The sequence below is a fragment of the Colletes gigas genome, unplaced genomic scaffold (genome assembly GCF_013123115.1).
Source record: "Colletes gigas isolate AHSC1104 unplaced genomic scaffold, ASM1312311v1 Colletes_gigas_Sc00008, whole genome shotgun sequence".
In the NCBI taxonomy this organism is placed as follows: domain Eukaryota; kingdom Metazoa; phylum Arthropoda; class Insecta; order Hymenoptera; family Colletidae; genus Colletes; species Colletes gigas.
This window is the reverse complement of record NW_025106637.1, coordinates 8,376,723-8,507,643: the sequence shown is the minus strand read 5'-3', so window position 1 is coordinate 8,507,643 and position 130,921 is coordinate 8,376,723. Positions and strand designations below refer to the sequence as shown.

General features: G+C 37.9%; 6 protein-coding genes across 11 annotated transcripts; 1 reads left to right on the top strand and 5 right to left on the bottom strand.

Moving 5' to 3' along the window:
- Positions 1-90,660: 90,660 nt before the first annotated feature.
- On the bottom strand, positions 90,661-97,452 carry LOC122396769 (transcription factor AP-1). 2 transcript variants are annotated; one of them, XM_043395426.1, is made up of 2 exons: positions 92,738-97,452; positions 90,661-92,555 (listed from the first exon to the last, which is right to left on the bottom strand). In XM_043395426.1, exon 1 carries the CDS (start codon positions 96,770-96,772, stop codon positions 95,960-95,962), a length of 813 nt encoding a protein of 270 aa, XP_043251361.1. In that variant the 5' UTR covers positions 96,773-97,452; the 3' UTR covers positions 90,661-92,555; positions 92,738-95,959. The 2 variants fall into 2 exon arrangements, with proteins under 2 accessions (XP_043251361.1, XP_043251362.1); XM_043395427.1 differs by having other exon boundaries at positions 90,661-93,206; positions 93,587-97,452.
- A 3,259-nt stretch (positions 97,453-100,711) lies between these two features.
- Positions 100,712-104,400, bottom strand: LOC122396763. Its single transcript, XM_043395417.1, has 10 exons — positions 104,204-104,400; positions 103,751-103,872; positions 103,526-103,668; positions 103,302-103,452; positions 102,999-103,234; positions 102,865-102,925; positions 102,579-102,787; positions 101,331-102,505; positions 101,135-101,263; positions 100,712-101,036 (listed from the first exon to the last, which is right to left on the bottom strand). Exons 2-10 carry the CDS (start codon positions 103,851-103,853, stop codon positions 101,015-101,017), a joined length of 2,229 nt encoding a protein of 742 aa, XP_043251352.1. The 5' UTR covers positions 103,854-103,872; positions 104,204-104,400; the 3' UTR covers positions 100,712-101,014.
- Positions 104,401-105,095: 695 nt separating this feature from the next.
- On the top strand, positions 105,096-107,220 carry LOC122396677 (multiple coagulation factor deficiency protein 2 homolog). 2 transcript variants are annotated; one of them, XM_043395269.1, is made up of 6 exons: positions 105,096-105,240; positions 105,377-105,501; positions 105,697-105,744; positions 105,849-106,009; positions 106,086-106,234; positions 106,320-107,220. In XM_043395269.1, the coding sequence occupies exons 2-6, from the start codon at positions 105,394-105,396 to the stop codon at positions 106,502-106,504; spliced, it is 651 nt and encodes a 216-aa protein (XP_043251204.1). In that variant the 5' UTR covers positions 105,096-105,240; positions 105,377-105,393; the 3' UTR covers positions 106,505-107,220. The 2 variants fall into 2 exon arrangements, with proteins under 2 accessions (XP_043251204.1, XP_043251205.1); XM_043395270.1 differs by having other exon boundaries at positions 105,158-105,256.
- Positions 107,221-108,297: 1,077 nt separating this feature from the next.
- LOC122396676 lies at positions 108,298-110,847 on the bottom strand. Of its 3 annotated transcripts, none has more exons than XM_043395266.1 (8): positions 110,505-110,847; positions 110,038-110,213; positions 109,866-109,978; positions 109,306-109,794; positions 109,170-109,233; positions 108,906-109,080; positions 108,666-108,840; positions 108,298-108,581 (listed from the first exon to the last, which is right to left on the bottom strand). In XM_043395266.1, exons 1-8 carry the CDS (start codon positions 110,790-110,792, stop codon positions 108,319-108,321), a joined length of 1,743 nt encoding a protein of 580 aa, XP_043251201.1. In that variant the 5' UTR covers positions 110,793-110,847; the 3' UTR covers positions 108,298-108,318. The 3 variants fall into 3 exon arrangements, with proteins under 3 accessions (XP_043251201.1, XP_043251202.1, XP_043251203.1); XM_043395267.1 differs by having other exon boundaries at positions 108,906-109,023; XM_043395268.1 differs by having other exon boundaries at positions 108,541-108,597.
- A 372-nt stretch (positions 110,848-111,219) lies between these two features.
- LOC122396853 (jerky protein homolog-like) lies at positions 111,220-112,889 on the bottom strand. The gene has a single exon (XM_043395567.1). The coding sequence runs from the start codon at positions 112,853-112,855 to the stop codon at positions 111,374-111,376; it is 1,482 nt and encodes a 493-aa protein (XP_043251502.1). The 5' UTR covers positions 112,856-112,889; the 3' UTR covers positions 111,220-111,373.
- A 5,343-nt stretch (positions 112,890-118,232) lies between these two features.
- On the bottom strand, positions 118,233-130,692 carry LOC122396740. 2 transcript variants are annotated; one of them, XM_043395384.1, is made up of 4 exons: positions 130,573-130,692; positions 119,226-129,645; positions 118,898-119,137; positions 118,233-118,648 (listed from the first exon to the last, which is right to left on the bottom strand). In XM_043395384.1, exons 2-4 carry the CDS (start codon positions 129,558-129,560, stop codon positions 118,595-118,597), a joined length of 10,629 nt encoding a protein of 3,542 aa, XP_043251319.1. In that variant the 5' UTR covers positions 129,561-129,645; positions 130,573-130,692; the 3' UTR covers positions 118,233-118,594. The 2 variants fall into 2 exon arrangements, with proteins under 2 accessions (XP_043251319.1, XP_043251320.1); XM_043395385.1 differs by having other exon boundaries at positions 130,368-130,606.
- Positions 130,693-130,921: the final 229 nt, after the last annotated feature.

The window sequence follows — 130,921 nt, the reverse complement described above, 5'->3', positions numbered from 1 at the left end:
ACTGTCCGCGATCGGGGATAACGGGTATTGATGGGGCTACCCTCCATTAATAAAGATATTCTGTGACCAACGATCGTTGGCCACCGATAAAAATAAAAATAACCTGCCTAACTATAAATCTAAATTAGTTTATTATATCAAAAAACAATTCTAAATTCGCAGCCATTAGCTCGGTGTCGGCCACGAAGAATAACTTTTCTATCGTTGGTGACACCGATTACCAGGTCTCACCACGAGGAGGTTGCTGCAAGTGGAGACCCAAGAAGAGACAGATGGAATCAAAGTTCCATCGATCTCCCTTTTACATTGTTAGAAACTAGATTACTAAACTAGAGAGATAGAAGGAAGCAATGTTTCGTCGATCTTCTAGTTTAGTTGTACCAAGTAATTATTTCGACAGCAATAGAAACTATTTCTTGGCAAACTTGGGCATTTTGCCGTTGAGGCCGAAGATTTTACAAGCTTCTAATACTCATTTACCAAACTAATAATAATTAATATCAACTGCCATGTAGCCATTATTAATAATTATTCACAACTCAAGAAACACATCATAAAATCTTTGAATAAAAATTTGAATATTTTTAGATAGAAAATTCGAGGATACTTTCTAGATATAAACCAAAACCATGTAATAAAATCCGACACAAAACTATCATACTATTTTTAAATATTTATTTATATTTTTGTGTCAGGAAAAGAGGGAAGCCGGAATCACGGGCGCCATTTTTTTTAAAACGTATTAATCAGTTTTGGGTCCCGTATAGTGGAAGGAAAATTCGCAGAGTTTGCCTTTCGAATGCTGAAACTTTTACTTTCCCCGACCCGCGATCGTTTTTCCCTTGGACACGTCGATTGTCGTTTCTCTTTCGGTTGACTCTGAAATCCCGTGTAGTTACCAACGTACGTACGTGCGTGATCTCGCGTTTACAATGGCATTCCTTACAGCCAACAGCTGAAAGGGGGAAACTGGTCTTAAACTGGTCTCGGATTGTCCAGCCTATCGACGTTATCTCAGAAGCAAACGGTGCTCTTTAAAAGGCGATCGAGGAAAAGCTTAAAACGTTCGCGCTCAAACGGAGAACCGATCTTTCGCTTTAATGACTGTTTTCACCGTGTTTGGGCGACTACTGAAAACGAAGCTCGCCTCCAAGCGGCTACAAATCACTAGCTGGTGACCTTTTTCCTTCCATCTTCGTTTCGTTTCGTATACAGGGTGTTCGGACACACACCTGGGAAAAACTTTAACGGGAGATTCTGCAGGCCAAAATAAGACAAAAATCAAGAATACTAATTTATTGATGGAGGCTTCGTTAAAAAGTTATTAACATTTAAAGTACTGCCTGTACTGAATTTTTTTCTAGAAAGTGGGTAGGATTTCGAGGGTATGTCTGTTGACCAAAAATGCTTGTAATTGACCCCCTCAACCAAAAATAATTTTTCCAGAACGATTTGAAATTTTTTTATTTTGTCGAAAAATTTCACACCTTCTCGAATTTTTTTCTCAAAAGTTGGTAGGATTTCGAGGGTATGTTTAATGACCAAAACTGATTATAATTGACCCCCGCAACCGAAAATATTTTTTCCAGAACGATTTGAAATTGTTTAATTATGTTGAAAAATTTCACGCCTTGTCGAATTTTTTCCCCGAAAATGGGTAGGACTTCGAAGATATGTCTAATGACAAAAAATGATTGTAATTGAGCCCCGCAACCGAAAATATTTTTTTTAGAATGATTTGCAATTTTTTAATTTAATTTTTTAATAACTTTTTAATGAAGCCTCAGTCAAGAAATTGATATTTTTTGTTTTCGTCTTATTTTGGCCTCCAGAATTTCTCATTAAAATTTTTCCCAAGGGTGGTCGAACACCCTGTATATGCACAACGCTTCGTCGAACAGTGACGCCCACGTCGCCGAATCTGACACGATATCAATTTTTGTCGGATACTTTTCTGCGCGATCAATATACCGAGTTGGCCAAACAATAATGTTGGAATTTACTATAAATAATCCAAGTAAATATACTTAAGTTAGAGCAAAAGACCCCATCACTGTCATCTGAACGACCAGCTCCAACAATGTTGCATTGTCTTTCTTATTTATTACAGTTCTAATTTAAGAAAACTGAGTATTTCGGGATCTATCACTGCCACTACTAAAATGAAACAATTTATAAAAAATTCATCCGAATTGGTTCCCAACCGAGGATCAGATTGAAATCACAGTTAAATCAGAGTCAAATCTAAGCTGGACCTTAGATTTAATTTAAACTAATTTCTAATTAAATCTTTGGCTAAAATGTATCGATCTCATAGTTTCTATTTTTGGGGGGCGCAGGTAAGGCACGTTTCATTTGAACCACAATTCCAAAGAACCCAACAGTACCAAACAACGTGAAGCAACATTTTATTTTAACTCCACCGATCTTTTTGCTACCAGTGTCTCTGCTTCTTCCCAAACATTTTCTCTCTCTCGTAATTCAGTTTCCGCCCCTCTTCAGCCATTTGTCTTTCTTTCTATCCGGCGGAGGGAGGTTCTGCGACGCGTTCGGTGGGCGGATCGATGACCTTGAATCTCGCTAGTGGAACGATGAGTCACGCTGCGGATCTCGCGTTTCCAGGAAAAATTTCCCTGTAAACGCGACAATCGATGCGGAGAAGCGGAGCAACTTCCTGCCAGGGTACCACTAACTGCTCATAATTTATTTGAGTCGTTCCCGTTGCCGATGGACCTGGTCCTGCTCCGGCAAAGATTGCCAATTATTTCTTGACAAGCAATCTCGTTTCTGTGCATGCGATACCACCGTTCGGTTGACAGCTACGGGTCCTGTCCCTGGTCGCGTTGCTGACAAATTACAGGCTCAACCAGACAGAAGAGATCCGAGAGAAAACATCCTCATTTGTATTAGTACTCCCGGAGTTAAAATTGGGTTGTTCAAGTACCCTTCCTCGGTGATACGCTGAGCATTGAGAGGGTTGATAATTGTGGGTCATTACCCCTAATGTGGAACAGCCAAGGGGTAGACTAATGCTTGTGATACTCGGATCATGGTGGTGTAAGCTGAGCATTGGAATACCAAAGCGTTGAAACGCGAAGTTAACTGCTCACTTGACAGACAGTGAACGATCCAGATCACTGGTTCTTAATCTTCGTTTTTCTATGGACCCTTGATATTCAAACGAAGCTCATGAACCCCTTTTTCAAAGATAAAATTTTAAAATATGTGTCAAATCAGTGGTTTCAAAATCATTGCTCCACTAAAGTTTATATTAGGAACGGATCGAGGTGTTGTATAGTATTTTTAGATGTTTGCAAATTTCGTTTTTTAACGAAATTGACACAGAATTTTGTACCTTTGTATCACTATAAAGCGTAACAGAGACTTCAAAGACATTGATATGTTACAGAAATAAATATTTAACAACGAAGATATTTTAATTGTAATGTCCTGGGTGGTGGTATGTGTTGTATAGTATTTTTAGATGTTTGCAAATTTCGTTTTTTAACGAAATTGACACAGAATTTTGTACCTTTCTATCACTATAAAGCGTAACAGAGACTTCAAAGAAATTGATATGTTTCAGAAATAAATATTTAATAATGAAGATATTTTAATTGTAATGTCCTGGGTGGTGGTATGTGTTGTATAGTATTTTTAGATGTTTGAAAATTTCGTTTTTTAACGAAATTGACACAGAATTTTGTACCTTTGTATCACTATAAAGCGTAACAGAGACTTCAAAGACATTGATATGTTACAGAAATAAATATTTAACAACGAAGATATTTTAATTGTAATGTCCTGGGTGGTGGTATGTGTTGTATAGTATTTTTAGATGTTTGCAAATTTCGTTTTTTAACGAAATTGACACAGAATTTTGTACCTTTGTATCACTATAAAGCGTAACAGAGACTTCAAAGAAATTGATATGTTACAGAAATAAATATTTAACAACGAAGATATTTTAATTGTAATGTCCTGGGTGGTGGTATGTGTTGTATAGTATTTTTAGATGTTTGCAAATTTCGTTTTTTAACGAAATTGACACAGAATTTTGTACCTTTGTATCACTATAAAGCGTAACAGAGACTTCAAAGAAATTGATATGTTTCAGAAATAAATATTTAATAATGAAGATATTTTAATTGTAATGTCCTGGGTGGTGGTATGTGTTGTATAGTATTTTTAGATGTTTGAAAATTTCGTTTTTTAACGAAATTGAGACAGAATTTTGTACCTTTATATCACTATAAAGCGTAACAGAGACTTCAAAGACATTGATATGTTACAGAAATAAATATTTAATAATGAAGATATTTTAATTGTAATGTCCTGGGTGGTGGTATGTGTCGTACGTAGCTTTTTTATAATATAATGGAACTGAACGGATTTTGAAAAAATGAATAACATTCTTTCTGTCGCTGTTGTGACTTAACAACACGCTTGACATTATGGCGATACCTTGCAAAGTTCTTAGCATTAATATCATCACGTTGGGAATGCGAAAAGTCTTCTGGAGGGAACGACAATTGTTAGTGCATGTCTGTCAAGCTCACGGCGCCCCGTATTGATATGGACAACCACGAGCGACGCGTTTGATACGGGTATCAATCTCGCGGACTGTCATTATTTAATGGTGTAATAGTATAGTTATGAGTGACGGGAGTTATTGGTATGGAACGCGTAAGAGAAAGATAAGAACAACATTCCTCTCCTGTAATCGACGCGATTAGTGAATGGCAATGACATTTAACACCTCTGTTACTTAATTAAAAATAGACGTTGCTGTCGCTCGTTCCAATTGGAATTTTGTATTTGTATGAGAAATTCGTTTGCGTCATCGATAATAGAATTTTAACAATAACACAGCATGTACGCCAAATACCCACGTGGCAAATTGTACATCTGCTTAATCATTAATAAAAAACAATTTAGAGGCATCAAGGAAGGAGCTGATACCTTTTTGGTTCCTCCTTTCCTTTTTATTAATATAATTTTCTGTAATTAATTAGGAGAGTTGGGCAGAATGTAATCAGATTACAATTTGTCACGATACGATTACGTGTAATTGCACTGCGAGCAAGAGTTAATTATACGATAATTAGACAGTCATTATACGTTTTAAAGATTTACGATTATGATTAAACAGCAATTATACGGTAATTATTGAGTAATTATAGCATAATTACGTGTAATCAGATTACGTTTCGGTCAATTCCGTTATCTGGTTGGGATGATTTTTTCTTTATATCTCGTCGTGTGCGTTGCTATAATATCCAGACCATTTGTTCGACCGTAGGATCGTTGTAGCGCCTCCCGTTTGCTTTTATTTGCTATCTCGTTGGACAAAGTATGGGCACGGTTCGACTGCAAAATTTCGAAGCAAAATGTATCGATAGGGACGTTTATCTCGGGTCGTTCGACCATCCACGCATTCATCAATTTCTACCGTATTGTTCGACGAGCATATTCTAAAACAACATTGAGTCGAATGTCCCCGGACCGTCGAAAGTTGACAAAGCGAAAGGAAACGGTACCCCAGTCCGGTATTCGTTGAATGAATAGGCCTGAAAAAGAAGCTGATCCTCGTGTTTCCTCAGGTGTAAGAACGCGCGTACGAGTGTGTGAGTGGAATGTGAGTCATCCAGGTAAAGACGCCGGCGAAAGAGGCAGAAGGGGGGCACTAAAGAAGAACGTTCAACATTCCCGGAGCAACCCCATGAGTCACCGGATCCTCATCCCCCGTTGGCTACCTGCCGCCACCTGTTGCACCGACTTTCTAGGTCGTGTTCGGCTCCTCACCCGTCTTACCCTTGCGTTTTCCATTCACCTTGCGCGATTTTACATCTCCACAGCCGGATAAAACCCAAGGGGGAGGCGTACCGTGAGCTGACTCACCGAACGGTAGAACCAGTTCCCTCGGTCACGAGTAGGGGTATGCAGAGTATCAATTGTGCCACTCACATATCAATAATTATAAGCTCAATCCTATCCCTACATTTTTCGTAACGTTAACGCTACATTTACCGGCACTAATTGCACCAATTTTTATTGAAACCAGAGATCCCTACCTCAATATAGACTAACGATTTCATAACATACGATTACTGAAGCCTCTAAAGATGTATAGGATAAAATCAACAATATAATAAGAATCTTTATAAATTGGAACTCTATTTGAGTACGTCGTAGTCTGCACTTTGGTTTCAACAAAAGATTGCACTTGTTGTGGAATAAAAGGAATGTATGCATACATAACGATGAGCTGAAGACTCGTCAGTATAATCTTTAATAACTCCTCTTACTTTTACACAAACAAAATATTATTAAGGTATTTATTTCGATATTATATCGGTATCAGTATAGTTTTGCTGACACTGCTCATATGCGACACTTTTGCTGAAACTTCGCTTTATCGAGATCGAAGTTCAATGATAAGATTACTTCGAGAAGTATAGCTGTCAACTGACCACCAAGATCTTATGACTCGACGTTATTAGATTTTTTTTTTGAGGAGCTACTTTAAAACTCTTTTTTATTCCAACGAACCACAAACTTTCGACGATCTCAAAGCAAACAAGTTATTGCAATCGTTCCACCAAATGCAATCATAATGGTCATTTAAAAGGAAGTGTATTTCATAATGTCATCGAATCTACATAAAAATAAAACAATGTGTACCAGATTATCTTTCATAGTTTTCACTTTATCTCAATTCCCTGGACTTAGATCTATTATCCTTTGGAAAATTTGATACGCTAGATGAGTTGCGTTTATTGACTGAAATTAACGCAGGAGATAACAGGTTGCATCATACAACATGCAACATAACGTCCAAGAAGTATGACTCAAAGATCAGTCCTAGAAAATGGGAAAAAATTGAATAAAATAATATTCCAAACGTATTATCCAAAATATCAAAGACTTTGCTTTTCGAGAATAATTAATTGTTCCATTAAAAAAGAAAGAAGTTTCGTTTGTACCTGTAAGCTTATAATATTAATGTTACTGGAATGCTACGATGTTCGATATTTCTATTTTTTCTCAGTAATATTTAATCAAATACCAAGGGCATCTTCACACACGGAAAACGTGTCAGCCAACGTGTTTAAAGTTCGAACAAGTGTTTCTCAATGGTTTTGCAAATTAACGTCAATGGCTGTCGTTGTGTCATCGAGGATTTTCGTGGAATTTCGTGCGGAATGAAAGAAACGTGCTACGTGTGTACGTATGTATGTCTACGCAACGAGCGTGTTCCGAGAAAATTTCATTCAGGACCGGTGCACGATTTACGGCGAACCTACGCGGCCAGTTCCGGTTTCTCGCGATGATTCACGTATCGAATTCCAGCGGATAGACGCGACTCATTCAAGAAATCGGTCGCTTCCCGGAACTGGCAGTTTCTTGCGACTTTTTTGCCGTTTCATCGATCGTAGCGAGCACGCTCGATGCGTACAGCCAATCGTAGGATCGCGCGAAGAGGTTTACAATGGCCTGTTTCTTATTTGCTTCCGGTTCTCTGAAGGATCGCGTATGAAACAAATTTATAGCTAGATTGTACATTACGTTTCGAATTCGATAGGATAGCTTTTTTGACGGTGAAAGATGTTACCAGTCCGCCATTTTGAATTCCTCGAGTACGACGTAACTTTTAATCTCAAACGATATTTAAATTTTAATGATTTTTTAGAGTTACGTTACAGAAAAGATGTTTAAAAAAATAGATATGTCTCTTCTACACAGTCTTTAGATGATAAAATTTTATTTGTAAATATAAAAATACAGGGTTAACGCCAGGACAGACGCTCCAATTGCTAATACTGTAGTGTGAAAATGAAAAATATTCGACGATATAAAATTTTTATTCGTTATTCCAACTCTGACAGAATATCAGAAGTAAGCTTCGGTATAAAATATTCAACGACAATTTCGAAAGTCCAATAAAGTTGCTTCCACATCCATTGCTCTTTAAAATTCACGGAAATTGTGCATAATACACGCCTCGAGTAATAGATCAGCGAGAGATAAAGAGCAATAAAGTTAGATATTAATTGTACCCTGGCGCAATGATTAACCGTGTACCAGATATAACTTTTGCAAGTAATACTTTCACACGTTTTTCCGTTAAAAGGTTACCGAACATTCTAACGTCGATACCAGACTGCTGGCCACCTTGTTAAGATCACGTAAAGTGATTCGTACCTGCAGGTATGCTCGATTCGAGCTGTTGCACAGGTACGCGCAGGTACATGACTCACGTACACCAATTGGGTAAACAACGTTCCAGGCCAGACTGTATGTTTTTCGAAAATATTTGAACGGTATCTAGTTACCGTCGTCGAATATCAGTCGCGAATAGTACGAGATCGAAACATCGATCGATCTTGTTCCTAACATTGCAGTCGATGCTTGGAATTTTTTTGTTCATTTACGCGTCGCAGAATTGTACGACATTTTATAAGGAAAGGATCAACCAGAGTTGTGCAGTCCTAAGAAACACTAAATAAAAAGTAGACTACAAAAAAAAAAAATAGAACAGACTTTTTAGTGCTATAATACCTGCTTTTAATCTAATTGTTCACTTTCATTACGAACATCGCTCTTACTTGTTTACGGTTTTACTCCGTTGTCCGAAATAACGATTACAACGTTGGCAATAACAGTAAACTTAAAATACATAATTTACTAAAAATACGAAAAAACATAATGCTCAGCAAACTTGAAAATTTAGCTTCCTTAATTATACACGCGGGACAGAAGGAAATAAAAATTTCGAGGCCTGTGAAAAGTAGATTAGATTCGTCGCGAATATGCAAACGATTTCTTGTTTTTTATTTTTATCAATAAAGACATAATATTCGTTTGTCAATATCGAAAAAAGTGATGCAACATTATGAAACGGTTTAAAGCGAAACGAGGTCGTGCAATATCGTCTACGACTATGTACCACGAAATCGGTCGTGTGCTGATAAGAGGGAACGTTACGCTCGCAACAGGGACAGATAACGCAAATTTTTAACGTTAGAGGACATCGCTACATTGCATTCCGTATTCTATTTTTTGTCACGTATTGTTCGGCGAAATCTTATCGCGGCACATAAAATCGAGATAATACGACCCCGATATCTGTCGATCCTCGTATTTTCATACGCGTGTACGTCACGATAATTCAGTATACCGTGTAATATTGTTCCTCGAGATACAACATCGAGTTTCCTTCGCCACCATCGTCCTCGCATAAATTAAACAATTGCACAAAACATTTCTTAAAAATATATTACGAACACTCTTAAGCAAAATAATCTTACTTTAATAAACAAACATCCAGGTACAGCCTGATCTACTAACTTCAGCATGCTAATTTTCCCCTTTAATTATATTGCATATTTGTGTCGTTCAAAGTTTTAATAAACGATTGTTTCGTACACTTTCGCGAGCCACTGTACACGCGCAAAATGTTAAGAAGCGATTGCAACAACGCAGTATACATATGTATTTGTTTTAAATCGATTCAACGATTCATAGAGGAGACAAGAATTCCAATTAAAGCCCTACGTTTTAATGTGCAATTAATGAGATTCCCATTCGACGTTGGTTGAATAAAAAAAAAAGAAAAAACCTGCATTTGTTTCGCCAACGGGGCAATCGCGACCTGGAGATCTATCACGTAACAATTACGACAGTGAAACCAACCGCATGAATCTTTACGTCACGCCGCCACTCGCTATTAACAGAAACATGATTAAGAGAAACGTGCAACACGCTCGATTGTTTTAATCTATTTGTAAAAGACAAATTAACGGTCTGCCATAAGTCTACAGACTCCTGAGTATTCGCGTTATTATTACTCGTCGTATTCCCTGCTATTGCGTAGAACAAACGCTGGATATTAATAACGCGAACACCCTGTACACCGTGCAAGAGTTTAAATGGACTTTGCTGTAACTCGTTGGACACTCGAGTAACTCACGTTCATTAACTGATTAATGGTCCAATTAAGTTCGTGGACTCTTGAAGAGGTTTGCTTCGATCTACCCTCTGGGGCTCTAGAGTCTAATCTTTCGTCTGACCACGCAAAGTCAAAAGTAAGTTGAAAGATTCGTACGATAAAAATGAAAGTATGACTATGTTGTGCGTAATTATTAAGTTGTTAAGTTCTGTGGATCGGTGATCAGTCGCTTCAGGCAATTAAATATTTTATTTTGAGTCGCCAGGTAATAACTTATTTTTTTGTATTTTAACCCAATAGTGTTACTTATGCTGGAAAATAGAAGTTGCTAAGGTTAAATCACCATTGTTTCGCGTTGAGAAAGTTTGTATTCGATGGATTCATCCCCCGTCTCTAATTCATATTTTAGAGGGTCCTCTCAACTCCTAAATATAATAATTCGTAACTTACTTTAAGTATGTCTTATATTTTTGCATATTAAGTGGATTCTGTGGTTTTTGGAGAATGAAAATTTCCCATAAATGCGTAAACAACTGTAGTGGATTAACTACGTTAGAAATAGGCGTAGATTTAAAAGTTGAACCCGGACACACGAGTCTCTGGTAGATACTCTCTAGTCGTAGAAGCGTCAACGAATCCCACGTGGCCATTGCGTAACCAAAGCGTCGCATTCTAGCGAGGTGGATTACTGACCTACGTCACTACGGTAAACAGACAGACGGCTAGCCGCGTCATGCACCCTGCGAGTTTCCCTCCGTTTTGCTCCTTTTCGCCATCGCGAGCCGCTTCCTCTCTCGGTCTTTCTCCACGCGTTACGTGAAACCACGACGACGTATCAACCAGTACGTCATCGTGGTGACTCACGTCGCTGTGCTGAAACGCGCGATCATCATAATGCAACCAGTCCGGTGCACGCACGACACTGTAATTGCAACGAGCATGCAACGCGAACGAGGTCGGGAAACGTTCTTCGCCGATGCACCGATCATTCAGACCGCTAAAGGTGGTCCATTAAGCGTCATCAATCTTTGCAACGAGCAGTTGGAAAAATTCTTGGCGAAAAGGAGAAACAATTAGAGGCTCCCGTCAACCAGGAAAATGGGGAATGTCAGGATTTATTTTGGACACCACTGGCTTCAGAAACTCTACGAAGATTTCATCAATACACGATTGCATTTTCGAGACGAGAAACTGTTATTAATTTTGACGTTATTTGTTTAGAAGATATGTAGCTTTATAGAACTCTTTTCTGTTAATATTCTCCAGATCATTTACGAACAAGATCCTGAGTCACTCGCCATTCCTGGGAACTTTTACGATTCCTAAATAACAGCTGACACCCAATAACTACGGGACTGCAGTTCCCTAGCCATCATTCAACGCCCAAGAACATACATGGCTTCTGTCAAAGATCTATTCAGTCCTTAACCCAACCATAAACCGTCAGAAAGTGAAATAGCGTCGAGCTATTTGCCTTTACAACATCCTTAAAATGCGCCACGAAAATTTTTCTCGGTTATTTACGTGGGCATTATAAATCAAGGTATCAACGATAAGTCGACAGGAAGGAAGAAATCGCAAATATGAATATTATTTTTAGCGTATTGTTATCGAGAAGAAATGATCAAACTTCGAGAATAATTTCATGTCAAGTTGGTAGAAACAGTGTCAAAGAAGTAAGGACACGTTGGGTCGAAAAAGACCCGAAAATTCGAATTCGCGATCCCCCAAGTCGAGATATATAAATTTTCAGGTTCGTTGTAGAATTCGATATGGCGGCAGCGGATTATTATGCCAGTTAAAACTCTAATTTATGCGTCTAATCGGGCGGAACCACAATGGTGAAAGCTCGATTCAATCCCTGACAGGTACGTCGTCATCGTCGTGACGTGGAGCATGTGGACTCGCGAGAGAAAATGTGGGCGTATCATCGCCCACCGCGAAATCGCGACACGCAAGCCTCTAATTACAACGAGCTTCTAAAAACGGAGTAATTGAGATTTTTCTCTCGTTCTCGTATTTCGAATCAACGTCTCTTCAGGGTTCGTGTCATGTATAACAAATTTGAAAATCATTTTTAATGTATGAATCTTACTACTGGTCCCAAAATTATTGAATACTTTTAATTTGACGATATAATTTGAACAAATTAATAGTCAAATTTCTAATAAAAGAAATACAATTAAACCCTCTGTAAATTATGTTTGGAATATAAATTTTAGTAAACATAAATTTTCATCTGTACTCATCTTACTGTGAGATATTGTAAAATAATTGTTTCATATTATTGCTTTAATATTTTTAAAAATGTAGTGTGTATACATATTTTTTATATTGTATATAGGATTATAGGATTATAGGCAAACTATTCAAATGCAAAATGAAAAGTCGTATTTTACATTTCGCGATCGCAAAGTGCACTCGAGAATAAAGATAGTTGCAACGTTCCAACGTCCGGCAATCGATTCCCGGATTTTTTCTCCTCATTATCATCTCGCGACGATAAGGAAGCTGTTATCATTAACGCTATTATATAAAGCATAATATTGTAAGAACGTAAACAGAGAACAGCTTGGCACGAGGCGTATCTGAATCATCCGTAATGAGATAGGTGTACACGTGCACGTGTATCGATGGCGAATGTTACGATCGACGAACGTTCAGATTTCTTTCCACACCTACGCAGCATGACTATGGAATCCTGAATGTTTCCGAAAGCATCGCAATTGTATTTAACAAACTCATTTCTAGATTAGAAATAGTGGTTCGCCCGAGGTAACATTGGTTGTCTCGAGTCCCATTTATCCTCCTCATACAAGCACCTAGACTTATTTTCATAATAAAAATTTCTCGAGCTCTCGAATACAATGTTAATATGACTATTAATTCATTTTTAAGAATTTTAGAAACACGAATTTTCTGAAAATTGAATTTCTATCTTTAAAATCTTTGCATTTCGACATCGAATTGTGTTTCTTCTCGAAACGCTTTACGCTATTGCAGCTCTGCTACGTTTTTTGCAACGAATTATGTTAACAACGTAAAGCTGCGCTAACCGTACGAAGATCGACGCGAATAAAAAAGTAACTACTCGTTGAGCAAGCGTTGTTACAAAAGTGCTATTGCAAAATCGATCGAGCAACGTTCGCGTAATTAATTATCTCGTTTCGGTTCGTACGAAATTCAAGCAACCACAATTTACTGATCGTTAAAATTTTCCCTCCTCCGACGGCCTCGTTCTCTGGCCGCGTTCACGGAAAATAATACTTTCCACTGGAAACGGGATTGCGTTACAAGGTTGTGCCGCGTCGACGGTATAAAATATAAATTTAATGGTCCGATAACGGCCATTTAAGATCTGATGGCGAGGCGAAACACGACCAGGGGGAAGAGAAAGACGACGCGGAGAGATAAAGTAAATTCAACGGTAAAAAATGTGAAATGTAAATTTCATGCTGGTATAGCGAGGAGGACACCGTGCTCAATTTGGTCACCAAAGAGTAGCTGGATCCGTGGGTCCCATGGTACCCGTGGGCGAACTGGTAACCATCGACCAAGTTCACCGGTCCAGGTTCCCCATATCGAACGCGAAATACCTCGGTTTTCCTAGACAATTTCGCGACGAACAGCAGAAAACGCGAATAACTTCGAACGAGCCTTCCAACTAGGATATAACAGGATTGGGAACCATTTTAATCGAACAACAATTGACCAACAAAATCTATAATTCAAATCATTTATATAATACTTGATTGTAACGAATACGATCAAAGAAAAAAATTGTATAGATAAAACATTGTATAGACAAATTGTATTCTTCGATTCTTCTCGATGCCAAGTACGTCCATGTAACCAATAAAAATATTGGCGATGACGTTATGAGGAAAATAACGATGACCTTAAAACGACCTTAAAAAATTTCTATTCGAGTGGAAGGTAGATCCTTCAGAGGGCTCGTCGCGTGTCTCTTTTATTGTACACACTGTGACGACAACAAATGCAGACAAAGTGATTGATTAGACTCTGTCGCAAGACACTGATCGTATAAGAATTCTCATCCCCTGCACGCGTGCAATGATGCACACGAGCGGCGGCCATTTGGCGCGAATTTCTCGATACTTCATTCCGTAAACGTTTTCGCCGCAACACTGTACAAGAGAAACAAACATTGCCCAGAATAAACCAGAACGACCTCGATGACTTCTCGACCCTTCGTCCTACAGTTCGGGAAGACGAAGACCGCCAAGGCTTGGCACATCGTTTATGTAGGCCGGGGATTTAGCGCCAGCGCCTCTGAGAAAACAGCTGGTTCGGCTGCCAAAGGGATCGTATTCTGCGAACGCTATAAATCGATTCATACGGTCCGCGGTTGCACCTATTGCGAACGGACGGACGCGAACGATCTCGTTCTCTTCGACACATTCCACGAACGCTCGTCGACGGTCCTCGACACCTAGACCACCTCCAAATCCGGTGCTCGTCTCATCGCGTTGCTCAACGGACCTTCGAGGAACGATCTCGATCCAACATTGTCGGCTATTTTCTTTCGCGAATATTCATTTATTTCGTTTATAAACAGACCCGGACCCTGTTAGTATAATTAACGGTTACTAACCGAATCTCTCCCCACTTCCGAGCGAACTACTTCACGAGGATATCTCTTACCTCATCTTCTGTTACTTGGTCAACATTCAATACTTTGAAAGTCCTTTTAGAATACTAAAAACGTTATGAATAGATATCCTCATGTAGAATCCATTTCCGAAGTGGGTCCCATATGCTACGGGACACTCTGTATACGCTCGAGCCGCCAAGAAGACTACTTTATTTTAAACTACTCTCAGGCAATCGAAACACTTTTAAAAACTGGTATATGAAATGTCGGTGCATCGTGTGTGTAAATCTATCGAGCCGGATGTCTTACGTAAGCAGGTAAGTTCGAACTCGAGACAAGAAAATGCGAACACAAAGGGGAACCAGGAAGCAATTACAAGGGGCACAAGGACCGGAGCTAGCGTTTATCGTGTTCTATGGGAGAACCACTGACAATTGTTGCTCCGTGTGAAGAATTAACGATTGTCAGTCGACCGATACCAGGTTTCGCCGACGACGAATGTTGCACTTCGCGGAGGAAAACTACGTTCAAAGAATATTGTTTTAGGGGAGCAAAAGAGTAGGGTACATAGTCATTATGCATACATATTTATTTTTCTACGTGATCGTCATTCTATCCATTTTTTTCATTTCCTTTGTAAAGAAATATTCTGGTTTACACTTGATTTAATCACAACGATCTGAACTTTGATATTCCATGGAAAATATTGACTTTTCAATACGTCTTTCAACTTTGGGAAAAACCAGAGTTGTTCGATTGAAATTGTACAGAGAATGCAACTTTCCAACGTTTAAAATTCTATTACTGATCGTTGCTTGGTACGCGACTCGTGTCAAATGTAATTGTTACGCAACGATGCTACACAGGAAACCGAAAGTTTGCACGTTTGGATAAAACACTCGTTATTAAATGCAGATTGAAATTTGTTTATATCTCTATTACTCGTGCAACGATGTTACGGATTTTAGTTATCGACCAACCCTTGTATTTACGTGTTTTAATCGTTTAAGGAATTTAATTTAATTGAACTCGTTTACGTCACAAATATTAAGTAAAAGGAAGTTGTACGTCCATGCAAGATATACGTCTATCAAGCAAAAAGAAGTTGTATGTCTATCAAGTAAAAAGAAGTTGTAAGTCGATACAAGGTGCAAGTGTGCAAAAAGAAAGTTTCAGACAGGAAGGAAGTAACCTTAAGCTACGAGGTTCGCGACGAGGCATCGATATCCTGCGCCTTAGGTGGCCAATGACATACAGGATCCTCCGGAGGCGTTTTTCAGCATAAGCTCTTCCGATTCGAGGCAGACGAAACTCGTCGAGTCGAATAGAGTCGTCGGGTCCGGGGGCACTTAAGCCTCGTAATCTCGTAATGCAATTCTTTCGGGCGACTAATTCGACGAAGTGAGCAAATGGCCCTTTCCGTTCGCTTTTTCCGGGGGCGTGCAGAGGGGGGACGAAAGAAGGAGCAAGACGAAAATCAATACCCGCCGCGAAAACCCCCAGTTCGTGCCTGTTAAACCACGAGACCGGGGGTTTCGTGTCCAGGGTCGTCCTCATCGACCGTCGCCCCCCACATTATACCGAAAACACCTGGACAGAAGAGTTGCGCGCGAAATAAATAATGCATTTAACCTTCCTTTTCGGAGACGCCCTCCATCTAACTCCCAAGTCGTCATTTAGGTGTGCAACAGTGGCGTGGAAATGTTAGATCGGCGCATACGACGTAAACTAATGAATGCTGTAGTCGGAACGGAAGTAATTGTCCGCCCAAGGCCGCTGCAAGGTTAATCCCACCATTTGGCTAATCTCACCAACGGAATTACGGACTGTGAGTTTTTTTTTGCTGTAAAATATGCGTCGGCGTTGGACAGGAAACATAAAAACAATGAAAAAAGTATCAACGCGTGCCCTGTATGGCCTTGTTTCAAAGTTATAGCCATTTTTCTGATCACTTCTTGCCAGAATGCAAGCCTCCAATCCTGGTATCATGGGAGTTTCTTTAATTTTTTATTATTATCTCCTATTTTCGTGTTTGTTCCTCTGATGTTACGACGGCTATATTTTCCTCATTCATCACTGTCACTGATCAATAACATTGTCATCCGCATCATGAAATTCTGCAATATTGTTTTTATTCTTAACAAAGCTACGAATTATTATATTTAGGGGTTCAGACAACCCTCTACAAAACTCCCATTTCATTAATTCTATTAATAAAAATATGAATTTGCATACAAATCCGCAGTCTATTAGACTCTGAAATTCATGAATGTGGTATTTATTATAATAGATAAGTTCTGATTTCTGTCATCATGCTTTTAATATTGACCATCCTAACACAATAATCGTCACGATTCCACGCGTTGCATAAATGCAGCGAACCAAGTATTCGTGCATACATCGAGGTACCACTGCACAGCACGAAAAACTTCAATCTTTGATCTAGTCAACCAACAAGTTTGCAACGCACAGAATTGATCCGACAGCTGCTGGTCGGCCGTGACCTAGACATCTTTGTCGCTCGAACGGCTATCGGTATCGACAAATTCGCCGACAAATCGTGCTCGAACACATTCGAATCGCCGCCGACAACGTACAGACAAGTCCATCGTAAGGTGCAGTCGAAGATTTTATTCCGTCGGCGTGCACGGCTCGGAATAATACGATGCCGCGGCATCGTGCAGCACGCGTGGAATATAAATCGCGCTCTATGAATCGCTAGAACGTGCCTTTGCACGGCCTCTCGCATCCACCGAATCGTTTCCAGACGATCCTCTTCCTTCTGCATCGTCCCCGTCCCTTTTGGGGTTGCTGGCTTTCGTCCCCTCCGCCCACGCGGCGACGAGGGCTACGCTCGAGTTCTCCACGGGGGGCAACGTTTCGTCCATTATCGCATCCTCAGGACCGTGTCGCGAATTTTCAGCCACCCCGAGCAATTATCGTCCCATAAATTCGTCAACTCGTCCCTCTTAAGCTCATTTTTTAATATATAAAACAAAAGTACTTGTTTCCAATTTGTCTGTGCAATGAAATTCGCCATAAGAAATATCAAATTCCATCCGTTTACGTCTCCCCAATATTTTTAATAGTATATATTAATTATTAAGTACGCCATTATTCCTGAACGGTTTCTCAACAATATTCCTTGCATGGCATCGATATCGTAGAACGTTATTCCGCAACGTGCGTTGGTTACGCAAATATTTTCACCGCAAACCGTTCCTCGTTTCCTCGAACCCGTCCCAAAAATCTGCCATTGTATTTGTCATAATTTTTCCGATTAATTGGAAAGGGTCCAATCGAGGCGTTCCAAAATAAATCGCATAAATCGCGTTCCCGTGGATTTCGAGAGGCGATTTATACACGCGTCCGCAAATTTTGACATTACAAGTGCGGCTCAAATGCAAAGGAGACTTTTATTTAGTAACTTTGTCCGCTAAATTTACTAAAAACCAACGTCTCGTTTTTATCTTCCAAGCCTCGTTTCATATCGTGTTTTATCTAATGACACGTATTTATTTATTTCAGACATCTTTGTCTTTTCTGCGCCGTGCTGCCACTCGCGATCTGCGAAAGAACTTGCAACAGGAAAAGCCCGAGGGCGTGACTACGCAAACGTTTCTGCACACGGCGTTCGTTTCGTAATTTTCCCCCGCGCGGGGCCCGAGATAAGCGACGATCAAACAGGAAACCGAGACGAAACGAATCAAACGCCGCCCTTCGACGTAATAAACCAGAAAGGAGTGACTCGATAGAGATTTTTATTTGCACGAGGAAGATCGAACGCGATATTGCTGTTCCTCGACTTGGGGGGAAACTTCTTAGATCCGTCGCGTCGTCTTCGATACGACGAACGTTGGGCTAAAAGCGAGCGATACGTGCTAGCCAAAATTTACTGATAAACGAACAATTATAAAATAAAAAAAGCTACGATACAGCTTGAAAAGAATAAATTGTAAAAGAATAAAAATTAATTTTATAACCACTACTGTTCTATAATTCTCTTTAGAACTTAAGAATGCTAACATCCTCAATGAAGATTTTGACTAAATTTTACAAATAATAATGATCGTGGGCACAGCAATTGGCAAGAAAACATGTGATTACGCTCAACATCACAACGAGTGCTGATTGTACCGCGCCGCAAGGTGTAAGAGTGTCATCATAAATAAGGTAAAAAGAGTTATGTATTCTAGTTAGATTACATCTGGTGTTTGATGGCCGACATACTTTTATTTTTACACGCGACTATAGATCATTTGGTTTTTGGCACGATAATTTAAGTTCCGACTTTTCATCAAATCTCAGAGACATCATTGTAATTTTCAGTAAGAAATTTATAATATTGGATATACGTTATGGATTTGGCTTCTTTCGCTCTTACTCGTTACCAAAATGTCACCAATGGAGCTTTTCCATGTAGTACACAGTCTTTATAATTTGAGTTATTTCATTATAATTCATTTCGGCTGCAACATGTTCTTGTAACCAACAAAATATGTTCGTGGCATGTATAAATTACAGAGAACAAGTTTTTTATAATATCTATAATATAATGTAATGTGAGAAAAACTCCATAAAAGTGGTCTAATTTTCAAACAGCCGTAACTCCTACAATAGTGAATATATTTTTATGAAACTTTTTTCTGAAGTAGAGCTCATGGGTACCTACAAAAAAGTATTAGACAACTTTTCCGTAGGACATCAAACAAAATTACTAAAAATAAAAAACGAATTTTTAAGAAAAATCGATAGGGGGTAGGTGCTTAAATTTTGCGGCGAAAAAAAATTTCAAATCGTTCTAAAAAAATTACTTTAGCTAAAGGGGTCAATTACAATCATTTTTGGTGAATAGATATATCCCCAAAATCCTACGCGTTTTCGAGAAAAAAATTCATTACTGACAATATAATGTGTGGCCAGAAATGTTTCTATAATTTCGTTTTCTGTCTCACTTTCTCCTGTGTTCATTTCTGTAATTTGTTGGTAATGTTGGCGAGGAACACGAAAATAGTAATGGGACTCCAGAGTCCCATAAAAATGGGCCAAAAAAATATATTGAATGTCTATTCGTATACCTCGTCTGTGATTATATTCCTCGTTTTTATCACTTCATACGTGACTGATCGAGTTACGTGGCTCGTCCTGTACAAAGGACCTCGTTACTTTCGAATGTCCTGTGCATTCTACGATCCAAGTTATTAAACGCGACGTCGAACGAGGAAACTGGGACACAATGCAAGGCCCGCATTTTTAATCGAAGGCCTTCAGGCATCGATCAACGAAAATAAGAAAAGACTCGTTTTTAATTCCCGACGTGGTAGAGATTAAGATCGATAATAGACCCGACATCGTGAGGTAGTCACCGAACGTCGGTGAGGACTCGAATTAAAAGACGCAGTTGCCCCATTGAAATTCCGAAGCATGCCTCCACCACGTGGGCGTTTACAGCGGAGCCCGAAATTGATGTATATTAATGACGCCTCTATAGTACGGGAATCCCGTTCCGAGGCCCGAAATCCTTTGTTGGCGGATCTCGCCAGGATGAAGAGAAACGACATGCACCGGGTAACAAATGTCCCATACTATTTTGGTCGCTTTGACTTCTTGTTTCGTGACCACGGATCATTCAAGCGAATGGCGAACGTTGCTTTTTGTACCAATGATTAAGCAGTATTAACCCTGCAACGCTCGCCTGTAGGTTTGGACATTATGGAAATAAATTTAAAAAATGATCATTCGAAATAATATATTACCACGTTTGGGCAAATGTTGTTCGAAACGATCGCGTATTAGTTTACTTGAACGGACAAACTATCTCTTTTTAAAATTATTTTTCAACCCATCGAACGTCTCAAATGTTAAAGAATCAAAGAATCTTCATTCTAATCAGAGATAATAACTATATTCCTATATATTTTCTTGAAAACAAAAAATTCTACGAAAAAAATGTTATTTTATATTTTCGATTTGTTTTTCGATGATAACTCGTCCTATTCTCGGTTGTACTACGTTTAGTGGGACACCGTGTATAATTCGAGTTATAGAAGGATAGGAAATTCTTCTTCGTCTACCGATCACACGGAAATAAATCAATTGCCTGTAAAACGATTGCTTCCTCGATTTTCTTTAACCTTTCGCTTCGATCCTCGGTGTCGTCGAACTCGCAGCTCACCGAAGGATTTAAATTGGACTTGAAAGACACCCTATAGATACGGGAACTCGGGGTCTCGTGTGCACGGCCATGGGGGTCAGCACGCGACCAGCTGTCTCGCCAATGGGGGTTACATGGGGCACGAGGAAAAAAAGGGCCGATCGAAAGGATGGGAATAGTTAACGAAGGGAACCGTCCTGGGCTCTGCGGTGGAGGGTCAATGCACTTTAAAGGTTTCTGTTTCTACGCCACTTGACTCGAAATTTCGCCTTTTGTTTCTCAACTACCAGCAGATTGGACCAATCGCGCTTTTATCGAACTTTAGACGCGAGAATACATCGTAGCGTTGTCTGTCAAAAAACAGACTTATCTACTTGTGAAACACAAATCGAACTAACGAAATAAATGAATAAAATTTTACATACTTATACTTTGGAACTAGCACTATCTTGAAGTTACTAATCACATGTATTAATAAAAATTTTTGGAGTACAAAGATCTAATTGAATACGTCAGACGTATGAAAAACAGTGAAGAAATAATATAATTGACTGAATGAATATATTTAAAAATGCAAGGACTTTCAAATATTGATCCTTTAATTATTTTGATCTTTGATACCTAAAGGAACAATTCACAACTAATGAAATTCACAACAGTATTAGTGAAATGAAAACGTAGAATAACGTATAGAAGATTTCTTTATTCGATAAAAATGAAAAATTACAATCTGAATTGTAAAGTGAAGTTTTATTTCCTGTCGAACGAATACTTATGTTCGTAATGGTTATATCCAATCAATATTGAGATTGAAAGGCAAGGGGAATATCGCGTGAAAAATTTGTAATTCAGTATGCACGTTGTTCCAAGAAGAGATAATTGACAGAGCTTGGTGGCAAGGTTGACCCTAGTCGATCGGCCTTGCGCTTTTATCATCGTTAAACACGAAATCCGGTGGCTGCGTTAATGGCCAAACCTCGGAATAGAAACGCTTCTGGGAATCTATGGAAATTAGAGATCCTCCGATGATCCAACCACACGTTCCAAACAATCCTTCCTTTTCCCCTCTGAAATAAGGATGGACAACCTACCGGATGAAACGAACCAAAATTCCACATTAAAAGAAACTCAATAGTTATAGGGGTTGTGAAAAAAGACGGTCGAAGACTCCCACGCGGTGACCCTTATTTTCCAAGGCTTCAATAATGAACAAAATTTGATTAAAACGATTGATATCAAATGAAAACACTGTACATAAATTTTTGTAGAACATCTTATTTTTCTGGATAACCAAATATGTTTAGATAAAGCTAGTAATGCTTTGTGAAATTTTTTAGAAAAACATGTTAGGTTAATCCTACTCTCTCCTATAAAAGAATGTGTAACGTTTGAGAAAGTTACAATCAACACTGTGTGAGACAAAGGTTCACAAAGGAACGCCTGTTTGCAACGTTCTGGACTAACGGACACCCCTTAATCGGTTTATCGCTTAGGGAGGGACCTCATTAGAGATCTTCGATGTCGCGCAAGATCAGTAGAGTTACATAACGTTGTGTCGTTAGGCTTTCCTCGAAAAGCAAGCCAGTCCATAAATCCATTCTAGCTGTTGACACCGCGTAACCGTGTGGCGAGTCTTATTCACCGGTTTATTTTTAAGCGTACTCCCCTCTGTGTCGGCCCCAATTACGTAAGAAGCGCGTCTGAAGGGTGAAACGCCGCAGTCGGGGTGCCTTTCGCGCATCTCGCGAATCGCGCAGCAGTGGAATCAGGCCAGCTCTTTTCTCGACGACATTAGTACGCTCTGAACACGAGCGTTTTACACCGTGACACACTGGTACCAAATCGTAAACATGCGATTGAAAATCAAAGGAGGGTGTTAAGAAATGCCCATTTTTGGCATCGCCTGGAAATGAAAAATTCATGCAGGATCTTTTAGAGTGTTTCTCAAGGAACAAAAAATGTCTTTATCACTTTCCCGAGAAACGATGGGAAAGTTGTCAAAAATACGTTCAAAGTATGAATGTGATGATAATGGAACTAACGTATATTTTACATTTCGTCGTCTTCTTCTTCGGATATCGAACTGCCCTCGAAATATTTGACGACTTTTTATACGTCCTGCGATTACTTCAACAGTATATTGATATTTTGTAATGAATTTCGATTCATTAACTTGTTCAACTGTTAGTGGTTTCCGAGTTTCCACTACAGAGTATCGAAAGCCACGATCCGCAAGGAAATTATCACCCGGTTCAAAGTATCTTAATCGACAGTATCGAAGCGTCTTAAAAATGATTAATAAGAATCATTAATTGAAACTAATAAATCTTACTGACTATTAAATTAACGGACAAATGAATTAAGGGTAGTAACCAATTAACGCCATTTTACTTAAAACGAAACTGCATTCACGACACTCAAATAGTTTAAAATACTTTGTATATGTACTAATTGATAAAAGTAAAACCGCACTGGAAGCCATACTTGCACATTCATGTGGATGCAAAGTCGGAGCACGCGTTGTTGGGTGCTGTTCCCATGTAGCCATGATTATATGGTACTTTGGATTTGCTCGATTTCATGCTTCTATTCATCTGCCTGCTGAGTTCCTTACTACGTATTTCGAAGACGGTTCGATATCCGAAGAAGAAGACGACGGAATGTAAAATATACGTAAGTTCCGTTATCATAACATTCATACTTTGAACGTATTTTTGTCAACTTTCCCATCGTTTCTCGGGAAAGTGATAAGGACATTTTTTGTTCCTTGGGAGACACTCTAAAAGATCCTGCATGAATTTTTCATTTCCGGGCGATGCCAAAAATGGGCATTTCTTAACACCCTCCTTTTCACCTCGTCGTAGACCCACGAAGTTGTGGCTATTAGATTCTTCCGAGCGTTGATAAAATCTTTCTCAAATGTCTACGAATTGAAGCCAAAAATTTGCTATAATTGAAATTAAAACGATCTTGGAGAATTCTGATGTTCCAAACCTGTATTTTCAACACTGGGAAACATTGACTGTCGAAAGGATGTCGATGGAAAAAGAAGCGTTAGAACCACTGCTCTAGGCATAAGATACATTTCCCCAATGTTTGAACCGTATCTTTCAGTCACACCCTGTACGTATCTGGTTCTTTCCAGTCGCAGGGAACGTCAAACTTTCTCGAATCGTCGTTACATCGATACTTTTACCGTGTTGATCGATACTGTCGTTCGAGGAACCGATATCGGTAAATATCGCGAGATAAGATAACCACAAGGTGAACTTTAAAGGAGGCACGCCGATCCACGAAAATGGTCGAGAACGACCCACGTGGAATCGACCAGCTCCGAAACGGCGTCTCTGAGAGAAAAACAACAGACCGAAGGACAAATACGAAGAGGAAAGGATAGTCACATGGGAACCACCCACACCGATCGTTCTCACTCTTTTTTATCGCTAAATCCGCGCGCCAAGATGGCTGTCTACCGATCCGTAGGTTGCAGGATCTCAAACCTCAACTCACCAACATTTTGCCTATTATTAATAATATTTATACGAAATAGATACAAGCTCCACGAATAGTAAAAAAATAATAAGAAAATTCTTTTTTACTCTGACAGATAATTTTTGAAAATCCTCGACATTTCGACCCATTGCTTTGAAAATATAGCGAGTCATACTTCTTTAAACGAAGAATGCATCGAATCGATGTCTACGAAAAGGGCTTGAGATAGCCTCGTGCCCTTACCGCACCTACGCCCTCAATCACGAGACTTAAAGTTAACAATACCATATGGAACGATCGGGAATGGAAAGGTTAAGGATAAAGTCTCTCTCGGGACGCGTAGTTTTCAGGAAGAAAGGGAGCCGTAGGCTGCAACGCAATAAATATTAATAGTAAGAAAAAGCATCAAAGCGCGACGAAGGGATAAGATCTATTTAAAGTTTTTTTTCCCCCCTCAAAGAGAAACGCAATCGACGTGTGTACGCGGAATTAAAAATGACGAAGAAGCTCGTTGAATCTCCTTCAATCAGCCGTTACGATCATCGTTTGATTCAATGGCGCTTGAGAATTTGCATACAACTGCGCATCTGTTCTCGGTACAGTCGTCGGTTTCGCTTCGCTAGCGAGGAATAAATCGTCGGGATCCACGGGAAATTCTCGATTAATTTTTCCTACGATCGGTTTCCTTGAACAATACTGTTTTTTCAAACGTTTCGTATCGATCGAGCTAAAAATAAATCAAGATCTAGAATCGCGAACCGCCTCGATCGTTAGTTCGCCTTCCGAGCTGAGTCGCGCGAGGATAATTCTTTGGGTGTAAATAAAAATTCTACAAAAATACAAATAATTAAACAGTGCATAAAAATAAAATAAACACAAACACTTATATCGTTAAAATTAATCGCTGCAATTGCGAATAAATGTACGTGATTAAATTTTTCAATGATACAACGCGAGAATATCGACGGAATAATGACGGATGTCATAGGTCAATATCGTTTAGAATTTTTATTTACTTCGTTCGAGACAACTCGTTTCTCAACTTGTGAAATTAAAACTTTTGCAATAGATATCGAAGCTGCCAACAATTTCTTTTATATGGAGCACCGTTTTTGCGCCCCTCTTGGACTATACGACCCTCTAATTTAAAATTTGTATCCGAAAAAGGTGTTTACCCATCTCAGGACACGTTTTCGTGTCTTCTCGGTCGAACAAACTCTCCCACTTTTAATTCCTCGCGTTTATTACTCGATAACCTCGCGTCGTTCCACGGAAAACGCGTTCACCCCGTTCTTTCTCGTTAAGAAGTCACATTGGCCTTCGTATTATGCGTAGCCGCGGCAGGCGGAACGCGCGTTTACACGGGCTTGTAGATTCGAAACGGCGACCCTGGCTCACTGACCCTTTTAAACTGGCGAACCTTCGCCTCGCTTCGCAAACAGTCTGGACTCGATGTTGCAACCGATGCCTCGCGGCGAACGCTGCAGCATCCTTTCGTTTCTCCTTTTCCTTTTCACGTTCGTGTTCTCCAATTTGGACACGAAGATCCGCGATCCTCGGCCACGAGATAACTGAACCCCATTAAGGCCATTTTCCGGATTAAATTAACACTTTGCTGCGTCACATGGACGACAGGATTCTCCACTATGGAACTAGAAATATTCATTCTCAAATCGAGATATTTAAGAAAATAAAGGATAGGATTTGTGAATTTTAGCAAAACTACAAAAATAACTATTGAAACAAATTTTAGATTATGCAGTTTACAATTTGCAGAAAATTGTACTGTAAAAAACTGTATAAGATATGGTAAACATAGTTGTTGAGCTTCATTTTCATATAAATAAATTTTTATTCGATTTTAATTAACCCCTTACGAATTTTTCACTACTAACGATGTCTAGTCCGAGCAAATATCTCGTAAATGGTGGAAGTTACAAAAAAGTCTGCCACGAAGTGAACATAAATTATTTTTTTTATTCGTGACCTTTCCGAGCTACAAAGATCAACTTGGTTTTTTTTAAAACGAATACATAATTTTGTTGTTGATAGAGATCATTTACAATCAACGTAACGTCACGTTAAAAATTGTTATTATGCATCGTTGAGAAGATAAACAGTATTAAAGTAGTAATTTGCATTGTAATTTTGAACTAAGTTTGAAATTTTATGAATCTCAAAAAAATAGATAAACAATGTTCTTAGTATCTGACTGTTAGGTATCATACAGTAATTTACACTCTACAAACTATACTTTATTCATAATACAGACGTGTAGTTCATCAAGTTAAATGTCAATGATCCTATTCGATATTCAGAATTGTGTAGATAAATTTAGTCTTCCAAATGCAATGTTCCCTGTTCGTTGAATTAATAATCATTTTTTTTTAATTTAAAAATCTAGTTTCAAACACGATATATTCTTCTGTGCCTTCTAATTTAAAAATTGTTTAATTACTTAGTGGGGTCTCGTGGCTTCTGCGAATTTCCATCGAGAAAATTTATAGGTTGATAAGGTTGAGGACGCGCAAGAATTGTTACAATTGGCAGAGAAGTACATACAGAAGAACAGTAACGTAATTCACGAATGGGAGACCAAGTTATGGTTGGTTCTCCATTAGCAGCTCCTAAAGCAGTGGTGCGCAATGGCCGCCAATTTCGTTAATTTCATCCAGCTCGCGAAATATAACGAAAGATAAATTTTAAAATCTATACGAAGGGAACGAAAGTAGTTACAGTTGTTAAAACTATAAAATGATTCCCAAAATTTATCCATATATTTAGGATAATGTACTTTTCCGTAACTATATCCGAACGTATTTACATTTTCGAGAAAGATTTCTAAGTGAGAATATCAAGAAAAGAAAAAATAACCTTATTAAAATCAAATTTAATATACATACTTTGATATTACGAACCTTTGAACGTACATATTTGAAATAAATTTAACATTTACTTGACTCGTTGAAAATATTTTATTTGACCCGGTAACAAAAAATATTGAAGACCACTGTGTTATAAAGACTTTTGTGTATATCTCATTCTATATCATAGTGTACTTAATAATCTAGAGTGTCGTCATTGACACGTATGATCATCGCTTTGGGTCTGTTTCTTGTTTATTCGCTCGTTGTGCAAACTGCTGCCATGGAATTGAAACTGGCACTTCGTTGAATTACGAACGTATATCAACGAAAATGATCGAAAAAATTTATTTTCACAGTCTGGGTTTATCGAATACGTATCTAAAAATGCCGCAACGTTCACTTACTCTTTTTCTGTGTTTTATAAATAAAGGAAAACATTTATTATTGCGATAATGCAATTGAAATATTGCTCTTTACGTTTCGATCATCAATGTTGGGTCTAGTTGATAAACGTTCAGTATTTCAACGTTTAAAAATATGATGGATCGACAACGATTATTTAGTATAATATTTAGAATATTTAATACTGAACAAATGAGATACCTTTGTTTTGTTTATACTAGATGACAATTATACAACACCATTGCCATTCTATCGTTTTTGAGGTGTTGTAATTGGATAAGCAGAACGACGAAATTGAATATTTTAAAAGTTTACAGCAACTGTGTAACATTTTTGTAACAAGATATATAAATCCTTCAGATTGAAGAATTGAAAAAAATTATTTTACGTACATATTTGAGACACTTTTGTCCCGAGGAGCTTAAATATGCAGTGGAATCGAGGCACGCGGAGCAGATAAATTATTTCGTATAAAATAACACGATTTTTAAATTAATATCAAAAGAGTTTAACATCCAACGAACTCGCTACATTTTAGCGGAAGAATTAAGGGAAGAATCGGTCGAAAAGACGACGAAAAAAGGTCCTGGAATAACCGAGAGCCACCACCATTCGCCTCATTACCGCATTCTCGATCGTTTGCTATGAAAAATTCTCCCTCTTACCGCGGACGCGGTCCATAAATTATCGTCCCATGGCCGCGATTCGGGCCGACATTGTGAAAAAAAATTCACGAAGCTGCCTCGTTGAGAAGGGGACAAGAAGAAACGAAGTAGAAGAAGAAAAAGAAGTAGAAGCGAGGAAGCGCAAGGCGAACGGACGGAAACCCTTCAGCAGGGCTTAGGAAATTCGGCACCGTGCCAATTTTCCAAATCCGGAACGATGACTAACAGCTCGGGAACCGAGGACGGCCAATCGCGTGTTCGCTCAATTTTAGCACCGCCAATCGGCCGCCACCTGGTTCGAGAATCGCCACCCCGAGTGTCAACACAACAACCGTAAGCTCGTCCGTGGCTCTGGCTCTCTTCTTCCCCTCTTCCACCACCTTTCCTGCTGGCCTTCTTCCCTTTTCTTCCTTTCTGATCATCTGCCAGGCCCGTTGTTGCAATCAGCGCGCAACTGGCTCGCTCGCGATCGACGACCATCGATTACGGCGATTCGCGATCTATCGCGGATCATGGAGCGACCAATTGCATAATCACGAGGTTTCTGGCTGACCTTTAACACCTTTAACAACGACTACCACCGGACTGCTCGTTCACGACGTCGAAATTTTTGTTTGCACAGCCGCGCGAATGACGACGATCATTGGCAAATTCTGTAACGTTGACACCGAACGGAAAATGCAGTATCGCGAAGAACACACTCGGGCAAATTTCATTTGGAGAAAGTAAGGATTTTCTATAGTCACTTCCTAAAATATTCACCACCAAGTACACGTATATAATTTCGAATTAACCGGCCACTCGTTTATCTGACTGGACCCACAGAAGTCAGTTAACCGGGACTCCACTATATTCGAAGTAAAGTTACTTTTTTTTATAACGAATGGTTATTCCAAAGTAGAAAAATCATCTTCGTCGGAAGGATAATCGTTTTTACATAGGTTGTTTGTAGGAGTCCATCGAGTCGTTGAACAGCGTCGCGTGTTTTTGTTCTTTTCGCGTTCTTATTTTTCACCGGGCGCTATTCCCGGACGCGGAGGATAACGAATCTTCTGTAAAAATTCCCTCCGGGGCCAAGATAAATGGATTCTGCTTTCGAAATTACAATATGAATCGCGCCCACTTTTTCGAGGAAGGACTCGAGGAGCGAGGCCAACGGCGGCGCGGCCAGAAGACGCTAAAACGATTTGTTTCTGGTTTCTTAAGCGCACCGGGACCCTTTACCTATTCATAGCTCGTACGGAGCCGTTCGTTAGGTGAATGAATAAATTTTGGAGCCCGCTATTTGGGTGGGAAACGACCGGGAACCACGCTCGAAGGAACAGCGACGAACTTTAGGGAAAACTGTGCGGTCTCGATCGAGCGAATCGTCGAGGACATGAGTCTTCTCCTGTAAATTCAGAGAGGAAAATAGTACGAGTAATAAACGACACTAATTACGATAAAAGTCAATGTACAGGATTTTCTGATGAGAGCAAAAAATTATTAAAATTTATGGTCAACGGAATCAATCGAGAGAACTCGTAATTTGTTAGAGAAAAATTCAAAGTTGGCGATGGACAATTTACATACAACTTTCTACAAGATGATTAACCATGATAGTTTGATATCTTTTACTCGAGCCTGAATTAATCTCCGAATTATTGTGCTTTCGATTCAGCAATAATTAGAAATTATCTCTGGAATTTTAATTTTGTAATCGGAATATTAAGTAAGACGAATTTCTCTCGCATCGTGAACATCATTGGGGAGCATTCTTTATAGCTCGTTGCAGTATAATAACAGATACCACCATGGCGCCACGCGATTGCTCTAGAGTAGTCTAGAGCAGTGTTTCTCAAACAGTATCTTCCCCACGAAACTGTTCGACGAGAGATTCGAAGGGAAAATTCGTATTATTCGTGGGATGACCCGGTAAAAGGGGTTCGAACAATCCGCGAAAATACACGTATCCCACTACTCCACTTTCCATTCGTGCATAATCGGGATAGAAATTCTAGAAATAGACGGCCGGCCAACAGATGTTCGGATCTCGTCGTCCGCTTTCGGCGAATCCGTCGTCGAAATCGGTTTATTTGCCGAGGGAATCGTGGAAATAAAACACTCGCTACCGGCCCGAACAGCCTAAATATTTACGCAACGTGGCTCTCTCTCTCAACGAAAAGACACTCGCTACGATGGGGGAACGTTTAAGGGCCGTGTGTGTCGTAATCGCCTCGAAGACGCTTTAACGTCGTACAGAAAGTCTTCCCCGAGACTGTTGACCCTTTGTCGCGAAGCAGTTTTCGTTCCGTTGCCCGTGAGACCCAACGAATTAATTTTTTTTGACACTCTCGACAATTACGATTCAGAATAAACTCAGAGCGCAGTCCAGCGTTCCCCAACGATGGTACCGCCCTCGCTTTAGGGGTGAAAAGGGTGCAGAACTCTTTCAGGGAGGCGTTAGAGCGACAACTGTCCTGAAAAATAGATTAAATAATTTTAATATAGCAAAATTGATATTTTTCGAAGTCATGTTTGTTACTTAGACAAATGTAATTATCATTAACACTAGATCTATTGAAGTGGTCAAAATGATTCGTAATTTCTAATAAAAATTGTAAAAAATGTACTCGTACGGATTTTTGCAAAATTGCAATTTTCTATAGTGTCCATCGTTTTAAAAAATAAGAAACCACCAATTGTAACAACTTACTCCGCTCACTCCTATCACGACACAACGAAATTCTCTTTTTTAATTTGCTTAAGCGGCCTTTCTACCTTGTGGGATTAAAAAAATCGATATTTTTTTTTGCATTTTCCTTTAGTATGTTGTCTCGAAAATATATCTACCAAATATTAAATTGAAATTTGAAAAACTAACGAAGTTATAACCTGCTGAAATGTACCGCGCGCAGGTATAACAACTGGACGTGAAACTTTAAAGCTGTTTTTCTCGAAACTACATTTTTCGGCACTGCGTGCGTGATAACTAAAAAACTATTCAAGATATCAACATCAAATTTATACAGTATCTTCAGAACTGGTCTCCCTATAGCATGAACTAGGATAATTGCGATATATGCATTACTTTTTCTTTTATTAACAAAAAAGCAACCAAATATATGAAAATATTCAGTATTTTTTCGTAAAATAGCTGCCATTTTGCCATTTTTTGTTTTTTTGAAAAGATCCTAGTTCATGCTATAACCACACTCATCTATATTAAGAATATCGTTGGTTTTAGGATTTCGAATAACTTGTTCGCAAGATATCACGTACGCAGTCGGGTGCCGTTCGTAAAAACTGTTGTTTGATGATCAACAAAAACAGCGTAATCAATAGATATTATGAGTTGCAAAAATTCGTAAATATAGCTAAATATATAATAAATGTATCTACAAAATCCGGAATTAATCGCTCTTTAATAACCCGCAAAAAAAATCACAAAGAAACACGTATTTTTCATGCCTACAAGGTAGAATGGCCCCTTTAGCGTCATCAATGTATTGGTCCCTATATCTCATTTTGAATAGCTGATTTTAAATACAACGCGCAACCGAGGTCAGCCGTTTCGTTCCATGTGTTTCCGGTCGCGGAAGAACAATTTTTCTACAAATCAACCACCGAGGAACAGAGGGTAATCGTCGGTCTTATCGCTACGTTTTATCCTTGCCGCCAGCAGCTGATCGAACTGTCTCTATTAATCTCGAACACCTGGACTTAAAGTGGGTGCGAGCCATGACCCAGCTCGCCCCCTTCTTCGCGGCGATAATTTTCATACCTCTTGCGATCGTGCGATTGCAATGATCGCTTGGTAAGTCGAACGTGCCCGGAATTCCCCGCGAATCCTGTCACGCGGGGTCAAAATTCTGTCATCCGCGACGAATTGCTGAGGTTGTCGTCAACCATTTTGCTCGCTCAAGAAATTTTCTCAAGCATACGCAAGTATATAACATTAGAAGATTCAGTGAACTTCAGTAACACGAACGTTTACTACGCTTTTTGTAAACAATCCCTGAAGTTCTCAGTGTAGCAAAGTCAACAATAATGAAATAATAAACTACAGAAATGGGGCGACGAGAAGTTAAAAGCAGTGGTTATAAGACCTACTCGTTGGGTTCGTATAAATGGAGTACCACTGTTTATTAAAATACACGTATCTATAGATTTAAGAACTGTACTCGAAGAATTTTGATAAATGAATGATAACAAATCATTTAAAGACATAATAAAAAATCAAAAGTTATGCGATAGAATACGACGAATACGATGACATTTTCGCGACCAGAGAAGCGTTTTAAAATGTGTAGCTTGTCGAGTCGAACGAGATTTCGATTTTCAGGCGACGTGTTACGCGGCACGTACGTTTTTATCTGTGCCGGGCACGTGTTTCCCGCGCACTTTGATCCGTTTTTAAGTGCACGGCGTTACACGAGATGTCGATGCGAACGGAAAAAAAAGCGGAAGTGACTAAGCTCAGTCGCGTTAGCGAGCTGAAATATGCGCTCGAAGAGATTCGAGCGAAATCGTTGGTGTCACGGTCACGGGAGGAAATTAACTCGGGCGTGCACGTGTTCGTGACTTCGTTTCGTTTCCTTTCGAACGTACATACGAGCTCTCACGTGCACGGCAGCAACTTTTTCGTAAACTGCTACGCGAACTCGTTTAGTGCCAGGTGGTCAAGGGGAACGGGGCAATTTCACGAGAGACAGAAACCATTTACTTCGTACATATTGCTCGTTCTAAATGTTCCCGTTGTAAAGTACACTCTTTGTCTTGATTTCGGATGTCCTCCGTTGCCATTTATTACTCTTCGATCTAATTATGAATTATTGAGGAATGCGTCGATCAAACTGGATTGCAGTACCTCGATCATTGGAACTGAGAGGGAGGCAGTGATTCACACTGAAAATTGCCTAGCACCTTTCTGTTTTTAATTTAGTATTCCATTTTTTCTGCATAGTAAATGTTCCTATGATTGGAGTGACGCACAGTAATAGAAGTCAATAGAGTAATAGGTACCAGTTTTTCTATATTTTTAGATGTTTTATTTTCTTGTAATAGAAAGCTGAAACTGTCTAGGAATATGTACATCGAATAATGAAAGGGACAGTTCCAAGTAAAATTGAATATTGATCGAGTAGTATCGAACCTTTCACGAGTACTTCACCGGAAACTGACGCGTAGATATATCATCCATTGTAATGATAAACAGATGGCATTTGTGTAGCTATAGTCTTCTATCATTTCTCTTATTGTAGGGTTACAATGAAGGCGTACTGTATTTCGAAATATCAAGATTTGGTTACTATACACGATACTTGCAAAAAGTTCAGTTCTTAAAGAGATACTCTAATGAAAAAAAATCCATCTATCTTCTCGATTTTTATTCAACTAGTAGATAAAAAAGTATCTTATTCGTGAAACTTTGGTATTGTAATTGACTTATAACCGAACTAATAAACGAAGCACGTCGAATATAATTTTGTCCAGCTCTTCGAAAGAATGTGTAAAGGATTCTGCATCGACGAAACGAAGCTTGAAAGTTCATGGGCTGGCTTACCGATAGAACACGTAGGACCTTCAACGACACGGCGAGGAAAAATTCAACGAACCAGCACGCTCGCCGCAGTGTTATTAACATTTTAAATGAAGCTTGAACACGTGGCTTAGCTGCGAAAATCGACTCGCGTTACGCAAACTGCACGCAATAATCGGCATTGCGCAACGCGACGAGAAAAGAAAGAGAAACACCGCGAGCAACGACAACACCATCAATTATCCCTAGCGAAGCAACAACGCAGCGTCGAGCGCGACAACGATCGGATAGATCGTTCACGGTTTAATCGGTATTATTTCACGTCTATTTTCATGATCCTAGGCGAGGTCTGCTGACATCATTGCAACCGATCGCTACGACAAGCTTTCTTCCAACGAATCCTGAATAACTGTGCACTCCTGTATCGAGAGTGAACATGTTTTCATTACCTATCCCCGGATGATCAATGGCTAAATGGTCCAACAAATATATTCGTGAAAGATTCTCTTAACCCCCAGTCATCCCACACATATCTTCTATTTTTATGGACGATTAAGAGGCTATTCTAAAACGCGTATTTTTGGACCCTTTTTGATCATTTTTTAGCAAGGAAACGTACAACTTTTTTTATCGAAACATCTCACACATATTCATCGACAGTTCTGAGAAACTTATACAAATTTTTTCAAAGTAAAATATTAAATAGAACCGTAGTTAAATGAAAAGGAGTCGTTTTATGGTCTTCGTGGTAAAATCTTGTCGATGATTATTTTTTCAAATTTATTTTTCCCATTAATACCAATCCAACGTTTCTATAATATTATCCGCGAATCCTTCTTCGATTATAAACGCATTTATCTCCAAAATCTGCTTCTTCGTACAATTTTGATTATTCCATATTTGAATTTCGTACCAGCAATTTAAAATGACTAAATGCAAGAGAACGAGATTATAAAGTAATTTGCATTTTCTAAGATAGACGGTAGTGTATATATTATAGAAGAATAAATACTCGAGATCGATGACGATCGCGTCCTAATTATTCGCCAATCTTTCTACCGCTAAAAACCACGTGGCGCACCTCGTGGAGTCCCTTGCGCATTAATCTCGATGAAAAATCACAGAGCCGCTCGGTCTCGATCGATCTCAGGTGCTCGTCATCGCGATTCCGCGATCTGGGCGGTTCTGTATATGCAAATTGAACGGTAGGCTCGGCAAGAACCGCGGTTTGCGCGTTCCTGGGCGTTTCGACCGATTGAGTCATCCGGCGATTATTTTACGAACACGATAAGCATCAACACCGACGGAATCAAGATCGAGGAGGTGACTAATGGCGCGTGCGGAGTAATTGACGATTGGGACCGTCAAACGCGAATTGCACAACGCAACGTTGTGCGAGACTCAATGTCTCTTCGTTCGATGAGCGGATTCAGTCTCTTCAGCCAGGCTTGAACACTGTTATGATATAGATTTAGATTCTTAAAACAGTTACGAGGAGATTTTATTCCGAGTAACTGTTGGGAAACTGAAGACCGTGTTGCAGTAAAAAATGGAGTAAACAACAGCAAGCAAAAAGATCGTCTCGCGAGAGATACATAAATAGGAAGACGTAAATTAAATGGCAGAAAAAGGAATTTGCATTTGCCGTACGTGTGCGTATCAGGTGTTGACGGAACGGTATTCATCGCGAATGGATTAATAATCGTTACAAGTATCCGCGGTACAAATTCACGATTAGAAATCTCGTCAGTTTCAATTTCTGAGCGGTGCCAGCACGCACCTCATGCAAATTAGCCGACACGATTGTGCACGCTGGTCTTGCTCATTGCGTTCTCTCAGCGAATTGTTCATTCGCGTACATTCCTCGTCACTGAATCACCAATATTTTTCTTTTCGAAAGGGACATTACGATCGATTCCAAAGATAGACGAGAACATACGAGAAAATCGACTGGACGAAACTTAACGTCGTAAATGTAGCAAACGACTCGAATGCTCTCCTTGAAGATACATAAGAAGATCGTTGGTGATCGTATGATAAAATTACGTAAGCGGAAAATTTAAAAAAGGGAAAATTTCCTGGAAATTTTTCGTTCGCATAAAGAACAAATAAACAAATGAAAAACGGGTCTAAATATACTCTTTTTAAATTGAGTCTACTAGTTTAGACGAAAAAGCACAAATTATTATTGTGTTGTATCATATTGGAAAAATGTAATATGTAAAAGTTTGATTTTGGGATTGTGAGAGGAATATCGATATAAAAGCACGTTCGAGCTGTTGGTAGATGATTAGAGGAACAAAGGATCAAAAAAGAAAGAAAGAAACACCTATTCGATCTGGTAACTTTTCCACGATTGGCCACGGTATATAACAGACGCAATAGTTTTGTGGCGGCCAAGGCACCACATACGCCTTAGCCGTTCGAAGCCGCTACAATGTATGGTTGCACACGAGACGATGGTTGCACACGAGACGATGGTTGCACACGAGACGACCAGAGCCGCGTGAGCCGAAAAGCCGTTGTCGTCGTCTCTGACCGTCTTTTGTTTTTGAAGGCCTCTTGGTACGGTGGCGATGATCGTACCAGAGAGTCGAGCGTAACCCGCACCACGAGTCACGTCGTTGTACGACAGCAACAATAAAATTGTGCGGAACGGAACAGAGCGGAGTCATTATCTTCCCGATCCCACATTGGTGACCCCGACGTGATCTCGCCGCGCAAGTAAAGTTTTTTTTAAGAAAATTTGGACATTTTTTGTATACGGACAATATTAGTTAGTGTAGAGAAATAAGTGTATAGTGTTAAGGACATAAGAAAAGGACACGGTCTGACAAATAGTAAGCGCGGTGTGTGTGTGCGGTGAAACTATTTTTTTTTGTGACTAAGACTGGTAAAATGACTGACCCTAACGTTAACGCAGGGACATCCGCGGGTGTGCCGTTGGCAGTTGATCGCGTCGCTGTACGGATACCCGAGTTTTGTCCGGGAGACCCGGAGATGTGGTTTTCAATGGTAGAGAGAAGTTTTGAGGTATCCAATGTAACGTCGGAGACCACGAAATTCGGGTACATTCTCGGCGCGTTAAGTGCGCGACACGCCGCGGAAGTAAGAGACATTATCATGAATCCCCCGGCCGCGGATCCGTACACGACGCTAAAAAATGAGTTCATTCGCCGGCTTAGTGCGTCGCAGGAACAGAAAACGCGGCGGTTATTGGAACACGAGGAAATCGGGGACAGAAAACCGTCCCAATTTCTTCGTCACCTGCGCGGATTGGCCGGTACGGCTTTTTCGGACGGTGTATTGCGGACGCTTTGGATGGGCCGACTACCTGCTAATATGCAGGTGATTTTAGCCACGCAGCGGGACACCCCGCTGGATAAGGTGGCAGAGTTGGCAGACGCTGTTGCGGATACGATGACACCGCGGGTACACGTCACGGAGGCCGCGATTACGGGCGTATCTACATCCTGCCAAATACCCCCGCCGGGCCCGAGCATCGAGGCCATGTTAAACATTAAGATGTCACAATTGGCTCTTTCCTTGAGGCAGGAAATTTCTGCCATCCGTGAATCCTTGGTGGACCAGGGGCAATCTTCCCGTCGCAGGTGGACCCACCGAAATCATCCAAACTCGCGCTACCGCAGACGATCTCTATCGCGATCGCGAGAGCGGCCCGCGGGAGGACAAATGGACCATCAAGGGAAATGCTGGTACCATTGGCGGTTCGGTCCGGCCGCGCAGAGGTGCGTTGCACCGTGCAATTGGAACGCCACGGATCAGGGAAACGACCTGGGGAGTCGTTGATGGCGGCCAGCGACACAAATCCAGCATCACGCCGCCTCTTCATCTTAGACAACAGCTCGAAGACGGAATTTTTAGTGGATACCGGGGCCGATTTGTGCGTTTTTCCGCGCCGCCTGCTAGGCGGATTGCGAGAAAGATCGGAGTACCAGCTGGCGGCGGCGAATGGGAGTGTAATTAACACCTACGGGACAGTGTCGTTAAACCTGCACCTCGGCCTACGACGGGATTTCGTGTGGCGATTCGTGGTTGCGGATGTTACAAAACCCATAATCGGGGTAGACTTTCTCGATCACTTCGATCTTATGGTGGACATCCGCAATCGTCGCCTCGTCGATCGGACCACGTCGTTAACGGTCCGCGGAACACGAGCCGAGGATGAGACGCCGTCGGTGAAGACAGTAGCAGGGACTACCGTTTACCACCAGCTCCTGATGCAGATGCCGGAACTTACACGGCCTAGCGGCACCCCGATGAGGACTACGCACCAAACGGTGCATTACATCGAGACAACCCCTGGACCACCCGTTTCCAGCAAGCCGCGGCGGCTTGCACCGGACCGGCTCAGGGCTGCCCAGAAGGAGTTCGACGCGATGGTGAAGATGGGCATCGCTTGTCCTTCGAAGAGCGCGTGGTCAGCACCCCTTCATATGGTTCCGAAGAAGGGCGAAGAAGCTTGGAGGCCTTGCGGTGACTATAGAGCGTTAAACGCACGGACAATTCCCGACCGATACCCCGTGCGTCACATTGAGGATTTTGCGCAACAACTGAGTGGCAAAAAGGTATTTTCCACAATAGATCTCGTCCGAGCTTATAATCAGATTCCGGTGGCATCGGAAGACGTCGGAAAAACGGCCATTACAACGCCGTTCGGGCTTTTTGAATTCCCGTACATGTCGTTCGGGTTACGAAATGCCGCGCAAACATTTCAGCGCTTTATCGACGAAATTTTACGCGGTTTCGATTTTTGTTACGCGTATATAGACGACATTTTGGTCGCCTCAGAATCCCAAGCCGATCACCTGCGCCATTTAGAATTATTATTTAAACGATTAAAAGATTATGGCATTGTTGTTAATCCGAATAAATGCACGTTCGGACAGGAAGAAGTTAAATTTCTAGGCTATCGGGTAAATGAAAGCGGCACTCAACCTTTGCCCGGCAAGGTACAAGCCATAAAGTCATTTCCCCTTCCGAAAAACGCGAAGGATTTGAGGCAGTACTTGGGAATGCTTAATTTTTACCGCCGTTTTATCCCAGATGCCGCTCGCTTTCAAGCACCCTTGAACGACCTTCTAGCCGGCAATTTAAAGGGCAAGACCCCGATAGCCTGGACTTCGGAAGCGCGTCAGGCTTTCGAAAATACCAAAAATAGTTTAGCAAACGCAACCCTGCTTTCTCATCCTGCGGTCAACGCTCCATTGTCGGTTACCTGCGATGCTTCTGATTACACCGTAGGAGCTGTTTTACATCAGTGCGTCGGCAACGAACGACAACCATTAGCATTCTTTTCTAAGAAATTAGGATCTGCCGAAAAGAAGTATTCAGCTTACGACCGGGAACTACTTTCTATCTATTTAGCAATAAAACATTTCAAACATATGCTCGAAGGCAGACATTTCACGATTTTTACAGACCATAAACCCATAACTTTCGCTTTCAAACAGAAATTAGATAAATGCTCTCCTCGACAATTCCGATACCTAGATTACATTGCGCAATTCTCTACAGATATTCAACATATTTCCGGTAAAGACAACGTCGTTGCCGATGCACTGTCCAGAGTGGAAACGGTTAACCACTCGATTAATTTCGAAGAATTGGCAAAATCGCAAGCCCAGGATGAGGAGTTGCAGCGGTTGTTGAATAGCGAATCTAGCCTGCAATTACGCAAAGTCTCGTTGCCTGGCACGTCTTCCGAAATTTTTTGCGATATTTCGACTAAGAATGTAAGACCTTATGTCACCCCTCCTTTCCGACGTGCAGTTTTTAATATGTTACATGTATTATCACATCCAGGTATTAACGCGACGATCAAGCTCATAACGCAACGTTATGTTTGGCCGTCGATTAAAAGAGATGTTCGCACGTGGACACGTTGCTGTATACCGTGCCAAAGATCAAAAATTTCCCGTCATGTGACTGCACCATTGGCTACATTTGTTAAACCTTCTGCGCGATTCGAACACATTCATTTAGACATAGTAATTTTACCGGTGTCCGAAGGTTTCAGGTATTGTCTGACCTGTGTAGACAGATATACGCGGTGGCCGGAAGCCTTCCCCATGGTCGATCAGGAGGCCCAAACCGTAGCTCGAACCTTTTATGACGGTTGGGTAGCGCGGTTTGGTGCTCCCGTACGGATTACCACCGATCAGGGTAGGCAGTTCGAATCCAAATTATTTTTTGCGCTGAACAATTTAATTGGATCCACACGCCTTCGCACAACGGCGTATCACCCAGCGGCCAATGGGATGGTAGAGCGTTTTCACCGACAGCTCAAGTCGGCTATAAGGTGCCACGGATCCGACAAGTGGACAGAAATACTTCCGACGGTTCTACTCGGTATTCGTTCCGCCTGGAAAGAAGACCTCGGCGCTACCTCAGCGGAATTAGTTTATGGCGAGCCATTAAGATTACCGGGAGAGTTCTTGTCTTCGCATTCAGCGGAAGGCACAGAAAATGCTTCCGATTTTACTAATAGACTACGCAACCATTTTTCTAAATTGAGTCCCTCTAATGCATCACGCCATTCCGTTAATCGTACATTCGTTTTCAAAGATCTTAGCAGTTCAACACATGTTTTCATCCGAACAGATTCAGCCAAAACTATTTTACAACCCGCTTATGAAGGTCCATACGCCGTAGTGCGCCGAGGCGAAAAAACATTTACAATAAACATTAGAGGTAAGGAAATAAATATATCAATTGAAAGGCTAAAGCCTGCTTATATGCTAGCAGAAAACAGACCGGATCCCGTGAGCATAGAAAATCAGCCGGTCACACAAACAAACGTACCTGACAATGCGCCGGTTATACAGCAACGTGTTACGCGTTCAGGTAGACGCGTACGTTTTCCCGAGCGATTTCAAATTACGCGGTAGTACTTAAGGCTTGCGCATTATTATAATAAGTATCATATACCATTTATTTTTTTCCATCACTTTTATGTACTTTCATGTATTTTTAGGTATTACGTATTATATATTAAACTCCATGTAAATTCCTTTTTTTTTCAACTCTGTTCAAATACTGTAATGTAAATCTTAGTTAGGATAACGTATTTTATATAATAGAGTAAATGGTAGTGGTAATGTAGTCGGTCAATTTTTCGTAATTGTGCCAATTACTGGCAGGGGGGTAGTGTGGCGGCCAAGGCACCACATACGCCTTAGCCGTTCGAAGCCGCTACAATGTATGGTTGCACACGAGACGATGGTTGCACACGAGACGATGGTTGCACACGAGACGACCAGAGCCGCGTGAGCCGAAAAGCCGTTGTCGTCGTCTCTGACCGTCTTTTGTTTTTGAAGGCCTCTTGGTACGGTGGCGATGATCGTACCAGAGAGTCGAGCGTAACCCGCACCACGAGTCACGTCGTTGTACGACAGCAACAATAAAATTGTGCGGAACGGAACAGAGCGGAGTCATTATCTTCCCGATCCCACAGTTTCATTACTTGGAAGGAATTCAAAGTACAAAACATAAAGTGCCTTCATGATTCCAGCAAACGCATAGAAGAACTTAACGAGGACATAAACCTGTCATGTGACATCGTTATAGAGCTTCTTCTTCGTATAGTAGCTACTTTTTCGTCGTAGACCAAGAATTTTAACCGTGATACGTGAAATACAAAAAAAATCCACGAATTAGTACGTCTAAATTATGTTCGATAAAAATCGTTTTGCTGAAATGTACCAAAGAATATTGAAAAATGAAAATTTCCATGGTCAGGCATTAAGGAAGAACTCTTTGGAGAAAAGCAAAAGGAGTGAACTAGAATTAGAAAACTTACATCCGATTGTAAAGCATGGACGAAGGCTCTGTGATGGTTTAGGATTGCATAGATTTTAAAAAATTTGAATAATAATAATATTCCACACCGACTAATCCCAAAATTGCCAAACTCGAGGATTCGATGATTATTGACGCTTTCCTGACCCCGAGACGTGTTCATTAATTAGCTATAAAAAGAGAGAAAAAAATGGAGGACAACCTTCTTTCGCGAGTAAACAACGTCCTGAGATCAAAACAAGCTGCAACGATGCCGAGATTGTGCAACTGAATGCATAATGCGTTAGGACGAGCAAAGGCCGTGAAAACGAATCACCGATAAGTCGACCAGCTACGTGTACCAGCTGTATGAATTATGACAGCCGGTCGGAAGACGAGGTGCAACGACGATGAAAGGCGTCATAGTCGATTCTCCTCCGTTCGTCTGACGCCTTAAGCCGAGAACGCAATGTAAATTAATAAACGAGCGATCCCGGAGAACCGTCGCTTGATCGTCGTTGTCCTTGGCACAATTCTTTTAAGGACCAGCCGGTTAAAGTTGCCTCGTTGAAAAGTACCGTTCTTCCACGAACCACGATCGTTTAGCACGCGCTCTTTAATTGCGATGCGAACGAATGGTTTCTACTTCGCTGGAATCTGTTCAAAGAAATCTCATTTCGTTGGAAATAATCGTTTGTTACTCTTTAAGAAACAGTGTTTGACATTCGAAATTCTATCGTATCAGTTTGTTCGAGACCAATAAAAATTAAACCGAGAAGAAACTAATAAACTTTTATATTTTCAAATAATTATATTATTCGCGGTACTACGGATTATTAGTACACATTTGCTGCTTCTCTTCTACAAAAATATGGAATAGAATTTACCAGTGTTCTTTTGTAATTTTAATCTGTATTCAAGGCTACAGGAAAAAGTGGAACGTTCACTTTCGAGACAGGTATTTTAATTAGCTTTTTATAACATTGTCGCCAAAAATAATTGCTCAGGATGTCGCCAATTTTCGATCGTTATCTATAGCAAGTACGGTTACTCTCAGCTTGAATAAAACTCGCGGATGGTTGAGAGCCACTGCCCGTCCGGCAGGATGTGGGAGGCGAATGTCAAGGCTAAACACTCGTAACCCGTGCCCCTCGATCCCCTCGGCGGTCTTTCGTCTGATTTTGTTTGTACTCCGATTTTCGCCTTCTTTTTAACAACTCCCCCTCCACTGTTCCGCGTCGCGCAGAACGCTTCAAACCCGGCGTTCGAACCGCAGAAAATAATTTACGAGTGACCCGAGCCCCGTAGTTACGCTCCTGCCCGCCCCCCCTTTCGCGGAAGAATTCGTAAGATACGCGCTTGCTAGCGTTCGAGCACGAAATTTTGCTTCGTGCGTTTGCCCCCCCTTTTTCCACCCTATCAAGGTCACGCTTCGATGATCGCGTTTAATTGAACTCTTATATGAGGTCCCCAGGTGGACAGTTTTATTCATTACCTGGCTTTTTATTAGTTCATTTTACCACGGATAGTAAAACACGTTTAATCTTTATCTTAATAGCGAAAGTACTCATATTGAGTATTTTTTATAGCAAATACGCTCAAGTAGATTCCATAAGCTAATGTAACTAATTCTAGGTTCGTTTTCTCAGCAATTGCACTATGTCTGTATTTAATATTTAATTTTGTTAAGTGTTTCGTTACATTTTGGAGGTACCCTCGATTGATATTAAGAAACTGTTTGCAGCAGAATTTGTTTGTAACAGCCCCGAACCGAAATGGGGGATTGGATGGACCAAGTTGTCGATACAGGGAGCCATCAAAACGAGAGGCAATAATTATTATGGCTATAACGAGCAAACGTGGCAATTATGGGGTTCTGGATAATAGGTCGTCATGGAAACCCTCTGAATAACGCACAACTTTCTCGCTGCCCTTTGCGACTCTCCCGTATCGTCGCCGATGAACCGTCTTCGGTGTTGGAAATTGCTCTAATAAACTAAGCCGCGTTTACACGATCGTAACCGTACTCGGAGAACGAGAGGCCTGGAAAGACGAACGCAGAGGGAGAAAAAGGAGAGATTTATCGGCGTACATTGCGTGATATGTAGTCCTCCATTTCTTTCGATCAGCCGACCCCGATGGCTTTCCTTAATTCCCTGCACATATCCTTATTTTACTCGAACTGACGTTTATTTGGTGATCTAAGAAAAAGGTTTCCTTCTACAAAACTATGGTAAATTTTCAGAAATTCGGTCGAGCTAATTTTGTACACTTTTTACTAGAAATTACGAATGGGTCATTTTGGCCATCTCGATTGTTCTCTCATCCACCAAAGTACTGAAATTTCCTTTCCAACCTGACAAAAAATTAATGAATAAGATCCAGAGGTCTCCTGTGGAGGAACCCAAAGTTGAAACCTCGTTAGTTTCACGATCCCATCGGATGATTTAACCATATCGCGGCATATAGGATTAATGGCGCTGGGTAAAATCACGGTACGAACGGCGTAAAAGCTGATTGACGTTACGCAACGGTCCGCGACGCTAAGTTCTTCCTGCCCCCGAAGAAAGTGAAACGGATGCCGCCCACGATGGCGCGTAAAGCACGAACCGCCGCCGTTGCGCCGTAGAGTTTAATAGGATACCGTCCTGCGCCGCCGTAAATTCCACGAGGGATTCGCGCTCTGGGCTCGGCCAGATATTAAATTACGTTTAATAACATTCAGAAGTTGTAAGACCGCCGCGCGAATGGGGCGAAAGCGATTATCCTTTGTCAGGGGAGCCTGCCCCCGCAGTATGTTAATTGCGCCCGCCATACACGCTCGAGACCGTTGTTATCGAGCTTGTTCGACGCTCGTGTGTGTACACGCGCGCACATATGACGCCGCGCGCCACTTTACGCGATCTTTTCATTAATTAAGAGCACCACCGAGTGGCACTACGTTGACGCCGAGAACTCGAGCGAGGCGTTCGAGCGCTTTCAGGATGTACAAAGTTACGCGAAACGTTGGCTTAGCGTGACGCGTTTAATGGGCCCACCCCAGTTTAACGACAAAAAACATTCAACTTTTTCCCCCTGTTACTTTTTCCGGAGGCTTCAAATCTTAGGTAAAGATTAGGCGTCATCGTGGTTCATTTGTTTCGGAATCTTGAAAGTAGAATTTTAATTCTCAAAAACTCCAGAATGCACTTAATATGCAAAAATATAAGATAGGAATTATCATATTTGGGGGTTGAAACGACCCTCTACAAAGATCCCATTTCATTAATTCTATTAATAGAGGTATGAATTTGAAGTTGAAACGTGAGCATCGTGCATGTTTTCAAACCCAATAATTTATGCTTGGAGAAACATGAATAAATATGTCTACAAATTTTGGAACTGATAACTTCTAAAAAATCTAAAATATCATATGACTTTTAGCACGTGAAACTAGGCACGTCCAATATATTCGAATCGAGGATTGTGCGAATTTGAACACAACCGCCATATTTTTAACTGTTTATTGGCTGCGCGTCTTGGAGCACAGCTTGCACCTGCAATCGACTACTTTCGGCTTGACGTGTTACATGGCAAAAACTTCCAAACCACTGAATTATTAAAGCGAACGCCAAACATTTTGGCCGATGAGTATTAAATTTCATTATACGTGCCGTCTATCTCAGTGGTTTTCAAACCATTTGAAAGACGTCCTAAAAAAAGCAGCTTTTTTAAAAATTGGGATTATTTCTGTCTCATAACTGAGACAATTTTTTGAAAAAGAGAAGTATGACTTACCAATATGATTCTCAACCCGTCGAATACGTCTAAAATTTTCAATTAATTATTTTTTCAATTTCACGTGCGTTCGACCGTAAAGTCACATTCGTTTGCTTTGTGTTTTACAATCATGAAAGTTCGTTTGCTCGAAAGATAACGAAAAACGATAGGAAGGCAACCGAACCCGGCTAATCGGTGGTAAACGGTTCCCTGAAAGGATCCATTACGAGGTATCCTCAATGGTCGATTGCGTTTGTGGTAATGCGCGTACGCTTTCTCGCGTCAGCCGGATTAAGGTTGCATCTGCGTAACTTTCAACCAGGTGACCAACGCTGACGAGGGTTAAGTACCCTTCAGGAGGGTCCATTAAGTCAGGTTTTTAGTTTACACGGTAACGACGTTGTTTCCACGCAGATACGAGCAAAAATACCGATTTAATGAAAGATTAAAAAAAAGTCCACTATTAATATTTCAATTTTTATAAAGCTTGGTAAATAAATCCTTCGTTTGACTAAACAGTGAAAATAACTAATAGATACATTACTCTATACTATGTAAATTATAAAGAGAATTAATTTCATTTTAAGACTTTGAAAATATTAAATCCTCAAAATCTTTCAAACGTTGTAAATTAATTTTATTTGCATACGGTTGGTGCTTTCAACCGTTTAATAATTGTATTTGAAGAACGGAGTATCGATGACAATTTTGTTCCAATGGTAATCTGGTAATATTCAGTTTCTGACGTCTAACGAGCTCGTAAGTGCGGGTCAGAAATGACCCGGAATCATCGTTCGACTGTTAACTAAATACACCGGGTCGACTGTTTAACGGTGGAAGGAAAGTTTCGCCACTGAAATGGTAAGAGCTTTAAGAACGAGTAGATTAAAGTGTTAATGCCGTATGATTGCCGTCGAGGCTCCGGGCCGACGGGGAATAAGTAGCTTTCCTGCGTTAAACCGGCCGCGTGATATACCGGGTGTTGCACAAAGAAAAAGCCACGATAACCGCTCTTTTAGCGGCAGCATTAATGCTAGTTATTTAAAAGTTCAAGAAAAGAGGAACGTCAAAATCAAGGTGCATAAAGTAAAAAAATTATTATTCTACAAACTAATATTGTTAGTAATAATTCACACAAATTTATTCTTCGTCGATGGAAAAAGAACGATTACCATATCGTACGTTAAATCGTCCTCATATTAAACATTGTACGTAGTAATGTATTGCATTTCTTTAAAGAAAAAAATAATGTAGTTCATAAAAATCGAAATTGCAGTTTATGTGGCATGCTTCCAAGGAAATACCCTGTAAATAATATTTAGCACTGTGATGTCAGCCCATCTTTAAGACGAACTAATGAGGTATGCAAGGCAATAGTTAGAATTGAGAAACATTTCGAACAGTTTTACGTTCCCCCATTATACTCTGGACACTGCCAAATGATATGGTTTAAATCTTCAGATTATACCCCACAGTAATAACCACCGTTCGAGATGAATATAACTGTAGCTAGAGTGGCATTTATGTAAATTGTAATGATTCCATCGGCCCCTATTAACAAATGTTGCAAACTGGCCATCTCTATGTAATTTATGCTTCGAAAACCAGGGTGTGTTCACGTTTTTATAATAATAGCAAAAGTCAATTATATCTGTAATCGAACCCTGTTGTTTGACTATTGTACTAGTTGACATTTTGGCATTATTACTTATAAACTTGATAAATGTTAAACAGTTGTCCTTTTCGCTCTTTTAATAGCAATAACATAATTCTTGCAATACTAATGGTAATATACTGCAACGAATGCAATTTGTATACAAAAAATTGAGTTTTAAAAACAGAGACACAAAAAATGAAACATTTAATAAAATACTAAATATGCAATGGTCATGCTCGAATACGTTTGTACGCGGAACGATCAGAAGAATAATAAAAAAACGATTTCATCGTATTCCTGAACTTTAATAATAAAAATAGAAAGAACTAGGGCTTCGGTCCGGTTCTTAAAATCACCCTGCATAACAGACAAAAACCAGCGATCGAACCTAAGGGGAGTATCGATCAACGAGAACTCTTAACCAATTATCAAGTTACAAACGTTACGTCCACGGGACCCTGAAATATTTATGTGGGAGTGTGCGCATACGAGTACTTTGTGATCTCGTGTTAAATTGAAGAACGTAATTCCCGCGAATACGCGAGGCGCGCGCCCGAAGGTCCTGGACTTTCCAACCGTGTTCCACCGACAAACGAGAGGACGACGTCCATCCTGACATAAAGCAACGGCAACGATAGCAAATCGTAATTTAATCTTTCGAATGTCCTTCGAACATACCGTATACGTCAAGACGCGTACCCTTGCGCATCGCGATCCAAAGATGCTTCCAGCTAAGCGATAAATAGATACACTGATTCGTACTTCTGTTCCTCGTTAAGGTTTTATTCCTTCAGCGCACGAGAACAGTTTATTTCCTAGTTTCTGCCATAGTTCTTCGCTTGTTCGCTTGGTCACTTTCAGAATCTTTTGCAAAGAAAATATAACGCCTCCTGCAGTTCACAAGGTTTGTTTACACGTGTTTGAATAAAATGTTGAATTGGTGGCAAAAAGGTTTTAAAATGGGTCGTTTCACGGTGTCATATGTAAGATTTTTAATTAATATGAGATATTTTCTGCGGGTTTATCACTCTTATTGGAAAGCTCGTTGCGATAGTCGCGTAGGAGTGTTGTATGCATCTTAAAAGGATTAAATTTTGATGAGCTTTTTCGGGAAACGTAATGAAACGAAACGAGAAATCGAAGTCTGGATAGATCGAGCTCCCGACGGAGGCAATTGGAGAAACAGAGTTTACCATACTCGGTCGCCTCCGGTTTCACGGTCAACGTGCGTGCGGCCCCTGCCAGTCTGGGCGTCGGGACGCCCGGCGCCACGTCTGTACGCCCCTGCACCCTCACCGCCCGCGGTGCCTCGTAAATTCAGGAGCGGAGCGCGACGCTCGCTCTCCCGTTTCGTTCACCTTATCGGCGTCCAGGGATCGTGAGCGATATAATTTCCCAGTTTTTTCGTTGCTGGAACTTCGATCGCGTCTGTTTTGCGCTCTGGCGCCGTCGCTGGAAATTCTGCACGCTCGCGGGAACGTAATTCCACCTATTTGCGGTCGGTAAACAGTTCACCGCAACGTAATTGCATCTCCTTTGCCCCACGAAAACACCAAAAGTTCATGATTTATACACTACCACTCGATCGTTGCCTCTTCTTCGTACATAAATTTCCGTAATTCATTTTTGAAAATTCAAAAATTACGTAATTAAAATTTGTACCCTATTCAACTTCATTCCCCTTAACGTTTCAACTTGAGATTTACTTGATCAGAGAACTACAAATTAATTCTGTTTTTCGTACTGAAATTTGAGAAAATGTCGAGGACATTTCTTGACACAGAAAACAGGCGTGGCATTCAACGGGTTAAAAAAATATTTTATGTTGTACCCTGGTCCACATAAATGAACACACGCTAAGAAACCAGTCGAGGATAATTTACAATCATCGACTAAAGAAATAAATATTTATGAGTCTGCGGTCAAAATAAACTTCGGATTTAGAAATTATGAAAATTTTCCATTTCCAGAATGTGTTGTCAAATATAAAACAGGTTCAGCGACAAACTGATCAACAATTTGCGTTTCTTAAAAACTTACTGTAAACAATGCAGTGATTTATCTCGATGTTTACAGCAATCTATTTCATTCAAAATTCACTGTATCGAATTTGAGGCTGAAATCTCCCCCGCCAAAATTTTACCAAAAATTTAATAGTATCAATATGTATCTCAAAATATCAAGAAATACAAAACACCAGGGGCGTGATGAAATTTTTATCTGGAAAATTTAATACTTTGGTTCCAATATTATTCTGGTTCGACTTTGTTCTACGTGCAGTAGTGTCCGCTTAAATGACCAGGAATCTGTCCGCTTAAATGTCCACGAGTTATCCCCTACCATTTGTTAGAGTTCCTTGCTCGAACGAGTTATGTTCGCGAAGAGATTTCTGAATCCGGTCAGTTTCCGCAAGAATTCTAGCCCAACGCCCAAACATTCGTTCCGAAACAAAGAAACGAAGTTCCATGGCGAGTGGGGGAGGGCACGTGCGACAGAGGGGTCGCTCGATTTCCGTTCGTGTCCTCCCCCCAGGACACAGGGAGCTAGAAAGATCGATAAAGTTCGAAGGGTTCCGCGCGTTTCCCTTTGCCACGAGGCCGAGCCCCGCGTATGGAATTAGGAATTCTTACATAGAAGGGTCCCGTGTACGCGATGTTTATTCCGTGGTTCGGGGGTGGTGGCCTCCCTTTTCATTCACCCTCGTAGACGAGCAATATCCGCGGGGGGTCACTGAATCGCCCTGGCAACACAATACCCTGTGGTAGAACTTGCACACACACACACGCACCATGTCGGTGATGTAGACCGATCAAAATTTCAACCCTCCTTTTACACTCGCCGATATCACTTTTATGCCAAGTGTCGGCGATGAATAGTCGGTCATCCCTGCGACTCCGTAGATCTACTTCGGCGATAAACTCCTGTTTGGAAACAGACCATCGATAATATCAATTTTTAGTAGCCTGGCGTAGAGATGAACAAAATTCTTATCTAGACAAAAATTTTGGGATCCCAAAGTCAAAAACTTCATTGTAACTTTGAACTTTTGCTTTCGTCTAACACTCAACACAGAAATCGTAAGAATCGAAAATATTCTTTTTCTCTAATTGTATTTCTTTTGAATTCAAGATTTCCACGTACCATAAAACGTACACCTTCTTCCCTTAAATATAAAGAATACAGAAATATACCTTATATTTTTGTCCACCGCTGTTAAAACTAAAATTATCCGCCCAATGACCATCGAACCTAATTTTAGGGAGACGCGGCAATGTCGTGTTTATTTCCTCGGCGGGAAACAATACTTTCCGTTTCTGTCTGCACGAGGTGACAGGCGTCGCGGGACGGAGAAACCTAAAAGGGATAAAAAAGGAGACTCGTGTACGGTGGATTAGCGGGAAGATGGTCGTCAGACTGAAAATGGAGGGAGGCCAGTCCTCCAGGCGCCGTCTGGACTTTCGCCCCCTCCCCCCGAAACTCGAGAACATAAAACTGTGGTGGAGTGTGAAGCGACCGATGCTCAAATCGTAAGCCCGATTTAAGTTTGGCTAGATTCGTAACAGGAAGAGGACGCGTATACTACGCGATGGCACCCCCCGTTCAATTCTCCCTTCGCAATTGGAAATAAAAATTTCACATCCCGCAGTAACGTCGCCAATGGTTTGGGGAAATAAATTTGCGAAAATGGAGCTATGAATTCGACGTCAATTCAATTCGAACGACACGGTAGAACTTCCATCGACCAGTATATACGGTTCTCAACCTCTTTACTTCGATTGCCCCCTTTTCCTCGATCTTTTTTCTCCATACCCTTCCTCTCTAACCCAACTAAACAAAGAATACACGTATTTAATTTATTTTATTTTTGAAATTAACTTCAGCTGGTATGGTATTAACTATAAGGAACTTTAGGAAAAGCAAATAGAAAATAGGATATATCATGTCTCTTAATTAATTGAAATAAAAATTGATAACACTACATATTCAAAATAATTTTGTTGATTTTCGATCTGCTCTAGAGCAAACTCACGACGTGTAGGATGATCAGCAGGCTTGATTCTCGAGTTAATTGGATCTTGCAAGAACGAAGACCTATGTCTTTACGCAGAATTCGCCACACAGAAGTCTGAGGAATGCCTAATTCTCGAGAAAGTCGTGGAATCGATAAATTTGAATTCCCAGCTACACATTCCCTTACAATAGCAACATTCTCTTGGCTTCCTACACTACGTTGACGCATTGGAATGCGTTGATCAACAACAGAACCAGTAGCTTCGTATTTTTCCACTAAACGATCGTGAATTCTGTTGCGCGCGAAATGTTTATCGAATCGAACAGAAATATTGATAATACATCTGTTAATAATTTCAACGCGTTGGACAACCCATCCATGTCTTCTGAATCGAACGTTACGCGACTCGAACAGGTGAATAACGAATATAGCGGCCATGACGATCGAAAGTTCTATGGGTCTGACTGAAAAACCACATATGAAGCGGATTCTCGCAGTCTCGAGAGGGCGAATCCCGGTGGAAGGAGATCAATAAACGAGCGAACATAGTTTTCTTTTGCTTCCGCGGCGGGTACGAGACAAAGTTTCAAGCAGAGAAACAGCAAGGTATATTAATAGCCCTTGTTCGAATAAAAAGGAGTACAGGCGGCGTGGATGGGTGTGAGAACGCGTGGGCGTTCGAAGGTCCTGGACGTCGTTAAAAAAGCATCTCAACGTCCACGGAAAGATAAAGCGTGCGATCCACGTCGCGAGCCTGCTCCAGAGGGTCTGGAAGCGTTATTGCTATTACGCGCTCATGGTCGCCTCGCCTTCTTCGGATCTCTGTCACTTGCGCAACCGCGGCGAATCCTTGAGGGATCCTCCGGATGATTAATGATTACCACGGACCTCGTGGTGTTTTGGCACGGTTCTCTCGATCCCGCCTTCCACCCCCTTCTTCCAACGATTTGAATTTTCTGATCGAAAATGTTTGCTTTACGTAACAATCGAGCGACGCCAACGCGTGCTCGCCGATGAAGAAACGATATTACCAATTCAACGAATTACAATTTTCGTCGATCGACTCCGAGCAAAAGTCACTCGATAATGTCTGCGTTCTGGGATTTGAGAAATGGGTCGTCAAGCTGTTTTCGACGATCAGGATGTAAATGTTTATCGGTCGATCGCCAGTAAAAACAGCACCGCGCGGTGGCAAGCTTTCAGCAACTTCCTGCCGGCCACCGTCTGAGTCGAACGTCGAAAAACAGGCTTGGTTGTAACGTCGCTGAGAATTAGAGATCTATCCCGCTGCCGGAATGGGAACCGACAAATCTATTTCTTGGTCCATGCACCGTTCGACTCGTACTCGCGTCTCTCTCAACGATGCTCGACCACGAAACGATGATGTGATTTATTCGATGTTGTAGACATAATTTTATTTTTAATTCTACGGTTGCAATAATAATTATTCTACTAATTTAGGCAGTCTCTTAGGCTGCCCCTTTGACGGCGCGTTCTGTTTCCGCGCAAGAAACCTCTTAGCTCGTGTAGCGTAATCTTCACTGAACCCATTTCTTTCTGTACATGTCCTTTTTCCTAGTCTTCACTTGGGGACTGACATAACTGACTCTTCTCAATGATAGCTTAGAAGAAACTGAAACTACTGTCGAGGAAACCCACCTTCTATAGGAGTCATTTGCGTTTCCTTAATTTCGTTTCGTCGTGTTAATTGAAGCTTATCTTATCTGTTCGATTTTACGTTTTTAATTCCAATTTATCTGTGATTGTTTGTGTTGGCGTCCACGTGTTTGCGATAAGATAGTAATTTGTTTATATTACGAGACGGGTGACTATTTCTGCCCTCTATTCCGGTTTGACGCGAATCCATTTGTTTTTTTCTGATACGAAAAAAGACGAATTTTTTACCTTTCCTTGTAAAACACTGCTTATAATTTCTTGGCGTAATTTCCTTTTATGTTTTACGTGAGATCAAACACGTTGTCACGTTTATTTATCTATTTAACGGAACGAACGCCTCGATATAACGAAATATAATAAACATTGGACGACATGCATTAATACAACAATGAAATATACATCGTTAACCTAAATATAGGGTATGAATAAGAGTGCAGCCGGGAAAAGAGTATCAGACACGTATGGCTGATAACACGGAACAATCAAACGCTGACACAAAACCGTAGGAAGAATGAAAGCTGTGACAATAAAACCAAGAGTTTCAATTCGGTTCTCCTTATCTGAGTTTATATTCAATCTCGTCACAGCCATCCAAAACCTTTTAACATTTATACTCATTTATTTTGTTATTATCATGCAAAGCTTTGTTTCGTACGTAGAGACAGAGCCCCTAGTTGTAATACCGACACCGACAACCTATCATCGTGAATAAAAATGCGATCGAAACGCTCCATAAATCAAACAACCCCAAAAGACACGATCATCGGAGTAAAAATCGAACCCGCCATCTTTTCGATGTCGAAGCTCCACGGAGCACACTAGCTGCGAGATTTATTTCGCGATGGGTGATTCACTTGGAGGCGCCAAACGAGCCGTCCTATCTCTTTTTCGTCACTTCCCTCTTTTTCGCGTCCTTTTTCCTCCGTTTCGCTCGAACTCTATCTGAACCTGGCGAATCGCTATCGCGCCGCGCGACTTTCGTCCGGACAAAGAGGCTGATAACTAGCCGCAAAAACGAGAAACGTTAAAAAAATCGGCTCCTTATCGCCGCTAGTTATCCTCGTTTCAGAGAATCGCAACGAAAAGCCACGATAAGAATTTCTGACGAAGATGAGCGTCTCGAAGGACGCAACCTAAACGTATTAGATTGACCAGTAATGCTAAATTTCTCAAACAGACTTTTTTTTGCTGTAAAAAGCACCGTTCCTAGCTTACAAAATAGATATAATTGGTATTTTCTCATCTAAGGAATCTCTGAATAATTTTTCTACTGCTTTAAAGCGTCAGCAATGGTTTTGTTATCGCGAATATTTGTGCAATTGTACAATTCAAGCTTTTATTATTTTTATCTAATTTTATTCGCGACACTAAATAATTGTGGTAAAAATGGAGATAAAAATCAATGAGGGCGCAGGTTTGGAGAGAGTAGGTTACCTTTACAACGATTCAATGCAATCGGCCAAAGCTGCCAATAATAAATCGAATGAATAACGCACGAAATTCGATGCGGCAAAGGGATACCGGGTCTGGTTCCTTTCCCTGACAAGCCCATTGCCTGTCACTTAATTGACAGCTCTCGTACATTGAAACTTTTCGAAGCAGCGGCCCGTTATTTTTGGCGCATCTCACCAGTTAGCCTATTGGTACATTGGCAGCTGTCCAAATGGGATAAGCCCTGACGTATCCTCGTGAAAGCAATTTCGTCTGTGTACATTTCGCAGCGCCGGTTATATGAGCGTATTACACCGTGTAAATTATGCGGGTATAATTCGAATTGTTCGCCGGATCCGCCTATTTGTGTTGCCCGCGCGTAGACCGATCCTCCCACGCGCGATGCTAATCGAATCGACGTCGCTTGGATCCCGATATAAAGAATACATTAATAACAAACAGTAAGATATTTTAGACGGTCTTCAGACGCTTTCTAAAATCGATCCTGCCAGGAAAATAACAATCTCGCGTGCACCCAAAGAGCAAAATTTGCACACCCGATAGACTCGATACGTTTGTGAGGGTGTAACACATCACAAGCTAGCAAAATATTATTTATTTGTAAGGTGTGAAAATATTCGAAATTTACGAGAAAAAAATTCAAATAGGTGCTAAAATTTTTTGGTGAAAAAAATATTTTCGGTTCCAGGGGTGAATTAGAATCATTTTTAGTGAACAGACATACCCTCGAAATCCTGACCATTTTCGAGAAAAAATTCATTACCGAAAATATAATCTGTGGCCAGAAATATTTCTGCAATTTCCTGTTCTGTCTCACTTCCTCTTATGTTAATTTCTGTAACCTGTTGGTAATGTTGCGAGTGACACGAAAATGGATAATCAGAATTTTACTGTTATTATGTAAGAAATTATAGATGCAGAGATATCACAATGAACATACAATATAAGATCTGAACAAACGTAATAGGTTGACATTAAAATCGACGCTATTTGCAATCTTATTGAACGATAAATTAAAGAATGATCCGCGTTGACTACAACGATGAACGTTGATATGAAAATGTTCTTCGATCTGGCAGACCGGCGTGAAATTTTGGCAAGCACCGCAGGTATTTGCGTACAACATGAAACAAAGATCATCTCGTCATGTACGTAATCTACACGCGCGTGCACACGTAATTTTGTGGAATCGCGGTATGACCTACTGGCAAGAAGGATATAAATATGTACAGACTGGGTCCAAACGGTCTCGAACGTGCACGCGTAAACAGATGCAACGAGACTTTCGATCAAGCAACGAAATGGTTCAAGATCGCGAAAGATTTAACCTTCGGATGAATCATCTTCCCACTGCCAAATCCTCTTCTACAAACTGATCCATTTTTCTTTTCGTTCCACTTTCGTATTTCGAAACGGAATAGACATGTCTCTTACCCCCATCCTAATATCGCTAGTCGACGCTTACTGTTAGTAATTCAGCCCAAGTATGACGTCTGTAAGCATATCATTTCCCAACAGACGTCAGCCAGACAAGATAACGTTTCGGAGAATAGAGAAACGCCTCTCAAACATAGATGTGAAATTGAGGAAAAAAAAGAACACGTAATCCTAACGTACGATCTTGGGATTGGTGGCCAAACGACACATCGTACTGTTACTATTCGGGTGTTAAAGATTTTTGAAATCACAAACATATTGGTAAAGGACCCACTAACGAAAAATAAAAAATAAAAATTTTTCACATTGCGTTATTATTATTTGATTAACCGTGCTCTTGTAACTGCAAGATTTCGGTCCCGCGTTTCTTGCAGTTATCCAAGAGTCACGGGTGCAATGGAGACCGTAGCTGCACTTATCGTCGTCTAAGATTGTAGAAATCGAGCTTACGCGAGTCCAATTCAATCCGACGGACCTGTGTGTGCAATATGCGTTGCACATGCGCCTGACCACGTGCATCGCGCGGCTGACCACCTGCGGCAGAAAGATCTTTGTCGCGAGGCGCGAACGTGAAACGCGTAAATACGTCCACCGTCGTTGCATCTCCACTACGGATGCATCGGTGCAACGCATACGTACCCGTGTACACACTGGTTCGACTGTTTTCAGCGATGTTGCACACCGATGCACCGCGAATCGTATCTCTGGTTCCAAAGAAAACAGACCGCGGTCCGTGCCAACCGGAGATGCTACGTCGCACCACGAATAGAGGCCTCACTCCCGTTGGATTTTCGAATGATCCATCGTTGTTCGTGAATTTATAGTCGACGCGGTAGAATCAATGTACAGAGTGAACCACCTAACTCAATTGTTTTTCTAACGAAGGAATCGAAATTTATTTTCACCGTTGACGATACGATTTCGAAGGACCTTCAAATGGTCACCTATCATGCATGATAATAAAATTACAGATTTTGATCTTTCGAGTAAGTATGACAAATCGATGGTTCTTCTAGCCTCGAACGATGGGGGTAAAAAACTAAATTATATGATTTGTTAGTGTCCCAACATATGGTATACCTATCACTGTTTCTCGAATTTAAATTTTCAAACTTTGTATTCTACAAGGACAAGTTTCGACGATATCGTAATAGCATTCGACCGAAAGAGATTCGTGTAATCGTCCTATGTTCTCTCGAGGCATCTTTTTCCTTCCCTTCCCGGAATTAATAATTCATCCGATTCTCGATACCCATTTGCACACCGATCAAAAGTCGAAAATGTCAACACGATCGAAGACGTGCCACAAGCCTAGAGGCATTCGAGGAAGACACGAGACACACGCCGAACTTTCGTGATTAGTCATGCGTTTGGCAGAGCGCTATCGCGGACGAGAAAAGGCGGTCAACGATTTCGCGGAGGGCTACTTGGCACCGACCAACAGAAACTTGGACGAAGAAGAGGAAGTGACCGTTACGGCTGGGGGCTCGAACAGAGCTGAGAGGAGATGAGGGGAACGGTAGCTGACGTACCAGGGATTTCCTCTCCTCTCCGACGTCACGTCGTTAATCTGTAACCCACGTATAAACAAATCACGCCAAAGTTCCAGCACAGCGTTTCTCAAACCGAAATCTACGGTCCTCTAGCGATCCTCGAACGTACAATCGCCAAAGACGATATTGAAAGTCGTCAATATTACCCCTTAGCCGAGAACAGAAATTAATCAAACAACGAAATTCACTCCATTTTTATGAACACCTTCTGCAAACGCGAATGTAAACAAAACTAATTTATTCCCATCATTTTCGTTGTGATATATTAGTGCCCTCCATTCTTAAATTAAATGGTTGACAGCACTTTGTAAAATCTTAAAATGAAAATGATTATTAACAAAACATACCTACATTTTATATCTGCTAATCGATATTTTAAATATTACATTTTTTTCCTATCTCAAACGGTCTCGGTAATTCGGCTCGATGTAATTTTTCGGGACACCGTGTACAAAGCAAACTGCTTCCAAGAACTACGCTTTCAAGTTCCGAGATGCTTCGTCCAACATTATTATGCCCTACTACATGTCACATGGCAAATTTGCGACACGTATATATTTAAGAAATCGTGGCAGAATTTCGGGAGAAGAGAATTATTTTATTTTCAACAAAGTATCGATACTCCAGTTTACGTAATATTATTATACGATTCGTAGATATTTCTGAAAAATTAAAGTATAAATTGAGAACTATGGAACAACAACGCGCTTTCTAGTTACGTAAGATATTTTTTTTAACAGCAAATGGGTGTTGAAAATTACTTTACTTAGCCGTTTATTGTTACTTAACACTCGGTGAACTCGCGAACGACAAAAAATCTCGGAAACGAAAAAGAAACATTTCAAGTGAGCGAACAGATTCCCGATTGCGTAACACGTAGACGCTATCTGCAGCTTTTATGCGCGAAAATTTATTCGCGCCGACGTGCAATTAAACTTAATGACCGAAATTCCTGTTTTGAACGAAACGTACGTTTCCTATCCATTGTGATCTCGAAACCATCGATAAACTATACCAAACGTGACCAGCAGCGTGGTATTTTTCAACAAACAGAATACGTAAACTTCCAGTTTTTAAAATTTATCGCTCACCTTACGCGCGAAATGATTATTTATACCAGCATCGATAAACCGTAGCACGTTGAATATTAATCAAACACCGGTAAACACGTCTGTTAGAAATAAATTTCCTAACCACCGTCGAAACAACTTTGTTCAAAATTTCTGACACGGTTCCAACTAATGAAAAAAGCAGCATCTAAATGCTTTACTATGTAAAAAAGCCATCGAACTGTCCTAAGATTATATACGCAATTATAGTTTTAATAACCAATATCTGGGAATATTACAGACGAGGCGAGTCAAGTATTTCTAACTATATTATTTATTGTCATTTAAATATATTTTAGTAGCAGCAGGAAACTACCGATACTAAACGAGTTTCCATCGAATCGAATCGTGCAGACATAAATTAGAGGATCGCGGAAACAAATTTTTCGACATTTCCAACGTTGAAAACTATCTAAAACGCAAGTCATAGTGAAGATTGGAAACATCGACTATTAAAAGAAAAAGATTTCCTGTTACGCAACCGCATCTGTTCAAACGATAATCTTCCTCCATGGAAATATGCTCGCCCATAGTAGCGTACAATTATACTTAATAACCGAGTTTCTCGGGCACGCGATGCAAATGTTTTCATACCTGTGAAATGCAACAAGAGTTTGAGTATCCAGTTTAATTAAGATACTTCCATTTCAACTGTTTTCTCCGCTGGACAGAGTAATTGAAGAAACAATATCGAGATCACGACGTCTTTATGAATTTACCGAATATGCCTTCCTTACCCTGTTGAATGTTTTGAATGCTAGCTAGGAATGTCAAGTGGATCAGAGGTGATTAACTTCCCGTCGAGAGTCACGAGAGTCCCCACTACCAGCCAAACGATATTCCCACGTTCAGTTTCGACACTAAATAGGTGCTCAGCGAGCCTTAGTCCCGAGTCCCAATTCTGCATAACAGACATAGAGGGGGAAGTTCTTCTGCGCTTGAGCGGAACAGGAAGGTAAAGGAAAGAATTACAAATGGCTGACGAGCTGTCATTTTGCCACCCTTGAATTAAAATTGTACAAATCTAAAGATCGCCCTGGGTACCACAAACTCTAACTGCACCACTGCACGAGCAACGTGTTTACGTATAATGGTTATGTTTTCCGTTCTAGCCTGCAGTGAACATAAACGCAGAAATTCGAGTGCTCGAGCTAATAGCAGTTAATGTGTAAAAGCTATTACAGCCTAACGTTAATAGCCAATATAACTTGTCACTTTAAACGTCAAATTTGTAAAAATAAAAGCCGAGTCTAATCACGGACCTTAAATAATTGTTAAGTCCATAAGTATAACGTGGTTAATTATCCAACATTCGCCTTTCTTAATAGATGAATGGCAGAATCAGGTCACTTTTGATCTACACTTTCAAGCTTGCTGGGACGTCAGAGTATGACCTTTACCAGATTTCTATCTTTATATTAAAATGTATATAATTATAAATTTACGATTTCTCCAGAAAACTATTTTTGGCTCGAGTTCATTTGGACTATACGTGAACTCCATAAAAGATAAACATCTTTTTAGAACGAACGTTAAAGTTTAAACTATAACGGTTTGTAATTCTTTATCTGAAAAGATCATCGAATTCTGGCTGAAATCATAATTGAATAACCAAGAGGAGACACGATGTGTACAGTTTGTCGCATAAAACTGAAATACGCGCGTTGATTAATACGAGGGCTAGAAGAGAAACTAGCTGGGAGGATGATTAAAGGAAAGCACCGCTTAAACAACGAGTGGTAACGATCGGGGGAGGGGAAAAAACGGTCATGATTGAAGTTTCTTGCGTTGGACGGTGCCACCGAGTCAGAATTTTCACGCGATGAATCCGTGGGCCTCGCGAAACTTGGAAACGGGCCAAGCACCACCGGCTTCTCTCTGCGTCCGCTGGACCAGTTTCTTTATTCGGCCGCCGGGTACACTGCGAGCAGATTTCGAAACGACCGGTTCTCCTTCCACGAAACGACGGTGGCTTTCGGGACGACGAAAATAAAGCGGCACCGAAACACCCGCGATATCCTTGCAGAGTTTACGATCCTGGAGGTAGAAACGGCAGCCTCGTTTCCTCGGCCATTTTCGACCATCGTCGAATCCTCCTCGCCATCGGCGGATAACGTAACGGTACGACCTAATGGAATCAGAGATGCCCAGTATTTTATCCAAATAATAGATAACAAATACACCCAACGAGTAACGGTTTATTCGCGATGTTCGTCGAATTTTAAATTTCTACTTCATCGATGTGAAATTCTCAAGTACTCCATTTTATAGGATTTTCCATGGTCGTCGTATTGGTATTCGCTTGCTTGTCACGTGACATTTGTATTCAGTAATGCTTTAGAAATTATTAAAATTTATTATCAAAATTCTTGCTTAATTCAAACTACACACGTATCGTGTACTTTGTTTTATGATGAACACCAGGGTTGAGTAAATCAGTATGCAAAATAAACACGTACTTGGAGCAAGAGTTTTTCTAATTAGAATCCACTTTTAGTCTACTAGGTTGAAAAGAATTTTTATGTCGAATTCAGCACTTATTAAGTACAAATGTCTTGTCAGTAAAGCAATCAAAGGACTATGATTAAAAAAATTTGTACATTTTGGATTGTAAGTTTGAAAAATATCTGAGTATTAAAGGATTAAATGGCATTGTATTTCACGTATGTCTTATTGGAAAATCCTATATATGAAATTGTGAAGTTGAAAGTTGAGGGATGCCAGGAAGGGTTAAATGAATTTTGGCCAGTGTATCCCTGTTGGAGCATAGTGTGCTACTTTGGAACCTATCTTTGGATGTCTTCCGAGGCTACTACCGTTTTCGGAGGAGAAAGGTTTCGGTCTGATTAGCGACACACCCACCCGTTAGACGCGTGTATTGGAGCCGGCGCGTAAAACGATGTCAGAGTTGGAGGTGTCGAGGAGGAGGCTGCCGATTTCAGCGTGTTCGAAGAGCTAACCATTTGACCCCGAGAGGTTAGGCCGTTACGTATATGTATAACGTCCATACAGATCCACGCGTTTACAACCGGCTGATTCTGGATCCTTCCGCGAGGTTAAGTATGCGTGCAAGAAAGACAGACGCACCCTGTGTGTACGAAAGAATGCCAACGACTTTCCAGTTCAGCCTCCACAGACCTGTTACGTGTTCCTCCGAACACTGATCAACGCACCTCGAAAACTCTATCTTGCGAACGCCCGACAACGAAATCGCTAAGATCGTTGAACATTTTAATGGCCGCAAGTTTCACGCGAGGACCGTTGGGACTGCTCGTCGCTGGTAATTTTCGCGACAGTTTCAATTCGGTGAAACTACCTTAACTGAGTTTAGATCCGATATTTTTAAACTGAACATTTTATAAATATTCAAGGATTAGCTCTACGTAACTTCGTCGTTGAGCAAACATACAATTTATCTTAGTTATTATGCTATATACTATTATAATTTTGCGTTTATAAGAAACACACACACACAAAAAATAACAAATTTGAAACAAATAAGTACTGCCTACCTAGAACTATTTACCTATCGTGGAACTACGTCGCCTAATTGGTCGGATTGCTTCTTCAAATAGTGACTCATCATTTTGAACGGGTAACGCGATTCTTAATCTTTATTGCCTTGTTTTTCCTTGTATGTCAACCGGTTTGGAGGATCGAGAAAAGGGGAAAATAAAAGAAACATCTGGCGATTAGTATCAGCTATCGAAGAGTAAAAGGAACATACCAAGGAAATATTATTCTGTTTTGGAATATGATTTAACGCTTACAAAAAGATTTTCAAATTATTAATAGTTCGAAGTCGAAGGCATTTTTCTATAAGCTATTCGTACTTTAAGAAATATAAATAATTCTTTAATTTTTAAAATCCGATGTTTCTCATTATTTTTAACCCCTTCAGAAACGATCAAGGTTACGCTCTGGCAACCAGAAACGCGTTAAATCTCCGCGTGTGTTGCGTCAAAGCAATAGTCGGCTCTTCGACGTTGATCACGCCGACATCACACACCATTAGAAGTCGGAACATAATAACCTTGGTCGTTTCAGAACCCAGACCATCGGGAGCCAACGAGTAACCTCGACAATCTAGCCGCGCGTTGTCTATCGCGTCTCTGTTCCGGGATAAAATTCGTGCTTAATTCCGGGACAAAGTCGCGTTTTCTTCGACCTTGAACATCAGACGCCCATTAGACCACGAGAAACCAAGAGTCAGCGAGACCAAACAGAGAAGAAAAAGAGAACCATGTGCACCCAGGTCACGTTCGACGTTCGTGTCGCTAGCAGACAGGTTTCCACGTACCGTTTTGTACGACGTCCGTAGCCGTCAAATAAAAAATACCTCGTAGCTTTCGACACTGGTTCCTTCGACCAATGGAAGGGGAACTAATCCAAAGCGAAATTGCATCGAGGTTATCGAATTGCGCGCCAGGAATGAGCGAAAGTGCAAAGAAAGACGAAAACACGACGAAATTAACTTGAAAGGAATGCGCGCGATCGATGCTGAACGCTATTTCCCCTTGGGACTTTCCAGCCTGTTATATTTGTTATTTATTTATTCTCTTTATTACGTACAACGATAAACTGTTTTTCTAAGCGGAGATATACAAAACTCGTACAGGAAAAAGTTGATTTTCCTGTACTGGACTATTTTTTAGTGTGATGCAATATGTAATCGTAAACTATGTAAGACTATGTAGTAATTAATGAATACTTTTCGAGAACAAATTTCTGTAGTAGATATCAATTTGTCTACCTATCAATTTCGATAATCGTTCTACCGTATAAGACGCACAGTTCCTTTTGTTCAGACTAAACCTACTGTCATTTATCTTTGCAATTTTTAATTCTACTTAAAACTATTTCTTTTCTTGGAACGTTCAATGTAAACAAATATAAGCAAAGATGAATTCCTATCGAATAACCGAAATTGAAGGGCTCGAGGCTTGATATCGCCACCGTTCGATGAAAGCCCGTGTTTTTTGTATAGTTAATCAAAATTTATGAGAAGCTCGCTAGCGTGACTTATCACGGCTCGAAAGGTGTTCGCGGCGTGCGATTCGCGCGCGATTTAACGGGTACCGTTGGCAGTTTCTCAGCAATAAATACGCACGTAACATTCTGCGCAGCAGCTTCTCGGGGTGCTTAACCCAGAATCGCGATTATATGCGCAGCAAGTATTACGGGGCAAGTTCGTTGTCCTCTCTTTCGTGTTGGTGCCCCCTCGTTCGTTATATTAGCGTTATCCCACGGCGCTTTGTTTTGAGTTTATCTTGGGGATGCGCTGGAATCGTAGCGATGGGACCGACTTCGATGCTTTGCCACGGAGTTCTCGGTTTATCGCGTCAAGTTCTGTACCCGACTATCCTGCTCCAATTCTTTACGAGGTTTTTATCTCCGACGAGTGGATCATTGAAATTTAAAAGGTGCATTCAAACCGAGGAGTTTCAAACCCGAGTTTACGATACGGTCGCCCGCTACGCTCTAGGGTTAAAAGACTCCTACGAGCTATCCATCAATTTAATTGGATACGGTAGCGAAGGACTGAGACCCTGGAAATTACCCATTGTCAGTAACTTCCCTCTTTTCAGCGCCTTGCTAGCGTCAAACTACCCCTCAAGCGCTACAAGCGTGAAAGTTCTACAACAACGTTGCTAGATTCTTTCATTTTATTTAAACATAACCAATATTAGGTTCACTGGTCCAGCGGACTCTAAGACATCTACTCGAGAATTAACATTTTGTAGCTTCTGAGTAGACCTAATGACTCGCTCGTTTCGACCATTATTTGGACAATAAAAAATACAAATTGAAAACGGTGGAGAAGCAGTTTGAGCCAGAATTGCGAACTGCAAGAGCTTCCACGCCATCGCTAGTCGGTTGTAAGCACACAACCACCTTGTGTCACTCGTCCATCTTCTCTTTCTGCCTCGTTTTGGCATCGTTCCTCTTCTTGTTCCTGTTGCCCTTGCCTCCCTCTCAAGCCCCTCCTTTTCCGCGGCCTGTTTGTTTCCCTTTCCTTCGCTCTTCTCGCCCGCTGCGGGAGCCGTGCTTAATTCGAACCACTCCCGCTGTTTATTTGCACGTTTTAACTGGAAAGTCCTCCACTGCGCACAATACTGCGAACGACCCTCGAAGGGTATTCCGGTACCCGTGGCGAATACCAGGGTGCACTCACGCCTCTTATCGGCATGATCGTGCTTTCTCTAGGATTTTCGATCGATAATTTTACAGAAATAGAAAAAAGTATACTTAATAACGTTGCATTATGATTTTTAAAATACTTTTACTGCAACAGTACTATAAAAGTATCAGGATCGTTAAATGTGAAGGACAAGCGACGATGTAAATCTCTGTCTTCCAAAGTAGAGGTGTGATTTTAGGGGTAAAGAAAACTTGTAACGTCGAAAGACGAGGATAACAAATTTTTCTATCTAATAATGGAATCATCATCAAAATTTTTCGTATCATTTCGATTATCATATTTGTAGTTATTCGCTTAACAAAAATCTAAACCGGAGAATCGAAACGAGAAGAAGTAGAAAATACTAGAGAAAGAATGTGTAGAGCTTATCGCGAAACCCAAAGCGATAAATAACTGTATCGATAACGCTGCGTGCCGTTGTGCATTAACACGAAAGCGTGTGCGTTCTTAGGCTTCAAACGATAACGGAAGTTTACAAAAATTTTGTCCCGATAAATGGAGTTTTATTGTATATTGTAACAGTTATCGGGACTCGAACGGCAAGGTAAATGGGTACCCGGATACCCGGTTGCCCACACGAGAGTTAAGGGGAATAAGACTTACATATTATAACTCCGGGCACGGCGACGCCGCGTCTTGTAAATCGTCGCTGAGAAACAGCATGGCGTTCGGGAGAGCACGTGTGCACACACGCGGTGTGGCGCGGCTGTCAGTTCGGAATTACCCAATGTATTTTCCACGCTGGGTCGCTGTCGCCTCGGTTTCGGGCATTGTGCGCGTTTGACCTAGCCATCGCCACGTGCTCCTTCCCCCCTACTCGCCCCCACCCCCGCTCCGTACCACCCCCGGCCGTCCTTCGCCCTCCGCCATGCTTCACGATTCTCTTATCTTTACCCGAGATTAGCCCGCTGCGCAGTTTGCACGCCGTTGCACGTACGCGAATGGACGACATGTGTGCGTATGCTCGCGCGACGCATCAGCAGGAACAAAGGACGCCTCCATCGCGACCGAGAAAATGTTGCACGGTGCAACAGATTTCCCGAAACATGGCGAACGATCAAACGCTATTCGACCCCTTCGTTGTCACGTGAAATAAAAATAAGTAAAAATTCTTGTGCACGGAAATTAACGATACACCAATTGTTTTATTTCAGATTGCGAGTATGTATATATTAGCTTCAAATAATTTAGAAAGGTTGTGTCTTTATACAGGGTGTTCGAGTAGGTGCAGTTTTACGGCGAAAAAAAATTTTTCAAATCAGTCTAAAAAAATTATTTTCAGTTGCAGGGATCAATTGCAATCATTTTTGGTGAATAGACATACCCCCGAAATCCTACTCACTTTCCAGAAAAAAATTCGAGAAGGTATGAAATTCGATAAAATTAAAAAATTTCAAATCGTTCTAAAAAAATTATTTTCAGTTGCGCGGGCCAATTGCAATCATTTTTGGTGAGTAGACATACCTTCGAAATCCTACGCATTTTCGAGAAAAAAATTCAGGAAGGTGGACTTTGTCGACAAAATTAAAAAATTTCAAATCGTTTTGGAAAAATTATTTTTGGTTACGAGGGTCAATTACAATCATTTTTGGTCAATAGAGATACCCCTGAAATCCTACTCAGTTTCAAGAAAAAAATTCATTACTGAAAACATGTCTGACAAGTGACCAGGAACATTCCACTAAAGAAAAAAATTTTCAAATCGTTCTAAAAAAATATTTTCTGCTGTGGGTGTCAATTGCAATCATTTTTGGTCAATAGACATACCACCGAAATCCTACGTACTTTCGAGAAAAATAATTCTTTACCGAAAATATACTGTGTGGCCGGAAATGTTTCTATAACTTTTTAACGAAGCCTCAATCAACAAATCAGTATCATTGATTTTCGTCTTATTTTGGTCTCTAGAATCTCCCTAATAAATCAAAACGATACGATCGAATGATGTATCTAATTTTATACTCAAAGTAAAATTATTCGCTGTTAATTAATAAATATATTGGTCGTACCGAGCAGCAGAAAGCGTTGACACTGTTTAGCTCTACAGTGCTAACAGCTATGCACAACGGTTCGAATACAAAGGAGCCTCTCTTTCTTTCTTTCTTTATTTATGAAAATGTAAACAATGTATCGTAAAACCAAGAGATTGCTTCCGCTTCGTTAATATTTAAAAGCTGTTGTAAAGCAATATCTTCTAACTGAGGAAGCATTGAGTTCGAGGCTAAATTTCGGGGCAAAAATTTTTATTCGTTGTTTGTGAATAAAAGTCCAACTCTGTCGAACATCAACATGCTATCGTCTTTTCTCATGGAACTCTGACGTTCGAACCTTAATCCGTACTTGATCGACGGTATAAAATCAAGGAAATCCAATCTCAATCTACCTTCGGATAACGCAATAAAATACTAGCGGTAACGAAGTACGGAAGAGGCTTATGAATCAGAAATTCCACCGCGACCGAGCAATTATTATTCCAACATATGTGCCCGGTACGAGACCAACGACGAACTAATAATTAAATAGATGTTCAACGGACGCTGAAAAATCCCCTGAATGGCCGTTCCTGGAATATATTTGGCTGCGGGGCAGGGAGAAGGCGAAATAGAAAACACGAGACTGGTAAATTGCGTTTCCTTTCGTTCCACGGAGAACCCTGACGTTTCTGATCGCCGCAGGCTACTCACACAAAGAAGAAACAAAGAATCTAAAGTGTTTCCATCGGCCGTCGCTTGAAACTCTAGAACGAGGAAGTGGTTCACGGAGGATATTCGGTGGTTTTAGTTTTTATCTTGCATTCCCAGCGAGCCCGAAAACCTCGAGTTCGGAAGGGTCTGCGTGACCTTGCTCGGTTCCGTGAATAAAGCCTCGTGGCAATCGTTTCGAGAATCCTCCTGGACCCATTAAACCTACCGAACGATAATACATTTTGTAAAATAAATTGCTATTTATTTAGGCGGCTCCAGAGTCTCGTGCAACGGCCAAATAACCCTTCTGATGCTAATTGTAAGATTTGGACGCCCTGGTACGTTCATCTCACAGATACACAGCTTGTTAAACTTTTTAACCTAATTCAAAAATATATTCTTAACATTTGAACCGATTGATAAACGTTCAAGAAAAGTTGTATTAATATAATTTTTTTTTTAATTTTCTTATTGTCGGAATATTATGTTATGTTAAGAAATATGTATACACATGCGTATGCATACGTTTCATTTTGTTCGAACGATCGAGAATGAATGAAACTGAAAGGAATGGATAATGACACTTGATTATTATTGAAGTAGTTTATGATCGTCGTCTCTGGACTCTAGATCAACAAAAGAATCTGTGCTGTAATCCTTTGTTAGTTTTCTTTTGTTTTTTTCGTAAAGTTTTCAAAGTACATAATTCGTTCCGCCCGATACCGTAGTGCATGGCTGGCAAGATTAAAGAGGAAAACGTGCGTTTCGTTCGTTTCTCCGAGTCTCTTTGTTCTGTAAATAGTCGGTGTGTCTTACCGCGGCCTTCGAACTATTCCCTTATCGCGAGTGCGCTGCTAGCTTCGCATAATCTGGATCTTTGTCAGCGATTCCAAACAAAGCGTTGGAAATCTCTGTTTGGTCGACAGGCATGCAACTCCTTATCTAACGTAAACTTTAGTTTTCTTTGTGGACAGGCTGTGGGAGAGCAAAGGGGCGACATATTTTTTTCCTCTGTACTCAGCAAGCAGAGAATTCCCCTTTCAGTACCACAGGACAGAAAAATCGATAGAACGTGTTGCAGACGTGGACTTGCGTTCCTCCCGTTTACGAATTTCTTCGAATTTTGCTTCACTTGGAACCCGTTTCAAACATAACTTATATAATAAATTCTATGGCAGTAAAGACCGAAAAACACAATTCGTAATTTTAATAAACTGCATAAATATTGGGAGGTTTAATTACGATGTGTATTAATTTTAATCCAATTATTCGAACCCAACGTGGTAAAGCAAGGGCGAAAGGGAGAAGATACATGCGCCTCGAGGCTTCATATTAAGGGCGAAGGCAGACGCCCTTAGAATTAAAGAAAAATAAATTAAAAATTGATCCACGTAATTAAATATGTAAGAAAATCAGTATATTCGTATAAAAATTATTGTAATTGTTTTTTTTAAATAAAATTGTAAAAGACTCTTACCCGTGTCCACATAGTAAACTTCAGTGATGTTTTAAATATTGAAGACGATTCAAAAATTAGATAAGGTCGATGGTAATTAAAAATGTAATAATTAAAGTAGCACGTGGAATGTTGAAGTTAGAAGACGTTGCCCAAAGAAATTCGTATAGTAAAATATGATACTGAATAAATAATATTATTTGAGTTAATATTAATTTAAGATTGATATGGATTTAATATTAATCATGACTGAAGGGTATCAATCAAGATATCTGTACGCCAAAGAAAGTTTTAGAAAATGTTTTAAATAGTAATAAAAGTGTTATATTGGTTAAAAGAATAGCAACAGTTCAAAACGGAATATAATTTTCTTGTACAAATATCATTAGCATCCCCAATTATCCACACCTTTGATTTAAATGAGCCCCGAAACGCGACCGAGGGATTGCTGTTTAAAATTTGTCGACGACCGCTATTCGTCCGGATTAAATACGTCAGTGACGTTCTACGAAATCTATTGGCTCGTTAGACCGTCACGTGATAAATTGGTACACTGCCAATCGGTGTGTTAGCCCGGGTCTGGCAAAATTCCATTTGTTTACCGGAACGTTTGAACGACTTATTGGTCTCTGATTTTAAGCCGCTTATCGCTCATGCGATTGGCCCCTTTCCTTTGGCAATTCTATCTTTTAATCGACTTACCCCGAGCGATCAGCTTCTCCGAAACCTGTCCCGTCGCCGCGACTCCGCGTCAAGCTTTCATTTCCGACGGAGCAGGCTGTGTACATACGTACGTACATTACCTAGAAACGTTAGTGAATTTCAATCGTTAACTCGAATCAACACAGATAGCGCGAACGCTCGCGATGATAGTAATTATAAAGAATGTCACGATGAATATACAGGCCACGAGACCATAATTATCGACACAATTAATTCGCTGCCCCGACAATTTTATCCGTACTTCTTACTGTTCGATAAAAGATGTTTTTTTTTAAATTATAACGAATTGAAATTTTCGATTTACTTGTTTAATGTTAACTCGTTGATTTTACTGTATGAAAGCAGCATAGCAGACTAATTTTGGCATAAATGATGACAACAACTCGTGAAAGTGTATTGCTCCGCCGTTTAAAAACATTAGGAAAAGTTCAGTTGTGACAAAAATTATATAGACGAAGCCAATAGTATAAAAATAGTATTAGTAAGGATAATAAAGGATTTATTTTTCGTTCCTTTGGTCACGACGTTCGTGCGGTTGGTAAACTTTTGAAACAATTGGCACGTCGAGGCGCATGGCGATTTCGTATCGGTCTATCGTCGGTGAAAACGTGAAAAACGGAATTCGAATATTGCTATTCAAGTCGAAAGGCACTTGCACACGCACACTGTGACCGGAGTATTTTGCAACTCCGGAATCCGTGACTCGGTTTTAAAAGGAACACGATCCTCCTCGTTGCAAATGCACGAACGTGAAACGAATTAAGCGCATCTCGGCCCGTACGACGACGCCGTTCAGAAAGGAATTCCTTTGAATGGAGGCCGTCCGTATTAGCATAAGAAAATTGGAAGCCCACTTTCGTATTGTGTATATTTCGGACACCAGCGATCAACGGATCAGCATACAACGGGCACGCAATTATGCACTTACGGGTCGCATTTGCATTCGAATGATTCTTTCAAAACGCATCCACGTGTCCGGATGTCGCGTTTTCGTCAATAAGGGACCTCGTTTTATAGTCACGCACGAGAGGTGCAATTAAAAATACAATTCGAACAACGCGCTGTTCTCCCGATCCATTGTATGCGAACGGCTGTAACAATTCCGCTCGTTGTTCGCCGGCAACTTGCTACGTGAATTTTCCAGTTTATTGTTTTTCGACTAACAAAGGACCGAGAGATTCAAAGAAATTTTTTTTTTTAGTGAAATAATTTTGAGGATGAAAACATTTCCTTAAAGAAATTATGGGATTAAAAATCGATTCCTGGATTGAACTTTTTACAAGGATTAAACATCTCTGACCTATAATAATAATTTTTTCGTTGGTTAGAAATAAAAAACACTTTTTCCCTCTCTGTTTCAGATCATGAAAGACAGTGGAGCTTCAGAGGAACTATTAAGCAAGAAATTATAACTTCCATAATCTGTAATATTCCTGGATGAAAAAAATACTGTGCAAACTAATAAGCTAAGTAAACATATCTGTAAAATGTTAATGTAAAGCAATTTGCCTACCATTAAAGAAAAATTACAAAAAAGTCCGCTGAATATTAATTTATCCAGTTTCTAAATTGTCTGATTATCGATGTAGGAAAAATGTAGAGATTTTAATAAACGTGCTATAAGATTTTTAAGACCGATAGAACAGTTTTCTTGGAACCGATTGAAGTAATAGAACGAGATTCGGGCTGGCGTTAAACAATGCACCGAACGATTCGAAACACTCGCATTAGCATTCCTATGGAAAAACAACAATGAGAAGGAGCTATTTAAAAATTAGATTCCTCGGTTCTCGGAACCCAACGGCTGTAAACAATATTTCGCAACACACACGAGCCTTTGGACGACATAAAAGAACAAGACGCGAGAGAATGGTAATGGCGAATGCTGCGAGAAGATACAAAGCAATATAATCCTATCGTTAATAACGCGCATAAAGTAATGCAGCTGCGCTATCAAAAATGTCGTTTTGCTCGCCGCTATTATAGCACTAGGTCAGTGGTGTATATTCCATTATCCCCGTCAGGAATTATGGTATTATTATCGCGACTTACACATGTATATCGTCTGTTTAACGACTAATCTGCGGCCTTTAAGCCCGCTTTCCACCAACACGAACGAACGACACGCGGTCTCGGACCCCGGCATTGCAATTCAATGTAGATTTCCATTGTCCTCGCCGTATTACGGGTACAAGCACTTTCAGGGGAACGATCGTACGGAAGATAACATGTTTTTTAGAGTATGAGTTCGCCTCGCGTTGCAACGTTACAAGATGTTGCTGTTCAAAAAATAAATCTTTCGTGGCCGTACCGGCGTTCGGACCGCGGAATTATTTTCTTTTATTAACGGCACGTAAATATTGTTTTCCTTGGCGTCTGGCAATATTTCCATTTCAAACAACTTAAAAAAGATTGTAAAATAAAATTTATTACGAATCGAATATAGTAACCGAGCAAACATATCGTTTACATTGACACTGATATTTCATGTTGCAGTATTTCCTAAATAATATTATTTTATCATATGTTAAAAGTGTAAAAAACTTTTCTTTTTATTAATACATCAATCGTATTTTTCTTTCATAAAGTATATTTAATTTTAATTATTTTATAATATTGGAAAAGACTAATTTCAATGTTTATCGTGATTATATTTTTAACAATGTGAGATTTAGACTGGAATTTATTTTGTCCTTAGGGGGTTCTGAAAAATGTATTCTTTACTTTGCATACTGAATATAGTTTGCATATTTCAGTTACATTGCATATGCAGAAATACAGTACACACTTCATACAGATATAGCACATTTATCGCGAATAAAATTCAGAAATTACGAGTAATTTAAACAATGAAAGTGCAGAAGGACGGAAAAGTATATCAACACGTTATTTATTACATCCGGTGTTGCAGGATGTATTCAACGTACGAATTAATATTAATAGAAAAACGTTAACAATCGAATCGTTTAAATTTTGAAAAATTACTCATTCTCATAATAAATTTTGTTGAACATCCTCTTGGTACTATATTTGTTTCGTTAAGTTTTGTTAATTAAAATTGTAAGTTTGTTATATCGCTAAATTATAGTAATTCGAATAAAATATTTCTATAACGATAATAATATTGTTTTTATTATGCAATATGTATAAGGAGAGATGCATAATTCAAAGGATGACATGTATAAATGCGTAAAAGGCGAGGCGCAGCCAAAGCGCTGTTATTAAACCTATCCTCAAATTAATATTCAAAGTAGGCTGTACTCGATGTACAGAGTGGTTCAATAGAAACGGACCACCTAAATAAATCTTCTATCGAGAATCGATAGCACGAAGAAGAATGTATTGGCAAAACAATCGCATGGTTTCAAGGCGAATAATTAATCAAACTTGTGACGTAAGTTTATATTGCATTATCCGATTAATTAAAGTAAAAATCTTTGTACGAGCGTTCCAGTCGATCGTATGACAATAACATACAGAAATGTTATGTATTAACGGATTTGCGTATAAAGATATCTAATATGTCGCTAATATTTCAATTTTAAAGTTCGTAAAAGTGCATGCACTTACGACGACCTTGGTTTGCAACATTCCATCTGCGAACACTGACAACAGATTGTTTTCAAATTACACTCCACGAATGTACCACTTATCCATTATCAATAATTACTAAGGCCAATCTTATCGTTTCGAAAGCAAACAAACTTATCATAGTACAATTTATGACAGCACATTAATATCCCCCCAATACAATATTGAAATTATTAAAATTGTGAACATGTTTTTTATGTAATGAAAACTTTCAAAAACAAAAGACGTGTTATCATATCGATCTATAATTAGCATCAGTATCAAAACATAAAATAACAAAAAATCTTTCATACTAATTTTATGTACTAAAATATACGATATGTAGTTATTGTCATTATAAAATACATGGTTCGTAACTGGATTGTTCGTATTGGAGTTCCGAGTTACGATTTAACGAACAATCTAACCAGGTCAAGAGCACTTCTGAATGGAAAAAGTCCACTTGATAAGCTAATTAGCCTAATTAAACTAGTTGGCCCTACACAACTCTGTTTGTACACTATTATGTGAAAACGCATGATGGTGGAATAATTATAGAGTCAAAGAGTACAGTATTATTAGGGTCAAAGTAACTTCATCTACACATTTCACTGCTTAGACGCATTGAAGTCAATACACGAGTCATTAAAACTCAGACTTATCATAAAAGTGCTAGTAATCGTGAATAGATAGTTATTAAAGAATGTTGTGTGCACTGTTTTGTAATACCTATGTTGCATTCTATATCGGCTGCTCTGTGCCTTTTTCTCAATTTACTATTTATTCATTTTTTTCTATATTGCATACATTTTAATTATGTGGTAAATAATGCCTCAAGGTTGGGAGCTCGCTCCAGTGGAAAAATAGCAGAACCCGGATTGCGACGTGGTAGACTTACGCAAAAGAAACATTGCATTAGTAATTACAGTCTCTTGGGAAGATCGCAGAACGTTGCGAGCAATTTCTTAAAAAGGGGAATTGAAACTTACGAACGTAAGCAGCTCGTAGTTATTTGAAAACTTTGCAAACGAATTCAGTAATTTAACACGTACTCTACCCCGTAGATTATTTAATTTTATTAAAATTACGAAAGGAATGTTAAAATATTTAAGGAAACATTTGAAATAGCTGAAAATCTAAAGTCTCTAAAATATATGATTTTACTTCACGTTGGGCTCTTCACGAATATAATTATTTTAACTAACGATTAACAATATTACTGTACATTATTAGTGTCACGTTAAATTGTGACAATCAGAATTAGTATTAACTGTTATGAAAGAACATTTCAATAGGAGAAGGGATTCTCCAAAAGGAAAAGTAGAACAATGGAGCGTTGGCAGAGATTTCGAGTAATGCAAATTCAAATAAACAACGTCTTATTGCAAAGTCAAAATATTCAGAGAATGTTAACAAAAGTAATAACGAATCCAAGTATTATTACGTTGAATATTTAATACGTAAGAATCTTAATAGTCTCTCATTATTCTCTACTACTCTTTATATAATTGTTTGAATCTTAATAGTATTTAACTTCCAAGCCTAATTATAGACGTCAGCAATAAATGTAAAACGTATCACTACGATGAATATGAATACCATTATGTTTACGATCGCGTGCATTAAATACAATCTTCAATTATCATCGCAGATCATTTTTTTGCTGATAGATACGCCAAGACTAATCAACTGCTACGTTAATTAAAACACGATACACGCATCTATTGTCGGGAAGGAAAAAACAATTGTACCAATTAATGAAATAGATATCTCTATGTTTCGCGATTAAAACACGACTGATATCTTTTATATAATTTGCCTTAGGTGCGTTCCATGAAAATATGATTGTGTTTTTCAATGGTATCTTCGAGGTGATTTTCAATTATATTTGCAAATAGGCAAACACTTTTAACAGTTGTAAACTTGAATCCAAGAAACAAATAATACTGTTCTAACGATAGATTAATTTATTTTTATTAAATTAGTTTCTCTTGTAATTTTTGTTTGTTTTTTTGTAAATTAGTCTGTTTTATTACTTTTGAAAGTGGCATAATTTATCCATGATTTTAAAAAATAAAGACATTCTACAGCCGTTGTTTGAAGACCCTGTACATTAATAAACAAAAAACGAAAGATTGCTCGAGCAATCTTGCTCTAGAAAAATAACAATAAAAACTGTTTCAGAAGCTTGGCTGCGCAGATATCTCGAAAGCTGCCCCTTTAATTCCACGAGATTCAATTTACCACGACGATTGTTCCGATAGCGCGGAGGCGGTCTCGTTCCGCAAAGCGGCTCGTAAAAGCATTGCACAATCCTGCGGAGTGCATCGCTGACTTCTAACCCCTTTCCAGCGCGTTCCGGCCATTTATCTGCGATCCACGACGAGGGAAAAAATTGATCCAAAGGACTCAATTCGCGATACGCCCGCCGTGAAATCGCCTGTACACGCGCGTGCTCTTTGTTTACCCGCGCATTCCATCGTTTCTCGCGCGCACGCGTACAACACACCGCCAAGTCGCGTGCATGCGTACGTGCGTGAGTGCATTTGCATTAGCCGCGAGTTATCTACATCACAAAGCGTTGCCGCCACGGTTGGCCTACTTATCCCGCGTCCCGACCCTCGAGCAGCCACTTTGATCGTTTTCAAATCAAAACAGCCATCACCTTTTTCCCAAATTCCATTAACCCCATGACACAACGTTCCCCAATCTTTTTTAGATCACGTCTCGATGCAACATTCTGAAAAAGTATAATATCCATTTTTAATTGATACCCCTGTGGAACCTATCTCTCTACGTCTGGACCGTATGTAAATTTTTTTGTGCTCTTTAAAATTAAAAAAAAAAAATACAAAAATATGACACTTGTATTTAGAATACAGTTTTCTGAAAACCAAAGATTAATAAGGATAACGTGATATAAAAAGACTGGATGTGTAGTCACAGGCACCCTCAATAAGGAAATTCTGAACCCTGAACTCTGATATTGATATACGTATGGTAAAATTAATTTGAAATTTGTTTTCGATCTATTTACTTCTTCATAGGAAACAATTATACGGAATCCTACGTTTTCTGGAGCGTAAACTCAGTGAAATTCCGATGCGAGAAAAGATCAGAGAAGGAGACAATAACTGCAACGAGTGCATAACGTGGAACATTGATCTGACCCGTTAGCAATTTTACACTGTCGGCCTCTGCGAAAGAGATTCGTTAACCTTTTACGCTCCGCGACTTTTCTTACGTTTCGTTCCAGCAGCTCCGAAGAATATTGAGAGAATTTCACAGAAAGTTCTCGAATGCTTGAAACAACGATTCTAGTCTATAACTTGCTGTAATAATATAGACTCAACCCAGAAAGAAAGAACCCACGTGAAAAAGTCTTTGCTTGTAATAGTATATAAGTACTTGGAGTCGAGAAGGTGTTATTTAATCCTCTGAGGGACATCGTAAATCTAGCAAACAATTGGAATGTACCCTCTAAGAGGACACGAAGAGATTACTGGTGATTATACAAAAAGAACAAATAATGAAATGGAAAATGTGCCGAGATATACATAAGAGAATATCAGCTGGCGATACCGTAAGTCTTCGCAGTGTTATCAGCGCTTCTTTGTAATAAAAGATAACGATAAAGAGCGATTCTATACGAAGGGCAGTACTCTTTCGAAATTGGGCGTACGGTTTGTATCGTGTGATGTAACGCGATACTTGTGTGTTCAAATAAAAAAAATTACAGATAAAAAAATCTGTCCGCGACAGATAAAATTCCAGTAAAAATTCGTACAACACAGTTTCTTTTTTTTAAATGAAAATATAACACCGGGGACTTCTTTTTATTGTTGTGTAAGAATTAACGTTTACAATTCCGTTATGCGATCTCTTCTGCAAATTATTCTACAACGTTAACGACGTCGAGTGCTATTGTAGAAAACACGTCTGAGTAATTAAGTAGTATTAAACGAACTATAATAAGTAGGATGAAAAATTTCAAGTTGCCACACTTCGCCGGCGATCTTTATCATTTTATCAAGAAATCAATATTTGTATTTTTTGTTTTTTTTATTCTGTTGTCTATAAAACGATAAGTTGATAAGAACGTAATCTTTATTGACCTTTAGAGCAACGATACAAAATTATGTGCTTGCTTATAGCCGTTTTACAATTAAACAAACCAAAAACAATATTGTAAATTATATTTTAAACGTATCTCGTAAACTTGAAAAAATAATTAAAGAACAATTCGATGATGCAGTTTTTCTATATGCACGACAAATTAGTGTGTCCAAAAATGCTGGTTACAAGAATTATCTATTCCTTCGATATAAAAAAAATACCATGGGTGACAGTGAAAGATTCGACCATCTCATAGATCGATCATTTATCATTCTACGGTTGCCTTGACCTATCTCGGATCTGTCCTACATTCCAGAGACGAGTCGCCTAGAAGTCCAACCAGACTCGACACAGACTCAACAAATACGTAATTTACATTCGATCTACCAGACCAGCCTTAAGAACAACGAGGAACTCGACGCACAGAATTTTATTCCGCATTTTCGATTCATCTCCGAGCGCAGAAACGTCTGATCTTCGATTCCACGAGCACTCTGCGAAACACCCGGTACATTCATTGATACAAAAAGTATCCCGATAAATAACATCAATTGTTACGTTGCTGATACGCTGCGGAAGATTAGATAGGCGTATCCATAATACAATATAAGCATCGATACGTTACATGCGAGAGGTTGCCACGATCTGCCAACTCATTGAGCAACGTTTTTATTAATATAAACTTAACGCGTGCACGATTCTAAAGTAAACATTCCCTTGTTTGTTCCCTCTTAATCGCGATTTATTCGACCGATGCTAATTTTGGAAATATTTAAGTTATGCAAAAATATGCGCGCGTTTCGAGGTTGCAACGAGCCGTTATTGCAAACGAACTTTGCATTCATTTTTCTCAGCACGTCAAGTGGAGCGCGGTTTCACTGTTTTACGAGATGAAAGTGGAGTAGCCTAATCCGCAGTTCCTTCCTGATTAAAGCAGATCTGGAGCTCCGGAGCGCGGCTGAAAGCTTACACTACTTTTTTCCAACGAAATCATCGACAGAGCTCAACGAAGATATTCTATTTTTTCCGCTTTGCACGTTAAACGTCTCTGACGAGACGCAAAATCTCCGATAATGATTTTATATTAAATGATTTATCGACGAGCTTACGTAGAAAGATAATGTAAAGTCATTATTCCGACAAAATGGTTAGATTGGTCTGAAGCTCTAATTAATTTATTCCTTTTACGTGTCTACTAATTAGATATAAGATAAATATAGCCTTAGTTATAATAAGAACCTTCCTAATATTTAAGTAGTATGCAATTCAACAAAATCAAGTATTAATATTTTTTGTTAAATTCGTATACGAATATATAGAAATAAATAATTGAAATTTGAAATTTATGTGTTCAATAATTTCCTCCAAATAAAAATCTCGAATATTGCCCAATCTTTCAAGCTGTAGACGGAACCAATAAAAAAGTAATACTGACAGCCATCAGTATGTATAAAATTTTCTTTGTTTTAATTTCGGTGCAAGTTGGGTACGGCATTTTATCAAATCATTGTCACCTTTTATCTTGCGATATCACGAGTAGATGTACATATGCATCTACAGTGAAACGCACAGTTCTATCATCGAAAGTGTATGAAACAGATAAAGATATATCTCTGCGATATTAAGAATAATCATCGCAAGATTATGCATCTTGCTATCGCGTGGGAAAGACTATCCCGCAAATTCAATTGCGAACCAGTGAAGCATGCAAGCACTTACACCTAAACAAGAAGCAAAACCAGCAATAAAACACGCGGGATTGTTCAAACGAGACGCAAATTCCTCGTAACTCGTTGCGACCACACGCGCTCGAAACGCATAATCACGTTCGATGAGCAAAAATATTGGGACAGTCAAAACCAACGTAAATAATTTTTCTTTGCAAGACTGTTAAAACTATATTTTAAATTTTGTTCATCAATTTCTCTGGTTATCCACTTTCGTTTACAAAGAACATAACAATTTTTTGTTGGACCGCAAACATAGTAAAATTGTTCCAAAGTAATATTTTTATTTATGCATTTCGTAAGAGCTGCTGAATTTTTTTCTCACGACGTTTTAAATTAAAAATAAATTGTTTAAGTTGTTGCGGATATAATTTGCTAAATAGTGAAACGATTAAAGGTGGAATGGAAAATTTCGATCACGATAGAAATATAGCGTGGCTTCGAGTACGCGTACAGCACAAATACTAAAATGGAGAAAAATTTAATAGACAGCAAAATTCCAGAATAATTTTCTGCCGATAGAATGCCAACTTATTTCCAACAATTTACTCGCGGCGATAAAAATAGAAAACACCGAGGCCTTATCACGAGATATCCTACGACACAGTCCCGCAACGTTTCGTTTTCATTTATTCTTTTTTTTCTTTATTAACCGTTCGCGGTCGTTTTTCACTAGAACCAGAGGCTGGTTCACGCAACTGTGCATCGGGAAATTAAATATTCCCGAGACAGCACGTTACGGAGGGCTAATAATTTCAACGGAAACAAATAAAACAGCGAGTGGTCTCAAGGATACCAAGCACACGACGTTGAATAACGAGATACGGTGGACGGAATTCGCGATAATAACGCTGGTTCCCGGTTAAGTTGCATACACGCGCGCGCGGCTATGTACGGGTATCTGCGATCGTCCTCGCATTTTTCTCCATCTTTGTAAAGTGTGTTGCATCAGTTAAGGAGATCTAGGCGTTCAACCTTCTCGGACGGCGTGTGACCTTCGTATCGAATTATCCATTCGGAGCGGCGTGAGCCATTTGACGCGTAATCGAACTCGATGTAGATTAATTGGAACTCCGAGGAACGCTCGATGGAACTCGAATTGGTGTCGATCAGACATCATCCCGGACGATCTTCGACCCTATCTACGATAGAGCCTCTACCAAACTGGATATCCCGCTAAAAATACTCGAGAAATTACTTCTCACTTTTACCTGTACAGAAGAGAGCGAGACAAAACGGGAAGTTGCGTTTTATTTCGCTAACAAGCTGTAGTCGTAGCCTTTGCCCACGTTTAACACGTTCACTGCCAGACCAAACATCTAAAATTGTCCACGAAAACGAAACTTTGTTTTCAGACAATTGGGAAACTAGAATACCCGCAACTTAATTTTACAGTCAGATTTATTTTCTTATTCATTTCGCTATATAATTTCTTATTTTATTCATTGAAATTCAATTTTTTCTTCAGCGTCTAAACTTGAGAATTAATTTTTTTCCTCGCACGTTAAAAATTTTAAACGACCGCCAGTGATTGATTCGAAAATTACACGAGGGAACGAATAATCGATTACGACGGTCGACTCGAGCCACGAAGGAAATTTAGAGGCCAGTTATTGTTTTTCTGCGCCGGGCACCGTTCTCCAATATGGCTATTTCTGCCTCCTCGTATTTCAACTCGAAACCGGACTCGCGGCATTAATGAATCGCGGTTCTGTTGGTATTGCATAAGGCAATCTTTTCCTTGCCTTTCGATACACCATCGATATAGAACGTGTACTCGCACACGCATCCCCGGCGATTTGTATTCATCGCACGCAGCGAACGCTTTCATAAGAGATTTTGATCCACGCTCGATATCTATGCCGAAGCTCAACGTGCATTAATCTCTCGATCGTCCGTAGTTGTTACACGGCCAGTCCGGTTTAAACGCGTGTATGCTCGATTAATTTTTAGCTTTTCTCCGTTACGATAAAACCTCGACGATTAAAAAGATAAATCTTGCCCGGGATCGAGATTCACTTTATCAACCAGGTAACCAACCCGGAAAGAAGGAACTTATGAAACGCATCGGTGGTTTTCAAGATGAAAGTTGTAATATGAAATGCTTTCGTTGAAATTTATCTCGTTATTGGCGTAAGATGTAAGTGAATGAAAAAATACGTGCCCAAAATATTCGTTATACGAAACTTGCATCTTACAAGGAACCATCGCGAACGGTCCGGCTTCGATTTTGATGAAACTTTGTACACTTATAAAGCAGCCAAAAATAATCGACCCGTATTTTTTTTTAGCTGCGGTAACTCGAGTTTAAGGGGTAAAACCACCCCTTGAAGTTTTGGCTCGAAACGGCTATCTCGAAAACGGAAAGACATACAAAAAAATTGTTAATGGGCGAGGTTGATGGTTTCTTATGTACAATAACATGGTGTTAAAAAATTTAAAAAAATACAATTTGTTTATAACAAAAAAAAATTTATTAACTTAATTTTTCATTTTATTGAAATTTTCATAATGACAAAAAATGACGAGCATTGTATTCCAAATCCATTGGTATGCGATTTTTTAAAATTGCCTCCTACAGTTTTGCAGATTTTGATGATTTACATCTTGCGCACACATCCATTATGGTAGTAGCCGTTCTAACTTTGATTTTAATGAAGCACTGTAGGCTTGCACTACTTCTAGAGGGCAAAATCGGGAAAAATACAAGAATACCAATTTGTTGATTGAGCCTTCGTTAAAAAGTTATTAAAAAATTAAATTAAAAAATTTGAAATCCTCCAGGAAAAAATTATTTTCGGTTGCGGGGGCCAATTACAATCATTTTTGGTCAATACATGTACCCACGAAATCCTACGCACTTTCGAGAAAAAAATTCCTAATCAAAAATGTAATTTATGGCCAGAAATGTTGTCCGAAAATTTCATGCGGATCTTTAAAATGTCATAACTTTTGAACGGATTGAAGGATTTTAATTTTCAAACATGCAAACGACGCGTATTTTAATCAAGAATACGTAGAAATCGCAATAATATGCAAAAAGTTGATCTTTGACCCCGCAAAATGAGAAAAACCCCATAAAAATGGTCCAATCTTCAAACAGCCATAATTCCTACAATAATGAATATATTTCAATGAAACTTTTTTCTGAAGTAGAGCTCATAGGTACCTACAAAAAAGTATTGGCCAACTTTTTTGTAGGGCGTCAAACAAAATTATTAAAAATGAAAAACGAATTTTTAAGAAAAATCGACAGGGCCTAATTTTTCAGCGAAAAAAAAAAATTCCAAATCGTTCTAAAAAAATTATTTTCAGTTGCGGGAGTCAATTTCAATCATTTTTGGTCAATATATATACCCCCGAAATCCTACGCACTTTTGAGAACAAAATTCGAGAATGTGTGAAATTTTTCAACCAAATTAAAAAATTTCAAACCATTCTGAAAAAATTATTTTCGGTTGCACGGGTCGATTACAATCATTTTTGGTCATTACACATTCCCCCGAAATCTTGGGCATTTCGGAGAAAAAAATTCAGTACGGGCGGAACTTTAAACGTTAATAATTTCTTAACGAAGCCTCCATCAACAAATTGGTATTCTTGTATTTTTCCCGATTTTGTCCTCTAGAAGTAGTGCAAGCCTACAGTGCTTCATTAAAATCAAAGTTAGAACGGCTACTACCATAATGGATGTGCGCGCAAGATGTAAATCATCAAAATCTGCAAAACTGTAGGAGGCAATTTTAAAAAATCGCATCGCCATGTTTTGTCATTATGAAAATTTCAATAAAATGAAAAATTAAGTTAATAAATTTTTTTTTGTTATAAACAAATTGTATTTTTTTAAATTTTTTAACACCATGTTATTGTACATAAGAAACCATCAATCTCGCCTATTAACAATTTTTTTGTATGTCTTTCCGTTTTCGAGATAGCCGTTTCGAGCCAAAACTTCAAGGGGTGGTTTCACCCCTTAAACTCGAGTTACCGCAGCTAAAAAAAAATACGTGTCGATTATTTTTGGCTGCTTTATAAGTGTACAAAGTTTCATCAAAATCGAAGCCGGACCGTTCGCGATGGTTCCTTGTTAGTATTGTGCCTGCATATGCTGATCGTTAACTTACATTCAGAGGCGACTGTATACGTATCTATACGCATGCATAAACGACGGACGCCTTGCGCTGCTCGTCCTGCAAAGGACAAAACGAAGGAATGTCGCAATTACGCGTGGAAAATCTATAAATATACGGTGCGCGCACCCGTTGCAAAATTATTTCCATTTGTGTGCGTTGATGAGCTTTAACGTTCGCATAAACGCGTAAATTTCGATCCGCGAGCGTAATGAATGCAGCCCGGCGTCGCGACGAAAATACGCGACGCGTTTTACGATTCGTCGTTGACGATAACGAACCCCTACTGTAAATACCGTGAACGCTGTCGTAACCCTGACGTCGATCCAAGTACACTTAAAAATTTTCCAATAGGAGCGGCAGAACTTTGAATTTAAATAGAATCAAAGTTATGAAACGTAATCCGATGGTCATTGTTTTCATTTGATGCACATTCAATACGCAATGAACTTTAGTTGATTTATTCTTATCACCGATATAAATATGGCAAAAATTACAACTAGGCTCGATTAAAGTGCGCTCTGACAATTTAATTAACCTATTATTAATCGTGAGTTGTTAAATGCCAATCGAGGATTTCAAGCTTCGATCGGACACAGTTTCCGGCGAAACCTCCGCGGCGTAATCGAGCGTTAATCTATCGTAATTCGCCGTTACATTGTACACAGGCTAGTCGTTTCCAATACAAACCGCAGATTATACGCCGTGTAATCACGCGACGCTTCTTCCTCCTCTCACGGAACAGCTCTTTCGCGCACCTGTGACGCGGATCGTAGCCACTGCGGATACGTATGTACGTACACGATATATCCATTAAAAAAAAAAAAAAGAAACCACTCGCGGCTGTTGTCCACGAGCACTTATCTTTTGCATTCCAACGAAGCCAAGGTAAGCGGGGGAGAAGCAAAGAGGAAGGAAACGAAGAAGAAAGAGTACATATGTACGTCGTCTATCTTTCGCGCTCACCGACTACGTTTACATCACAAGGCCCTTATGGTCCCCCTCTAATCCTACACTCCCCTGTACTCACCTCGACCGGAGATCAGGATAATAGTCGCGATACAACGCGCGATCGCGGCAAGAGTTAATTAAAGATCGATCAATTAGAGAACGGGGTCGACCGAGTGGAGTTCGTGGAAATTATGTGATGACCGCTGGCAACCGCTCCGGTCGCGGTTACTTCACGATTTTGCTTCACGCGCCTGGTTGCTAGTTAAATAAAAATGCAAGGTCGCCCTCCTCCAGCCCGATTGGCTGGATCGTGGTCAATAATTACACCAAACGTGTCAGAAAAATCGTCGAGATGCCTCTGGACGCGATCGAACCCGTCTCGATTATTGTCACAGCGAATGAATTTAAAATATTTTGGCCGTAGAACAAACGATTTGTAATTTTAACAAAAGTCCAATGTTTCGACCTTGGTGTTAAAGTTTATAGGATAATTATTTCCTAAAATTAACTGTTGCTGGTTGCTCCAAGGCCAAGAAATTCTACATCCATTCACACACATTGGATAAATTGAGCAAAAAGAAGAGGCTATTTGATTCGTTGTAGCACGCTGAAATACCCAAGCTTCGAGCCTACAACGAGTCTATAAAAATGGTAAAAAGTACTTTTCAGTGACGAAAAGAGAATTTTAAAAAACAATGTAATGGATGGTTTCGAGCAGTTGAGAAGTCTTGTTCTTATACAGTGTGGTATCTTTTTGCCGCGGAGTGTACAAGAGGTATACGTAAGAAATGTTTAGCGTATGTTCAACGTGCTTTCTTGAAAACGACTAGTAATACTGCCTCTTGCATCATCTGCGTTAGGGATACTTACTGCGAAATCACCCCCACCATTGTTTGTGTTTCCTCAGTCTGAGTAGGCGACAGCTGTGTATGCAATTAAAAACCCATTTGAACGGCTCGTTTGTGTCCGACTAGTTCCGAGAACAAAGTCTCACACAACCTCTCTGCGTGAAATCTGGTTGTTTCGATTTGATTGCAGAAAGAGAGCCAATGCTGTGGTCCCTGAAACTGTGGTACATATGTATATGAAAATCACACGGAGAATGTACAGAAAATTGTTTCGTTCGATCCATAATCAAACGATGATTTAACGAAGAAATTTATTCAGTTTTAAGAGCGACAAACTCGATGAAACGTGCCTTTTTTGGGCATTGTTTATGCAAGAAAAATTTTTATCAACGACCAAACTTGTCGAGCGAATGTTTAGGACGGTGCGATCGAGTATGTTTGCATTTGGATATCGGTTGCGAGAGAAGAGTGAATGAGTTCTTAGAATTTACACAAAGATTTAGGCGCTTGGCGAAACATAACATGATTGTGTGGTGTGTTTGCCAGGGCATAGTACAGAGTGATTGAGAATCAGGGATCTGATACTTACAAATTTTCTTTGAAAAGACTATTGTTAATTTTAATTGACCTTTTGTAGGGGTTGTGTGTTTCAGACTCGATGATAGAACCGAGATAGGGGTGATTCTACGTGGTTCAGTTTAGAGAAAATGTATTGTATGAATTGTAACGATGAACTATATTAATCAAAGCATCGGTTTTTAATTAATACCTTCTGTATTGGTTCTTCGTAAACTATTTGGAAAGCCAGAAAGACGTGTGGACGTTGAACCATGTGGGATTGGAGAATGTACAGTAACGATCAAAAGTTTTGATGCATCTACGTCTAGAGAATTAAAACTACAACACATAATATTTCTACAGACTTTGCAAGTTGGCAAACAAACGTTGGTTTTAGAATTCATGATTTCGATCTGTGAACGACCAACCAGGTTAAAGTTTTTAATTAAATCATAGACTTCAACGATATCGATAAAATCATGTTGCTCGTTTTATCGTAACCCTTCACGATTGATAAATTACTTCAGGTTAATCGTATCTGCGGATTAGGAGAAAGGAATTTTCATTTATTAGCATCGCAACATGAAAGGATCAACTGTTTATCTTTCCTCGAGTGATAAGTTACGCCCGACAGAGGCAGAGCGATAACGTTCTGAGAATATCGACGATAGCTCGCTGATAACCGTTTCAATAATGCAATATAACTCGAAAATTTTGATCGTCGCTGAATCGACCGAAAAATTCAAACTCGATGCAAACGTTTTCTGCGAACGTTTAAGGATAAATTAGTGCTTGTCGTACAAAAACTTCTTTTCCTTTGAAAGTCAATATGCATCGAACCAATCGTGGCATTTCATGAAACTCTAACTTTTTAAGAATTAACCACGAATTTGAGTTCAATCAAGGTGACTCACGAGGGAATCATGAATAATTCATAAGCGTCGAACGGTTACATGATCATTTTTCATGTTCCAAGTATTTACTAACGCGCAACATACATATTTTGTGATGTACGAAGATGAATAGCTCGTCCAGAGTCTAAACCAGCTGACAAAAGGACACGCATTTACGTTTCTATCTTTTTCCCCTCTCGTTTTCTTGTTTAAGACTAATTGAAACACTTCAAGGCTTTAAATTCAACTTGAGACTTTAAATAATTCGTACTTTATGATTTAATTTTCATTTAACCAAATGAAGCAAAATGCTACTGATTTACGCCATCAATAACACGTTGACTGCCATGGTGGTCACTGGTGACCATGAGTTTATCTATTTTTCACACTACAGCTTAAACAAATGTCGAGGACGTCTCTAAACTTGGAAAACTAGCGTAGCAGCCAACGGGTGCTAATGAACGCAATTCTCACGCAAAGGTGAAGTTCGAAAATACGAACATAAAGTATAAAACATCTCATAAAGAACATATTACGTTTGCAAGGGTCATGCCTGGATACTTTTGTGTACAAACCGACAAGAAGATTCGACTAACGTAAACAAAAATATGTGCACGGTTCCATTTAAAAAACAGGTTCGTAGATCGCAAAAACCAAGAAGTTGCGTACCACGATTGTTTGGTTTTTTTTTAATGGAATAATACACCTTTTAGATTTTTAACGAAATCTTTTCTCGCGGCAAACGCTCAGGGTCGCGAACACTCTTCCTACATTCTCTCTCGCGCTCCTCTTTCGCGAAACCTTGCGATATCCAGATTCGAACGGCTTTGTTTCGCGCGCTCATCGTCCTCGACGCGTAAAAATAACTCGATAGTTTAATGTAAACGTTTGCGATACAGCTTGCACGGGAATCCGCAGCTCCCGCATCGGCGAACAATCCTGCTGTTGTAGAATAATAATTGGGAACGCCGTAAGTTCGACTTTCGAGCGGTTCTGAAATTATTGCGTAACCGTGTTGTTCGCTCGATCGAGAAAGAACGCGGCATTCTCGATCGAAGAGAAAGAGAAACAAAGGACGTAGCTCTGCGAACGTAAAACTAAATGCAAAATCAAAATTACGATATAAAAAGGTTTCCTATTTTTGCCACTGGACGATTCATAGATTATTTATATTATCGAAGTCCAAGAAACACCTTTCAAAAACCGTTTACAGTGTTACACAGGGTGTTCAGCCACCCCTGGGAAAAATTTTAATGGGAGATTCTAGAGCCCCAAATAAGACGAAAATCAAGAATACTAATTTGTTGATTGAGGCTTCGTTAAAAAGTTATTAACGTTTAGAGTTCCGCCTGTAGAACGGCAACCTGCGAATATTTTTCTCGAAAATACGTAGGAATTCGGGGGTATGTGTATTCACCAAAAATGATTGTAACTGACCCCCACAACCAAAAATAATTTTTCCAGAACGATTTGAAATTTTTTAATTTTGTCGACTTTGTCCATCTACTCGAATTTGTTTCTCGAAAGTGCGTAGGATTTCGGGGGTATGTCTATTGACCAAAAATGCTTGTAATTAACCCCCTCAACCACAAATAATTTTTCCAGAACGATTTGAAATTTTTTAATTTTATCGACTTTGTCCATCTACTCGAATTTTTTTCTCGAAAGTGCGTAGGATTTCGGGGGTATGTCTATTGACCAAAAATGCTTGTAATTAACCCCCTCAACCACAAATAATTTTTCTAGAACGATTTGAAATTTATTAATTTTATCGACTTTGTCCATCTACTCGAATTTGTTTCTCGAAAGTGCGTAGGATTTCGGGGGTATGTGTATTCACCAAAAATGATTGTAACTAACCCCCGCAAGCAAAAATAATTTTTCCGGAATGATTTGAAATTTTTGAATTTTGTCGACTTTGTCCATCTACTCGAATTTGTTTCTCGAAAGTGCGTAGGATTTCGGGGGTATGTCTATTGACCAAAAATGCTTGTAATTAACCCCCTCAACCACAAATAATTTTTCCAGAACGATTTGAAATTTTTTAATTTTATCGACTTTGTCCATCTACTCGAATTTTTTTCTCGAAAGTGCGTAGGATTTCGGGGGTATGTGTATTCACCAAAAATGATTGTAACTAACCCCCGCAAGCAAAAATAATTTTTCCGGAATGATTTGAAATTTTTGAATTTTGTCGACTTTGTCCATCTACTCGAATTTTTTTCTCGAAAGTGCGTAGGATTTCGGGGGTATGTCTGTTGAACAAAAATAATTGTAATTGACCCCTGCAACCAAAAATAATTTTCTAGAACGATTTGAAATCTTTTAATTTTGTCGTCTTTGTCCACCTACTCGAAGATTAAAATTACTTTATTATGAGGATAAATATTTTAAATACTTATTTTTCTGTTTACTTACATTACGCAAATATGCGACGGTATCGTCTAATATGAAAGCATATATGTACATAGAAATGATAAGACAGAAATAAACCTAACCCAATTGCAAACATCATTTATTGTATATCATAACATCCCGTTTACGACTGCCAATAAAATAGCTAATGATCGTATTTCTGCGATTTCAACAGAACGAGTTAAAACACAGGTCAGAATGTTAAGATATAGTTGTCCATTATACTTTCGGGACGCTCGTTATGCGAAAATATTATCTTTGAGCGAATCTCTCCGGGTAATAAGCGAGTTAAAGATATACGGGTTGCCCCGAGTCAAGTTCCGGTTGACATAACGCTTAAACTACTGACTTCACAAAATGACAGTACTCGAGGGAAGAATTTTTTAATGATTTTAACAAGCGATATCTTTACCTTCCATTTTTCAAACTTAATTCAAGGTTTGCTTGAATTAACGGTTTTGTTAAACTGTATGCTATATTCTTCTATTAATAATCTGTTAGGCTAAAAAGAGAGAAATTCAAAATAGATTCTAGAAATAGCACCTACTACATAGATAAAGTGTATACTTTTAAAAATAAACGCTCTAAGGAGAGAGACGTTTCTACAATTAACACGTTGATAACGAGTTGTCCTCGACATCCGTTCAAATTATAATGTGAAACATGGAAATATTAATTTACAGCAGTCCTAATTAAAGTAGTATTATTTACAATTTTAGAAGCGTGTATTAGGAAAAATTACGAGATTACTTCCATGGACCATACCATTTCTGAAGAAGAAAAACAATTTTTCTTTTAAGCTTCTAAATAATTAAATTAAAAAATGACGAGTAAGATGTTGAGGAAGTTTCATTACTTTCATAGTTACATTTTGAACACCACATACGTATACACTGGCGTTGACAGTGCCCGTTAATAACGATGCCCCTAAATGAGTCACTTTAGATACTATCTCACGAACGGCCAAACCAATTTCGCAAATGTCTTGGAAAGCGAACTAGGAAACTAGGAAGTATCAAGTTCGATAACGATCTTCGCTATTTACTAAGATTTACAGACGATCTGGTGTGTTTCCGATCCCGAGAAATAGACGATCCGAAACGAACCGTCGAATCGACTATTAAACGACTTATAAAAATTTACGATCGCCGTTGCGTCGATCTTAATTCGTACCAAGAACTTTCCCAATTGAGCCAATTAGCCAATTGCTATAATTAACGCGGCGCACGATGAGATGCGAGTTGAAGCTGGAATTCCGGTTTCTCCCCTCGGTTGTACGGAGTGTGTTTCGACGCTTTATGGGGTAGATTTTCAATCCAAACACGTTTAAAATCGTATTTTCGAAATAAATAGAAGAAATCCGAATTAATCTTTTTGGACGATTCCGTAAAGAAAAAAATGAATAATCAAATTTTAGGACCGAAAAAGGTACTAAGAGACTTTACTGTACTGCAAACTAAAAATTCCTGGAGGTGTATACAATTATCTAAAATTTGATAAAACATGCACGGAGAGAACGAGATGTCAATGGACCCTGAATGCCTCGATCTTTTTAATATTACCATGCAATTGACTAAATCATAAACAACAGTAAACTAAACAAAGTACACGAGTACTCTTTTGTAACACGAGAAACTATATAAAGCGAATTACTGCGTACTTCTTTGCGTCTTGGCAACAAGTTTGTCCTCTTCAAAGAAAAATTCACCATTACAGAGAACCACTACGTTTCTAAATTAAATATTCTACGCATAGAAATTTTATGGGTTTAAAATAGCTAGCACGCATAAGTACACATACAGTAACACAAACTACGCACAAAGTAATAAATAATAAACTACTTGAAACGTGGATAAATAAATATGTATAGTTTCTTCTATTACTAAATAATAATCACATTCCTTGCCAAGAATTAATACCAATAATATTAAACCTTCATCGATAAATAACCTTTCAACGTCAAATACTTCCCGATAAACAATTTAAAAGGCAGTGAAGGAGTAATTGCAATTTCTAAGTTAGGTTAGAGGCTACCAGAAACAGTAATAATTGAAAATTGTAAAAACGATGAGCAAAAAATTGAGTCGTTTCAGGAATATGATTAAAAATCGAATTAATAAAATTGTTGATCACTATATACGGAAAGGGGTTGAAGGGGAGGAATGGTTCGAAAAGAACACCCGTTGCTGTACGTTCAATATAATGAAATTTTATTTTTCATCGTATTTCATTCAAAAATAAAATTATTCGTAAAAAAAGATTCTTCCGCTCTCGTCGGTAGACAATACATACATATGTATATATATATACACATATGTATATACTCGTATATATACATATATATATAATATTACATTATAATAGCAATATTTACTCTCATGTATAGTGTTATATATAACTCTATATATGCTGCGCTTATCGTCGTTTCGTTATCACTGTGCCAACTATATAGAGTACATATATACGTGTGTGTATATATATATATATATATATACTCTAATGGGGATTTCACTTACAGACTAAATCACATGTGGTTTTCTTTACTTTCATACGTTTTTTGTGCCGCCGCTTTTCTCGCTCGTTTCCAAACCGGCATTTATACTTTTTCTATTCGTTTGATCGCAACCAACGAAAGCTCGATCACTTTTCGTTCGCCGTCGTCTCAGCCGCTAAAAAGAGTCCGAGTTTTAAAGTACGTTCGGCGTTCTTTCGAGGCCCCCCGTGCACAATTTGTTCGTTTCAAAAGGAAACAGAGTCAGGGAAAGGGAGAATGAACCGTGACAACGAGAAGTCCTCGTAATCGCCTACTTGGCGGTGTTTCTATTACTTCGTTAAAAAGGCACGCAATACGTGATGGCCGATTTCGCGAACGAACGTCCCTCGGGACTCTTGAATTTTCTTTTTTCCGCTACGTCGAGGAGTCTCCGTCGCAAAACACATCGTGTGGCACGAGGCGGCGAAAAGGAGACCGCCGGGCTAACAACAACGTGCAAACATCCGAAAAATCCCCGCTGGCTCCTTTCCGCCTGACCGAGAGCCGACGCCAAACGCTATAATTCCTAGGGCGGCTCGTCGTGGGAACGCTGTACTCGCCAGCGACGGTGATCGTTACAAATAAATTTGAAAACAAAAGAAAGGAAAAAATATAAAAGAACGACGCAAGAGAAAACAGCGCACGCTTAACTTAATACGAGAAATAAATTACAGGTTAAAATTGTCAAGTTGTGTGTGCCGAAAGTCGCGCATGAAAGCAGACACGGGCAAAATTCACGACACCGTACAAGTGATATATTCGAATAACGTTTTGATATCCGTTGTTTGTTCAATAAAAATTACGAGCTTGTACAGTGAATAAAAATTCTGCCCGTTTCTGTTGTGAAAGTCACGAAGGCGCAGGGGAACAGAGGTTGGAAATTTCATTGCTGGCGTTTGGGAGTTTCTCTTCGACCCGGATGAAAAACAAAAAAAAAAAAGAGAACGACTGAAATCTTTCGCGGCTAAAACTTGTTTCGTTCGCGCGCTAGAGATAGAAACAAGAGAACTGTTCCAACGACCCCGTGATATAATACGTGTATCGTAAAAATATAAATGAATTTCTTTTCCTTTTTCGAATTGCAGTCTCCCGATGGGCGAGTCTCTCGAATTCGCCTATTGTACGCCGCTTACGATTAAAATCTATACCTCGTGCTGAACGGGTTCGTGACCAACGGAACGCCGGAGCATCGCAACGATTCGTGGAATATCTGCTTTTCGTAGTTATTCGTTCCGGGGGACGAGCAATCGTCCGGGGTACCTTTCTTCTACGACGAAAACGAGCCGCGAAACGCAAAGGAAAACCGGACTCCGACGACTATTCGCGACACGTTATCGGTCGCACGCACCGTGAATTCAGAGTCTTCGAACCTGAGTGTTTACGTAACAAGCTACGTAACGAAAAATCGAGGCGATTCGACGGGATTGCAATAGTCACGAGATTCCGCAAACCGTCACTTTCGTCGTGCACACAACGAAGATACCACGATTGCTCGGCTGTTGTTAGAGATGTTCGATTCTCGATCGATCGTGCAATCGACTGAATAAAAGCGACCAAAACCAATTTGGAGTCCTTTTACTAGCAACATGATTTGAAATTTTTTTGCTAGAACTGCAAGTTTATACCTGTGGCATTACAAAGGAAAACATTAACAAAAAATTGCCTGATTTTTAAAATATACACTCGAGACCGACTTGCTACAATTAATATTGTATTGTCTGGTAACGATACTTGTAATTTGATATACATGTTCTAAATTGATTAGGTATGATTTGAAATTTTTTTGGCTAGAACTGCATGTTTATACCTGTGGCATTACAAAGGAAAACATTAACAAAAAATTGCCTGATTTTTAAAATATACACTCGAGACCGACTTGCTACAATTAATATTGTATTGTCTGGTAACGATACTTGTAATTTGATATACATGCTCTAAATTGATTAGATATGATTTGAAATTTTTTTGGCTAGAACTGTATGTTTATACCTGTGGCATTACATAGGAAAACATTAACAAAAAATTGCCTGATTTTTAAAATATACACTCGAGACCGACTTGCTACAATTAATATTGTATTGTCTGGTAACGACACTTGCAATTTTATATGCATGCTCTAAATTGATTAGATATGATTTGAAATTTTTTTGGCTAGAACTGTATGTTTATACCTGTGGCATTACATAGGAAAACATTAACAAAAAATTGCCTGATTTTAAAAATAAACGCTCGAGACCGACTTGCTACAATTAATATTGTATTGTCTGGTAACGACACTTGCAATTTTATATGCATGCTCTAAATTGATTAGATATGATTTGAAATTTTTTTGGCTAGAACTGTATGTTTATACCTGTGGCATTACATAGGAAAACATTAACAAAAAATTGCCTGATTTTAAAAATAAACGCTCGAGACCGACTTGCTACAATTAATATTGTATTGTCTGGTAACGATACCTGTAATTTTATGTGCATATTCTAAATTGATTAGATATGATTTGAAATTTTTTTGCTAGAACTGCATGTTTATACTTGTGGCATTACAAAGAAAAACATTAACAAAAAATTGCCTGATTTTAAAAATAAACGCTCGAGACCGACTTGCTACAATTAATATTGTATTGTCTGGCAACGACACTTATAATTTTCTATACATGTTCTAACATCGAATAAGAGAAATGTAGAAACTGCAGGTAAAATATTAGTTTCTATCGCAAAGAGAATTAAAAAGTCACTGTTACAAAGAACAGTGTCGATACGAACATCGTCAGGTTCGATTTTTCTAGTAAATCGATTCAGAATCGAACATTTCTATCCCCGAGTCGCTTGAGAACGTTATTGTTCATCGAATCGCCGCAAACTAGTTATCTTTGCCATCGAACGGGCATGAAGTGTTGCGACACTCCGAGGGAAAACCTCCTTTTTTTCCATCGGGGATTCCTTACGTAATGGCACAACGGTAACGCTGCGCGATTCTGTTACCACGTGGCTCTCGACGGATCAAAGAAAACTCAACCAAGCTAGAACTTCACGACGTTCTTTCCTCTCCATTCCCGCGAATGATCGACGTTCGCGACGTATCCTTTTTCAAATTGCAGAGCGTCGTCGCCGCGCGTGATAACACAATCGAAGCATGTGCACTTGTGTGTATATTTTACGCAGATCCGCGCGTGAGCACGCGTCGCGCATAATTTACGAGGGCATACTGGACAAGACTAGATGCACATATGACGAAACAAAAGAGGCCCCAAGACACACGGAGATGTCGAGGAACCGACTCGAACGCAACTCGTTACACACCAGTCTCCGGCTTAAAAGCTAAAACGAAAAGATTGTCGGGGCTTTCTCGCGAAAAGCTGCGGTTCGAATGCAACGTACTGTGTAAAGAAAATGTAACCCTTCAGATTTATCAATACGAACGTTCCGTAAACGCGTCCACAACATCCAAAGGTTTAAACTATCTTTGTTAAAAATATTTTACGACCACGAGTCGATAATGGATCGGTACGTCGCATTCAAACGCGATAAGAAGATGATCTATGACGGTGATTTCAACGCCGGCAACTGCTCCCGTCACCTATTCTATTTGTACAGCCTTAAAACAATGGTAGTACTCTGAAAAAATTGGGGTTACGAGGTCGAGAAATCGTCGGTCGAAAGTATCGAAGAATCCCGTAAGCTCGCGTTGTTCTATTAAAACGAAAACGAAAATGGATCGCAAACGTTACATTTAACGCGTCTATTTCGAGTAAATTTTTTACAGCACCGTGTTTACCTAACGATTAGCATTCGTGTCACGATTCGCGCTTACGCACCAAAGATTCCGATCGTAGAAAGCAATATAAAATTTTCCTTTTTCGTTATTCATTTCGCCTCTTCGCGTTACGTTCGACACATTCGTCCCTCCCAAAACGAACCTTACAGGCTATTAATTGTTACTCTGCGCGTGAATACGTATATTAGCGTTATGTACATCCTACGTATCATCGAAAGAAGCTTGCTTCGTTTGAATAAAATCAATCGTTATTCAAAGTGAAGGAAAAACAGCGGTCGCGATCGCTCCTAAAGTTCGCGTCGCGAGAGTATAAAAAAGTTTGCCAAAAAGACGTATGTATTTCCGATCGCGAATTGCCACGAAATCCCGGACCAAGCGAGGATCGTTTCCCGATCGCATCGAGAATCGAAACTCCTAACAAGAGAAACGAAAAGCGATTCGGAAGATTGCGCGGTAACGACGATAATTGGATTTTACATGCTAGTGGATCGCTCTCGTTACAGAAAATTACGCGAAACCGATCACAAATCTCCGTGGATCGAATACAAACAATGCAAAGAGATATTTATTCCCCGGCGAAGGAAAGATTCGCGTAGTAGAACAAAGTGTTATGAAAGAACGAAAACAAGGCTGGCCTTGATAGACCGTCGACGTTAATTTGAGTTTCCCTCGGCGAACAGAGTTAAAATGGAACATTTCTTGGCGCAAGGGAGATTCGAATCTCCCGCCAGTACTCGCGGTTCTCCAAAATGGCCGCGCACCGTGAGGTCCCTCTCTTTCTTCTCCGTCAAGTCCCACCCACTCTCCTTTTTTCTCTCCATCGCCGCCGCGACTCCATCGCTCCTTTTCGTGGCGCACTGTATCAAACCAAGCACGCTCTCCCCCTTCACCGCGCCCCCGTACGTGGAGCTGCGAGCGTTCGTGCAGCGCGTTTCACGTGCGTACAGCCACCACCAAGCCACACGCAGAGATGCAGATGATATTAATCTCATCGTCGTACCGTGTCCCTTCGGAAAGCACGTATGTCCCCCGCGCGGCACACCAAGGCACTCCCTTCCTATCACCGCCGTAACACTTCCACCGTCCCCTTGCTCCATAGAAACAACAAAGAAAACGGTCGACGGCGACGTTCCGTCGGTGGTTCATCCGTGGAAGCTTCTCCCGGCCGAGAGAACGTCACCACATTCACGGAAGCCGCACGGCCAGTCACCAGACGAAACACACATCAAAGAGTCTCGTCCGGTCCGTCGGCTCAGAATTGACCGGACACGGCCATGATCTGGCAACCCGAATGCACGTGGTCCATCACCTGCTCCTTCAATCGGCACACGTGCTCCTTTAGCCTGTGCACCATGGCGCTGAGCTCGGTGTTCTCGCCCTTGAGCAGCTTAACCTTGTCCTCGAGCCTGGAGATTCGCTCGAGCTTGCGCTTGCGGCATTTGGACGCCGCCACGCGGTTCCTCTGACGTTTCCTCTCCAGCTTGATCCTTTCCTGATTCTCCATGTCGATCGGGGACATTGGCGGGGAACTCGACACGCTGGGCACCGTTTGCGGCTCGTCTTTGATCTGTATCAGACCCTGGCTCACCGAGGATTCCGTGCTCTGTACGCTGCTCGGTGGTTCCAAAGTTGTATACGTCGCTCCGTGGATGCTACCCGGCTCTTGAGAGCTATCCGAATGGTGGAGCTCGTTCAGAGCGTCCACGAAACCGCGAGCGTACAGTTCTTGGGCTTCGGTGACCGCCTTCGGGAACAGAATCTGCGTAGGCGTTGGTAAATTCGTCACGAGGGTCTCTTGTTGAGAGATTATGAACTTCTCCAGCTCGGGGGATCCCAGCTTCAGCATGTTCAAATCCGGCGAGCTCAAAATAGGTGACATGTTGTTCAGCGCCGGTGGCAGGGGCCCCAGTCGCGGCCTCTTCGCTTGCGGGCCTTGTCTCTGACATCCATTCAGGTCTAGCGTGAGATTACGCTTCAGCTGGCCCACGTTGTTCTCGCGATTCACGGCGACGTAGACGCTCGTGTCCTCGTAGAACGTCGGCTCCATCGTCGAACTCCGCACCATCGATGCCGCAGAACTGATTGCGTGCCAATCGAAAGTTTTGATACTTGTCTAGCGTGCGAAAGTATAGTCGCGCTACTGGAGCAGTTCACTGCTGACTCCGCCGTCGCTCGTCGCACGTAGTCGTAGAACGCGATGATCGGTTGCGTTCGATGATCGATCGCACAAGTTTCGTCCGCGAACGTCCGTTTTTTCCACCGAACACACTCGTTTTACTTTTTCACCGTCATTACATAACCGTGCAGTTCGACTTGGAAACTCACTGACGGTTCTTTTTAGTCACGGTCTCCCTGGGATCGTCAGTTTCCCGTCACCAGATGCGATCTTCTCGATCTACACTCGAGACAACGATCACGTATCACCACGTCCGTCCGTTTGCGACACCACTCACGGCGTATGTTATCGCGCCTCACGATATCGGCCCGAAAGTTAAGACGCAAAAGGTGTGTTTCGTCCACCTACTACGCGACTCCGATACGCGCCGCGAGAAATGCGAGAGTCGTCCGTCTGCTTCTGTTTCAGCGGCCGATGGTGACACGAGGACCGACCTGGTTCAACTGTCAACACAACAATGACTCACAGCACGCAATCCGACAAACGTGATGTTCTGCGCGTGTGCACCTCTAGAACAGTCTGCAACCGTAACGTTGAACACGGATATCGTTCAGCCGTACGGCACGATGTCTCGACAACTTGTGAACACCCAACTAAATGTACTGCCTTATATCCCGTGACTCACGTCCACTAAAAATAGCTTCGTCGCCACCGACGCGACGTTCGATTGGCTGACAGTGTCGTCACTGGCCGACTCCCATTGGCCGGACAATCGGCACTACTAGGAAATGGCTAACGCATGCGCATTGACGCAACGTTGTTCCCATAGAGGGAGAGTTTGAACGCCGGTGCGCGCGTTAAAGAGGCGACAACTTTTACTTGTTGAAATTCGCTTGTTATTTTCGAGCCCTGATAATAACGGCACTCTATGATGGGCATAAATAATATCACCGCTATTAAGCACTGAATTTTTTAAAATATCACTGTCGTGCACACTGTTTGAGATTTAATATGTTGTTCTGAATTGCAGCACGTTAATGCGCAGTTGTTCTTTTTTTTTTTTTAAATTCACCGTTCTACTCCCACGTCCATTGGTGTTTTTACATTTTCATAGCGCGTGCTGTGAAACCACCTCGTTTCGCGTTACATGTTTCAAAACATCGTAGTTTATATACCGATTCGATATTCCCTTCTCGTTTAACAATTGTTTATTTTTACGTTTCTATAAGGGGAAATTATAATTTATTAATAAAAAAATTAATAAATCCGCCAGTCTGTTTTAATATCCAAACTGAAAATATACTTGCGCATGCAAACATGCTAATGCCAACATCCATTACATAAATCCGTATCAACGAGCTATAAAGTCAATACACAAATCATGATTGTTTCGCGCTATCTCGCATTCACTGCATGATGCTTGTAATTGACTGCTTGCATCTTGGGTAAAGTGTTCCACGATCTTAATTGATGATGGTTCGTTGGAATTTTACAATACGATATCAATAATCTTTAATTGAAATCTTGTAGAAAATTCGACGCTTGTTTAAATATTGAAAATCAATAAAATGAGTGCTACTTACGAAAGGAGATAATTTTGTTGTTTGTCTCAGCTACGTATTCGTCCGGTTGACTCAGGTAAAATGTTTGCTTCCGCGTGCATCGTCCCTCATTAATCTTCAGGTAATGTGTTTACCAATTATACGTGGAATCAGCTATAACCCAAAAACATCTTTTGTAAATGCTAATGAATTATGACTTTGTTTACTATGTCCAATACTCGTATTTGTCCTTTAATATTTCATAGCTTGGACAAAAGGGCAAGTGAACTTTCTGAATTGTAATAAATCAACAGAGAAAAGTAAGATGTTACATCGTAATGCAATATTGTTATTTTGTTTGTATATATTATTACACGATTTGACCTACTATACTATATTACTAAAATATTTTTTAATACTTTTTTATAATCATTTCTTGAATAGAAATAAAACAAAAAACAGGAAAATACCAATGCGAAAACAGTCTCGTAACGTATATCTGTTACGCAAATTAGTCGCTGACCTCAAGTTTAAACATTTAGCAACAGAAACTTTTGCGTGTATACACCCACACATTGCGATTGCCACCAGGTAGCGGTTCAATTAATTTACAGTAGCAAATTAGCTCGCTAATTGACAAACCATATCGCACTCGTTTATTCATTTATTTTTAAACAAAATTTGTTTACTTTTACTTTAAGTTAATCGCTTTGCACAAAATTGCATAATTTGAAGGAAAAGCCGCAAGCTTGTACGCGATAAAAATGATAAGACAATCCTGTTTTAAGTTTTAAAAAAACATCATACATTTCAGAAAGCTTGTTTCCCCCAAATTGTCAACGTTAATTATTTCTTTTAAAAATTTAAAATATTTAAATAACAGCTAAAGAATGGATAAATAAATTTTCCTTCCGAAGTACTGTTTGTTAAGATCACAATTTTATCTGAAATTAAAATTACAAGAATGTTAATCAATGTCATGGAACAAGAAAAAAAGAACAGAAATAAAATTTCATATTAAAAAATTATAAACAATTGCTATTCGTTACTTTTCAAAAATTGCTAACGATTGTTAGCAATTTGTTTATTAATGATTGAACGTTCATAAATTGTTTCAACGAATCTACGTATCATAAATTTAAGAAATAATTACATGATTGAGGTGAGGTTGGAATACATTGTTGTTCGAATAATGACGAGCATTGCTACTTGATATTTCGTCGCCAATCGTTTTAAAAAAAAACGCACGGAGTAGATAAACCAAATGAACGAAATCACGCGTTAGGTGTTTTTCTGTGTGGGCGAGGCAATGCCAGCTGCTTCTACCATCATGAAATTAAACAAACATAATTAATTTCCGTCTCTACATCGGTTATTCTATAGACATACTAGCTGATACTAGGTTTCAGCCTGGGAATAGGGAAGGTTAAATCCATTATACATACATAACACTTCTTGCTCGAGACCTAACTTTTTTATTTACGCTTTACAGCGACCTCTCTGAACACGGCCAGTAACACTGATCGATTTTCAAATCGTTTCATCGATCGTTGAACGTTTCAAGAATGACAACTCTTTACTGACATCATTCGGGTTTATGAAATATTCGACTGACTAGAATTTCAAGCCAAGAAAATTCAGTTTACCAAGTCGAGTCCAATACTCCATTCACTTCACTAATAATCCGAATAATTAAAATGTTAACATTTATTCGAATTACTTGAAACTTTTGAGGTATTCAAAGTTACATACAGTATCAGTACTTTAACACTTCAAATTACTCGGTTGATTTTATCTAATAACATTAAAAATTGTTAATACATTATCCTATCCTTACCTTTATGCAGAAAATTGCAGAATCATTGAAACATAAACATCTTTTTTTTCAATTCTCCCGTGTTCACATTTCAACCTCCACCCAGCACATTTAACGAATAACGGTTTAGTTCGACTGAATTATCGAAATCGATGAAAGTTGCCTACTTCATAGTATCGATTATCGATAAACACCACAATCGAAAAAATGATACCAATTTGAACGGTTTGATAAAGAAATTACGAAACATGAATCAGTAAATATAAAAGAGAAATAAACATTTAATAAATGTTTGCCAAATTTGTTATTTAAATATATATAACATAATTCATGTACTATATCCTAAAAACGACGCAAACTATACTGCTGATGGAGTAGTTCTTATATTATTAATTTTATTGTATTTAGTGAACTAATATGGTAAAAGAGTAAAACATCCTTAAATATTTGATGACACTTAAATATTTATTTCTTGCAATATGAGATAATGGTACAAAAAGTAGAACATACGAATACTACGAGGAAGCCGAATTAACAAAGGTATGACTATGTCAAGGAATACCGATTTTCTGTAAATAATTAACAGTAATTGATTTAACAAAGATGTGCGCAGCGATGGAAGCAAAGAGATTCAAAGTGAAAAAGAAAATTATTTTAATATCTATTCTTTTCAAAACTATTCAACGAATTTATTGTATTCCTCAGTAATTATGTACATTATTCTAATAAGAAACAATCTGTTGCTACTCGATAAACGAATAACAAAACATTGTATACAAAGTAATGTATTCTGTCATTCGTATTTCAAATATGGACGAATACTTTATATTCGTATTAAAATTTTCTCCGCAATTTACTGAAATAAACATCAATTATGGTTAAAAAATTACATATTAAATTATACAATTATAAAATAATAAATCTTAAAAAGAATCTTTAAAAAAAAATATTTACTTTCTCAAACTGGGTTCCTGCAAATTTGTCGGAGCTCTTCTCCGTCTAGGACGATTCAAACTGCTGCTCACACTTGTGCTGCTGCTGTCGGAATCGCTAACAAGGTCCATACGCGAAAAAACTGGACTCCTACGAATAAATGTACAAATTATAATCGTGTATACTTCATACGTTAATATCGATTTATTGTACGTACGTAGATAGATTAGAATTATGAATTGTTTCTTCGGGTGAGGGCGTCCTCGACTTTACATCAGATTCATTCAATTTCTGCAATACTACTTTAACAGAGCTCGGATCTTTATTTAGAGGCTTCTTCTTTCTTGAATTACTCCTCTTATTTAATGGTGATGTAGTGTCAATCAACTCGGTAGTAGAGTTATTCATAATTATCTTTCCTGTTTTCTTCTGCGACAAGAATTGCGAGCTATCATTAAATTGTGTTTGGTCTTTATTGTCATAATCGTTATTTATGAGTAGTGGCAGTTTTACTGTGGATTGATTTATGATAGATTCATCTAGTCTATTATTTGAAATAGACGGAATTGTACAAATGTGAGATATCTTTCGAAGAGTAGTTGTTACTTCCGGTTCCAGTTCGCCTGGAACTACTGATTTTAACTCAGACTCTTCTAAATTGGGCAACTTCAAATCGTCTATGTCAAAAACCATGTTATGCGGTTGCCGTACAAACATTAAAGTGTAATCGTCATCATCGTCATCGTTTTCAAAGTAACCTCGTCTTTGCGTAACAAAATTTGATAAACTCACTGTGGATTCACCCTCATTTTTATGCCCATTCTCAACTGCATCTGTTGTAGCAGCTGGCATAGACGTATCACACAAATTCTCGTTGTTTGCAATCTGTCGATAAACTGTGCTATCATTTTTATTATATAATTGTTTATCTCTTTTATCATTGTTCACTTGACCTCTACGTTTGTTTAATATTGGCAGTGGGGAAATTAATTCCGAACATTCTTCATTATCCGACTCATCATTCGTATCAGTCGCTTTTAACATTAAATACGTGTTACCATTGGTAGAAACATTTACATCATCAGTCTTCTCTTTATCCATAATACAAGGCACAGTTTGAAGATCGTTAAACAACCAACTTGGTCCTTCAAGAGGATCCTCCCAATTTGATGTAACATTTTGTACTTCGTTAACATTTTCTACCGTTTGATCGTTCATACTGTCAGATTCATGATCGATCTTATTCTTATTTTCAATATTCTTATCACTTTCATCTTGTGTAGAATCAGAGGGTGATGTTTCTGATAATATAACATTTATCTGAGAATTTTTGTTTATATTATCAGTACTCTCTGAACTGACAGATCCTTGATCATTTCGAGTTTCTGCTAACTATAGAGAAATGAACTTTACTAAATTACCAATAATTTTATACAAAGACAAAAGACTGATTGAAAACACAAACCATTCGAATGTTAATGCTTTGAGAATTTTGCAAGAATTTTGATACATCGTTGAGTTTCACTGTAGGACTTCCTATGCGTCCTAAATTATCGGTACTAGATCGAGTGCTATTTCTTCCAGAGAGTCTACCCGATTTAGGTCTTGAACGCCTTCCTGATATTCGTCCAGAATGTCTACTACTTCTCTTACTTAACCTTCGTTCATTTTCTTCTACAAATGAATGATAAACCATATAACTAACTTATATGAAATATATTAATATTCGGTGTTATACTAATATAACATACCGCTATTCCTTGTTGGACTAATAGTTAGTCTCTCAGGCATTCTGCATGTATGGCTACTCTCCTGCAACATTCAACATAAGTTTGTTCTTCAAATGTAATAATTTAAACTTGGGATCTTCAAAAGAGATACATACATATCTGTGTTGTGCTGCTGGAACAGCAATGGGAGACATTAAATTGCTTAATTCTTGATTTCTGATGGGTGAGGGTATCTCTTCTATTATGCTTAAGTTGGGAGGATTATTAATATGCCGCATATTAATTCTACTTAAACTAATGGTGGGTTTTGTTATGGTGTGCCCGCTCACCATAGGCTTCACAACTCCTTTGGTTGGAGATTTTGTAGACAGCCTCCTATATGATTCTCTTCCTAAAATAACATTCTATACTATTAAAATATAAATGTAACGATAACGGAAATACGTCAGAAATCTTACTTCCAGCGGAACTGCAAGACATCCTTAAATTTATAGTAGAAGATGCTGCAAATTCTTGACACGATGAAATTGTATTTGTCAAGTAACCAGTGACTGTTACCAGCATTTTAAGCATTTCTTTAGCATTCTTCAAAATATTTACTATTGCATTCTAAAATATATATTCATACATTTATATGATGCCGCTACATATTATTAGTTTTACTTATAAAAATTATACTTACATCACGCTTATGACATTCTAATCCTAAATCTTGAACCTCTGCTCTCAAAGCAACATTTTGTGAAAATAAAAACTGACTCTCTTGTTTCTCTTTAGATAATGCTTTTGCCAATGAATTATTATTATTTCTTAACTTCTGACATACTATAAAACATTAAATTTCACTTTACTAGCTTCAAAACTATATACCAAATGTATCAAAAATTACATCATTGTAAAAACTCACATGGTTTATAAGACTTATTTGTAGGGAAGTTTCTTAAACATTGTGATCTTTTAATGACCACCCTAGCCCTTTTAGGTTTCCGATGTTTCTGTATTTGAGGCATTGTCCATTGATTATCTTGTCTAAAAAACAAAGGGTTAAGAAAAGTACAAAGTAACAAAGTAATACAAGGTAAAACAAATATTGGACAAAAATACTGTAAAGTTATATTACAGATGCTTTGCAATCAGATGTGATTTTCAACAAATATTAATTGAATAAAGAAGGAAGTATGGAAACATAAATACTCTGGCTACCAGAAGTGTTTACAAGATTAAATAATGGAATATAAAACTCACTGGAGTATAAAAATAACACTACGAAATGAATTAAAGATACAGAGAAAGAATCTACATTGTTTGGAGCTTATACAAGGCGTAAAAATGAACCAAAATGTACAACACTAATACGTACCTATCAACACGAACAGGTTTCCTTAGGTCTTCGAATCTGCAAATATTTTGATAAAATTCTACCTTTCTCGTTTAATGCAACAATAAGTTCTTTGTGGTTCTTTAAACTTGTGCAATCGTATCACTTATTTCGTATAATTCTATACCGAGCGAAGCAGTATACTTCCGCCATTGTAAAAGCATGAACTCCATAACGGCGTGGCGGGTACATTGATTAGAATCACATTTAGATATGTTAAATATCAAAAATGTATTAAATATACAATTACAGAGTATACGAATGCATCAATTTTACGAATCTTTTTAAATCTTACGCAACCAGACAATAAAAATGAATATTTACTAAAATTTAACTAAATAGGCAATTGAAAGGAATTCAGATATTTTGGTCTAACAATTTAAAAGCTTTGTTTAAAAACTAAAATTATCTTTAGTACCCGTTACAAATTAATAGAATTTCATAATACATAATATAAGCATAAACGCATTCTGGATCAAAGATGCGTCAGCTTTGATCGCGAGACGATTGGTCAATATGGCTACCGTACATTTAAAAGCGATATATTGGAAATTGGTTTTAAATTATTTTAAAGTAAAGCTTGGAAAGTAATAATTTTTAAATTATTAGCATCCAAAAATGTATAAACATTCTGTAATAATTTTTCTTGCCGAATCAATTTCATCTAGGGTTTCTCGAATTTTTACATACAAGACTCATCGAATATGTTTGGAATATTCGTAGATATATTTTAACAAAAAGAATTAAAGCTACGCTCAATATTTTCTAGGAGAAGTTATTTATTTTAAAATGGTAGAATTTATAATGAAAACATAGTAACATATTGTTTCATTCATATCTTCTCTTGCATCGCCGACTTTCTGGTACGAAACACCATTGTAATACCTAAAGTATCTGTCCACCGTCAATCTATATGGCTTTTGTAACATAACCTTCTGCGATCCGGCATTCAGTCTTGCCAATGAACGAGACATTTACTTACGTGTCAATTTTTGCGTATATCCCTAAACGTAAACAAGGTATTTAAAAAAATTTGTACGTGTTTCATTACTTTCACAACTTAGCACTGAATGCAATATCAACCGCATAGTAAGACACGTATTGTCTCTCCACTACTTTTTGCACATGTAATTGCGCGTGTGTTTTCATTTGTAGAACAATAATAATACAAAATGAATTGGACTTTGTGGTTGTTTATAATCGGATCTTTTTGCTGTAAATATATACATGCTCAAATGCAAAGAGTTCCACCAGGTGTATCACCACAACACTATCAACAAGTAAGTTTGATCTTTAAAATTCTTAAACATATGGTTACTAGTATCACTAAAATTTTTTCAATTCTTTATGGAAAATGTTAAATAATATTTAAGTAGAATATTAGGAAGTATTTAAATGATACTTCAAATGGCATAAAATTCATGTTTTTAATGGTTGTTTAATTCATAGTTCAGTATATATTAAATTTGTTTTAGCCTGTTCAACAAGTACATCATGCATCACAACAAATTCCACAACAACAGGTAGATTCATGTAGTAATACAAGAGATTGATTACTTTTTAATTATTACCATTAATTATAATTTATAATATAATATATTACATTATGTGGCATTGCACATAATAGTTCCAGCAAGTACCAGGGCAGGTACCAATGCATCACGTTCCAGTTCAACAAGTACCTGTGCAACAACATATGCCAACACATCAAGTACCAGTTCAACAAGGATATGGTCATGAACATCCACAACAAATACTTGACCACAACAAAATAGTTAATGAGAAAGCGTAAGTTATGGTAACTTATATTATAATGTTGAAAATTTAAAAGTTCAATTATTTCAAAATTCTTCTTCTTAAATAGACATATTGCAGAGCATATGGAAGTACCAATAGATATTAGTAAAATGACAGAGCAGGAATTGCAATTTCATTATTTCAAAATGCATGATGCAGACAACAATAACAAGTTAGATGGTTGTGAATTAATAAAGTCATTGATGCATTGGCATGGTATGTATTTATCAATTAGTTATTAATTGAAACATTGTTGCTAATACTGTGACAAGCTTATGCATAAATACTTTCTTAAATTCAGAACAAGGTAACAAAGAAGCAGGTGAAGGCAACACTAGGAAAAACTTATTCAAGGATGAGGAATTGGTTATTTTAATAGATCCAATACTTTCTGTAGATGACACTAATAATGATGGGTATATTAATTATCCTGAATTTATAAAAGCACAGCAAAATGCAGGAGTAGGCACCGGCGGCCGTCAGTAGTTGCATGTAGCAGTACAATGTTACATGTAATTAAACAATAATTTAATTCCGTTTCGAACAAAACATACAGTTCCATTTATAAACATTTCACCATCTTCACTTGTTAGAGTATGAGTATTGATAGTGATACAATAATGCCTTGGAAATTGGCCGGTTGCTATCCCCGCCAGTTCTTAGAACTGGCTACCTGCTTGTTCCCAGTAGTCAAGTTTGGTTATGTTTTTTAAATCTACTTAGAGATATCGATGTGCCGTCTCTATCTCACTTACACTTGCAGAAAGAAACACACTCGGTCCGAACGTCTGCCAATATCCAAGGCATCGCTATACCACTATTTTACATACATTAACATCGTACTTACTTTGTCTATCCCTTTTAAATAAAAATTGAATTAAATAATTATGTATATAATAAACACCATTCGTTTCATAAAATAAAAATAAATTTATTTTTTGTATTTCCAACTACAATTTTTTCTGACATATGTATATTATTTGTGCTTGAAAAAATTGCACTGTAATACACACATAGAAAAAATAATTGGAATAATGATTAAATAAAGCAATTATTAACATTTTGCAATTAATATATCGTGTGTTAAAGGTATCCTGGAAAATACCTGTCATTCCATTTATTAGAATTGTTTTTATATTCGTTCGTTGTACATTAAAGATAACCGATCTTTAAACAATGCGAGACTGGGAATTCAATAACAAGTAACTATTTTTTAAGATAAAAACTTGTAATAATTAATAAAATAACTGATTAATTATCAATGAGATATGTCGATTTTAAAATATCATTCCTTTAATATAGATACAAAACATTTTGAAAGTTCCAGATAAATTATTATCTCGTACTTTTAAGGATAATTAAATATTTTTTTATGTTTAATAATAATAATAAAATAGAGCTTTATAATTTGTACACTCCCATTTTTTTTATCCACATTTTACAAGAAGCATTGGGCAAGACAGAATTTGACTGGCAAAGTAAAATACTGTGTCCTTTAAAAGTAAAACAATACCAAGTATTTAAAAAACTTATACACATAATACAGTTTCCATTACATAAGAATTTTATGTTTGTACTTTATCTAATAGTATAAGTACAAATCAACTAACTAGAAACTTACAATAGCGTAAAATATATGTTATTTGTTATATAATCATACCACCACAAACTAAGGTATAATAGAAAGTGCTTGGTATAATGATTGAATTAATGATTCCGTTATTAAGAATCACGAAGACTTAAATGTATTATATGATTATAAAAATTATATATAAATATAATTTTGTTATAAACTTCCTAGTACTTCTTTTTAAGCAAGGCCATGTGAATTATACATGTGTTTGTGTTTTCTTATAAGATGACAACAATTTTATTGCACCAAACCTGCTTAAATTATAATGTAGAATTTTTATATCGAACATTATATTAAAAGTTACGCTATTAAAAAATGTTTTAATTTGTATTGTCAACATTTATTCAAACTCGATTCTAATATTTGAATCAAAATATCAATTTGAGAAATGTAAATTATTCGAATAAGAATTAATTTTATGAAATATTTTAATATTTTTTATGAATATATAAATTTTATAGTACATTCACAAATTCACTATAATTATGCTTACATAAAATGTATTGTACACAGAACAACACTTTCCTCAAATATCAAATATCGATTTATTTCTTCCAAATTATATTAAAATCAAATTACTACAATTAAAGCATTTTGTATTACGTTATTGTTTAAAGTAGTATGAAAATATTATTAGATTCCGTTGACTAAACAAATTCGTACTTACTTAAAGGTACATTCCATTAACTAAATAATCTGGATCATGAGCGTATGGTCCATGTCGTCTTCCACGTCTTCGAACTACTTGCAAACGGCAAGCTATTAATGTGGCTGTAATAGCTGTTATTGTAAGTCCTAACGCCAACGATATAACCGCTCCTCTAGGTCTTAAAACTTCATTTTCATTTACTTGTTTCAAATGCTCTGCCATTAAAGTATTCCTACCATGCTCTCTGTTATGATCTTTAATAACTATCAAACTTTTATGTTCTGTATAAACGAAATTCTTAAATAAAATATTTATAAATAAAGTATGAGTATCCTTTTTAATAGAAAGTAATATTAGCAACATACCTTTTGATTCTTTTACTTGAATCTGATTCAAGTTTACAGCTTCATTTTTTAGTGTACTTTGTTTAATATTATTTTGATTAACTTCTTTTTCATGAACCACATGTTCCTCTCCTTGCCGATTAACTTCTTCAATTTCTTGACTTTTTATTGGCGCATCTGTTTGTTCGTGCGACACCTAAACTTATACTGTATCAGTAGGACAATAAAATTGGGAAAGTTATAAAACAGAAATGAACTTACATCGCATGGAGGTGTAGTTGTACTAACGACGTTTTTGTCGGCTTCGTTAATCTGTTTCTGTTGTACATTTGGTATTGGAGACGGAGATGGAAAAACTTGAGTATTTTGCCATGGAGCTCTATTTGGTGATACAAAGTGTGATGCATATGGATACCTTAAATCTAAGTATGTACCACTAACAGAAAATGTTTAATAATTTTAATTATTTTAAGAGTTTTAATACTTTTTTTTACTATTAAATTACATTGTATTGAAATATCTTACGTGTCTGCTTCTTTTTCTCCAATTACACTAGATCCCTTGTGATTGAAAATATGCGACTGGTCCTCTTAAAACACAAAACGTAATGTAAGTACATAATAAATATACTTATCTGTGATCATAGTTATGAACTACTTACGTTCATAAGGATTTAAATTGCTCTGTTCGTGAAAAGAGTTAACAGGATTGTAAATGTCTTTGTTTTGCTCGTACATAGGTTGATGATCCCATTGATATCTAGGAACTCCAAAACTTTTATATAATTGAGGTATTTCCATTTGCTGTGCTGGATATAAAAGAGGTTGTTGTTGTGGTATCATTTGATGACCTAAATTCGGTAATTCCCACGGCTTAGGATTAACTTCTGGAACACGAGCGTACAACGGAGCAAGGGATTTATGTTGATCAATCATTTGTTGATATTTTTTAATATCAACAGGTAGTAGTGGTTGAGGTGGTTGAGGTCCTTGTATCACAGAAGGAGAAATTGTTGGTTTCTCTGTAGGACATACAAGGTCTGTTGCTGCTTCATCAGATCCATCTGCACATTGTGGGATACCATCACAGACATTATACACTGCTATGCAATCTCCGGATGAACGACATTCGTACTGATTGCGACTACATGCTAGTGTGTAAAATAATATGTTAGTACTTTTTTACACTATATTATTATACGATTATTCAATCAGTAAATACCTTGCTTAACAAGCGGTGGTGTAGTTGGTAATAATTTTGGAGTTAAAGTTGCACTTAATTTTAGAGGTGATTCTGTGAAAGAATATTCTGCTTGTGCTGGGTCTGCCAATTTCCTATGCATAAGTTTTACCATTTTATTAAAATCAAAAACATTAATACAACAATTACATACCTAAGAGATTTTAATTCATGTTCTTGTTGAGAAATTCGGATTTCTTCCTCCTGTTGTGTATTGCTTTGTGTATTATAATTGGTACGCACTGCACTACTGTAATTAGCATGACTGGTAAATTTACATTTAAAATTATGCAACGGTCCACATTGAAAAAGATAACAATTTCCAGGTTTCTGTATAACATACAATAAATTTATTATTAGTAAAATATAAATAATACAAAAATTAATATAAGATACAATGGTTTTTATTAAACATTTATTTATTTTGCAGTTAAACAAAAATTATAGTACATGATAAGAAATGTATTACAGAAGTGTAATTGTATTTTATTAATTAAATATTTAAAAATACTGTAGTACATTGTATAAGATTTTTCTTAAATACCATTTTTGAATGTGTTTCTAGCAAAATAAATTATTGTTTTAAAATATTAAAATATACATATATATATATATATATACCTTTTCCTCGAAAATAAACACGTCGCAACCCTCCGTACTACAACAAAATTTTTGACATTCATCCTCAGAATCAACGTCGTTTTCGTTTAAATACTTAGCACCCATATCACGAGACTCGTATGTTCGAATAATTTTATCCCTGTGAATGACGAAGCTGTCGAGGCACATCTGATAATTGTTTCTAACGCCGACACGTTTTTCATTTTTCTTCGTTAACGTTTCACCGGTTACACAGTAAAAGATTGTAAAAAAATGGAAAAAGATTTGCAAGGCTCTGTAAAACATCATGCTCTACGATTTACAAGTAAGAAAGTCGCGCATGCTTTCCGGAGTTCCAAGTTTAATCAATAACTACACGCATTATCTTATTAAAGCGGTAAATCGCCCAAGACAATCTGAAAATGCATTTATTAACAAACACTATTTGTATTTACAGTAAGAATAACTAATAATAAAGACATTTGAAACGAGATCAAGATTATTGCAAATAATATATCAATTTTTTAAAATATATTCAAAACTTTCAAAACGATAACAGGTTTTACTATTTAATTAAATATATATTCTACGTCAAACACCGAAAAATCAATAAATTCAAATCTGAAGAAATCTATCAGATGTCGATCTATTAAATGTAGAGATCGTTTATTTTTTACGGTTCTTCGATTTTGTGGTTTTCGATGAAAAATGTTTATATGTTGCTCGGTGACCTTGAACAACCAAAATCTTTTATTCTAGCTTCGTATATACAGCAATGCTTCGAAAGATGTTTCTTCTCGACCATGAAGTTTGTTACGTTGCTATTTCCATTACTTCCGAGAACTACTCGATGCGAGTAACCCTTCGTATTGGAATTAAATTTCCTTTATTTATAAACATTGCTTTTGTTCATAATAGCCTTTCAGATACTGTACATGTAATCTAATAAAATCTGGTTCTTGTTCGGACCATTTTGTCAAATTTTTAAAAGCCTTTTTCATATCTTCTTCGTTAGGCAGAGTATCCGATCTCGGCAATGACGACTCATCTTCGGCCATATTGTTTTCCGCTTCCGTGCATTTTGATAAAAATTCATTTACGCTTTGTTCGCACGCTTGTTCTCCAGTGATTACGCCAATGATTTCCTGCAGATTGGGTTCCAACGGATCCCCTGGCTCTTCTTTTATCGTACTTTCTTCGGGGATTCGTTTAATGATATTTTTCCATGCGTTTCGGATACTCGTGGCACTTGTTTCTGTCCACGCATCATACAACAAATCAATGCAATCCTTAAGGTCGTAATCTAAATAAAATTCCCGTGCCCCACCAGGAAAACTTAATACACGATGCAACATTTTATGACGGAAAGACTTTTTAACGTTTTCAATTATCCCCTGGTTCATGGGTTGAAGAAAAGGGGTTGTATTGTGGGGTAAAAGCATGATGTGAAACTGATCATCCTGCTGGAATTTTTCAGCTAATTGCAGTTTATGCCGACAATTATTTAAAAGGAGGATAACTTTTCCGCTAGTGCCGGTCTCCGTTTGATGCGTCTTTACAGCCGGTATAAAATGATTTTGATACCAGTCGGAAAAAATTTCTTGGTCTATCCAAGCTTGTGATTGTGCTTTATAAATTACGGGTAGACTATCTTTGCAGTGTTTTAATTCTTTTGGATTTTTTATTTTATGAATAAATAAAAGTGGAAGCTTGTGACTTCCTGTAGCGTTAACGCATAAACCCACAGTTGCCCGATCCTCTTCACACGTTGTTCCTTCCATGTTTCTCTCTCCGTTATTTGTTGAAATCTTCGTAGGAAGAGCCTTCCACAAGAGAGCAGTCACGTCCATGTTGTAAATGTTCCTGTATTCAATTTCCTCTTGCTCGATTCGTCGCGCGAAATCATTTACAAATTGTTCCGCGGTTGTTGTATCCTTCTTTTTGTTGGGGTCGTTTATTAAACGGATTCCGTGACGGTTCTTGAACTTCCATAGCCAGCCTTTGCTCGCTTTGAAGATAGGTTTCGATGGTCCTCCACATTCTTTATTGAATTCTATTGCTTTTTCCAGCAATAATAAATTCGTAATCGGTTTGCCAATCGCCTTTCGTTCCAAGTACCACATGTACATCCGGTTATCCAATTCTTCGTTCGCCGGCTTCCGTGTATTTTTCCGCGTTCTCATTGCGACCCCTTCCTTTGCAAACTGGTACACAGCCGCTGCATTTTGCCGAATGCGTCGAATAGTAGTAGGATGAACATCATATTTAGCAGCTAATCGTCTGGCTGACGCGCCATTTTTTAATTGTTGCACAATTTCGTATCTCTGTTGTATCGAGAACACAGACTTATTATTTCTTTTACCAGTTGCCATCTTTGTAATAAATTCTTGGCGCACACCGAACGAATAACAGCTGATATCCAAAACTCGTTGGAGAGCGTTCGGTTTCCTTTCATGCAAGTCTTCTATACAGTAGTGCCCCGAAAGATGTCGCTTGGGAGACTCCCAACTTGCTCGTCTCTATCCCCACCAATCCTAATAGCTGCTTGGAACAAGGCGACCCTTTGGTTTACGCTCTCTTTTAGAGAAAAGCGCATGAGCGAATGTAACTGTCTCTTTCTCGCACATTGTTTTGTATGGTCACTTGCTTGCACATTCCCTGAGGGAAGGGAAAGCGCTTCTCCCACACTGCGTGCGAGGACCCGATCACCGCACGCTCCCCTCGACGAGTTTACCCTGGTCATTTAAAGATAACAGATTCTTACAGCCTCACACAGGCAAACATACACAGTTACACTATTTTACCATAAGCTACCTGGCACGGCGGGGAGTATATGAGCCGAGACAACAAACGGAATAAAGCACGAGAAAAAAATAATTATACTCACTTACGCGGTTCCGTTTGACAGAGACATAAAGATAACACAGATTCATATGGCCTCGCACAGATAGATATCTACACACTGTTACACAGTCATACGGTAAATGTACCTATTACTGTGGAATTTTTTTCTATTAAGATTAAAATGCGCACAATAAATTGTCTGCCTTTAACAAACTTATACGATTCACTGGAATGTCTTATAGCTGAAAAAACAAAAATATTGTTCTATCATTCTCATATTTTTCATATATTAATATTTAAAACAAACACCCTTCATGAAAGATGTAAAATAAATTATTTCTGTCCTCTTCTGACTACCAAAGGACTGTTCTTTAAATAACTGTACATTTGTCACGCTGTTTGAAACCGAGTAGGAAAAAGCGTTTTTTACTATTTAAATAATAGCAGTCCGTGCCCTGTTTTCCCTTCGATTCCTACAATAAGTTATTAAATGATTTATTTAATAATACATCAAAAATATAGTCAAATAAAGTACAAGTTCTGTCTAAAATAGGTCTAAGGCACGCACTTGCCAAATGAGTCATCCATTAATGAAAAATGAACTTTGTGTAATGTTTTATTTTTACCTTTATATATCCATGACCTGCACGCAATAATATAAATTCGTATTGTTGGCGCGTTATATCTGCGAGTCCATTTCAACTCTTTGTTTCTCTTTATTGGGACTATCGTTTCTATTGTCATTTAGAATTAGCCAGTAGGGACTCGTTAATTACACGTTGCTTAGGCCTGGTGACATACTAACACTGATACCCAAAACCGCAACGAGTTCGTCTTCCAGGAATTGCCCAATGTGGCCGCTGGCCAACACAAATCGTCGCTCCGTTGTATGAAATATGAAATTTTGTATAATTCTTATTTTATATTAATGAGGGAAGTTTCAATAAATTAGCGAGATCTTCCTGAATATATACATATATTTGTAAATGCGAGGATCGGTCACAGCTCAAGATAAACTAGATGCGTCCGTTCTTTTCGGTGGACTTCTTCTCAGCAAAGCATAGTACTTCTGATCTACAACTAATAATTTTTTAGATATTCAATTAGTGAAAAAAACAGTCCTGGAACAAGGGAAATGTAATAGGTACTACGAGTAAACAAAATGTGAACAGCGTCGAGTAATTTTACCTTACAAACGTTGATGATTATAACATTTAATCCAATACCACTCGCGCAGAAGGTCTCTTTACTCTATAAAATATTAGAATGTTAATCTTTTCATTGCACTACTACGTATTTATCTCCTTGTCTAGAATGAAAACAGCAGATAGCTTTAACAGTGTTTTAGAAACTATGAACTAGTGATACATTTTGTAATAATTTAATAGGAGTATTGATTAAAGAAATAATTATAACTTAGGATGTATAAATACATTAAAAGATACACGATAATTTTCAATATTTATTATTTCTTTAATATATTAACTAGATTTTTGTATACACTTTTGTAGCCTAAGCACAATAACAGATAATATTCTATTGATTCATACAATTCTTATTTCTACCAATAAAATTTCTTATTCTTATTTATGGAATGGTTCTGTGTTTAGATACGTAACATTTACATAACGTTTTTAGAAATATATATAAATTTGCTGTTTGCAATTAAAATTTAAATTGTCATAGAATTCTTACAAAAATTTTCACCACAAATTTAAATAGCCGTTAAATTTGGTTGCCAATACATATCATGATTAATTATATCATAATCACGAACTGTTTGAAATTTACTGTAACTGCCACTTAAAATTAAATTAATTCATTAGAGATATTAAAATTGAAAGGATGTTACAGATCTAAAACACTTGCAGCTTAGTGTTGTATATGCCATACGTTTATTATATATTAATCCACACGCAGTGTATAAAACTAACAGAACTATATAAACCAGTGTTTTTTTAAGTTTATTCAGAAGGCACCACCCTAAGAAGAAAGAGGATTTCTGCACCCGGAGTAAGTGATATATTTAAAATGATATATGAAAAATATACTCCTGCAATCATTAACTTAAATGATCGATGCATTATCGAAAAAAGATGTCTAAATTTTCCACGTTTTTTTTACATTAAAAATTTTCTATCTTGCCGTTTACTTTGAAAAATACTGGTATAAATTCTCCCCTTGATTCCAAATTGCATAGTTAAAATTATTTAAAAAATTAATATTTTTCATGAAATGATCAATTGTAAACATTGTAAAAATATACAATTGCTCTTATTTTACTATACAGGTTTGCCCCATTCAAATGGTGCTGCATTTGACTCGTATCTGACATGTAATATGAACTCGAAATTTTTGAAAGTATAAAAAAACTACAAATTAAAGTTCGATATTTAGATCATTTTAAAGATATTACATTACTTTTTACAGTCAGATGGGTGCATCAAAATTAGTTTGTTATTTAATGCATGGAATGTTATTTAACTTGAAATTCTGTTAAAAATAATTTGAAAATTCTTAATAAATTCTACTGAAAAAATAGCAGAATACGTAATTTCTAAATTATACACCTCTATATATCAGTAGTATTATAAATTGATTCTTAACTTGTACAGAAAATTTGATCTTCGAATTCAATAGCAATATAACTATATCAAAGAATAAAATAATTATTCATATTCTTAAATATAAATTTTTTTATTGAAAATATCTGAATCAGTGCAATCTTACATTAATTTATATTAATGGAAGTCAATAATTAAATGTACTAAAAATCCATTGCTTATCCAAATAAAGTATGTGTTGAATATAATTTGATTTTTCAAGAATATGTTGGTTTTTTAAATTTACATAATGAACTAATTATATTAAAATGAAAAAAAAACTGAAATACTCAAATTTGGTCGATTATTATAACGTTGGATAAAAAATGCCATATTTGTAATTCTGTTGCATTTATTTTACATGGATATTATATATCCATAACTAAGATATTTAAAAATTTTTAGGTTTATTTTAAAGCATAGCACACATGCTACCAAACAGATACAATTCTTCACCACATAATTATCAGTATTTATAAAAATCTTTCATATTTTTTTCTCTACAAAATATACATGTGATGCATTATTATATTATGTTAAATGTGCATAAGTAGTATTATGCATGTTTGAACTTTAATGTATATAAATTCTTTAAAATTTAGGCACATAGAACACACGCTGATATAAAATATGTGCATAACAAAGCATAATTATGAGAGCACTTATCCCACTGTATATAATTAATCAATTACTTTATACATATATCGATTTTTAAAGTACACATCTATGAAAGTGACCTTTATATTAAAATTGCATTAAAAGATATATAAATAACATAAATTTGATTCATAAATTTACAAAAAGATAGCTTATATATTTTAAACAACTGTACATTTTTTATTATATGTTCCCATAATTGTAACATACGTTATGCACATTTCATACAAGAACATTAGAAATACGCATAAAATATATAGTTTCATTTAATCTTATATACAACACGATACGACAAATACTGTTAGGTGTATCTTAAGGCACTCGTGCGAATAAAATATGAAATTGTTGAAATAAACTTATGAAACGAAACATTAAGTGGAATAACAAGTAATAAACTTATGTGTGTATATGTATATATACAAAAAATATATATATATATATTACTACATATATATATATATATTTTTTTTTCTATTTGGTTAAATTTAACGATTGAACTAGATCTTTCGTATCGTTAAAGTGATTTTCATTATATTTTTTATTGTTTATAATATAAACCAGGAAAAAGAAAACTATAAAGCGATTGTCAATATAGTCTAAAACCCTGTACTAATACCTGTTTAGCCTCTTAACAGGAAATATATCTATTCCTTTTCTTTCTATTTCAGGAACTTATTCTTTAAGGATTTTTCATACTCCCAGTACATGTGTATTAATATAATAAAAAGAAAAACATTAATAACATTTAAAATAATTAAAAATTTCATTACTTTATGAACAGTAACTTATTAGGCACATTTAAATAGTTTGAATCAAACATAAACATGTGACAGGGGGAGTGAACAGGTATCACTGTATTATGTGTAAATATTTCCATGAACTATGAGATGTTACTGTTGAATTAATATTATTTTTACAAAATACGCGAATTACTTATATTTAATAAGAGAATTAAAAAAACAAATATTTATATTTTTTATATTAAAAAGAAATAAATTAGTTTGAAGATTCAACATTCTTTAAATATACAAATAGAAATATATTAATATACAGGGTGTTCGGCCACCCCTGGGAAAAATTTTGTCTTATTTTGTCCTCTAGAATCTTCCATTAAAATTTTGTCCAAGGGTGGCAGAACACCCTGTATAATATAAGTGATATTATTAAATACAAATTCGATGTGGAATAATAATAACTGAGATAATTTTTTCTATAAATTTTGTGTACTCTGAAATTTATAACAGTAACTGAATGTTTTACTAGCCATATATACCCATTACATTAATTTAAAAAACTTTAACATTTCATAGTTCATTAATTTTATCTTATAACATACAATATAGATATCTTTTACATTGACTACCCCTGTTTAAAATATTTGATTTTATACAAATATAACTGTATATATTTTTAGGTCTGTTTAACGTTGTAAGAGTAAATATCTTTCTTAAAACAATAATAATAAATATACATATATATTTAAATTTATATACGTGTATGTGTGTGTGTATATATATATATGTATATTTATACATCATATGTATAAGTCTTTTCATAATATAAATAAAAATTTATAACGAGCACATTCACTTATTATATTACTCATAAAACTTCATTTGTACAAATAAAAGACTGTGCAGTCTTCGAAAACTATAAATAATCTAACATGTACTTTGTAGCTAAAATCTTTGGCTAAATATCTAACTACTCAAAATAATTTTTTTTCAAGTAACTTTTAACAATTAACATCGATCAACAACGCATTTTTGCACAGTTCATAGATGTTAATTTCTTTTTGTAATTGTACAATAGTAATATTATTACTACTAGAAGTAATTATATAATGAACATGTACAATTCAATTGAGATTGAAAGTGTCACAGACTTTTTCACTTACTGTTCTTTACAGTACTTTATTTTTAGAGGTACTCACACTATTTTTTCCACTATAGGCAATCACAGGGAATGTATGTACGCAGCCAAAATAATTTGCAGTGATTGGTGCTATCACTCTTTTGTTTTAAAATCCTGTTGTGTATGTTCTACATATTTTGCAATATCCTGAAACAAATAATTAATAATATCACACATTGTTGACTTATATCGACGAGTAATTCACTTTTCTTTAAGTATGTAAAACATATAATTTCTGTGATTAAAAAATTAATTAACACAAGACTAAACAAAATTAGGAACCGAATATCACAGATTTAGAAAAAGTAAAATCGTAAAAACCATTTTTAGAGCTCGCGCCTTATTCTACATGGCCGTAGAGTATTAATAAAATAAAAACGAATTATATAATTATACCTGAACAGCGATTTGTAAAGGCGTTAATTCTCCTATGGAACAATCTTTGCGAAAAATGTTTGCTGGCAAGAGTCTTGGACAGGGCTTGCCAGTGAACAGAATGAAAAGAGCATGGATACTTTTACGTTGTGCCAATTCCATGTAACGATGTTGATATCCAGCTAAATGTCGTCGATGTCGTGAAGTTGTAGGAAACCATCTTTCACATAAATTGCAGTATCTTCTATGTTTGATTGTTGCCTGCAACATAATATTAAAATTGTTAGGTTCGTTGAAAACATTGAATGTCTAATATTTTTAATTATAAAAAGTATAAAATTTTATCTACTTTTTCATGGTAAGCCAATTGCGTAATAATATCAGCGATAGTCATTTCACAGTCTTTGTAGGAATGTTTCTCGTTCTCTTCTACTTTCTCAATTGGAGTTATTACTTTACTCTTCATATCTTCTGCATCTTCTGTCCCATTTTCCGCTTCTTCTTGGTTCGTTATAACAGGTGGAGATCTGGAACTATCTCTATCTGAACTGGAATCAAAATTTAAAGCAGACTCTGGCACTAATAATGGCATATTGTCTTCGTTTGTTTTTGTTTCATTTCTACTGTTATTATCTTTCTGATTTTTAGTACTACTAGTCGTTTTCTCTTCGGATATTTCGCCTTGTAACATTTCTGTATCATGTATGTTACTTTCCTTATTCGTCAGATGAAAACTGTCTGCTGTTATATTTGAGGATTCTTCATCTGTTGTAATTCGACCGAATTTCTTAGTAGCTTTTAAAGAAATGGTAGTTGACTCGGATACACCAATATATCCGCAGGTTGAAGCTGTAGGGCTTTCTGTAGAGTAAGGTATTTCATCTTGTAACTCATTTAATTTTGATTTTAAGTTTTTCCCTGCAGAGGGTAATTTATCTTCTACTTCCCCAATGTTTAATTTAAGAATAGATTTATGGTCATTCTTTTCTGGACTTCCAGATTTTTTATGTATCTTCACATTTTCATTATCATTGTTACAGTGTACATCTTCAGACTTACTATAGGACTTTTCAAGGTTCTTAAAATTGAAACTTAAACCTTGCTTCTTTTCTGCTACTGTTTTATGTCTCGATATTTTCTTCTCTGTATTTTCGTCTATAGATCGCGTTAGACATTTCTTTAGTGTTTCCTTAGCAGCTAATACTTCTTTAACTAACAAGTCATTACAATAAAAATAGTTATTTGAATTTCTTTCTGGACTTTGTGCCTTGTGTTGGTCGAAGGTATTTCGTGAAGAACATTGAAGATTACTGAAATATGCTTTCGCCAATTCTTTGTTAGTGTATTTTCTGAACTGTGATGGATGATCGCATTTTTCGATGTTCATGAAGTTTAGTTCATTAATTTTCGGCTCAAGTATATCTGAACGTTGTATATTACTATTATCAATAAGTTCTAATTCCAACTCCAATTGAGTTGGTACTGCATCTTTTATATGTAGTCTATTTGTACTTTCAAATTTACAGTTTTTTGATTCATCTTCACTGCTGTCGGGAGACGCTGGTAGAAGTTCTATAGTGGTTTGACTTTCATCTGAAGAGTCAACTTTAATTATGGAATTGTCAGTATCATCAAAATTACGCGAACGTATAATACCAGATCTTACAAGTTTATCTTCTATGCAAGACGTATTTTCCTTGGTCCCAAAAGATGAATATTCCTTTTTCTCAACCACTAGATCATTGTTATCATTCATTAAAAGATTTTCAAAGGAGCTCTCTGTAATATTCTTAGATTTAATTGATTCTTTCATCTCATTTTCACTTTCATCATTTTGACTATAATTCACCTTACTATGTTGAGAAAGTAGTCTTTTCTTACTGTTCCTTTTCAAATTTTTGTTCTCAGTGTCAACTGCTTTGAGATTAGATATTTCATTAATATTCAGTGATTTATGTTTATTGTCTCTGGGGCTAGTACTAATGAAATCAACTGACTTTGCATTTACTTTCGTGTAATCAGGGTCAGATAATCTTCTCTGTTTACACTTAACAGGAGACAAGTTTGATGTTGAACTAGATCTACATAGTTTTACTTTACTATTGTGATTTAAATCTTTATTACTAATATCATCTTCAGTATGTACAGACATATTGGTCATTGTCTTTATAAAAGATTTGTCTTTCAATATGACTTTTGATTGATTTAAATCCATGACCATATGATCCAAAACTTCGAGTCTTTGTAGTTTAACTTTTGGTTGCCACTTTGATGTTTCAATTTCTAAAGTCTTCTTACATTTACTAATTTCGCATTTGAATTCTGTACCAATTTGTGTTCTCTTTATTATAACTTTGGGAATTTTTTCAGTAATGTACTGTGAATATTTTCCTTTTATCTCATCATCATTAATTTTAGTTTTATCGTATTTTATAGAATGCCTTGTATCTTCTTCTCTTGTTCTCCTAGTTTTTTTGAAAGGCATTTTCGAAATACTCATATCTTTCTCTTTGGTTCTATCTGGCGATGAAGACTTGCCTTCTTCTTGCATTCTTAACTTCAATTTTGGTACTTTCTCAGCATCATTGGTTAATGACTCCCGTACAGTTCTCTCATCGTTATCAGTATCAGTCGTTTCTATTTCTGAACTATCTTCCGTTTCAAATTTCGTTGTTGAAGTCTTATTCTCCTGTGTTTTAATTTTTTTAATCTTTACCTTTGAAACGCTCTGTTTAATAGCTTTTCTTTTCAAATATAACTTTAAGTCCTTAGAAGATATATCCTCTAATTTTATTTTTACTTTTGGTACTTTGCTTGCATAATTATTATATTTTAATGTGTACAGTTCAGAATCACTATTATCCACATCTATGCAGGTATCACTGTATTCTGAAGAAGGTGTCTGTTGTATTCTTTCAGATTTAGGTCTGTCCAAAATTTCAACAGTAGGGGTTACCGAGCGAGACCTGTTTTTCGTAATTATCATTTTTGGTATTTTTTGGCGTACATCAGTTAAGAGTTTTGTATCATATTTATGAGCAAGATTCTCAAATTCTGCATAATCTAATGAACATTCTGATTTTGAACTTAATGACTCAGTTTTCTTTATGACAAGCTTGGGTATTGCTTTCATGTCTGCATTGTTTTCTGACGAATGGCCTGGACTTTTATAAGAATTAAAAGACGACGACTGACACTCTTTTCCTTCCTGTTCATTTTTTCTACTATCAGTATCCTCAGTTGAAAAATCTTTGGTGGCACAGTATACACTCAAAACTGGCATCTCATTTTCTATCGAAGAATCTTGATTAAGATTAATTTTTTGTTCATCTTTAAGTTCATTAAGGCAATTTATATTTGAATGCGTTTTTAAATTATCAAATAATACCATTGAATGATCTGTTGGAGTATCCTTTATATTTGGTAAAAGAATTTCCACATTGTTTTCAATGATATTCTCATTCTCAATATAAACTGTGTTCTTGGAAAGATCTGCAAAAATCGACTCTTCAAATTTTTCAACTGTTGCAGCATTTGCTTGTTCACAATTCATATTTACATTTCTATCATTCTTAACTGTTTCAACAAAAATATGTTCTGGATCTTGTTGATCAGTTGTATCTACCTTCATTATTTGAGATTCAAACTCCTCTTGGTTCATGTAGGTATCAGTATTTATTTCTGAGCTGTCTTTCGGCAAATCACTGTTTTCGTAGTCCAAAGATTCAATATTCTCTTCTATGTCTTTATTTGTACTCTCTTCGTGCTTTTGTTCTTCATTTAAAGTTTGTACTTTCTCAATAATATTACTCTCTTGTTCACAGACCAAATTACTTTCCCCAAATTTTATAAGCTTTTCGTCGTTTACTTCGCCCATATCCTTTATAAATGATGTATCTATTATTTCGGTAGATGCGTTTGCGGATTCTTCTGGCTTTAAAAAATCTTCTGACTTCTGTTCAATCGTGTTACTAGTCTGATTAATTTTTAAGACTTTACAAGTTTCAGTATGGTTCATATTTTCAGAATTATCTTCAGTTCCCAAAGGGGAAGCTTGGATATCCAATATCTCTAGATTATTTTCTTCTGTTTGTTCCTTATTATGTACAGGATCTTCTAAAACCTGCATTTCATCATTTTTGTCCTCTTTATCAGAATATGAACTAAGAATCTGATCATTCTTATTCAATAAAGCTACTTCTTCCAGAAACTTTGAATTCGACAATTTATCTATAATACTTATCGTTTCTTTAACATTGCTAGAAGTATTTGTATCTACAGTTACAATAGGATTTGGACTAAGATATTTATCATTTGAATCATTATCTTTGCTTAACTGAAGGTTTTCTGAAGTAAAATCCTGGGATATAGTTGATGTTGAGAATTCATTTACATCTGATTTAATATTTTCATCTGCGTTCCCGTAGTTCGAATGTAATACGATTGAAGTATGTGCATCTGAAGTAAGAATATTGCTCAAATTATTATCAGCAGTCTGACAATTTTTGTCGTTATTATTTTTATTGCAAGTATGTGACTGAACCAAATGTGTCTCTTCCAAATAAATGACTTCCTCTTTGCTTGAGTGCGCATCAGATGTAGTACTTTCTTTATTTTTATTTTGTAGGTCTAAGTCATCTGTAACCAATTCGTTCTTATGCAATTTAGAAGTAATTGTAGTAACTTTATTCTCGATAGTGTGACTCTTCTTCTGATTGCTTGCTTCAACAATACGATACTTATTGCGGTCTACAATTTCCTCATCAGAATCACTACTGCTGTATATTTTACATACAACTGCATTGTTACTTTTAATGCCATGCATGTAGTCCTTATACTTAACATGATTTCTCTCACAAAAGTCGTCCAAATTGTTTCTTTTACGTTCATATAGGCACTTCATGTCTTTAAACTCATGTTTTTTCCTGTCACTGAAACTATGGTGTCGTTTTTTCTTGTATAACTTGCGAAACTTTGAACTGTAATAGCTATTCCAAGTATCAGTGTAGTGAGACTTTCGTGTAGAACATCCCTCTCGTTTGCGAGTTTCCATCATCAATTCATGATGTGCGAATCTTCGATTAGGACTGTAAGATATCTTTCCATCTTTGGTAGTGTACACAGGAACTGTATGCATATTCTCCTCCAGTTTATCTATGCTTGAAAAAATAGGATTTATGTACCCACTGGTACTTTGGAATATTTCACAGTCTTCAAAAATGTGATCTATCTTTGGCTTCTTCCACTTTCCCATGTAATTGTCGTCCATCTCACCGACTTCATCCACGTACGGACGAACGTGATCGAAACTTACACCTGAGCACTCCTTGTAGTCCAACTTATCAAAATTGAAGTTTAGAGTGCTCAAGGAATTTAGCGATTTCGTGCTCAACTCTACCAGATTCAGCTCTGGTAGTTTTTTCACAGTCTTTGACATATGAGGCACACTAATCGCTTCTTTCTCGTCGTTCTTTTTTAATGTTTCTATCGCTGCTTGTGAAGAAGTCTCTAGTACATTAGAACTTTGTTTTTTTATTCTATTTATACTATCATCTTTTGTGTTCATAGAACTATCCTCTTCCTCAAAATTAGTCTTTGCCTTAATTAACATATTATTTGCATCAACTATGGCAGTATTAGATATTGCACATTTTGACTTAATTGTATCAACATCATGAGAATAATTGGTACCCTCAATTACCTCTGATTTTGATGTATCTTTACACGATACATTATTGTGTAATAATTTATTAAAACACTGACTTTCTGAAGTTAAATTACGCATTGCTTTGGAAGTAACAGATATTAAAGCATCTTCATTTGCTTTTAATAAATTTCTTCCATTCTTTTTGAGAGTGGTACATACATTTGTGTCTGTAGCTGGTGTTGCTGCATTGCTTTCAGTTTTATTTGCTTCACCAGAAGCAACGTCTACTATTGTAGAAGATTTTTCAATTACTTTATGAACTTTATCAAAAGTTTTCGAATTGTCCATTGTTTCTTGTTCTTTACAATGCAGCCGACGCTGACAGTCTAGTGTATTACTAGAATAGGTGGGAATGGAATAAGGAAGCGAACTATCAATTTCATACACGTTCCGATCATCTAGTGCTTTGAAATTCTCATATAATAACTGTTTATTCTGCTCCTGTCCTTTCGAATTTCGCTCTGTACGCGAAAAATTTATCTCGATCTTTATCCCGTCCAGAGAATCTTTGATGTGCTCCTGACAGTTATCTCTTAAGATCAATTCTTTTCCAAGTTCGCTGTCCTTAATTTTTAAGTTCACGTTCGCAACTTGAATTCCAAAGTCAGAGTTAACATTTTTAACAAAACTCTTTGAATACCCATGTCTGTTTACTTCCTCTGGCGTTTCTATATTCTCAGAATTTACATTAACCAGAGATGAAACATTCTGTTCCAGGTTTTCTTTGTGTACTGCTAATAATTCATTGTTTTGTTTAAGTTGCGAGCATTCCATTTTATTGTTTTTATGATAAACCGTATTATCATTTACCGTTTGTAATTTTTCTTCTGTATTTTTATCTTGCTGCAATCTATCTTTCTTTCTTCTATACTCATTCAACAGACGTATTTCGTCTGTAGTAACTCTAAGATCTCCATCTACAGTTTCCAAATCTTTGTGCAGTAATTCGGACCTCTTAGAATGTTGAGAATGAACATTTTCATGCAATGTTGAAATAAGTTTGTTAGAAACATGTTTCTTAAGTTTTACCTCTTCAGAAAGCTCTTTGGTATTGTTTGTTCTTAACTGAAATTCAGGTGACTTTTCACAGCAGACATTTACAATTTTCTCTGTGGTACTGTGTGATTTCTGATTACTTAAAATAGTGTTATCTTTTATCACAGCAACGGAATAATTCTTGTATTGAGAAGTCATATGGCACACAGAATGTTCATCATCTTTAGACGAGTTTGAATCATCATCAACGAATCTTTTCATGTCAGAATGTTTTGATTGTGTTAAATGTTCCGCATTTCTTTTCTGGACTTTCAATAATTTATCTACATTTCCATCTGCGCATTTATCTTCCCAAACCACAGATTCCTTTATCCTTTTCCTTGTGTTTAAATCAGCTTCTGACAGAGTTGGGTTAATAGTATTAATAGATACATTCAAATGTTGTATTTTCTGGCTCTTGGATAACTCTCTTTCTTGTTTGGATGCTTCAGTTTCGTCGTCGGACTCCATAGGACTCGTCAAATTTACATTAGAATCAGTTAAAATCACGGCATGTACGATATTATTTACATCTGTTATAGAGTCACTATTTTGAATTACAGATTTCATTGAATCTGTTGATTTTCTCAAACCTTTATGTTTTCCGTCATGCACAGAGTTAGGAGATCCACATTCCGAATTCTTTTCACTTTCTACTGCCTCCTGTTGAACCTCTAGTTCATACGCGATGGATGTTAAAGCAGCACATGTGTCTGAAACTCTTGCATCGTTTTCTTTACTATTTATTAAGAAAACTTTCCTTTTTATCATATTAGTTCTAAGACTCTTGACTTGCTTATCTCTAACAATCTCAGCAGATTTTGTTTTAGAACTACCTGCAGAGAAGTCGAAATTACTAAGATTTACTTCTTGCTCATGAGTACTAGTAGCGTCGTTGTCTTTGTAACTATTTTCTTTTTGAAATTCCAATTCTAATGTACCAAGAGATCTATTTTTAAGTCTATCCCCGCTGCTCAATTGCCCATATGGTTCCATTTTTACTGGAGACTGTGTGAAACTAATTACCGGACTGTTTTGCATTACTTCTATCGGATTCGTAGATATAGATAGATCTTCGATATTTTGCGAAGATTCCTCGCTATCAGAATGAATAGGTGTGTTCAAAGTTGTGGAGATCGGTGTACACTCAGATGTCGGTAGATCTGGTAAGCTTATGTCATCAGGATTATGGGATTCTTCACTGGCGAAACTGCTTTGCTTCTTCAGATCTAGATTGTCAGTAATGTCCAAATTACTTTTTGCTGATGCTGATAATACTCTCAGTTCTTGATTATTTATCGATGCGGCGGCCGTTTGAATTGTTTCTGAAATCCTAGAATCCTGAATGTTTGTATTCTTATTCACGTTACTAAGAGACGTATTGTAATTAGTAGACAATACACAAGTTTCATTTTTGTTATGCTGTTCGACACTTTTAAGAGCGACCGCTTTTGTTTCATTATTAGCTTCTCTAAAAAACGATATTGTCTTTTGCTTTTCTAAAGTCTCTATAACCTGATCTTCGGACGCTCCTAAAATGTTGCTTATTTCTAAATTATCTACTATATGTATCATGGGTATCTCATCAGGACCATTGCTTATACAATGTAAGATACTCCCAGGTTTTACCACACCTTCTTCTATAGTCCGTTTAGTGGTTTTGGCAATTTCAGTGCTTTTTGACGCCGAATACGATATCGTCAAACAATCTTGCGTTGTTACCATGTTTACTTCGGCCTCTTTCTCGTTGTTCAACGTCGTTTCGTTCGAATCGAAGCTGTCCCTTCTGGACACCTCTATATTTGGTGGTGTTTTCGCTGAAAGATCTACGTTCTCATAGCTCACGACTACGACTGGAGTGGTATCACTTAAAACAGTATCTGGCAAATTCGATGTCGGTCCCTCTTCGTCGTCAGTTTCGTCCCAATTGGCCAAAAATTGTCGAACATCAAGGTCTGGTTTATTGGCAAATTGTTTAGAAGCTTTCTGTTGCATCATTGTTTTGTTGCTAGTATCCGTATTCAGGGCATCAAACCTACGACTCTCGCTCGTTTGTACTTTTAATTGGTTTTGATTAAAGTCTTTGTGTATTGAAAACTGTTTTTGAAAGTTCTGCGCGCACGAGGAAGAAGTATGTTCACTTTGCGAGGGAACCATTAATTGTCCTGACTGTTGTGTTTCTTGACACTTTTCATTGGCTATAGCAATAGCTTGGTCCTTCTGTTGTTTCTCCATACTTTTCGACTGTTGTTCTGCAGTCGGTGTATGCTGCAATTTAGGAAAACCTTCCGCCACGAAATTTGAGTTTATTAACATACCATTCTGATCAAATTGTAAATTAATCGGTGGTACTACAGCGTTAACCGGCGTTGCAACACGCGATGTTTGTTGAATGGGATTTTGATAACCCGTTGATTGCTGTAATTTCAATATTTCTCTGTACCTCAGAATACATTCTTTGTATTTTGGATGTGATTGGTACCCGGGTATTCTACTCAATTCCCGAAGATGGTTTTCCATTGAAAACTTTTGCATTGCAATTTTATGTTGATAAACTTGTTGTTGAGCAGGAGAATTGTGCATATAAGTACCTGGCATTCTATTTATTACTGCAACATTATCAGTAGTTTCTTGACATTCACGAGATATTTCCGTTGGAATGGTCCTTGCATATTGTGAACTAAAATAAGGATTCTGGGAGGTTGATGCAATGTTTCCGGTAACATTTAAAGTAGGCACGCCTTCAGGTAACATATTTTCATTTTGATAATGAAATGGTTTATTATTAAATTTTTGTTGAGCAATAAAATTTTGTTCTTGATGCTTAAGCATTCCTGAATTTGACATATTCATATTATTCCTCTTTGGATGTCCTTTAACAGGATAAGGGTACTTTTGATGTTCGGGTGAATAATTGTAATTCTGTATAGAATAGTTATGAAACACGCCTGAAGATGCTGAATAGTTTCTATGTGCTAAATGATCTTTATGGTATTTGTAATCGGTGAAGTTTCTTCTATGATCTACAGCAGATACATTCGGCATTACAGATCCCATTGCTTCTTTACTTTTTAAATTGTCCTTTCTAAAATTACAATTATTCCCGAAGTGCCTGTTTTCTATTTGGTAGCTTGATGGGTGTACATTGTCCGTGTACGATGTATTATTTTGATAAGATCCAAATTTTTCCCATTGTTGATAATTAATGTTAGGATCTGTATTACAGCACAGCCCCTTACAAGGCACAAATGAGGAAGGTCCAGGTTTTCCATGGGGTACTGAACCAATATTAGTATTCCTTGATCCCATATTTCCCGCTCCTGAGCTTGGTCCAGGCCCTGATCCAGATACAGGTCCATGTCCATGTCTAGGGCCAGATCCAAACATAGAACCTGGCCCATTTCCATTTACAGGATTAGTTCCAGGTCCTGGTCCAGAATTAGTTTGGGGCCCAGGGCCAGGAGCAGGCCCAGTTGCTGCATTTAGATTGCAACTTGGCCCACTTAAGTGACCAATAGGTCCATTGAAAGGCACCTGGTTACTTCTATATCCTATTTCATCATTTATAGTTCCAATTGCATTATTTCTAGGATTCACAGAAACATTCAAGTTATCTAGCATAGGATTTCTTGTATTTGGAGAACCATAATGGCCAATGCAGTTTTGCATTTGTACCATGGACGTGAGAGGGCTGTTGTTAGACAGATTTGGACCACTCGAGACATTACTATAGGATTGGAAATTTCTTGAATTGAAGTTGGATTCAGTTTGATGCTTATTGAAACCATCTGAGCTAAGACTATGTGCATTCAACGTTGGTGGACTAACACCAGGAATGAATGTCAAATGACCAGAGTTCACATTTTGAGTTGTAGGTGTTACTTCATTCGTCTGTGGGGCATTAAATTGGTGCCAATCTGGCAAATTCCCACCGTAGTTCATTGTACATTGTTTGACTACAGATTTGCTATGTTTATCTCATTCCCTTTATCTACAAAAGCAATTGCACTGGAGGCAGGAGCAGAACCTGTGGAAATAAATCGAAAATTTTTATTAAAATGCAATCGTATGAATAGCATTAAATATTTGTTTAATTGATGTAAATAAAAATCTATCTAGATGAATAAATTTCTAAATCATAAAGCTATATCTTCATTTTATATTTATTAATGCCCTAATATTTGGATATACCTGTAATATTTTACATTAAATAGAAATTGGTTTACTTGAAATAAACACATTTGAGATTTAATTGTTTAAAACATTACATCAAATAGTAAGCGCCAAAATAAATACAAACAAAAGATTTATTTCAATAGCAAACAACTGAAATGTAGAACAGATTTTACAAACCAGTAGCCCATAGCACGCTCCCATTCCAAATTTTGTTTCGACTTTAATTTACAATCAATTATACCTTTCATTTTATTTAAGTTTTTTATTATTCAAATAAAACTACTTCGTTTTTTATATTTTCATCTTACACTGAAATATTATTTTATTTATATTCGCTTCGACATTCGTTACTTGTAACGGAATTTAAAACACTCATATTGCAAATTTTATTCAGCTCTGCCTCGCTCAGACCTAAATACGCTAACAGTTGCCAACGTCGGATTTAATCATTTGACGAATCTGTCTCAAACTACGTTTTTTTTTTTCGTTCTGTAAAAACTTGGTCTTTTTTGCGAAATAATTCGATAAAGAACACTTTTTTTTCGTAAGACACACCTGTCATCGAAAACGTACCTCAATATCCGGACCTTGAAGGTGCAAAGGTTGACAAAGTTCACATATTTTAAGGAAAATGTTGCGTTAACATTCAGTTCTACAAAACGCGATTAGAAGTACCAGCAAACGCATGAAGTCACGACCATAAGTTATGCAGATTTTCATCGTTTAATTTATCTGCCGGATGAAAATCGAAAAACGATCAAGTTTTACCATGTCTTACCTGCACGTTAATGCAATTCACAATACAAACGCCATATTGGACACGACTGCTAGACAGATATCACGCGTCTTCTGGAACCAGGTATGTAGCTTAGTTACGTTCCACATAATCTCGCGTTCGATCGTATCGACCACAGTGTTACCAGACCGCGCACCGGGTGCAGGTGCACTCGGAATTTCTCCTTCCACTTTCTTACTATGCCCAATCGCATGCATATGATCTTATAAAGTTTCGAAGGATCGAAAAACCAATGGCATTAAGCAAAAAATGTTAATAAAGTTAGAACGAACCAGAGATGCCAGAAAAGCACCGCCGGGTGCACACGCACACATGCCAGATACGCGTACGT

Excerpts from the sequence above, each read along its gene's own strand:
- LOC122396763 (XM_043395417.1), bottom strand. The coding sequence starts at position 103,853 with ATGCCTCAAATACAGAAACATCGGAAACCTAAAAGGGCTAGGGTGGTC. Across the intron at positions 102,926-102,998 it reads CAGCAGCACAACACAGATAT|GAGAGTAGCCATACATGCAG; the intron begins GTATGTATCTCT and ends TGAATGTTGCAG. Across the intron at positions 101,037-101,134 it reads CAGGAACCCAGTTTGAGAAA|TAAATTGCGGAGAAAATTTT; the intron begins GTAAATATTTTT and ends TGTTTATTTCAG.
- LOC122396740 (XM_043395384.1), bottom strand. The coding sequence starts at position 129,560 with ATGAACTACGGTGGGAATTTGCCAGATTGGCACCAATTTAATGCCCCA. Across the intron at positions 119,138-119,225 it reads AATTGGCTTACCATGAAAAA|GCAACAATCAAACATAGAAG; the intron begins GTAGATAAAATT and ends ATTATGTTGCAG. Across the intron at positions 118,649-118,897 it reads CTTTACAAATCGCTGTTCAG|GATATTGCAAAATATGTAGA; the intron begins GTATAATTATAT and ends TATTTGTTTCAG.
- LOC122396676 (XM_043395266.1), bottom strand. The coding sequence starts at position 110,792 with ATGATGTTTTACAGAGCCTTGCAAATCTTTTTCCATTTTTTTACAATC. Across the intron at positions 109,979-110,037 it reads CATGAATTAAAATCTCTTAG|GAAATTGGCAGACCCAGCAC; the intron begins GTATGTAATTGT and ends ACTTATGCATAG. Across the intron at positions 109,081-109,169 it reads GGAGAAAAAGAAGCAGACAC|TGGTACATACTTAGATTTAA; the intron begins GTAAGATATTTC and ends ATTTTCTGTTAG.
- LOC122396853 (XM_043395567.1), bottom strand. The coding sequence starts at position 112,855 with ATGGCAACTGGTAAAAGAAATAATAAGTCTGTGTTCTCGATACAACAG.
- LOC122396769 (XM_043395426.1), bottom strand. The coding sequence starts at position 96,772 with ATGGTGCGGAGTTCGACGATGGAGCCGACGTTCTACGAGGACACGAGC.
- LOC122396677 (XM_043395269.1), top strand. The coding sequence starts at position 105,394 with ATGAATTGGACTTTGTGGTTGTTTATAATCGGATCTTTTTGCTGTAAA. Across the intron at positions 105,745-105,848 it reads AACAAATTCCACAACAACAG|TTCCAGCAAGTACCAGGGCA; the intron begins GTAGATTCATGT and ends TGCACATAATAG. Across the intron at positions 106,010-106,085 it reads AAAATAGTTAATGAGAAAGC|ACATATTGCAGAGCATATGG; the intron begins GTAAGTTATGGT and ends CTTCTTAAATAG.